At 42.1% G+C, this 144,179-nt stretch overlaps 2 long non-coding RNA genes across 2 annotated transcripts in view; both read right to left on the reverse strand.

Moving 5' to 3' along the window:
* The window catches only part of LOC140693236 (uncharacterized), a 5,080-nt gene extending 1,691 nt beyond the window's left edge, over nt 1-3,389 (reverse strand). The window contains exons 1-2 of the long non-coding RNA XR_012068960.1: nt 3,195-3,389; nt 1-6 (exon numbers count right to left, since the gene is read on the reverse strand). The exon at nt 1-6 is cut by the window's left edge and continues 67 nt beyond it. This is a non-coding gene — a long non-coding RNA (uncharacterized lncRNA). The remainder of the gene's footprint in view (nt 7-3,194) is intronic.
* A 58,285-nt stretch (nt 3,390-61,674) lies between these two features.
* On the reverse strand, nt 61,675-117,580 carry LOC140693235 (uncharacterized). Its single transcript, XR_012068959.1, has 19 exons — nt 117,531-117,580; nt 116,475-116,560; nt 116,147-116,194; nt 115,888-116,008; nt 114,528-114,593; nt 113,665-113,728; nt 112,251-112,318; nt 110,157-110,288; nt 108,702-108,809; nt 106,743-106,853; nt 106,302-106,364; nt 103,992-104,076; nt 94,951-95,195; nt 92,819-92,944; nt 89,141-89,184; nt 88,101-88,187; nt 85,286-85,436; nt 84,421-84,528; nt 61,675-61,922 (listed from the first exon to the last, which is right to left on the reverse strand). It is a non-coding gene; the product is annotated as an uncharacterized lncRNA (long non-coding RNA).
* Between the last annotated feature and the right edge of the window lie 26,599 nt (nt 117,581-144,179).

Raw genomic sequence — 144,179 nt, forward strand, 5'->3', positions numbered from 1 at the left:
GAACACCTGGAAGCAGGAGAAGGAAAAGCAGGGAATGGATACCAGTGCATGGTCTGAGCCCTGTTGATGGAGCAGTAAAGGTGAAACTCTCTTTAACTTGGACACACACTCTCAAGCGGACAGGAGACATGGGATTGAAGGTGATGCGCTGAGTGTTAGAAGAGTGCACAGCAGATGCTTGGCTGACAGAACGCAAAGAATCCAGTGCAAAATATCCCCACAGTTGATTCTGAGACCAAGCTCCGAGCTGCCAAATTTGAGGTAGCAGAGGCAGCGTTCAGGGAGGGATAGGGCTACGGATGATGGCACACGCTGAGTCTCAGGGATCTGGAGTGCGTTGTGGGATGTGGTGGGTCCTATCAAGAGAGCAAACCGACCTGTGACCCCAATGAGCAAGCAACCACCCTGGCGCACGCAGTTGAAATTATCGATCTGTCCCATGGCCACACCCAGTGCATCTGCAGGACCAGAGACCAATTTGGCATTTTGCCAATAGAGCATGTGTGGGGCTGAATCAGAGATATTGTGCATCGGGTCTGAGGGATCCAGGGGGCCTTGGGTTTGAATTCAGAATGAAAAGCCTTAGGATCTGCTACATTCAAAACCTGGGCTGTGATTATGGTTTGGTTTGAGGCACAGGATGTGCAACAGCTCTGTGGTTGCCTTCGTGCACCCGTACCACAAGTATGAGAGGACAAGGAAGTGTGGTCCAAGACCACAGCGTGAGAAGAGGAAGGATTTCCTTCAGTTTATCGCTCAAAAGCGGATGCTACATTTTGGATGGCACCGGCACGGTTCGGCAGCGAGGACACCAAGTTCGGGCTGCGGGATCATTCCAGCAGGCCCTGATGTGTGACATCCATAGATATGCTTCCACTGGTGTTTCTGTAGACAGAGAAGCCCTTGGAAGAACTGGTTTCAGTGGGACATTCCCGTGGCACTCCAAAGCACAAGCGCACTCACACTCTGCTCTTCTGGAAACACTCCAAAATAACATAGAGTAGAATGCAGAGCTGAGAACCTTTAGAAGCTCCATTTCCACCAGAGGAAGTGTCCTGTGCTCTTTCAGATTTCTGAGATAAGCGTAATCAAAATGAGGTTATCCTAATCGAAATAGTATGGGGTGTTCATCACAACAAAGGCAACACCAGCAATTGGAGATAGACCAGACAACACACACAGGAACAGGACATGGCATCAATGTCTAGGAAAATTTGTCCTCACAGAAATCCCATGCAATTGTGTAGAGCCAAGAGTCTAAAGTTTTCACTTAACCAATCCATAGAAGTCTACATTAGGTACCTGAAATTACCTGACCAGTAGAGATGAAGAAATACAGTAAAAGGAAAAGGAAGTATCATTTTCAGTTCCAAAGAGATTGAAGGCCCTAAAGATAAGCTTTCAGACAACTAGACTGCAAAACTCTCTCCAGAGCAAGTATTGAAAATGGAGGTGAGGGAAACACTGAAGAACAACAGTGTCTCAGAATCACAAAAGGCAGAATACCAGAAAAGGGAAGAGAAAGCCTAAAGACGAGCCAAATAATATCAGAAAACTCAGTGGATGAGAAAATATCAGGGCTAACATTCCGTCCTAAGCAGACGAGATATTGCAGAGGGATGCGTGAATGAATTTGAAGACAGGGGAACAGAAATCCCTCGGTCAGAAGCACACATAGGAAAGCAAGTGCAAACCAAAGAAAATATTGCTGTTGAATCCTGGTTTAACACAAGGCATGAAAGACTATAATTCGAAAGAGTCCCAGATGGAAAAGCAAGAGATAAAGAAACAAACAATGTTTGAAAAGTTATGTGTAGAAAAATCAGACTGAAACTTGCTGAAAGCCAAGATAGAATCATCTAGGCGAATTCAGGAAGTACACAGCGTCCAAAAGAGGTGGAATCCCAATAGACTTAGCAGCAGCTGTATGATCCAAATCAACAAAGTTCATGAGCATCCCAGTGATTTAAAATGCGCCTGGAGGAAAGCAACATAGTCACAAGAGAACCTCCAGAGGGGTTTCAGCTGCTATCTCAGCAGCAATATTGCAGGACAGGGGGGAGTGCCAGGACATAGACCATAGCTTGAATGGCAAAATGCTGCCATCTAGGGTAGCCTATGCCACATGACCACCATTTCTAATAACAGCAGAGCTAGAGAATGCCACAGACCTGCAAATCTTAAAAGAATTCAGCAGTACGAAACTTATCCTAACAGATAGGTTGAGAATTCTCCCCTGAAGGGATAAGCAGCAAGATGAAATGGAAAGAAGAAAACCCTTATTGGAAATGCAAGAAAAGCATGAGTGGAAAAGAAGAAACAAGAAGAAAGCAAGGAGGACATCAATACCCTAAAGATGGGAGAGGGAAGCAGGAAATCATAGGGGATTGGAAGCACTATCTTAAGGGAGTCAGCTTATATGACTCTCTGTTGGAAGCAAACGGAGAGATGCATGGCCTGACGTGTTTGCAAAACAAACGAGAAGCAGACCAAGAAAGAATCAAACAAACAAACAACACAAAAAGGGTAGGGTAACATGAATATTCAAAAGAAATTACTCAAGGTGATGTCAAGGATCATTCAGTACGCATCGACCCAGTATCGCGGCTTGAATGTACTCAGCACACCTGTATTCGGAAATCAGAGGTGTGCATTTATATTCGTAAATATTGATTCATATGAGCATATCGTGACCTAACCCAAATGCCGATTTGGAATCCAATGGATTCCTAGTCCGTGATATAGACTTGCAAGTCTTCCAACAGGATGAATGAATGCCATATTCTACACTACGTCGAGAAGAAATGGCACAAGCCTATAACAAGGAAAAGTAGCTCCGCAAAAGTGTACTAAGATCAAAAGAGACAGGCAGTAAAGTGCACATTGGGGATTGTATCATTCCTAGGAATTTCAGCCCCCTTGAAACAAATGGATAGATGTCCCGTGAATGCGGGTGTTTCAGCAGAAATCAACCGACGGCTATGTATTGCGGGTGTGCCCATATTACAGGAACAATACTTTCCCTTAGTGGGTCTCTGTGTACTGTGAACTGTTAGAAAGTTTAAAGACGTGTGAAACATTCAACTGAAAATGGACACACTTCCCTCCGTTGCTACAGTGCATACAGATCTGAACAAAAGGAAAGAGGGAAGAACAAAGGCCCATGGGACGCTAGTGGGTAGAATCACATTTACCTTAGGAACCTCTCGTCGGATGCAGCCCCTCCCCCAACACTGACAAGATGCAGCAGCCAATGGGGATGGCAGTTAGCGGTTGGATTCCAGGTGGAATGTTGGTGTGTACCGCGAGGCTTGTTGTGGCTGGTGGATCCTAGGTAACCGGGCAGAGTTCTGTGGGTGGATCAGTGCGATGGAGGGGCTGCCGCCCTCTGTGGAGCTTGGCTTAGGTCTTTGGTCCGGGAAGCTGTGTCAGTTCGAGATACTGCTGCTGCCCAAAGACCTGAGTTCACGGGTCAGTTTCCAGAACCTGAAAGGGCAGACAGTGGAAGATCTGCCTGTCTTCAGCTTACTGGAGAGGCTCCGAGGTCCTTTCAGACTTGCCCAGTCCTGTTGAAGTCGACTTTATGGGAGACACGAAGAGAAGCTGGCCGAAAATATGGCTGCACGGATTGAGGAGAGATGCGAACACATTGATGAGAGATGTTCTGCTACAATAGAGAATACTGGCCTGGAGACAGCTGTAGAGGATAGCAGGCTCGAAAGGCATTCATGAGACATATTGAACCTCGCTGATACTAGCAGAAACATACGGAGGGCCACCGTGGACTGGAGGAAGTTCCTCAATTCTCTGCTCCAAGAACGGGTCCAAGATCTCTGACGTCTAAAGAGAAGAGATGGCAGAGATGATAAAAACGCTCATGTTCTTGAAAGAGGTCAGATAATCCACACGACCCAAGGGGCAATTCCATGCCATTCAGATCAAAGTGCACCAAGCCTAGGTAAGCCTTTTCCCAGCTTTGGGCCTAGCTATCAAGCACTTGCTCTTCCCTCCCCTCCACTCAGGCATCCATTTTGAGGGATCAGTACCTGAGCTGCAATGGAGCCAGTAAGAGAAGAGCAAGCCCCTCCTAGAATCAGAGTTCCTCTAGCTTCATCCTCTGTGAACAACAGGGAACCCCATAAAGGTCAAATACTCTCGTATGAAATAGATAGGAATTGAATACTTAGCTCCCACAAAGAAACGATGGCCTTCCGCTAGATTCAGCAAATGCTGGGTTCATGTCTTCTCTGGGGTGAAGGGAGTGTGGTAAGTGAGGGGAATCTTTGACTGAACTTGAATCTGTATTAGGCCTCCGTTTTTCAAGACAGTCTAGGTACATATTAGAAGTCAGATAGTGAACGGAACTGTAAAAGTCGCCAATGACATGAAAGACACAGCTTATGTGGACCGTCTTTCAATTGAGTCAAGCCCCCGGGGGCAATCGATCATGGGGGTGCAGACTTGGTTGCATTCAAGTGCTTTACCCAACATGATCGGATGATTAAGCGTTCTCATCACTGATAGAAGAACACCTGGTTCTCAGTAGCCTAGCATAGCTGCAGCAGGCTTCTCATAGCTATAATGCCTCTAGGTTCTTTGGATTCAAAGCTAAATGTATATATTTAGTTCGTTTCCTCTTGTATTTTCCTTGAGAGGGATGTTACACCTTGAAATGCCAACATTGACCAGTAGGTGTCATCGGGAGTAAAGGGCACCACATGCACAAGTGAATCCAAGCTTGGGGGTTATTTCATGTTTCCATTAGTTATTTCATGGTTCCTGTTGGTTTCGGAGGCTTCAACAGAAAAGAGTTGACATGACCCCTTTAAAAGTTCGGACTGCTAGTTTGCATTCTATCTGTCTATGTTTTCCTTAGAGCTGACAAAATGTTACCGAAATTGACAAGTCGGGCTTCTAGGTCGAATTAGTATGTTTCAGAAACTAACTTCATTTTCGTATAACTCCCAAAACATTTATATATATTCTATTAAATTTTTAGAGACTGCAAATGAGATATCAACACAATGTCAAAACTGGAGTCTTCGGACAATCCCTCCCACCACGGCTGTATAGAAACAGAGAGATATAAAAAAATCACATTTCTGTGAAATGTATCTGGAAAGTGTTGATTCATCGATGCCCAGTTGACAGAGAAGCAGTGCAACCTGCGCTCACTCGCTCCCATGAACACAGCAATGGAAACATCCACTCACCCAGCCCTTGGCACAGGACACTTGCCGAAGAGAGGCCTGTTACTTCCAAAGACAGGATGAGGCCTCAGAACACCTGGAAGCAGGAGAAGGAAAAGCAGGGAATGGATACCAGTGCATGGTCTGAGCCCTGTTGATGGAGCAGTAAAGGTGAAACTCTCTTTAACTTGGACACACACTCTCAAGCGGACAGGAGACATGGGATTGAAGGTGATGCGCTGAGTGTTAGAAGAGTGCACAGCAGATGCTTGGCTGACAGAACGCAAAGAATCCAGTGCAAAATATCCCCACAGTTGATTCTGAGACCAAGCTCCGAGCTGCCAAATTTGAGGTAGCAGAGGCAGCGTTCAGGGAGGGATAGGGCTACGGATGATGGCACACGCTGAGTCTCAGGGATCTGGAGTGCGTTGTGGGATGTGGTGGGTCCTATCAAGAGAGCAAACCGACCTGTGACCCCAATGAGCAAGCAACCACCCTGGCGCACGCAGTTGAAATTATCGATCTGTCCCATGGCCACACCCAGTGCATCTGCAGGACCAGAGACCAATTTGGCATTTTGCCAATAGAGCATGTGTGGGGCTGAATCAGAGATATTGTGCATCGGGTCTGAGGGATCCAGGGGGCCTTGGGTTTGAATTCAGAATGAAAAGCCTTAGGATCTGCTACATTCAAAACCTGGGCTGTGATTATGGTTTGGTTTGAGGCACAGGATGTGCAACAGCTCTGTGGTTGCCTTCGTGCACCCGTACCACAAGTATGAGAGGACAAGGAAGTGTGGTCCAAGACCACAGCGTGAGAAGAGGAAGGATTTCCTTCAGTTTATCGCTCAAAAGCGGATGCTACATTTTGGATGGCACCGGCACGGTTCGGCAGCGAGGACACCAAGTTCGGGCTGCGGGATCATTCCAGCAGGCCCTGATGTGTGACATCCATAGATATGCTTCCACTGGTGTTTCTGTAGACAGAGAAGCCCTTGGAAGAACTGGTTTCAGTGGGACATTCCCGTGGCACTCCAAAGCACAAGCGCACTCACACTCTGCTCTTCTGGAAACACTCCAAAATAACATAGAGTAGAATGCAGAGCTGAGAACCTTTAGAAGCTCCATTTCCACCAGAGGAAGTGTCCTGTGCTCTTTCAGATTTGTGAGATAAGCGTAATCAAAATGAGGTTATCCTAATCGAAATAGTATGGGGGGTTCATCACAACAAAGGCAACACCAGCAATTGGAGATAGACCAGACAACACACACAGGAACAGGACATGGCATCAATGTCTAGGAAAATTTGTCCTCACAGAAATCCCATGCAATTGTGTAGAGCCAAGAGTCTAAAGTTTTCACTTAACCAAGCCATAGAAGTCTACATTAGATACCCGAAATTACCTGACCAGTAGAGATGAAGAAATACAGTAAAAGGAAAATGAAGTACCATTTTCAGTTCCAAAGAGATTGAAGGCCCTAAAGATAAGCTTTCAGGCAACTAGACTGCAAAACGCTCTCCAGAGCAAGTATTGAAAATGGAGGTGAGGGAAACACTGAAGAACAACAGTGTCTCAGAATCACAAAAGGCAGAATACCAGAAAAGGGGAAGAGAAAGCCTAAAGACGAGCTAAATAATATCAGAAAACGCAGTGGATGAGAAAATATCAGGGCTAACATTCCGTCCTAAGCAGACTAGATATTGCAGAGGGACGCGTGAAAGTTTTTGAAGACAGGGGAACAGAAATCCCTCGGTCAGAAGCACACATAGGAAAGCAAGTGCAAACCATTGAAAACATTGCTGTTGAATCCTGGTTTAAGACAAGGCATGAAAGACTAAAATTCGAAAGAGTCCCAGATGGAAAAGCAAGAGATAAAGAAACAAACAATGTTTGAAAAGTTATGTGTAGAAAAATCAGACTGAAACTTGCTGAAAGCCAAGATAGAATCATCTAGGCGAATTCAGGAAGTACACAGCGTCCAAAAGAGGTGGAATCCCAATAGACTTAGCAGCAGCTGTATGATCCAAATCAACAAAGTTCATGAGCATCCCAGTGATTTAAAATGCGCCTGGAGGAAAGCAACATAGTCACAAGAGAACCTCCAGAGGGGTTTCAGCTGCTATCTCAGCAGCAATATTGCAGGACAGGGAGGAGTGCCAGGACATAGACCATAGCTTGAATGGCAAAATGCTGCCATCTAGGGTAGCCTATGCCACATGACCACCATTTCTAACAACAGCAGAGCTAGAGAATGCCACAGACCTGCAAATCTTAAAAGAATTCAGCAGTTCGAAACTTATCCTAAAAGAAAGGTTGAGAATTCTCCCCTGAAGGGATAAGCAGCAAGATGAAATGGAAAGAAGAAAACCCTTATTGGAAATGCAAGAAGAGCATGAGTGGAAAAGAAGAAACAAGAAGAAAGCAAGGAGGACATCAAAACCCTAAAGATGGGAGAGGGAAGCAGGAAATCATAGGGGATTGGAAGCACTATCTTAAGGGAGTCAGCTTATATGACTCTCTGTTGGAAGCAAACGGAGAGATGCATGGCCTGACGTGTTTGCAAAACAAACGAGAAGCAGACCAAGAAAGAATCAAACAAACAAACAACACAAAAAGGGTAGGGTAACATGAATATTCAAAAGAAATTACTCAAGGTGATGTCAAGGATCATTCAGTACGCATCGACCCAGTATCGCGGCTTGAATGTACTCAGCACACCTGTATTCGGAAATCAGAGGCGTGCATTTATATTCGTAAATATTGATTCATATGAGCATATCGTGACCTAACCCAAATGCCGATTAGGAATCCAATGGTTTCCTAGTCCGTGATATAGACTTGCAAGTCTTCCAACAGGATGAATGAATGCCATATTCTACACTACGTTGAGAAGAAATGGCACAAGCCTATAACAAGGAAAATAGCTCCGCAAAAGTGTACTAAGATCAAAAGAGACAGGCAGTAAAGTGCACATTGGGGATTGTATCATTCCTAGGAATTTCAGCCCCCTTGAAACAAATGGATAGATGTCCCGTGAATGCGGGTGTTTCAGCAGAAATCAACCGACGGCTATGTATTGCGGGTGTGCCCATATTACAGGAACAATAGTTTCCCTTAGTGGGTCTCTGTGTACTGTGAACTGTTAGAAAGTTTAAAGACGTGTGAAACATTCAACTGAAAATGGACACACTTCCCTCCGTTGCTACAGTGCATACAGATCTGAACAAAAGGAAAGAGGGAAGAACAAAGGCCCATGGGACGCTAGTGGGTAGAATCACATTTACCTTAGGAACCTCTCGTCGGATGCAGCCCCTCCCCCAACACTGACAAGATGCAGCAGCCATTGGGGATGGCAGTTAGCGGTTGGATTCCAGGTGGAATGTTGGTGTGTACCGCGAGGCTTGTTGTGGCTGGTGGATCCTAGGTAACCGGGCAGAGTTCTGTGGGTGGATCAGTGCGATGGAGGGGCTGCCGCCCTCTGTGGAGCTTGGCTTAGGTCTTTGGTCCGGGAAGCTGTGTCAGTTCGAGATACTGCTGCTGCCCAAAGACCTGAGTTCACGGGTCAGTTTCCAGAACCTGAAAGGGCAGACAGTGGAAGATCTGCCTGTCTTCAGCTTACTGGAGAGGCTCCGAGGTCCTTTCAGACTTGCCCAGTCCTGTTGAAGTCGACTTTATGGGAGACACGAAGAGAAGCTGGCCGAAAATATGGCTGCACGGATTGAGGAGAGATGCGAACACATTGATGAGAGATGTTCTGCTACAATAGAGAATACTGGCCTGGAGACAGCTGTAGAGGATAGCAGGCTCGAAAGGCATTCATGAGACATATTGAACCTCGCTGATACTAGCAGAAACATACGGAGGGCCACCGTGGACTGGAGGAAGTTCCTCAATTCTCTGCTCCAAGAACGGGTCCAAGATCTCTGACGTCTAAAGAGAAGAGATGGCAGAGATGATAAAAACGCTCATGTTCTTGAAAGAGGTCAGATAATCCACACGACCCAAGGGGAAATTCCAAGCCATTCAGATCAAAGTGCACCAAGCCCAGGTAAGCCTTTTCCCAGGTTTGGGCCTAGCTATCAAGCACTTGCTCTTCCCTCCCCTCCACTCAGGCATCCATTTTGAGGGATCAGTACCTGAGCTGCAATGAAGCCAGTAAGAGAAGAGCAAGCCCCTCCTAGAATCAGAGTTCCTCTAGCTTCATCCTCTGTGAACAACAGGGAACCCCATAAAGGTCAAATACTCTCGTATGAAATAGATAGGAATTGAATACTTAGCTCCCACAAAGAAACGATGGCCTTCCGCTAGATTCAGCAAATGCTGGGTTCATGTCTTCTCTGGGGTGAAGGGAGTGTGGTAAGTGAGGGGAATCTTTGACTGAACTTGAATCTGTATTAGGCCTCCGTTTTTCAAGACAGTCTAGGTACATATTAGAAGTCAGATAGTGAACGGAACTGTAAAAGTCGCCAATGACATGAAAGACACAGCTTATGTGGACCGTCTTTCAATTGAGTCAAGCCCCCGGGGGCAATCGATCATGGGGGTGCAGACTTGGTTGCATTCAAGTGCTTTACCCAACATGATCGGATGATTAAGCGTTCTCATCACTGATAGAAGAACACCTGGTTCTCAGTAGCCTAGCATAGCTGCAGCAGGCTTCTCATAGCTATAATGCCTCTAGGTTCTTTGGATTCAAAGCTAAATGTATATATTTAGTTCGTTTCCTCTTGTATTTTCCTTGAGAGGGATGTTACACCTTGAAATGCCAACATTGACCAGTAGGTGTCATCGGGAGTAAAGGGCACCACATGCACAAGTGAATCCAAGCTTGGGGGTTATTTCATGTTTCCATTAGTTATTTCATGGTTCCTGTTGGTTTCGGGGGCTTCAACAGTAAAGAGTTGACATGACCCCTTTAACAGTTCGGACTGCTAGTTTGCATTCTATCTGTCTATGTTTTCCTTAGAGCTGACAAAATGTTACCGAAATTGACAAGTCTGGCTTCTAGGTCGAATTAGTATGTTTCAGAAACTAACTTCATTTTCGTATAACTCCCAAAACATTTATATAAATTCTATTAAATTTTTAGAGACTGCAAATGAGATATCAACACAATGTCAAAACTGGAGTCTTCGGACAATCCCTCCCACCACGGCTGTATAGAAACAGAGAGATAAAAAAAAATCACATTTCTGTGAAATGTATCTGGAAAGTGTTGATTCATCGATGCCCAGTTGACAGAGAAGCAGTGCAACCTGCGCTCACTCGCTCCCATGAACACAGCAATGGAAACATCCACTCACCCAGCCCTTGGCACAGGACACTTGCCGAAGAGAGGCCTGTTACTTCCAAAGACAGGATGAGGCCTCAGAACACCTGGAAGCAGGAGAAGGAAAAGCAGGGAATGGATACCAGTGCATGGTCTGAGCCCTGTTGATGGAGCAGTAAAGGTGAAACTCTCTTTAACTTGGACGCACACTCTCAAGCGGACAGGAGACATGGGATTGAAGGTGATGCGCTGAGTGTTAGAAGAGTGCACAGCAGATGCTTGGCTGACAGAACGCAAAGAATCCAGTGCAAAATATCCCCACAGTTGATTCTGAGACCAAGCTCCGAGCTGCCAAATTTGAGGTAGCAGAGGCAGCGTTCAGGGAGGGATAGGGCTACGGATGATGGCACACGCTGAGTCTCAGGGATCTGGAGTGCGTTGTGGGATGTGGTGGGTCCTATCAAGAGAGCAAACCGACCTGTGACCCCAATGAGCAAGCAACCACCCTGGCGCACGCAGTTGAAATTATCGATCTGTCCCATGGCCACACCCAGTGCATCTGCAGGACCAGAGACCAATTTGGCATTTTGCCAATAGAGCATGTGTGGGGCTGAATCAGAGATATTGTGCATCGGGTCTGAGGGATCCAGGGGGCCTTGGGTTTGAATTCAGAATGAAAAGCCTTAGGATCTGCTACATTCAAAACCTGGGCTGTGATTATGGTTTGGTTTGAGGCACAGGATGTGCAACAGCTCTGTGGTTGCCTTCGTGCACCCGTACCACAAGTATGAGAGGACAAGGAAGTGTGGTCCAAGACCACAGCGTGAGAAGAGGAAGGATTTCCTTCAGTTTATCGCTCAAAAGCGGATGCTACATTTTGGATGGCACCGGCACGGTTCGGCAGCGAGGACAACAAGTTCGGGCTGCGGGATCATTCCAGCAGGCCCTGATGTGTGACATCCATAGATATGCTTCCACTGGTGTTTCTGTAGACAGAGAAGCTCTTGGAAGAACTGGTTTCAGTGGGACATTCCCGTGGAACTACAAAGCACAAGCGCACTCACACTCTGCTCTTCTAGAAACACTCCAAAATAACATAGAGTAGAATGCAGAGCTGAGAACCTTTAGAAGCTCCATTTCCACCAGAGGAAGTGTCCTGTGCTCTTTCAGATTTGTGAGATAAGCGTAATCAAAATGAGGTTATCCTAATCGAAATAGTATGGGGGGTTCATCACAACAAAGGCAACACCAGCAATTGGAGATAGACCAGACAACACACACAGGAACAGGACATGGCATCAATGTCTAGGAAAATTTGTCCTCACAGAAATCCCATGCAATTGTGTAGAGCCAAGAGTCTAAAGTTTTCACTTAACCAAGCCATAGAAGTCTACATTAGATACCCGAAATTACCTGACCAGTAGAGATGAAGAAATACAGTAAAAGGAAAATGAAGTACCATTTTCAGTTCCAAAGAGATTGAAGGCCCTAAAGATAAGCTTTCAGACAACTAGACTGCAAAACGCTCTCCAGAGCAAGTATTGAAAATGGAGGTGAGGGAAACACTGAAGAACAACAGTGTCTCAGAATCACAAAAGGCAGAATACCAGAAAAGGGGAAGAGAAAGCCTAAAGACGAGCTAAATAATATCAGAAAACGCAGTGGATGAGAAAATATCAGGGCTAACATTCCGTCCTAAGCAGACTAGATATTGCAGAGGGACGCGTGAAAGTTTTTGAAGACAGGGGAACAGAAATCCCTCGGTCAGAAGCACACATAGGAAAGCAAGTGCAAACCAATGAAAACATTGCTGTTGAATCCTGGTTTAAGACAAGGCATGAAAGACTAAAATTCGAAAGAGTCCCAGATGGAAAAGCAAGAGATAAATAAACAAACAATGTTTGAAAAGTTATGTGTAGAAAAATCAGACTGAAACTTGCTGAAAGCCAAGATAGAATCATCTAGGCGAATTCAGGAAGTACACAGCGTCCAAAAGAGGTGGAATCCCAATAGACTTAGCAGCAGCTGTATGATCCAAATCAACAAAGTTCATGAGCATCCCAGTGATTTAAAATGCGCCTGGAGGAAAGCAACATAGTCACAAGAGAACCTCCAGAGGGGTTTCAGCTGCTATCTCAGCAGCAATATTGCAGGACAGGGAGGAGTGCCAGGACATAGACCATAGCTTGAATGGCAAAATGCTGCCATCTAGGGTAGCCTATGCCACATGACCACCATTTCTAATAACAGCAGATCTAGAGAATGCCACAGACCTGCAAATCTTAAAAGAATTCAGCAGTTCGAAACTTATCCTAAAAGAAAGGTTGAGAATTCTCCCCGGAAGGGATAAGCAGCAAGATGAAATGGAAAGAAGAAGACCCTTATTGGAAATGCAAGAAGAGCATGAGTGGAAAAGAAGAAACAAGAAGAAAGCAAGGAGGACATCAAAACCCTAAAGATGGGAGAGGGAAGCAGGAAATCATAGGGGATTGGAAGCACTATCTTAAGGGAGTCAGCTTATATGACTATCTGTTGGAAGCAAACGGAGAGATGCATGGCCTGACGTGTTTGCAAAACAAACGAGAAGCAGACCAAGAAAGAATCAAACAAACAAACAACACAAAAAGGGTAGGGTAACATGAATATTCAAAAGAAATTACTCAAGGTGATGTCAAGGATCATTCAGTACGCATCGACCCAGTATCGCGGCTTGAATGTACTCAGCACACCTGTATTCGGAAATCAGAGGCGTGCATTTATATTCGTAAATATTGTTTCATATGAGCATATCATGACCTAACCCAAATGCCTATTAGGAATCCAATGGATTCCTAGTCCGTGATATAGACTTGCAAGTCTTCCAACAGGATGAATGAATGCCATATTCTACACTACGTCGAGATGAAATGGCACAAGCCTATAACAAGGAAAAGTAGCTCCGCAAAAGTGTACTAAGATCAAAAGAGACAGGCAGTAAAGTGCACATTGGGGATTGTATCATTCCTAGGAATTTCAGCCCCCTTGAAACAAATGGATAGATGTCCCGTGAATGCGGGTGTTTCAGCAGAAATCAACCGACGGCTATGTATTGCGGGTGTGCCCATATTACAGGAACAATAGTTTCCCTTAGTGGGTCTCTGTGTACTGTGAACTGTTAGAAAGTTTAAAGACGTGTGAAACATTCAACTGAAAATGGACACACTTCCCTCCGTTGCTACAGTGCATACAGATCTGAACAAAAGGAAAGAGGGAAGAACAAAGGCCCATGGGACGCTAGTGGGTAGAATCACATTTACCTTAGGAACCTCTCGTCGGATGCAGCCCCTCCCCCAACACTGACAAGATGCAGCAGCCATTGGGGATGGCAGTTAGCGGTTGGATTCCAGGTGGAATGTTGGTGTGTACCGCGAGGCTTGTTGTGGCTGGTGGATCCTAGGTAACCGGGCAGAGTTCTGTGGGTGGATCAGTGCGATGGAGGGGCTGCCGCCCTCTGTGGAGCTTGGCTTAGGTCTTTGGTCCGGGAAGCTGTGTCAGTTCGAGATACTGCTGCTGCCCAAAGACCTGAGTTCACGGGTCAGTTTCCAGAACCTGAAAGGGCAGACAGTGGAAGATCTGCCTGTCTTCAGCTTACTGGAGAGGCTCCGAGGTCCTTTCAGACTTGCCCAGTCCTGTTGAAGTCGACTTTATGGGAGACACGAAGAGAAGCTGGCCGAAAATATGGCTGCACGGATTGAGGAGAGATGCGAACACATTGATGAGAGATGTTCTGCTACAATAGAGAATACTGGCCTGGAGACAGCTGTAGAGGATAGCAGGCTCGAAAGGCATTCATGAGACATATTGAACCTCGCTGATACTAGCAGAAACATACGGAGGGCCACCGTGGACTGGAGGAAGTTCCTCAATTCTCTGCTCCAAGAACGGGTCCAAGATCTCTGACGTCTAAAGAGAAGAGATGGCAGAGATGATAAAAACGCTCATGTTCTTGAAAGAGGTCAGATAATCCACACGACCCAAGGGGCAATTCCAAGCCATTCAGATCAAAGTGCCCCAAGCCCAGGTAAGCCTTTTCCCAGCTTTGGGCCTAGCTATCAAGCACTTGCTCTTCCCTCCCCTCCACTCAGGCATCCATTTTGAGGGATCAGTACCTGAGCTGCAATGAAGCCAGTAAGAGAAGAGCAAGCCCCTCCTAGAATCAGAGTTCCTCTAGCTTCATCCTCTGTGAACAGGGAACCCCATAAAGGTCAAATACTCTCGTATGAAATAGATAGGAATTGAATACTTAGCTCCCACAAAGAAACGATGGCCTTCCGCTAGATTCAGCAAATGCTGGGTTCATGTCTTCTCTGGGGTGAAGGGAGTGTGGTAAGTGAGGGGAATCTTTGACTGAACTTGAATCTGTATTAGGCCTCCGTTTTTCAAGACAGTCTAGGTACATATTAGAAGTCAGATAGTGAACGGAACTGTAAAAGTCGCCAATGACATGAAAGACACAGCTTATGTGGACCGTCTTTCAATTGAGTCAAGCCCCCGGGGGCAATCGATCATGGGGGTGCAGACTTGGTTGCATTCAAGTGCTTTACCCAACATGATCGGATGATTAAGCGTTCTCATCACTGATAGAAGAACACCTGGTTCTCAGTAGCCTAGCATAGCTGCAGCAGGTTTCTCATAGCTATAATGCCTCTAGGTTCTTTGGATTCAAAGCTAAATGTATATATTTAGTTCGTTTCCTCTTTTATTTTCCTTGAGAGGGATGTTACACCTTGAAATGCCAACATTGACCAGTAGGTGTCATCGGGAGTAAAGGGCACCACATGCACAAGTGAATCCAAGCTTGGGGGTTATTTCATGTTTCCATTAGTTATTTCATGGTTCCTGTTGGTTTCGGAGGCTTCAACAGTAAAGAGTTGACATGACCCCTTTAACAGTTCGGACTGCTAGTTTGCATTCTATCTGTCTATGTTTTCCTGAGAGCTGACAAAATGTTACCGAAATTGACAAGTCTGGCTTCTAGGTCGAATTAGTATGTTTCAGAAACTAACTTCATTTTCGTATAACTCCCAAAACATTTATATAAATTCTATTAAATTTTTAGAGACTGCAAATGAGATATCAACACAATGTCAAAACTGGAGTCTTCGGACAATCCCTCCCACCACGGCTGTATAGAAACAGAGAGATAAAAAAAAATCACATTTCTGTGAAATGTATCTGGAAAGTGTTGATTCATCGATGCCCAGTTGACAGAGAAGCAGTGCAACCTGCGCTCACTCGCTCCCATGAACACAGCAATGGAAACATCCACTCACCCAGCCCTTGGCACAGGACACTTGCCGAAGAGAGGCCTGTTACTTCCAAAGACAGGATGAGGCCTCAGAACACCTGGAAGCAGGAGAAGGAAAAGCAGGGAATGGATACCAGTGCATGGTCTGAGCCCTGTTGATGGAGCAGTAAAGGTGAAACTCTCTTTAACTTGGACGCACACTCTCAAGCGGACAGGAGACATGGGATTGAAGGTGATGCGCTGAGTGTTAGAAGAGTGCACAGCAGATGCTTGGCTGACAGAACGCAAAGAATCCAGTGCAAAATATCCCCACAGTTGATTCTGAGACCAAGCTCCGAGCTGCCAAATTTGAGGTAGCAGAGGCAGCGTTCAGGGAGGGATAGGGCTACGGATGATGGCACACGCTGAGTCTCAGGGATCTGGAGTGCGTTGTGGGATGTGGTGGGTCCTATCAAGAGAGCAAACCGACCTGTGACCCCAATGAGCAAGCAACCACCCTGGCGCACGCAGTTGAAATTATCGATCTGTCCCATGGCCACACCCAGTGCATCTGCAGGACCAGAGACCAATTTGGCATTTTGCCAATAGAGCATGTGTGGGGCTGAATCAGAGATATTGTGCATCGGGTCTGAGGGATCCAGGGGGCCTTGGGTTTGAATTCAGAATGAAAAGCCTTAGGATCTGCTACATTCAAAACCTGGGCTGTGATTATGGTTTGGTTTGAGGCACAGGATGTGCAACAGCTCTGTGGTTGCCTTCGTGCACCCGTACCACAAGTATGAGAGGACAAGGAAGTGTGGTCCAAGACCACAGCGTGAGAAGAGGAAGGATTTCCTTCAGTTTATCGCTCAAAAGCGGATGCTACATTTTGGATGGCACCGGCACGGTTCGGCAGCGAGGACAACAAGTTCGGGCTGCGGGATCATTCCAGCAGGCCCTGATGTGTGACATCCATAGATATGCTTCCACTGGTGTTTCTGTAGACAGAGAAGCTCTTGGAAGAACTGGTTTCAGTGGGACATTCCCGTGGAACTACAAAGCACAAGCGCACTCACACTCTGCTCTTCTAGAAACACTCCAAAATAACATAGAGTAGAATGCAGAGCTGAGAACCTTTAGAAGCTCCATTTCCACCAGAGGAAGTGTCCTGTGCTCTTTCAGATTTGTGAGATAAGCGTAATCAAAATGAGGTTATCCTAATCGAAATAGTATGGGGGGGTTCATCACAACAAAGGCAACACCAGCAATTGGAGATAGACCAGACAACACACACAGGAACAGGACATGGCATCAATGTCTAGGAAAATTTGTCCTCACAGAAATCCCATGCAATTGTGTAGAGCCAAGAGTCTAAAGTTTTCACTTAACCAAGCCATAGAAGTCTACATTAGATACCCGAAATTACCTGACCAGTAGAGATGAAGAAATACAGTAAAAGGAAAATGAAGTACCATTTTCAGTTCCAAAGAGATTGAAGGCCCTAAAGATAAGCTTTCAGGCAACTAGACTGCAAAACGCTCTCCAGAGCAAGTATTGAAAATGGAGGTGAGGGAAACACTGAAGAACAACAGTGTCTCAGAATCACAAAAGGCAGAATACCAGAAAAGGGGAAGAGAAAGCCTAAAGACGAGCTAAATAATATCAGAAAACGCAGTGGATGAGAAAATATCAGGGCTAACATTCCGTCCTAAGCAGACTAGATATTGCAGAGGGACGCGTGAAAGTTTTTGAAGACAGGGGAACAGAAATCCCTCGGTCAGAAGCACACATAGGAAAGCAAGTGCAAACCATTGAAAACATTGCTGTTGAATCCTGGTTGAAGACAAGGCATGAAAGACTAAAATTCGAAAGAGTTCCAGATGGAAAAGCAAGAGATAAAGAAACAAACAATGTTTGAAAAGTTATGTGTAGAAAAATCAGACTGAAACTTGCTGAAAGCCAAGATAGAATCATCTAGGCGAATTCAGGAAGTACACAGCGTCCAAAAGAGGTGGAATCCCAATAGACTTAGCAGCAGCTGTATGATCCAAATCAACAAAGTTCATGAGCATCCCAGTGATTTAAAATGCGCCTGGAGGAAAGCAACATAGTCACAAGAGAACCTCCAGAGGGGTTTCAGCTGCTATCTCAGCAGCAATATTGCAGGACAGGGAGGAGTGCCAGGACATAGACCATAGCTTGAATGGCAAAATGCTGCCATCTAGGGTAGCCTATGCCACATGACCACCATTTCTAATAACAGCAGAGCTAGAGAATGCCACAGACCTGCAAATCTTAAAAGAATTCAGCAGTTCGAAACTTATCCTAAAAGAAAGGTTGAGAATTCTCCCCGGAAGGGATAAGCAGCAAGATGAAATGGAAAGAAGAAGACCCTTATTGGAAATGCAAGAAGAGCATGAGTGGAAAAGAAGAAACAAGAAGAAAGCAAGGAGGACATCAAAACCCTAAAGATGGGAGAGGGAAGCAGGAAATCATAGGGGATTGGAAGCACTATCTTAAGGGAGTCAGCTTATATGACTCTCTGTTGGAAGCAAACGGAGAGATGCATGGCCTGACGTGTTTGCAAAACAAACGAGAAGCAGACCAAGAAAGAATCAAACAAACAAACAACACAGAAAGGGTAGGGTAACATGAATATTCAAAAGAAATTACTCAAGGTGATGTCAAGGATCATTCAGTACGCATCGACCCAGAATCGCGGCTTGAATGTACTCAGCACACCTGTATTCGGAAATCAGAGGCGTGCATTTTTTATTCGTAAATATTGTTTCATATGAGCATATCGTGACCTAACCCAAATGCCTATTAGGAATCCAATGGATTCCTAGTCCGTGATATAGACTTGCAAGTCTTCCAACAGGATGAATGAATGCCATATTCTACACTACGTCGAGATGAAATGGCACAAGCCTATAACAAGGAAAAGTAGCTCCGCAAAAGTGTACTAAGATCAAAAGAGACAGGCAGTAAAGTGCACATTGGGGATTGTATCATTCCTAGGAATTTCAGCCCCCTTGAAACAAATGGATAGATGTCCCGTGAATGCGGGTGTTTCAGCAGAAATCAACCGACGGCTATGTATTGCGGGTGTGCCCATATTACAGGAACAATAGTTTCCCTTAGTGGGTCTCTGTGTACTGTGAACTGTTAGAAAGTTTAAAGACGTGTGAAACATTCAACTGAAAATGGACACACTTCCCTCCGTTGCTACAGTGCATACAGATCTGAACAAAAGGAAAGAGGGAAGAACAAAGGCCCATGGGACGCTAGTGGGTAGAATCACATTTACCTTAGGAACCTCTCGTCGGATGCAGCCCCTCCCCCAACACTGACAAGATGCAGCAGCCATTGGGGATGGCAGTTAGCGGTTGGATTCCAGGTGGAATGTTGGTGTGTACCGCGAGGCTTGTTGTGGCTGGTGGATCCTAGGTAACCGGGCAGAGTTCTGTGGGTGGATCAGTGCGATGGAGGGGCTGCCGCCCTCTGTGGAGCTTGGCTTAGGTCTTTGGTCCGGGAAGCTGTGTCAGTTCGAGATACTGCTGCTGCCCAAAGACCTGAGTTCACGGGTCAGTTTCCAGAACCTGAAAGGGCAGACAGTGGAAGATCTGCCTGTCTTCAGCTTACTGGAGAGGCTCCGAGGTCCTTTCAGACTTGCCCAGTCCTGTTGAAGTCGACTTTATGGGAGACACGAAGAGAAGCTGGCCGAAAATATGGCTGCACGGATTGAGGAGAGATGCGAACACATTGATGAGAGATGTTCTGCTACAATAGAGAATACTGGCCTGGAGACAGCTGTAGAGGATAGCAGGCTCGAAAGGCATTCATGAGACATATTGAACCTCGCTGATACTAGCAGAAACATACGGAGGGCCACCGTGGACTGGAGGAAGTTCCTCAATTCTCTGCTCCAAGAACGGGTCCAAGATCTCTGACGTCTAAAGAGAAGAGATGGCAGAGATGATAAAAACGCTCATGTTCTTGAAAGAGGTCAGATAATCCACACGACCCAAGGGGCAATTCCAAGCCATTCAGATCAAAGTGCCCCAAGCCCAGGTAAGCCTTTTCCCAGCTTTGGGCCTAGCTATCAAGCACTTGCTCTTCCCTCCCCTCCACTCAGGCATCCATTTTGAGGGATCAGTACCTGAGCTGCAATGAAGCCAGTAAGAGAAGAGCAAGCCCCTCCTAGAATCAGAGTTCCTCTAGCTTCATCCTCTGTGAACAACAGGGAACCCCATAAAGGTCAAATACTCTCGTATGAAATAGATAGGAATTGAATACTTAGCTCCCACAAAGAAACGATGGCCTTCCGCTAGATTCAGCAAATGCTGGGTTTATGTCTTCTCTGGGGTGAAGGGAGTGTGGTAAGTGAGGGGAATCTTTGACTGAACTTGAATCTGTATTAGGCCTCCGTTTTTCAAGACAGTCTAGGTACATATTAGAAGTCAGATAGTGAACGGAACTGTAAAAGTCGCCAATGACATGAAAGACACAGCTTATGTGGACCGTCTTTCAATTGAGTCAAGCCCCCGGGGGCAATCGATCATGGGGGTGCAGACTTGGTTGCATTCAAGTGCTTTACCCAACATGATCGGATGATTAAGCGTTCTCATCACTGATAGAAGAACACCTGGTTCTCAGTAGCCTAGCATAGCTGCAGCAGGTTTCTCATAGCTATAATGCCTCTAGGTTCTTTGGATTCAAAGCTAAATGTATATATTTAGTTCGTTTCCTCTTTTATTTTCCTTGAGAGGGATGTTACACCTTGAAATGCCAACATTGACCAGTAGGTGTCATCGGGAGTAAAGGGCACCACATGCACAAGTGAATCCAAGCTTGGGGGTTATTTCATGTTTCCATTAGTTATTTCATGGTTCCTGTTGGTTTCGGAGGCTTCAACAGTAAAGAGTTGACATGACCCCTTTAACAGTTCGGACTGCTAGTTTGCATTCTATCTGTCTATGTTTTCCTGAGAGCTGACAAAATGTTACCGAAATTGACAAGTCTGGCTTCTAGGTCGAATTAGTATGTTTCAGAAACTAACTTCATTTTCGTATAACTCCCAAAACATTTATATAAATTCTATTAAATTTTTAGAGACTGCAAATGAGATATCAACACAATGTCAAAACTGGAGTCTTCGGACAATCCCTCCCACCACGGCTGTATAGAAACAGAGAGATAAAAAAAAATCACATTTCTGTGAAATGTATCTGGAAAGTGTTGATTCATCGATGCCCAGTTGACAGAGAAGCAGTGCAACCTGCGCTCACTCGCTCCCATGAACACAGCAATGGAAACATCCACTCACCCAGCCCTTGGCACAGGACACTTGCCGAAGAGAGGCCTGTTACTTCCAAAGACAGGATGAGGCTTCAGAACACCTGGAAGCAGGAGAAGGAAAAGCAGGGAATGGATACCAGTGCATGGTCTGAGCCCTGTTGATGGAGCAGTAAAGGTGAAACTCTCTTTAACTTGGACGCACACTCTCAAGCGGACAGGAGACATGGGACTGAAGGTGATGCGCTGAGTGTTAGAAGAGTGCACAGCAGATGCTTGGCTGACAGAACGCAAAGAATCCAGTGCAAAATATCCCCACAGTTGATTCTGAGACCAAGCTCCGAGCTGCCAAATTTGAGGTAGCAGAGGCAGCGTTCAGGGAGGGATAGGGCTACGGATGATGGCACACGCTGAGTCTCAGGGATCTGGAGTGCGTTGTGGGATGTGGTGGGTCCTATCAAGAGAGCAAACCGACCTGTGACCCCAATGAGCAAGCAACCACCCTGGCGCACGCAGTTGAAATTATCGATCTGTCCCATGGCCACACCCAGTGCATCTGCAGGACCATAGACCAATTTGGCATTTTGCCAATAGAGCATGTGTGGGGCTGAATCAGAGATATTGTGCATCGGGTCTGAGGGATCCAGGGGGCCTTGGGTTTGAATTCAGAATGAAAAGCCTTAGGATCTGCTACATTCAAAACCTGGGCTGTGATTATGGTTTGGTTTGAGGCACAGGATGTGCAACAGCTCTGTGGTTGCCTTCGTGCACCCGTGCCACAAGGATGAGAGGACAAGGAAGTGTGGTCCAAGACCACAGCGTGAGAAGAGGAAGGATTTCCTTCAGTTTATCTCTCAAAATCGGATGTTTCATTTTGGATGGCACCGGCACGGTTCGGCAGCGAGGACACCAAGTTCAGGCTGCGGGATCATTCCAGCAGGCCCTGATGTGTGACATCCATAGATATGCTTCCACTGGTGTTTCTGTAGACAGAGAAGCCCTTGGAAGAACTGGTTTCAGTGGGACATTCCCGTGGCACTCCAAAGCACAAGCGCACTCACACTCTGCTCTTCTGGAAACACTCCAAAATAACATAGAGTAGAATGCAGAGCTGAGAACCTTTAGAAGCTCCATTTCCACCAGAGGAAGTGTCCTGTGCTCTTTCAGATTTCTGAGATAAGCGTAATCAAAATGAGGTTATCCTAATCGAAATAGTATGGGGTGTTCATCACAACAAAGGCAACACCAGCAATTGGAGATAGACCAGACAACACACACAGGAACAGGACATGGCATCAATGTCTAGGAAAATTTGTCCTCACAGAAATCCCATGCAATTGTGTAGAGCCAAGAGTCTAAAGTTTTCACTTAACCAATCCATAGAAGTCTACATTAGGTACCCGAAATTACCTGACCAGTAGAGATGAAGAAATACAGTAAAAGGAAAATGAAGTACCATTTTCAGTTCCAAAGAGATTGAAGGCCCTAAAGATAAGCTTTCAGGCAACTAGACTGCAAAACGCTCTCCAGAGCAAGTATTGAAAATGGAGGTGAGGGAAACACTGAAGAACAACAGTGTCTCAGAATCACAAAAGGCAGAATACCAGAAAAGGGGAAGAGAAAGCCTAAAGACGAGCTAAATAATATCAGAAAACGCAGTGGATGAGAAAATATCAGGGCTAACATTCCGTCCTAAGCAGACTAGATATTGCAGAGGGACGCGTGAAAGTTTTTGAAGACAGGGGAACAGAAATCCCTCGGTCAGAAGCACACATAGGAAAGCAAGTGCAAACCATTGAAAACATTGCTGTTGAATCCTGGTTGAAGACAAGGCATGAAAGACTAAAATTCGAAAGAGTTCCAGATGGAAAAGCAAGAGATAAAGAAACAAACAATGTTTGAAAAGTTATGTGTAGAAAAATCAGACTGAAACTTGCTGAAAGCCAAGATAGAATCATCTAGGCGAATTCAGGAAGTACACAGCGTCCAAAAGAGGTGGAATCCCAATAGACTTAGCAGCAGCTGTATGATCCAAATCAACAAAGTTCATGAGCATCCCAGTGATTTAAAATGCGCCTGGAGGAAAGCAACATAGTCACAAGAGAACCTCCAGAGGGGTTTCAGCTGCTATCTCAGCAGCAATATTGCAGGACAGGGAGGAGTGCCAGGACATAGACCATAGCTTGAATGGCAAAATGCTGCCATCTAGGGTAGCCTATGCCACATGACCACCATTTCTAATAACAGCAGAGCTAGAGAATGCCACAGACCTGCAAATCTTAAAAGAATTCAGCAGTTCGAAACTTATCCTAAAAGAAAGGTTGAGAATTCTCCCCGGAAGGGATAAGCAGCAAGATGAAATGGAAAGAAGAAGACCCTTATTGGAAATGCAAGAAGAGCATGAGTGGAAAAGAAGAAACAAGAAGAAAGCAAGGAGGACATCAAAACCCTAAAGATGGGAGAGGGAAGCAGGAAATCATAGGGGATTGGAAGCACTATCTTAAGGGAGTCAGCTTATATGACTCTCTGTTGGAAGCAAACGGAGAGATGCATGGCCTGACGTGTTTGCAAAACAAACGAGAAGCAGACCAAGAAAGAATCAAACAAACAAACAACACAGAAAGGGTAGGGTAACATGAATATTCAAAAGAAATTACTCAAGGTGATGTCAAGGATCATTCAGTACGCATCGACCCAGAATCGCGGCTTGAATGTACTCAGCACACCTGTATTCGGAAATCAGAGGCGTGCATTTTTTATTCGTAAATATTGTTTCATATGAGCATATCGTGACCTAACCCAAATGCCTATTAGGAATCCAATGGATTCCTAGTCCGTGATATAGACTTGCAAGTCTTCCAACAGGATGAATGAATGCCATATTCTACACTACGTCGAGATGAAATGGCACAAGCCTATAACAAGGAAAAGTAGCTCCGCAAAAGTGTACTAAGATCAAAAGAGACAGGCAGTAAAGTGCACATTGGGGATTGTATCATTCCTAGGAATTTCAGCCCCCTTGAAACAAATGGATAGATGTCCCGTGAATGCGGGTGTTTCAGCAGAAATCAACCGACGGCTATGTATTGCGGGTGTGCCCATATTACAGGAACAATAGTTTCCCTTAGTGGGTCTCTGTGTACTGTGAACTGTTAGAAAGTTTAAAGACGTGTGAAACATTCAACTGAAAATGGACACACTTCCCTCCGTTGCTACAGTGCATACAGATCTGAACAAAAGGAAAGAGGGAAGAACAAAGGCCCATGGGACGCTAGTGGGTAGAATCACATTTACCTTAGGAACCTCTCGTCGGATGCAGCCCCTCCCCCAACACTGACAAGATGCAGCAGCCATTGGGGATGGCAGTTAGCGGTTGGATTCCAGGTGGAATGTTGGTGTGTACCGCGAGGCTTGTTGTGGCTGGTGGATCCTAGGTAACCGGGCAGAGTTCTGTGGGTGGATCAGTGCGATGGAGGGGCTGCCGCCCTCTGTGGAGCTTGGCTTAGGTCTTTGGTCCGGGAAGCTGTGTCAGTTCGAGATACTGCTGCTGCCCAAAGACCTGAGTTCACGGGTCAGTTTCCAGAACCTGAAAGGGCAGACAGTGGAAGATCTGCCTGTCTTCAGCTTACTGGAGAGGCTCCGAGGTCCTTTCAGACTTGCCCAGTCCTGTTGAAGTCGACTTTATGGGAGACACGAAGAGAAGCTGGCCGAAAATATGGCTGCACGGATTGAGGAGAGATGCGAACACATTGATGAGAGATGTTCTGCTACAATAGAGAATACTGGCCTGGAGACAGCTGTAGAGGATAGCAGGCTCGAAAGGCATTCATGAGACATATTGAACCTCGCTGATACTAGCAGAAACATACGGAGGGCCACCGTGGACTGGAGGAAGTTCCTCAATTCTCTGCTCCAAGAACGGGTCCAAGATCTCTGACGTCTAAAGAGAAGAGATGGCAGAGATGATAAAAACGCTCATGTTCTTGAAAGAGGTCAGATAATCCACACGACCCAAGGGGCAATTCCAAGCCATTCAGATCAAAGTGCCCCAAGCCCAGGTAAGCCTTTTCCCAGCTTTGGGCCTAGCTATCAAGCACTTGCTCTTCCCTCCCCTCCACTCAGGCATCCATTTTGAGGGATCAGTACCTGAGCTGCAATGAAGCCAGTAAGAGAAGAGCAAGCCCCTCCTAGAATCAGAGTTCCTCTAGCTTCATCCTCTGTGAACAACAGGGAACCCCATAAAGGTCAAATACTCTCGTATGAAATAGATAGGAATTGAATACTTAGCTCCCACAAAGAAACGATGGCCTTCCGCTAGATTCAGCAAATGCTGGGTTTATGTCTTCTCTGGGGTGAAGGGAGTGTGGTAAGTGAGGGGAATCTTTGACTGAACTTGAATCTGTATTAGGCCTCCGTTTTTCAAGACAGTCTAGGTACATATTAGAAGTCAGATAGTGAACGGAACTGTAAAAGTCGCCAATGACATGAAAGACACAGCTTATGTGGACCGTCTTTCAATTGAGTCAAGCCCCCGGGGGCAATCGATCATGGGGGTGCAGACTTGGTTGCATTCAAGTGCTTTACCCAACATGATCGGATGATTAAGCGTTCTCATCACTGATAGAAGAACACCTGGTTCTCAGTAGCCTAGCATAGCTGCAGCAGGTTTCTCATAGCTATAATGCCTCTAGGTTCTTTGGATTCAAAGCTAAATGTATATATTTAGTTCGTTTCCTCTTTTATTTTCCTTGAGAGGGATGTTACACCTTGAAATGCCAACATTGACCAGTAGGTGTCATCGGGAGTAAAGGGCACCACATGCACAAGTGAATCCAAGCTTGGGGGTTATTTCATGTTTCCATTAGTTATTTCATGGTTCCTGTTGGTTTCGGAGGCTTCAACAGTAAAGAGTTGACATGACCCCTTTAACAGTTCGGACTGCTAGTTTGCATTCTATCTGTCTATGTTTTCCTGAGAGCTGACAAAATGTTACCGAAATTGACAAGTCTGGCTTCTAGGTCGAATTAGTATGTTTCAGAAACTAACTTCATTTTCGTATAACTCCCAAAACATTTATATAAATTCTATTAAATTTTTAGAGACTGCAAATGAGATATCAACACAATGTCAAAACTGGAGTCTTCGGACAATCCCTCCCACCACGGCTGTATAGAAACAGAGAGATAAAAAAAAATCACATTTCTGTGAAATGTATCTGGAAAGTGTTGATTCATCGATGCCCAGTTGACAGAGAAGCAGTGCAACCTGCGCTCACTCGCTCCCATGAACACAGCAATGGAAACATCCACTCACCCAGCCCTTGGCACAGGACACTTGCCGAAGAGAGGCCTGTTACTTCCAAAGACAGGATGAGGCTTCAGAACACCTGGAAGCAGGAGAAGGAAAAGCAGGGAATGGATACCAGTGCATGGTCTGAGCCCTGTTGATGGAGCAGTAAAGGTGAAACTCTCTTTAACTTGGACGCACACTCTCAAGCGGACAGGAGACATGGGACTGAAGGTGATGCGCTGAGTGTTAGAAGAGTGCACAGCAGATGCTTGGCTGACAGAACGCAAAGAATCCAGTGCAAAATATCCCCACAGTTGATTCTGAGACCAAGCTCCGAGCTGCCAAATTTGAGGTAGCAGAGGCAGCGTTCAGGGAGGGATAGGGCTACGGATGATGGCACACGCTGAGTCTCAGGGATCTGGAGTGCGTTGTGGGATGTGGTGGGTCCTATCAAGAGAGCAAACCGACCTGTGACCCCAATGAGCAAGCAACCACCCTGGCGCACGCAGTTGAAATTATCGATCTGTCCCATGGCCACACCCAGTGCATCTGCAGGACCATAGACCAATTTGGCATTTTGCCAATAGAGCATGTGTGGGGCTGAATCAGAGATATTGTGCATCGGGTCTGAGGGATCCAGGGGGCCTTGGGTTTGAATTCAGAATGAAAAGCCTTAGGATCTGCTACATTCAAAACCTGGGCTGTGATTATGGTTTGGTTTGAGGCACAGGATGTGCAACAGCTCTGTGGTTGCCTTCGTGCACCCGTGCCACAAGGATGAGAGGACAAGGAAGTGTGGTCCAAGACCACAGCGTGAGAAGAGGAAGGATTTCCTTCAGTTTATCTCTCAAAATCGGATGTTTCATTTTGGATGGCACCGGCACGGTTCGGCAGCGAGGACACCAAGTTCAGGCTGCGGGATCATTCCAGCAGGCCCTGATGTGTGACATCCATAGATATGCTTCCACTGGTGTTTCTGTAGACAGAGAAGCCCTTGGAAGAACTGGTTTCAGTGGGACATTCCCGTGGCACTCCAAAGCACAAGCGCACTCACACTCTGCCCTTCTGGAAACACTCCAAAATAACATAGAGTAGAATGCAGAGCTGAGAACCTTTAGAAGCTCCATTTCCACCAGAGGAAGTGTCCTGTGCTCTTTCAGATTTCTGAGATAAGCGTAATCAAAATGAGGTTATCCTAATCGAAATAGTATGGGGTGTTCATCACAACAAAGGCAACACCAGCAATTGGAGATAGACCAGACAACACACACAGGAACAGGACATGGCATCAATGTCTAGGAAAATTTGTCCTCACAGAAATCCCATGCAATTGTGTAGAGCCAAGAGTCTAAAGTTTTCACTTAACCAATCCATAGAAGTCTACATTAGGTACCTGAAATTACCTGACCAGTAGAGATGAAGAAATACAGTAAAAGGAAAAGGAAGTATCATTTTCAGTTCCAAAGAGATTGAAGGCCCTAAAGATAAGCTTTCAGACATCTAGACTGCAAAACTCTCTCCAGAGCAAGTATTGAAAATGGAGGTGAGGGAAACACTGAAGAACAACAGTGTCTCAGAATCACAAAAGGCAGAATACCAGAAAAGGGAAGAGAAAGCCTAAAGACGAGCCAAATAATATCAGAAAACTCAGTGGATGAGAAAATATCAGGGCTAACATTCCGTCCTAAGCAGACGAGATATTGCAGAGGGACGCGTGAATGAATTTGAAGACAGGGGAACAGAAATCCCTCGGTCAGAAGCACACATAGGAAAGCAAGTGCAAACCAAAGAAAATATTGCTGTTGAATCCTGGTTTAACACAAGGCATGAAAGACTATAATTCGAAAGAGTCCCAGATGGAAAAGCAAGAGATAAAGAAACAAACAATGTTTGAAAAGTTATGTGTAGAAAAATCAGACTGAAACTTGCTGAAAGCCAAGATAGAATCATCTAGGCGAATTCAGGAAGTACACAGCGTCCAAAAGAGGTGGAATCCCAATAGACTTAGCAGCAGCTGTATGATCCAAATCAACAAAGTTCATGAGCATCCCAGTGATTTAAAATGCGCCTGGAGGAAAGCAACATAGTCACAAGAGAACCTCCAGAGGGGTTTCAGCTGCTATCTCAGCAGCAATATTGCAGGACAGGGGGGAGTGCCAGGACATAGACCATAGCTTGAATGGCAAAATGCTGCCATCTAGGGTAGCCTATGCCACATGACCACCATTTCTAATAACAGCAGAGCTAGAGAATGCCACAGACCTGCAAATCTTAAAAGAATTCAGCAGTACGAAACTTATCCTAACAGATAGGTTGAGAATTCTCCCCTGAAGGGATAAGCAGCAAGATGAAATGGAAAGAAGAAAACCCTTATTGGAAATGCAAGAAAAGCATGAGTGGAAAAGAAGAAACAAGAAGAAAGCAAGGAGGACATCAATACCCTAAAGATGGGAGAGGGAAGCAGGAAATCATAGGGGATTGGAAGCACTATCTTAAGGGAGTCAGCTTATATGACTCTCTGTTGGAAGCAAACGGAGAGATGCATGGCCTGACGTGTTTGCAAAACAAACGAGAAGCAGACCAAGAAAGAATCAAACAAACAAACAACACAAAAAGGGTAGGGTAACATGAATATTCAAAAGAAATTACTCAAGGTGATGTCAAGGATCATTCAGTACGCATCGACCCAGTATCGCGGCTTGAATGTACTCAGCACACCTGTATTCGGAAATCAGAGGTGTGCATTTATATTCGTAAATATTGATTCATATGAGCATATCGTGACCTAACCCAAATGCCGATTTGGAATCCAATGGATTCCTAGTCCGTGATATAGACTTGCAAGTCTTCCAACAGGATGAATGAATGCCATATTCTACACTACGTCGAGAAGAAATGGCACAAGCCTATAACAAGGAAAAGTAGCTCCGCAAAAGTGTACTAAGATCAAAAGAGACAGGCAGTAAAGTGCACATTGGGGATTGTATCATTCCTAGGAATTTCAGCCCCCTTGAAACAAATGGATAGATGTCCCGTGAATGCGGGTGTTTCAGCAGAAATCAACCGACGGCTATGTATTGCGGGTGTGCCCATATTACAGGAACAATACTTTCCCTTAGTGGGTCTCTGTGTACTGTGAACTGTTAGAAAGTTTAAAGACGTGTGAAACATTCAACTGAAAATGGACACACTTCCCTCCGTTGCTACAGTGCATACAGATCTGAACAAAAGGAAAGAGGGAAGAAGAAAGGCCCATGGGACGCTAGTGGGTAGAATCACATTTACCTTAGGAACCTCTCGTCGGATGCAGCCCCTCCCCCAACACTGACAAGATGCAGCAGCCAATGGGGATGGCAGTTAGCGGTTGGATTCCAGGTGGAATGTTGGTGTGTACCGCGAGGCTTGTTGTGGCTGGTGGATCCTAGGTAACCGGGCAGAGTTCTGTGGGTGGATCAGTGCGATGGAGGGGCTGCCGCCCTCTGTGGAGCTTGGCTTAGGTCTTTGGTCCGGGAAGCTGTGTCAGTTCGAGATACTGCTGCTGCCCAAAGACCTGAGTTCACGGGTCAGTTTCCAGAACCTGAAAGGGCAGACAGTGGAAGATCTGCCTGTCTTCAGCTTACTGGAGAGGCTCCGAGGTCCTTTCAGACTTGCCCAGTCCTGTTGAAGTCGACTTTATGGGAGACACGAAGAGAAGCTGGCCGAAAATATGGCTGCACGGATTGAGGAGAGATGCGAACACATTGATGAGAGATGTTCTGCTACAATAGAGAATACTGGCCTGGAGACAGCTGTAGAGGATAGCAGGCTCGAAAGGCATTCATGAGACATATTGAACCTCGCTGATACTAGCAGAAACATATGGAGGGCCACCGTGGACTGGAGGAAGTTCCTCAATTCTCTGCTCCAAGAACGGGTCCAAGATCTCTGACGTCTAAAGAGAAGAGATGGCAGAGATGATAAAAACGCTCATGTTCTTGAAAGAGGTCAGATAATCCACACGACCCAAGGGGCAATTCCATGCCATTCAGATCAAAGTGCACCAAGCCTAGGTAAGCCTTTTCCCAGCTTTGGGCCTAGCTATCAAGCACTTGCTCTTCCCTCCCCTCCACTCAGGCATCCATTTTGAGGGATCAGTACCTGAGCTGCAATGGAGCCAGTAAGAGAAGAGCAAGCCCCTCCTAGAATCAGAGTTCCTCTAGCTTCATCCTCTGTGAACAACAGGGAACCCCATAAAGGTCAAATACTCTCGTATGAAATAGGTAGGAATTGAATACTTAGCTCCCACAAAGAAACGATGGCCTTCCGCTAGATTCAGCAAATGCTGGGTTCATGTCTTCTCTGGGGTGAAGGGAGTGTGGTAAGTGAGGGGAATCTTTGACTGAACTTGAATCTGTATTAGGCCTCCGTTTTTCAAGACAGTCTAGGTACATATTAGAAGTCAGATAGTGAACGGAACTGTAAAAGTCGCCAATGACATGAAAGACACAGCTTATGTGGACCGTCTTTCAATTGAGTCAAGCCCCCGGGGGCAATCGATCATGGGGGTGCAGACTTGGTTGCATTCAAGTGCTTTACCCAACATGATCGGATGATTAAGCGTTCTCATCACTGATAGAATAACACCTGGTTCTCAGTAGCCTAGCATAGCTGCAGCAGGCTTCTCATAGCTATAATGCCTCTAGGTTCTTTGGATTCAAAGCTAAATGTATATATTTAGTTCGTTTCCTCTTGTATTTTCCTTGAGAGGGATGTTACACCTTGAAATGCCAACATTGACCAGTAGGTGTCATCGGGAGTAAAGGGCACCACATGCACAAGTGAATCCAAGCTTGGGGGTTATTTCATGTTTCCATTAGTTATTTCATGGTTCCTGTTGGTTTCGGAGGCTTCAACAGAAAAGAGTTGACATGACCCCTTTAAAAGTTCGGACTGCTAGTTTGCATTCTATCTGTCTATGTTTTCCTTAGAGCTGACAAAATGTTACCGAAATTGACAAGTCGGGCTTCTAGGTCGAATTAGTATGTTTCAGAAACTAACTTCATTTTCGTATAACTCCCAAAACATTTATATATATTCTATTAAATTTTTAGAGACTGCAAATGAGATATCAACACAATGTCAAAACTGGAGTCTTCGGACAATCCCTCCCACCACGGCTGTATAGAAACAGAGAGATATAAAAAAATCACATTTCTGTGAAATGTATCTGGAAAGTGTTGATTCATCGATGCCCAGTTGACAGAGAAGCAGTGCAACCTGCGCTCACTCGCTCCCATGAACACAGCAATGGAAACATCCACTCACCCAGCCCTTGGCACAGGACACTTGCCGAAGAGAGGCCTCTTACTTCCAAAGACAGGATGAGGCCTCAGAACACCTGGAAGCAGGAGAAGGAAAAGCAGGGAATGGATACCAGTGCATGGTCTGAGCCCTGTTGATGGAGCAGTAAAGGTGAAACTCTCTTTAACTTGGACACACACTCTCAAGCGGACAGGAGACATGGGATTGAAGGTGATGCGCTGAGTGTTAGAAGAGTGCACAGCAGATGCTTGGCTGACAGAACGCAAAGAATCCAGTGCAAAATATCCCCACAGTTGATTCTGAGACCAAGCTCCGAGCTGCCAAATTTGAGGTAGCAGAGGCAGCGTTCAGGGAGGGATAGGGCTACGGATGATGGCACACGCTGAGTCTCAGGGATCTGGAGTGCGTTGTGGGATGTGGTGGGTCCTATCAAGAGAGCAAACCGACCTGTGACCCCAATGAGCAAGCAACCACCCTGGCGCACGCAGTTGAAATTATCGATCTGTCCCATGGCCACACCCAGTGCATCTGCAGGACCAGAGACCAATTTGGCATTTTGCCAATAGAGCATGTGTGGGGCTGAATCAGAGATATTGTGCATCGGGTCTGAGGGATCCAGGGGGCCTTGGGTTTGAATTCAGAATGAAAAGCCTTAGGATCTGCTACATTCAAAACCTGGGCTGTGATTATGGTTTGGTTTGAGGCACAGGATGTGCAACAGCTCTGTGGTTGCCTTCGTGCACCCGTACCACAAGTATGAGAGGACAAGGAAGTGTGGTCCAAGACCACAGCGTGAGAAGAGGAAGGATTTCCTTCAGTTTATCGCTCAAAAGCGGATGCTACATTTTGGATGGCACCGGCACGGTTCGGCAGCGAGGACACCAAGTTCGGGCTGCGGGATCATTCCAGCAGGCCCTGATGTGTGACATCCATAGATATGCTTCCACTGGTGTTTCTGTAGACAGAGAAGCTCTTGGAAGAACTGGTTTCAGTGGGACATTCCCGTGGCACTACAAAGCACAAGCGCACTCACACTCTGCTCTTCTGGAAACACTCCAAAATAACATAGAGTAGAATGCAGAGCTGAGAACCTTTAGAAGCTCCATTTCCACCAGAGGAAGTGTCCTGTGCTCTTTCAGATTTGTGAGATAAGCGTAATCAAAATGAGGTTATCCTAATCGAAATAGTATGGGGGGTTCATCACAACAAAGGCAACACCAGCAATTGGAGATAGACCAGACAACACACACAGGAACAGGACATGGCATCAATGTCTAGGAAAATTTGTCCTCACAAAAATCCCATGCAATTGTGTAGAGCCAAGAGTCTAAAGTTTTCACTTAACCAAGCCATAGAAGTCTACATTAGATACCCGAAATTACCTGACCAGTAGAGATGAAGAAATACAGTAAAAGGAAAATGAAGTACCATTTTCAGTTCCAAAGAGATTGAAGGCCCTAAAGATAAGCTTTCAGACAACTAGACTGCAAAACGCTCTCCAGAGCAAGTATTGAAAATGGAGGTGAGGGAAACACTGAAGAACAACAGTGTCTCAGAATCACAAAAGGCAGAATACCAGAAAAGGGGAAGAGAAAGCCTAAAGACGAGCTAAATAATATCAGAAAACGCAGTGGATGAGAAAATATCAGGGCTAACATTCCGTCCTAAGCAGACTAGATATTGCAGAGGGACGCGTGAAAGTTTTTGAAGACAGGGGAACAGAAATCCCTCGGTCAGAAGCACACATAGGAAAGCAAGTGCAAACCAATGAAAACATTGCTGTTGAATCCTGGTTTAAGACAAGGCATGAAAGACTAAAATTCGAAAGAGTCCCAGATGGAAAAGCAAGAGATAAAGAAACAAACAATGTTTGAAAAGTTATGTGTAGAAAAATCAGACTGAAACTTGCTGAAAGCCAAGATAGAATCATCTAGGCGAATTCAGGAAGTACACAGCGTCCAAAAGAGGTGGAATCCCAATAGACTTAGCAGCAGCTGTATGATCCAAATCAACAAAGTTCATGAGCATCCCAGTGATTTAAAATGCGCCTGGAGGAAAGCAACATAGTCACAAGAGAACCTCCAGAGGGGTTTCAGCTGCTATCTCAGCAGCAATATTGCAGGACAGGGAGGAGTGCCAGGACATAGACCATAGCTTGAATGGCAAAATGCTGCCATCTAGGGTAGCCTATGCCACATGACCACCATTTCTAACAACAGCAGAGCTAGAGAATGCCACAGACCTGCAAATCTTAAAAGAATTCAGCAGTTCGAAACTTATCCTAAAAGAAAGGTTGAGAATTCTCCCCTGAAGGGATAAGCAGCAAGATGAAATGGAAAGAAGAAAACCCTTATTGGAAATGCAAGAAGAGCATGAGTGGAAAAGAAGAAACAAGAAGAAAGCAAGGAGGACATCAAAACCCTAAAGATGGGAGAGGGAAGCAGGAAATCATAGGGGATTGGAAGCACTATCTTAAGGGAGTCAGCTTATATGACTCTCTGTTGGAAGCAAACGGAGAGATGCATGGCCTGACGTGTTTGCAAAACAAACGAGAAGCAGACCAAGAAAGAATCAAACAAACAAACAACACAAAAAGGGTAGGGTAACATGAATATTCAAAAGAAATTACTCAAGGTGATGTCAAGGATCATTCAGTACGCATCGACCCAGTATCGCGGCTTGAATGTACTCAGCACACCTGTATTCGGAAATCAGAGGCGTGCATTTATATTCGTAAATATTGATTCATATGAGCATATCGTGACCTAACCCAAATGCCGATTAGGAATCCAATGGTTTCCTAGTCCGTGATATAGACTTGCAAGTCTTCCAACAGGATGAATGAATGCCATATTCTACACTACGTTGAGAAGAAATGGCACAAGCCTATAACAAGGAAAATAGCTCCGCAAAAGTGTACTAAGATCAAAAGAGACAGGCAGTAAAGTGCACATTGGGGATTGTATCATTCCTAGGAATTTCAGCCCCCTTGAAACAAATGGATAGATGTCCCGTGAATGCGGGTGTTTCAGCAGAAATCAACCGACGGCTATGTATTGCGGGTGTGCCCATATTACAGGAACAATAGTTTCCCTTAGTGGGTCTCTGTGTACTGTGAACTGTTAGAAAGTTTAAAGACGTGTGAAACATTCAACTGAAAATGGACACACTTCCCTCCGTTGCTACAGTGCATACAGATCTGAACAAAAGGAAAGAGGGAAGAACAAAGGCCCATGGGACGCTAGTGGGTAGAATCACATTTACCTTAGGAACCTCTCGTCGGATGCAGCCCCTCCCCCAACACTGACAAGATGCAGCAGCCATTGGGGATGGCAGTTAGCGGTTGGATTCCAGGTGGAATGTTGGTGTGTACCGCGAGGCTTGTTGTGGCTGGTGGATCCTAGGTAACCGGGCAGAGTTCTGTGGGTGGATCAGTGCGATGGAGGGGCTGCCGCCCTCTGTGGAGCTTGGCTTAGGTCTTTGGTCCGGGAAGCTGTGTCAGTTCGAGATACTGCTGCTGCCCAAAGACCTGAGTTCACGGGTCAGTTTCCAGAACCTGAAAGGGCAGACAGTGGAAGATCTGCCTGTCTTCAGCTTACTGGAGAGGCTCCGAGGTCCTTTCAGACTTGCCCAGTCCTGTTGAAGTCGACTTTATGGGAGACACGAAGAGAAGCTGGCCGAAAATATGGCTGCACGGATTGAGGAGAGATGCGAACACATTGATGAGAGATGTTCTGCTACAATAGAGAATACTGGCCTGGAGACAGCTGTAGAGGATAGCAGGCTCGAAAGGCATTCATGAGACATATTGAACCTCGCTGATACTAGCAGAAACATACGGAGGGCCACCGTGGACTGGAGGAAGTTCCTCAATTCTCTGCTCCAAGAACGGGTCCAAGATCTCTGACGTCTAAAGAGAAGAGATGGCAGAGATGATAAAAACGCTCATGTTCTTGAAAGAGGTCAGATAATCCACACGACCCAAGGGGAAATTCCAAGCCATTCAGATCAAAGTGCACCAAGCCCAGGTAAGCCTTTTCCCAGGTTTGGGCCTAGCTATCAAGCACTTGCTCTTCCCTCCCCTCCACTCAGGCATCCATTTTGAGGGATCAGTACCTGAGCTGCAATGAAGCCAGTAAGAGAAGAGCAAGCCCCTCCTAGAATCAGAGTTCCTCTAGCTTCATCCTCTGTGAACAACAGGGAACCCCATAAAGGTCAAATACTCTCGTATGAAATAGATAGGAATTGAATACTTAGCTCCCACAAAGAAACGATGGCCTTCCGCTAGATTCAGCAAATGCTGGGTTCATGTCTTCTCTGGGGTGAAGGGAGTGTGGTAAGTGAGGGGAATCTTTGACTGAACTTGAATCTGTATTAGGCCTCCGTTTTTCAAGACAGTCTAGGTACATATTAGAAGTCAGATAGTGAACGGAACTGTAAAAGTCGCCAATGACATGAAAGACACAGCTTATGTGGACCGTCTTTCAATTGAGTCAAGCCCCCGGGGGCAATCGATCATGGGGGTGCAGACTTGGTTGCATTCAAGTGCTTTACCCAACATGATCGGATGATTAAGCGTTCTCATCACTGATAGAAGAACACCTGGTTCTCAGTAGCCTAGCATAGCTGCAGCAGGGTTCTCATAGCTATAATGCCTCTAGGTTCTTTGGATTCAAAGCTAAATGTATATATTTAGTTCGTTTCCTCTTGTATTTTCCTTGAGAGGGATGTTACACCTTGAAATGCCAACATTGACCAGTAGGTGTCATCGGGAGTAAAGGGCACAACATGCACAAGTGAATCCAAGCTTGGGGGTTATTTCATGTTTCCATTAGTTATTTCATGGTTCCTGTTGGTTTCGGAGGCTTCAACAGAAAAGTGTTGACATGACCCCTTTAAAAGTTCGGACTGCTAGTTTGCATTCTATCTGTCTATGTTTTCCTTAGAGCTGACAAAATGTTACCGAAATTGACAAGTCGGGCTTCTAGGTCGAATTAGTATGTTTCAGAAACTAACTTCATTTTCGTATAACTCCCAAAACATTTATATATATTCTATTAAATTTTTAGAGACTGCAAATGAGATATCAACACAATGTCAAAACTGGAGTCTTCGGACAATCCCTCCCACCACGGCTGTATAGAAACAGAGAGATAAAAAAAAATCACATTTCTGTGAAATGTATCTGGAAAGTGTTGATTCATCGATGCCCAGTTGACAGAGAAGCAGTGCAACCTGCGCTCACTCGCTCCCATGAACACAGCAATGGAAACATCCACTCACCCAGCCCTTGGCACAGGACACTTGCCGAAGAGAGGCCTCTTACTTCCAAAGACAGGATGAGGCCTCAGAACACCTGGAAGCAGGAGAAGGAAAAGCAGGGAATGGATACCAGTGCATGGTCTGAGCCCTGTTGATGGAGCAGTAAAGGTGAAACTCTCTTTAACTTGGACGCACACTCTCAAGCGGACAGGAGACATGGGATTGAAGGTGATGCGCTGAGTGTTAGAAGAGTGCACAGCAGATGCTTGGCTGACAGAACGCAAAGAATCCAGTGCAAAATATCCCCACAGTTGATTCTGAGACCAAGCTCCGAGCTGCCAAATTTGAGGTAGCAGAGGCAGCGTTCAGGGAGGGATAGGGCTACGGATGATGGCACACGCTGAGTCTCAGGGATCTGGAGTGCGTTGTGGGATGTGGTGGGTCCTATCAAGAGAGCAAACCGACCTGTGACCCCAATGAGCAAGCAACCACCCTGGCGCACGCAGTTGAAATTATCGATCTGTCCCATGGCCACACCCAGTGCATCTGCAGGACCAGAGACCAATTTGGCATTTTGCCAATAGAGCATGTGTGGGGCTGAATCAGAGATATTGTGCATCGGGTCTGAGGGATCCAGGGGGCCTTGGGTTTGAATTCAGAATGAAAAGCCTTAGGATCTGCTACATTCAAAACCTGGGCTGTGATTATGGTTTGGTTTGAGGCACAGGATGTGCAACAGCTCTGTGGTTGCCTTCGTGCACCTGTACCACAAGTATGAGAGGACAAGGAAGTGTGGTCCAAGACCACAGTGTGAGAAGAGGAAGGATTTCCTTCAGTTTATCGCTCAAAACGGATGCTACATTTTGGATGGCACCGGCACGGTTCGGCAGCGAGGACACCAAGTTCGGGCTGCGGGATCATTCCAGCAGGCCCTGATGTGTGATATCCATAGATATGCTTCCACTGGTGTTTCTGTAGACAGAGAAGCTCTTGGAAGAACTGGTTTCAGTGGGACATTCCCGTGGCACTCCAAAGCACAAGCGCACTCAAACTCTGCTCTTCTGGAAACACTCCAAAATAACATAGAGTAGAATGCAGAGCTGAGAACCTTTAGAAGCTCCATTTCCACCAGAGGAAGTGTCCTGTGCTCTTTCAGATTTGTGAGATAAGCGTAATCAAAATGAGGTTATCCTAATTGAAATAGTAGGGGGGGTTCATCACAGCAAAGGCAACACCAGCAATTGGAGATAGACCAGACAACACACACAGGAAAAGTACATGGCATCAATGTCTAGGAAAATGTGTCCTCACAGAAATCCCATGCAATTGTGTAGAGATAAGAGTCTTAAGTTTTCACTTAACCAAGCCATAGAAGTCTACATTAGATACCCGAAATTAACTGACCAGTAGAGATGAAGAAATACAGTAAAAGGAAAATGAAGTACCATTTTCAGTTCCAAAGAGATTGAAGGCCCTAAAGATAAGCTTTCAGACAACTAGACTGCAAAACGCTCTCCAGAGCAAGTATTGAAAATGGAGGTGAGGGAAACACTGAAGAACAACAGTGTCTCAGAATCACAAAAGGCAGAATACCAGAAAAGGGGAAGAGAAAGCCTAAAGACGAGCTAAATAATATCAGAAAACTCAGTGGATGAGAAAATATCAGGGCTAACATTCCGTCCTAAGCAGACTAGATATTGCAGAAGGACGCGTGAAATTTTTTGAAGACAGGGGAACAGAAATCCCTCGGTCAGAAGCACACATAGGAAAGCAAGTGCAAACCAATGAAAACATTGCTGTTGAATCCTGGTTGAAGACAAGGCATGAAAGACTAAAATTCGAAAGAGTCCCAGATGGAAAAGCAAGAGATAAAGAAACAAACAATGTTTGAAAAGTTATGTGTAAAAAAATCAGACTGAAACTTGCTGAAAGCCAAGATAGAATCATCTAGGCGAATTCAGGAAGTACACAGCGTCCAAAAGAGGTGGAATCCCAATAGACTTAGCAGCAGCTGTATGATCCAAATCAACAAAGTTCATGAGCATCCCAGTGATTTAAAATGCGCCTGGAGGAAAGCAACATAGTCACAAGAGAACCTCCAGAGGGGTTTCAGCTGCTATCTCAGCAGCAATATTGCAGGACAGGGAGGAGTGCCAGGACATAGACCATAGCTTGAATGGCAAAATGCTGCCATCTAGGGTAGCCTATGCCACATGACCACCATTTCTAATAACAGCAGAGCTAGAGAATGCCACAGACCTGCAAATCTTAAAAGAATTCAGCAGTTCGAAACTTATCCTAAAAGAAAGGTTGAGAATTCTCCCCTGAAGGGATAAGCAGCAAGATGAAATGGAAAGAAGAAGACCCTTATTGGAAATGCAAGAAGAGCATGAGTGGAAAAGAAGAAACAAGAAGAAAGCAAGGAGGACATCAAAACCCTAAAGATGGGAGAGGGAAGCAGGAAATCATAGGGGATTGGAAGCACTATCTTAAGGGAGTCAGCTTATATGACTATCTGTTGGAAGCAAACGGAGAGATGCATGGCCTGACGTGTTTGCAAAACAAACGAGAAGCAGACCAAGAAAGAATCAAACAAACAAACAACACAAAAAGGGTAGGGTAACATGAATATTCAAAAGAAATTACTCAAGGTGATGTCAAGGATCATTCAGTACGCATCGACCCAGTATCGCGGCTTGAATGTACTCAGCACACCTGTATTCGGAAATCAGAGGCGTGCATTTATATTCGTAAATATTGTTTCATATGAGCATATCGTGACCTAACCCAAATGCCTATTAGGAATCCAATGGATTCCTAGTCTGTGATATAGACTTTCAAGTCTTCCAACAGGATGAATGAATGCCATATTCTACACTACGTCGAGATGAAATGGCACAAGCCTATAACAAGGAAAAGTAGCTCCGCAAAAGTGTACTAAGATCAAAAGAGACAGGCAGTAAAGTGCACATTGGGGATTGTATCATTCCTAGGAATTTCAGCCCCCTTGAAACAAATGGATAGATGTCCCGTGAATGCGGGTGTTTCAGCAGAAATCAACCGACGGCTATGTATTGCGGGTGTGCCCATATTACAGGAACAATAGTTTCCCTTAGTGGGTCTCTGTGTACTGTGAACTGTTAGAAAGTTTAAAGACGTGTGAAACATTCAACTGAAAATGGACACACTTCCCTCCGTTGCTACAGTGCATACAGATCTGAACAAAAGGAAAGAGGGAAGAAGAAAGGCCCATGGGACGCTAGTGGGTAGAATCACATTTACCTTAGGAACCTCTCGTCGGATGCAGCCCCTCCCCCAACACTGACAAGATGCAGCAGCCATTGGGGATGGCAGTTAGCGGTTGGATTCCAGGTGGAATGTTGGTGTGTACCGCGAGGCTTGTTGTGGCTGGTGGATCCTAGGTAACCGGGCAGAGTTCTGTGGGTGGATCAGTGCGATGGAGGGGCTGCCGCCCTCTGTGGAGCTTGGCTTAGGTCTTTGGTCCGGGAAGCTGTGTCAGTTCGAGATACTGCTGCTGCCCAAAGACCTGAGTTCACGGGTCAGTTTCCAGAACCTGAAAGGGCAGACAGTGGAAGATCTGCCTGTCTTCAGCTTACTGGAGAGGCTCCGAGGTCCTTTCAGACTTGCCCAGTCCTGTTGAAGTCGACTTTATGGGAGACACGAAGAGAAGCTGGCCGAAAATATGGCTGCACGGATTGAGGAGAGATGCGAACACATTGATGAGAGATGTTCTGCTACAATAGAGAATACTGGCCTGGAGACAGCTGTAGAGGATAGCAGGCTCGAAAGGCATTCATGAGACATATTGAACCTCGCTGATACTAGCAGAAACATACGGAGGGCCACCGTGGACTGGAGGAAGTTCCTCAATTCTCTGCTCCAAGAACGGGTCCAAGATCTCTGACGTCTAAAGAGAAGAGATGGCAGAGATGATAAAAACGCTCATGTTCTTGAAAGAGGTCAGATAATCCACACGACCCAAGGGGAAATTCCAAGCCATTCAGATCAAAGTGCACCAAGCCCAGGTAAGCCTTTTCCCAGGTTTGGGCCTAGCTATCAAGCACTTGCTCTTCCCTCCCCTCCACTCAGGCATCCATTTTGAGGGATCAGTACCTGAGCTGCAATGAAGCCAGTAAGAGAAGAGCAAGCCCCTCCTAGAATCAGAGTTCCTCTAGCTTCATCCTCTGTGAACAACAGGGAACCCCATAAAGGTCAAATACTCTCGTATGAAATAGATAGGAATTGAATACTTAGCTCCCACAAAGAAACGATGGCCTTCCGCTAGATTCAGCAAATGCTGGGTTCATGTCTTCTCTGGGGTGAAGGGAGTGTGGTAAGTGAGGGGAATCTTTGACTGAACTTGAATCTGTATTAGGCCTCCGTTTTTCAAGACAGTCTAGGTACATATTAGAAGTCAGATAGTGAACGGAACTGTAAAAGTCGCCAATGACATGAAAGACACAGCTTATGTGGACCGTCTTTCAATTGAGTCAAGCCCCCGGGGGCAATCGATCATGGGGGTGCAGACTTGGTTGCATTCAAGTGCTTTACCCAACATGATCGGATGATTAAGCGTTCTCATCACTGATAGAAGAACACCTGGTTCTCAGTAGCCTAGCATAGCTGCAGCAGGGTTCTCATAGCTATAATGCCTCTAGGTTCTTTGGATTCAAAGCTAAATGTATATATTTAGTTCGTTTCCTCTTGTATTTTCCTTGAGAGGGATGTTACACCTTGAAATGCCAACATTGACCAGTAGGTGTCATCGGGAGTAAAGGGCACCACATGCACAAGTGAATCCAAGCTTGGGGGTTATTTCATGTTTCCATTAGTTATTTCATGGTTCCTGTTGGTTTCGGGGGCTTCAACAGTAAAGAGTTGACATGACCCCTTTAACAGTTCGGACTGCTAGTTTGCATTCTATCTGTCTATGTTTTCCTTAGAGCTGACAAAATGTTACCGAAATTGACAAGTCTGGCTTCTAGGTCGAATTAGTATGTTTCAGAAACTAACTTCATTTTCGTATAACTCCCAAAACATTTATATAAATTCTATTAAATTTTTAGAGACTGCAAATGAGATATCAACACAATGTCAAAACTGGAGTCTTCGGACAATCCCTCCCACCACGGCTGTATAGAAACAGAGAGATAAAAAAAATCACATTTCTGTGAAATGTATCTGGAAAGTGTTGATTCATCGATGCCCAGTTGACAGAGAAGCAGTGCAACCTGCGCTCACTCGCTCCCATGAACACAGCAATGGAAACATCCACTCACCCAGCCCTTGGCACAGGACACTTGCCGAAGAGAGGCCTGTTACTTCCAAAGACAGGATGAGGCCTCAGAACACCTGGAAGCAGGAGAAGGAAAAGCAGGGAATGGATACCAGTGCATGGTCTGAGCCCTGTTGATGGAGCAGTAAAGGTGAAACTCTCTTTAACTTGGACGCACACTCTCAAGCGGACAGGAGACATGGGATTGAAGGTGATGCGCTGAGTGTTAGAAGAGTGCACAGCAGATGCTTGGCTGACAGAACGCAAAGAATCCAGTGCAAAATATCCCCACAGTTGATTCTGAGACCAAGCTCCGAGCTGCCAAATTTGAGGTAGCAGAGGCAGCGTTCAGGGAGGGATAGGGCTACGGATGATGGCACACGCTGAGTCTCAGGGATCTGGAGTGCGTTGTGGGATGTGGTGGGTCCTATCAAGAGAGCAAACCGACCTGTGACCCCAATGAGCAAGCAACCACCCTGGCGCACGCAGTTGAAATTATCGATCTGTCCCATGGCCACACCCAGTGCATCTGCAGGACCAGAGACCAATTTGGCATTTTGCCAATAGAGCATGTGTGGGGCTGAATCAGAGATATTGTGCATCGGGTCTGAGGGATCCAGGGGGCCTTGGGTTTGAATTCAGAATGAAAAGCCTTAGGATCTGCTACATTCAAAACCTGGGCTGTGATTATGGTTTGGTTTGAGGCACAGGATGTGCAACAGCTCTGTGGTTGCCTTCGTGCACCCGTACCACAAGTATGAGAGGACAAGGAAGTGTGGTCCAAGACCACAGCGTGAGAAGAGGAAGGATTTCCTTCAGTTTATCGCTCAAAAGCGGATGCTACATTTTGGATGGCACCGGCACGGTTCGGCAGCGAGGACAACAAGTTCGGGCTGCGGGATCATTCCAGCAGGCCCTGATGTGTGACATCCATAGATATGCTTCCACTGGTGTTTCTGTAGACAGAGAAGCTCTTGGAAGAACTGGTTTCAGTGGGACATTCCCGTGGAACTACAAAGCACAAGCGCACTCACACTCTGCTCTTCTAGAAACACTCCAAAATAACATAGAGTAGAATGCAGAGCTGAGAACCTTTAGAAGCTCCATTTCCACCAGAGGAAGTGTCCTGTGCTCTTTCAGATTTGTGAGATAAGCGTAATCAAAATGAGGTTATCCTAATCGAAATAGTATGGGGGGTTCATCACAACAAAGGCAACACCAGCAATTGGAGATAGACCAGACAACACACACAGGAACAGGACATGGCATCAATGTCTAGGAAAATTTGTCCTCACAGAAATCCCATGCAATTGTGTAGAGCCAAGAGTCTAAAGTTTTCACTTAACCAAGCCATAGAAGTCTACATTAGATACCCGAAATTACCTGACCAGTAGAGATGAAGAAATACAGTAAAAGGAAAATGAAGTACCATTTTCAGTTCCAAAGAGATTGAAGGCCCTAAAGATAAGCTTTCAGGCAACTAGACTGCAAAACGCTCTCCAGAGCAAGTATTGAAAATGGAGGTGAGGGAAACACTGAAGAACAACAGTGTCTCAGAATCACAAAAGGCAGAATACCAGAAAAGGGGAAGAGAAAGCCTAAAGACGAGCTAAATAATATCAGAAAACGCAGTGGATGAGAAAATATCAGGGCTAACATTCCGTCCTAAGCAGACTAGATATTGCAGAGGGACGCGTGAAAGTTTTTGAAGACAGGGGAACAGAAATCCCTCGGTCAGAAGCACACATAGGAAAGCAAGTGCAAACCAATGAAAACATTGCTGTTGAATCCTGGTTTAAGACAAGGCATGAAAGACTAAAATTCGAAAGAGTCCCAGATGGAAAAGCAAGAGATAAATAAACAAACAATGTTTGAAAAGTTATGTGTAGAAAAATCAGACTGAAACTTGCTGAAAGCCAAGATAGAATCATCTAGGCGAATTCAGGAAGTACACAGCGTCCAAAAGAGGTGGAATCCCAATAGACTTAGCAGCAGCTGTATGATCCAAATCAACAAAGTTCATGAGCATCCCAGTGATTTAAAATGCGCCTGGAGGAAAGCAACATAGTCACAAGAGAACCTCCAGAGGGGTTTCAGCTGCTATCTCAGCAGCAATATTGCAGGACAGGGAGGAGTGCCAGGACATAGACCATAGCTTGAATGGCAAAATGCTGCCATCTAGGGTAGCCTATGCCACATGACCACCATTTCTAATAACAGCAGAGCTAGAGAATGCCACAGACCTGCAAATCTTAAAAGAATTCAGCAGTTCGAAACTTATCCTAAAAGAAAGGTTGAGAATTCTCCCCGGAAGGGATAAGCAGCAAGATGAAATGGAAAGAAGAAGACCCTTATTGGAAATGCAAGAAGAGCATGAGTGGAAAAGAAGAAACAAGAAGAAAGCAAGGAGGACATCAAAACCCTAAAGATGGGAGAGGGAAGCAGGAAATCATAGGGGATTGGAAGCACTATCTTAAGGGAGTCAGCTTATATGACTATCTGTTGGAAGCAAACGGAGAGATGCATGGCCTGACGTGTTTGCAAAACAAACGAGAAGCAGACCAAGAAAGAATCAAACAAACAAACAACACAAAAAGGGTAGGGTAACATGAATATTCAAAAGAAATTACTCAAGGTGATGTCAAGGATCATTCAGTACGCATCGACCCAGTATCGCGGCTTGAATGTACTCAGCACACCTGTATTCGGAAATCAGAGGCGTGCATTTATATTCGTAAATATTGTTTCATATGAGCATATCATGACCTAACCCAAATGCCTATTAGGAATCCAATGGATTCCTAGTCCGTGATATAGACTTGCAAGTCTTCCAACAGGATGAATGAATGCCATATTCTACACTACGTCGAGATGAAATGGCACAAGCCTATAACAAGGAAAAGTAGCTCCGCAAAAGTGTACTAAGATCAAAAGAGACAGGCAGTAAAGTGCACATTGGGGATTGTATCATTCCTAGGAATTTCAGCCCCCTTGAAACAAATGGATAGATGTCCCGTGAATGCGGGTGTTTCAGCAGAAATCAACCGACGGCTATGTATTGCGGGTGTGCCCATATTACAGGAACAATAGTTTCCCTTAGTGGGTCTCTGTGTACTGTGAACTGTTAGAAAGTTTAAAGACGTGTGAAACATTCAACTGAAAATGGACACACTTCCCTCCGTTGCTACAGTGCATACAGATCTGAACAAAAGGAAAGAGGGAAGAAGAAAGGCCCATGGGACGCTAGTGGGTAGAATCACATTTACCTTAGGAACCTCTCGTCGGATGCAGCCCCTCCCCCAACACTGACAAGATGCAGCAGCCATTGGGGATGGCAGTTAGCGGTTGGATTCCAGGTGGAATGTTGGTGTGTACCGCGAGGCTTGTTGTGGCTGGTGGATCCTAGGTAACCGGGCAGAGTTCTGTGGGTGGATCAGTGCGATGGAGGGGCTGCCGCCCTCTGTGGAGCTTGGCTTAGGTCTTTGGTCCGGGAAGCTGTGTCAGTTCGAGATACTGCTGCTGCCCAAAGACCTGAGTTCACGGGTCAGTTTCCAGAACCTGAAAGGGCAGACATTGGAAGATCTGCCTGTCTTCAGCTTACTGGAGAGGCTCCGAGGTCCTTTCAGACTTGCCCAGTCCTGTTGAAGTCGACTTTATGGGAGACACGAAGAGAAGCTGGCCGAAAATATGGCTGCACGGATTGAGGAGAGATGCGAACACATTGATGAGAGATGTTCTGCTACAATAGAGAATACTGGCCTGGAGACAGCTGTAGAGGATAGCAGGCTCGAAAGGCATTCATGAGACATATTGAACCTCGCTGATACTAGCAGAAACATACGGAGGGCCACCGTGGACTGGAGGAAGTTCCTCAATTCTCTGCTCCAAGAACGGGTCCAAGATCTCTGACGTCTAAAGAGAAGAGATGGCAGAGATGATAAAAACGCTCATGTTCTTGAAAGAGGTCAGATAATCCACACGACCCAAGGGGCAATTCCAAGCCATTCAGATCAAAGTGCCCCAAGCCCAGGTAAGCCTTTTCCCAGGTTTGGGCCTAGCTATCAAGCACTTGCTCTTCCCTCCCCTCCACTCAGGCATCCATTTTGAGGGATCAGTACCTGAGCTGCAATGAAGCCAGTAAGAGAAGAGCAAGCCCCTCCTAGAATCAGAGTTCCTCTAGCTTCATCCTCTGTGAACAGGGAACCCCATAAAGGTCAAATACTCTCGTATGAAATAGATAGGAATTGAATACTTAGCTCCCACAAAGAAACGATGGCCTTCCGCTAGATTCAGCAAATGCTGGGTTCATGTCTTCTCTGGGGTGAAGGGAGTGTGGTAAGTGAGGGGAATCTTTGACTGAACTTGAATCTGTATTAGGCCTCCGTTTTTCAAGACAGTCTAGGTACATATTAGAAGTCAGATAGTGAACGGAACTGTAAAAGTCGCCAATGACATGAAAGACACAGCTTATGTGGACCGTCTTTCAATTGAGTCAAGCCCCCGGGGGCAATCGATCATGGGGGTGCAGACTTGGTTGCATTCAAGTGCTTTACCCAACATGATCGGATGATTAAGCGTTCTCATCACTGATAGAAGAACACCTGGTTCTCAGTAGCCTAGCATAGCTGCAGCAGGTTTCTCATAGCTATAATGCCTCTAGGTTCTTTGGATTCAAAGCTAAATGTATATATTTAGTTCGTTTCCTCTTGTATTTTCCTTGAGAGGGATGTTACACCTTGAAATGCCAACATTGACCAGTAGGTGTCATCGGGAGTAAAGGGCACCACATGCACAAGTGAATCCAAGCTTGGGGGTTATTTCATGTTTCCATTAGTTATTTCATGGTTCCTGTTGGTTTCGGAGGCTTCAACAGTAAAGAGTTGACATGACCCCTTTAACAGTTCGGACTGCTAGTTTGCATTCTATCTGTCTATGTTTTCCTGAGAGCTGACAAAATGTTACCGAAATTGACAAGTCTGGCTTCTAGGTCGAATTAGTATGTTTCAGAAACTAACTTCATTTTCGTATAACTCCCAAAACATTTATATAAATTCTATTAAATTTTTAGAGACTGCAAATGAGATATCAACACAATGTCAAAACTGGAGTCTTCGGACAATCCCTCCCACCACGGCTGTATAGAAACAGAGAGATAAAAAAAAATCACATTTCTGTGAAATGTATCTGGAAAGTGTTGATTCATCGATGCCCAGTTGACAGAGAAGCAGTGCAACCTGCGCTCACTCGCTCCCATGAACACAGCAATGGAAACATCCACTCACCCAGCCCTTGGCACAGGACACTTGCCGAGGAGAGGCCTGTTACTTCCAAAGACAGGATGAGGCCTCAGAACACCTGGAAGCAGGAGAAGGAAAAGCAGGGAATGGATACCAGTGCATGGTCTGAGCCCTGTTGATGGAGCAGTAAAGGTGAAACTCTCTTTAACTTGGACGCACACTCTCAAGCGGACAGGAGACATGGGACTGAAGGTGATGCGCTGAGTGTTAGAAGAGTGCACAGCAGATGCTTGGCTGACAGAACGCAAAGAATCCAGTGCAAAATATCCCCACAGTTGATTCTGAGACCAAGCTCCGAGCTGCCAAATTTGAGGTAGCAGAGGCAGCGTTCAGGGAGGGATAGGGCTACGGATGATGGCACACGCTGAGTCTCAGGGATCTGGAGTGCGTTGTGGGATGTGGTGGGTCCTATCAAGAGAGCAAACCGACCTGTGACCCCAATGAGCAAGCAACCACCCTGGCGCACGCAGTTGAAATTATCGATCTGTCCCATGGCCACACCCAGTGCATCTGCAGGACCAGAGACCAATTTGGCATTTTGCCAATAGAGCATGTGTGGGGCTGAATCAGAGATATTGTGCATCGGGTCTGAGGGATCCAGGGGGCCTTGGGTTTGAATTCAGAATGAAAAGCCTTAGGATCTGCTACATTCAAAACCTGGGCTGTGATTATGGTTTGGTTTGAGGCACAGGATGTGCAACAGCTCTGTGGTTGCCTTCGTGCACCCGTACCACAAGTATGAGAGGACAAGGAAGTGTGGTCCAAGACCACAGCGTGAGAAGAGGAAGGATTTCCTTCAGTTTATCGCTCAAAAGCGGATGCTACATTTTGGATGGCACCGGCACGGTTCGGCAGCGAGGACAACAAGTTCGGGCTGCGGGATCATTCCAGCAGGCCCTGATGTGTGACATCCATAGATATGCTTCCACTGGTGTTTCTGTAGACAGAGAAGCTCTTGGAAGAACTGGTTTCAGTGGGACATTCCCGTGGAACTACAAAGCACAAGCGCACTCACACTCTGCTCTTCTAGAAACACTCCAAAATAACATAGAGTAGAATGCAGAGCTGAGAACCTTTAGAAGCTCCATTTCCACCAGAGGAAGTGTCCTGTGCTCTTTCAGATTTGTGAGATAAGCGTAATCAAAATGAGGTTATCCTAATCGAAATAGTATGGGGGGGTTCATCACAACAAAGGCAACACCAGCAATTGGAGATAGACCAGACAACACACACAGGAACAGGACATGGCATCAATGTCTAGGAAAATTTGTCCTCACAGAAATCCCATGCAATTGTGTAGAGCCAAGAGTCTAAAGTTTTCACTTAACCAAGCCATAGAAGTCTACATTAGATACCCGAAATTACCTGACCAGTAGAGATGAAGAAATACAGTAAAAGGAAAATGAAGTACCATTTTCAGTTCCAAAGAGATTGAAGGCCCTAAAGATAAGCTTTCAGGCAACTAGACTGCAAAACGCTCTCCAGAGCAAGTATTGAAAATGGAGGTGAGGGAAACACTGAAGAACAACAGTGTCTCAGAATCACAAAAGGCAGAATACCAGAAAAGGGGAAGAGAAAGCCTAAAGACGAGCTAAATAATATCAGAAAACGCAGTGGATGAGAAAATATCAGGGCTAACATTCCGTCCTAAGCAGACTAGATATTGCAGAGGGACGCGTGAAAGTTTTTGAAGACAGGGGAACAGAAATCCCTCGGTCAGAAGCACACATAGGAAAGCAAGTGCAAACCATTGAAAACATTGCTGTTGAATCCTGGTTGAAGACAAGGCATGAAAGACTAAAATTCGAAAGAGTTCCAGATGGAAAAGCAAGAGATAAAGAAACAAACAATGTTTGAAAAGTTATGTGTAGAAAAATCAGACTGAAACTTGCTGAAAGCCAAGATAGAATCATCTAGGCGAATTCAGGAAGTACACAGCGTCCAAAAGAGGTGGAATCCCAATAGACTTAGCAGCAGCTGTATGATCCAAATCAACAAAGTTCATGAGCATCCCAGTGATTTAAAATGCGCCTGGAGGAAAGCAACATAGTCACAAGAGAACCTCCAGAGGGGTTTCAGCTGCTATCTCAGCAGCAATATTGCAGGACAGGGAGGAGTGCCAGGACATAGACCATAGCTTGAATGGCAAAATGCTGCCATCTAGGGTAGCCTATGCCACATGACCACCATTTCTAATAACAGCAGAGCTAGAGAATGCCACAGACCTGCAAATCTTAAAAGAATTCAGCAGTTCGAAACTTATCCTAAAAGAAAGGTTGAGAATTCTCCCCGGAAGGGATAAGCAGCAAGATGAAATGGAAAGAAGAAGACCCTTATTGGAAATGCAAGAAGAGCATGAGTGGAAAAGAAGAAACAAGAAGAAAGCAAGGAGGACATCAAAACCCTAAAGATGGGAGAGGGAAGCAGGAAATCATAGGGGATTGGAAGCACTATCTTAAGGGAGTCAGCTTATATGACTCTCTGTTGGAAGCAAACGGAGAGATGCATGGCCTGACGTGTTTGCAAAACAAACGAGAAGCAGACCAAGAAAGAATCAAACAAACAAACAACACAAAAAGGGTAGGGTAACATGAATATTCAAAAGAAATTACTCAAGGTGATGTCAAGGATCATTCAGTACGCATCGACCCAGTATCGCGGCTTGAATGTACTCAGCACACCTGTATTCGGAAATCAGAGGCGTGCATTTTTTATTCGTAAATATTGTTTCATATGAGCATATCGTGACCTAACCCAAATGCCTATTAGGAATCCAATGGATTCCTAGTCCGTGATATAGACTTGCAAGTCTTCCAACAGGATGAATGAATGCCATATTCTACACTACGTCGAGATGAAATGGCACAAGCCTATAACAAGGAAAAGTAGCTCCGCAAAAGTGTACTAAGATCAAAAGAGACAGGCAGTAAAGTGCACATTGGGGATTGTATCATTCCTAGGAATTTCAGCCCCCTTGAAACAAATGGATAGATGTCCCGTGAATGCGGGTGTTTCAGCAGAAATCAACCGACGGCTATGTATTGCGGGTGTGCCCATATTACAGGAACAATAGTTTCCCTTAGTGGGTCTCTGTGTACTGTGAACTGTTAGAAAGTTTAAAGACGTGTGAAACATTCAACTGAAAATGGACACACTTCCCTCCGTTGCTACAGTGCATACAGATCTGAACAAAAGGAAAGAGGGAAGAACAAAGGCCCATGGGACGCTAGTGGGTAGAATCACATTTACCTTAGGAACCTCTCGTCGGATGCAGCCCCTCCCCCAACACTGACAAGATGCAGCAGCCATTGGGGATGGCAGTTAGCGGTTGGATTCCAGGTGGAATGTTGGTGTGTACCGCGAGGCTTGTTGTGGCTGGTGGATCCTAGGTAACCGGGCAGAGTTCTGTGGGTGGATCAGTGCGATGGAGGGGCTGCCGCCCTCTGTGGAGCTTGGCTTAGGTCTTTGGTCCGGGAAGCTGTGTCAGTTCGAGATACTGCTGCTGCCCAAAGACCTGAGTTCACGGGTCAGTTTCCAGAACCTGAAAGGGCAGACAGTGGAAGATCTGCCTGTCTTCAGCTTACTGGAGAGGCTCCGAGGTCCTTTCAGACTTGCCCAGTCCTGTTGAAGTCGACTTTATGGGAGACACGAAGAGAAGCTGGCCGAAAATATGGCTGCACGGATTGAGGAGAGATGCGAACACATTGATGAGAGATGTTCTGCTACAATAGAGAATACTGGCCTGGAGACAGCTGTAGAGGATAGCAGGCTCGAAAGGCATTCATGAGACATATTGAACCTCGCTGATACTAGCAGAAACATACGGAGGGCCACCGTGGACTGGAGGAAGTTCCTCAATTCTCTGCTCCAAGAACGGGTCCAAGATCTCTGACGTCTAAAGAGAAGAGATGGCAGAGATGATAAAAACGCTCATGTTCTTGAAAGAGGTCAGATAATCCACACGACCCAAGGGGCAATTCCAAGACATTCAGATCAAAGTGCCCCAAGCCCAGGTAAGCCTTTTCCCAGCTTTGGGCCTAGCTATCAAGCACTTGCTCTTCCCTCCCCTCCACTCAGGCATCCATTTTGAGGGATCAGTACCTGAGCTGCAATGAAGCCAGTAAGAGAAGAGCAAGCCCCTCCTAGAATCAGAGTTCCTCTAGCTTCATCCTCTGTGAACAGGGAACCCCATAAAGGTCAAATACTCTCGTATGAAATAGATAGGAATTGAATACTTAGCTCCCACAAAGAAACGATGGCCTTCCGCTAGATTCAGCAAATGCTGGGTTCATGTCTTCTCTGGGGTGAAGGGAGTGTGGTAAGTGAGGGGAATCTTTGACTGAACTTGAATCTGTATTAGGCCTCCGTTTTTCAAGACAGTCTAGGTACATATTAGAAGTCAGATAGTGAACGGAACTGTAAAAGTCGCCAATGACATGAAAGACACAGCTTATGTGGACCGTCTTTCAATTGAGTCAAGCCCCCGGGGGCAATCGATCATGGGGGTGCAGACTTGGTTGCATTCAAGTGCTTTACCCAACATGATCGGATGATTAAGCGTTCTCATCACTGATAGAAGAACACCTGGTTCTCAGTAGCCTAGCATAGCTGCAGCAGGGTTCTCATAGCTATAATGCCTCTAGGTTCTTTGGATTCAAAGCTAAATGTATATATTTAGTTCGTTTCCTCTTGTATTTTCCTTGAGAGGGATGTTACACCTTGAAATGCCAACATTGACCAGTAGGTGTCTTCGGGAGTAAAGGGCACCACATGCACAAGTGAATCCAAGCTTAGGGGTTATTTCATGTTTCCATTAGTTATTTCATGGTTCCTGTTGGTTTCGGAGGCTTCAACAGTAAAGAGTTGACATGACCCCTTTAACAGTTCGGACTACTAGTTTGCATTCTATCTGTCTATGTTTTCCTTAGAGCTGACAAAATGTTACCAAAATTGACAAGTCTGGCTTCTAGGTCGATTTAGTATGTTACAGAAACTAACTTCATTTTCGTATAACTCCCAAAACATGTATTTTAATTCTATTAAATTTTTAAAGACTGCAAATGAGATATCAACACAATGTCAAAACTGGAGTCTTCGGACAATCCCTCCCACCACGGCTGTATAGAAACAAAGAGATAAATAAAAAATCACATTTCTGTGAAATGTATCTGGAAAGTGTTGATTCATCGATGCCCAGTTGACAGAGAAGCAGTGCAACCTGCGCTCACTCGCTCCCATGAACACAGCAATGGAAACATCCACTCACCCAGCCCTTGGCACAGGACACTTGCCGAAGAGAGGTCTGTTACTTCCAAAGACAGGATGAGGCCTCAGAACACCTCGAAGCAGGAGAAGGAAAAGCAGGGAATGGATACCAGTGCATGGTCTGAGCCCTGTTGATGGAGCAGTAAAGGTGAAACTCTCTTTAACTTGGACGCACACTCTCAAGCGGACAGGAGACATGGGACTGAAGGTGATGCGCTGAGTGTTAGAAGAGTGCACAGCAGATGCTTGGCTGACAGAACGCAAAGAATCCAGTGCAAAATATCCCCACAGTTGATTCTGAGACCAAGCTCCGAGCTGCCAAATTTGAGGTAGCAGAGGCAGCGTTCAGGGAGGGATAGGGCTACGGATGATGGCACACGCTGAGTCTCAGGGATCTGGAGTGCGTTGTGGGATGTGGTGGGTCCTATCAAGAGAGCAAACCGACCTGCGACCCCAATGAGCAAGCAACCACCCTGGCGCGCGCAGTTGAAATTATCGATCTGTCCCATGGCCACACTCAGTGCATCTGCAGGACCAGAGACCAATTTGGCATTTTGCCAATAGAGCATGTGTGGGGCTGAATCAGTGATATTGTGCATCGGGTCTGAGGGATCCAGGGAGCCTTGGGTTTGAATTCAGAATGAAAAGCCTTAGGATCTGCTACATTCAAAACCTGGGCTGTGATTATGGTTTGGTTTGAGGCACAGGATGTGCAACAGCTCTGTGGTTGCCTTCGTGCACCCGTACCACAAGTATGAGAGGACAAGGAAGTGTGGTCCAAGACCACAGCGTGAGAAGAAGAAGGATTTCCTTCAGTTTATCGCTCAAAAGCGGATGCTACATTTTGGATGGCACCGGCACGGTTCGGCAGCGAGGACACCAAGTTCGGGCTGCGGGATCATTCCAGCAGGCCCTGATGTGTGACATCCATAGATATGCTTCCACTGGTGTTTCTGTAGACAGAGAAGCTCTTGGAAGAACTGGTTTCAGTGGGACATTCCCGTGGAACTACAAAGCACAAGCGCACTCACACTCTGCTCTTCTAGAAACACTCCAAAATAACATAGAGTAGAATGCAGAGCTGAGAACCTTTAGAAGCTCCATTTCCACCAGAGGAAGTGTCCTGTGCTCTTTCAGATTTGTGAGATAAGCGTAATCAAAATGAGGTTATCCTAATCGAAATAGTATGGGGGGTTCATCACAACAAAGGCAACACCAGCAATTGGAGATAGACCAGACAACACACACAGGAACAGGACATGGCATCAATGTCTAGGAAAATTTGTCCTCACAGAAATCCCATGCAATTGTGTAGAGCCAAGAGTCTAAAGTTTTCACTTAACCAAGCCATAGAAGTCTACATTAGATACCCGAAATTACCTGACCAGTAGAGATGAAGAAATACAGTAAAAGGAAAATGAAGTACCATTTTCAGTTCCAAAGAGATTGAAGGCCCTAAAGATAAGCTTTCAGGCAACTAGACTGCAAAACGCTCTCCAGAGCAAGTATTGAAAATGGAGGTGAGGGAAACACTGAAGAACAACAGTGTCTCAGAATCACAAAAGGCAGAATACCAGAAAAGGGGAAGAGAAAGCCTAAAGACGAGCTAAATAATATCAGAAAACGCAGTGGATGAGAAAATATCAGGGCTAACATTCCGTCCTAAGCAGACTAGATATTGCAGAGGGACGCGTGAAAGTTTTTGAAGACAGGGGAACAGAAATCCCTCGGTCAGAAGCACACATAGGAAAGCAAGTGCAAACCAATGAAAACATTGCTGTTGAATCCTGGTTTAAGACAAGGCATGAAAGACTAAAATTCGAAAGAGTCCCAGATGGAAAAGCAAGAGATAAAGAAACAAACAATGTTTGAAAAGTTATGTGTAGAAAAATCAGACTGAAACTTGCTGAAAGCCAAGATAGAATCATCTAGGCGAATTCAGGAAGTACACAGCGTCCAAAAGAGGTGGAATCCCAATAGACTTAGCAGCAGCTGTATGATCCAAATCAACAAAGTTCATGAGCATCCCAGTGATTTAAAATGCGCCTGGAGGAAAGCAACATAGTCACAAGAGAACCTCCAGAGGGGTTTCAGCTGCTATCTCAGCAGCAATATTGCAGGACAGGGAGGAGTGCCAGGACATAGACCATAGCTTGAATGGCAAAATGCTGCCATCTAGGGTAGCCTATGCCACATGACCACCATTTCTAATAACAGCAGAGCTAGAGAATGCCACAGACCTGCAAATCTTAAAAGAATTCAGCAGTTCGAAACTTATCCTAAAAGAAAGGTTGAGAATTCTCCCCGGAAGGGATAAGCAGCAAGATGAAATGGAAAGAAGAAGACCCTTATTGGAAATGCAAGAAGAGCATGAGTGGAAAAGAAGAAACAAGAAGAAAGCAAGGAGGACATCAAAACCCTAAAGATGGGAGAGGGAAGCAGGAAATCATAGGGGATTGGAAGCACTATCTTAAGGGAGTCAGCTTATATGACTATCTGTTGGAAGCAAACGGAGAGATGCATGGCCTGACGTGTTTGCAAAACAAACGAGAAGCAGACCAAGAAAGAATCAAACAAACAAACAACACAAAAAGGGTAGGGTAACATGAATATTCAAAAGAAATTACTCAAGGTGATGTCAAGGATCATTCAGTACGCATCGACCCAGTATCGCGGCTTGAATGTACTCAGCACACCTGTATTCGGAAATCAGAGGCGTGCATTTATATTCGTAAATATTGTTTCATATGAGCATATCATGACCTAACCCAAATGCCTATTAGGAATCCAATGGATTCCTAGTCCGTGATATAGACTTGCAAGTCTTCCAACAGGATGAATGAATGCCATATTCTACACTACGTCGAGATGAAATGGCACAAGCCTATAACAAGGAAAAGTAGCTCCGCAAAAGTGTACTAAGATCAAAAGAGACAGGCAGTAAAGTGCACATTGGGGATTGTATCATTCCTAGGAATTTCAGCCCCCTTGAAACAAATGGATAGATGTCCCGTGAATGCGGGTGTTTCAGCAGAAATCAACCGACGGCTATGTATTGCGGGTGTGCCCATATTACAGGAACAATAGTTTCCCTTAGTGGGTCTCTGTGTACTGTGAACTGTTAGAAAGTTTAAAGACGTGTGAAACATTCAACTGAAAATGGACACACTTCCCTCCGTTGCTACAGTGCATACAGATCTGAACAAAAGGAAAGAGGGAAGAAGAAAGGCCCATGGGACGCTAGTGGGTAGAATCACATTTACCTTAGGAACCTCTCGTCGGATGCAGCCCCTCCCCCAACACTGACAAGATGCAGCAGCCATTGGGGATGGCAGTTAGCGGTTGGATTCCAGGTGGAATGTTGGTGTGTACCGCGAGGCTTGTTGTGGCTGGTGGATCCTAGGTAACCGGGCAGAGTTCTGTGGGTGGATCAGTGCGATGGAGGGGCTGCCGCCCTCTGTGGAGCTTGGCTTAGGTCTTTGGTCCGGGAAGCTGTGTCAGTTCGAGATACTGCTGCTGCCCAAAGACCTGAGTTCACGGGTCAGTTTCCAGAACCTGAAAGGGCAGACATTGGAAGATCTGCCTGTCTTCAGCTTACTGGAGAGGCTCCGAGGTCCTTTCAGACTTGCCCAGTCCTGTTGAAGTCGACTTTATGGGAGACACGAAGAGAAGCTGGCCGAAAATATGGCTGCACGGATTGAGGAGAGATGCGAACACATTGATGAGAGATGTTCTGCTACAATAGAGAATACTGGCCTGGAGACAGCTGTAGAGGATAGCAGGCTCGAAAGGCATTCATGAGACATATTGAACCTCGCTGATACTAGCAGAAACATACGGAGGGCCACCGTGGACTGGAGGAAGTTCCTCAATTCTCTGCTCCAAGAACGGGTCCAAGATCTCTGACGTCTAAAGAGAAGAGATGGCAGAGATGATAAAAACGCTCATGTTCTTGAAAGAGGTCAGATAATCCACACGACCCAAGGGGCAATTCCAAGCCATTCAGATCAAAGTGCCCCAAGCCCAGGTAAGCCTTTTCCCAGGTTTGGGCCTAGCTATCAAGCACTTGCTCTTCCCTCCCCTCCACTCAGGCATCCATTTTGAGGGATCAGTACCTGAGCTGCAATGAAGCCAGTAAGAGAAGAGCAAGCCCCTCCTAGAATCAGAGTTCCTCTAGCTTCATCCTCTGTGAACAGGGAACCCCATAAAGGTCAAATACTCTCGTATGAAATAGATAGGAATTGAATACTTAGCTCCCACAAAGAAACGATGGCCTTCCGCTAGATTCAGCAAATGCTGGGTTCATGTCTTCTCTGGGGTGAAGGGAGTGTGGTAAGTGAGGGGAATCTTTGACTGAACTTGAATCTGTATTAGGCCTCCGTTTTTCAAGACAGTCTAGGTACATATTAGAAGTCAGATAGTGAACGGAACTGTAAAAGTCGCCAATGACATGAAAGACACAGCTTATGTGGACCGTCTTTCAATTGAGTCAAGCCCCCGGGGGCAATCGATCATGGGGGTGCAGACTTGGTTGCATTCAAGTGCTTTACCCAACATGATCGGATGATTAAGCGTTCTCATCACTGATAGAAGAACACCTGGTTCTCAGTAGCCTAGCATAGCTGCAGCAGGTTTCTCATAGCTATAATGCCTCTAGGTTCTTTGGATTCAAAGCTAAATGTATATATTTAGTTCGTTTCCTCTTGTATTTTCCTTGAGAGGGATGTTACACCTTGAAATGCCAACATTGACCAGTAGGTGTCATCGGGAGTAAAGGGCACCACATGCACAAGTGAATCCAAGCTTGGGGGTTATTTCATGTTTCCATTAGTTATTTCATGGTTCCTGTTGGTTTCGGAGGCTTCAACAGTAAAGAGTTGACATGACCCCTTTAACAGTTCGGACTGCTAGTTTGCATTCTATCTGTCTATGTTTTCCTGAGAGCTGACAAAATGTTACCGAAATTGACAAGTCTGGCTTCTAGGTCGAATTAGTATGTTTCAGAAACTAACTTCATTTTCGTATAACTCCCAAAACATTTATATAAATTCTATTAAATTTTTAGAGACTGCAAATGAGATATCAACACAATGTCAAAACTGGAGTCTTCGGACAATCCCTCCCACCACGGCTGTATAGAAACAGAGAGATAAAAAAAAATCACATTTCTGTGAAATGTATCTGGAAAGTGTTGATTCATCGATGCCCAGTTGACAGAGAAGCAGTGCAACCTGCGCTCACTCGCTCCCATGAACACAGCAATGGAAACATCCACTCACCCAGCCCTTGGCACAGGACACTTGCCGAGGAGAGGCCTGTTACTTCCAAAGACAGGATGAGGCCTCAGAACACCTGGAAGCAGGAGAAGGAAAAGCAGGGAATGGATACCAGTGCATGGTCTGAGCCCTGTTGATGGAGCAGTAAAGGTGAAACTCTCTTTAACTTGGACGCACACTCTCAAGCGGACAGGAGACATGGGACTGAAGGTGATGCGCTGAGTGTTAGAAGAGTGCACAGCAGATGCTTGGCTGACAGAACGCAAAGAATCCAGTGCAAAATATCCCCACAGTTGATTCTGAGACCAAGCTCCGAGCTGCCAAATTTGAGGTAGCAGAGGCAGCGTTCAGGGAGGGATAGGGCTACGGATGATGGCACACGCTGAGTCTCAGGGATCTGGAGTGCGTTGTGGGATGTGGTGGGTCCTATCAAGAGAGCAAACCGACCTGTGACCCCAATGAGCAAGCAACCACCCTGGCGCACGCAGTTGAAATTATCGATCTGTCCCATGGCCACACCCAGTGCATCTGCAGGACCAGAGACCAATTTGGCATTTTGCCAATAGAGCATGTGTGGGGCTGAATCAGAGATATTGTGCATCGGGTCTGAGGGATCCAGGGGGCCTTGGGTTTGAATTCAGAATGAAAAGCCTTAGGATCTGCTACATTCAAAACCTGGGCTGTGATTATGGTTTGGTTTGAGGCACAGGATGTGCAACAGCTCTGTGGTTGCCTTCGTGCACCCGTACCACAAGTATGAGAGGACAAGGAAGTGTGGTCCAAGACCACAGCGTGAGAAGAGGAAGGATTTCCTTCAGTTTATCGCTCAAAAGCGGATGCTACATTTTGGATGGCACCGGCACGGTTCGGCAGCGAGGACAACAAGTTCGGGCTGCGGGATCATTCCAGCAGGCCCTGATGTGTGACATCCATAGATATGCTTCCACTGGTGTTTCTGTAGACAGAGAAGCTCTTGGAAGAACTGGTTTCAGTGGGACATTCCCGTGGAACTACAAAGCACAAGCGCACTCACACTCTGCTCTTCTAGAAACACTCCAAAATAACATAGAGTAGAATGCAGAGCTGAGAACCTTTAGAAGCTCCATTTCCACCAGAGGAAGTGTCCTGTGCTCTTTCAGATTTGTGAGATAAGCGTAATCAAAATGAGGTTATCCTAATCGAAATAGTATGGGGGGGTTCATCACAACAAAGGCAACACCAGCAATTGGAGATAGACCAGACAACACACACAGGAACAGGACATGGCATCAATGTCTAGGAAAATTTGTCCTCACAGAAATCCCATGCAATTGTGTAGAGCCAAGAGTCTAAAGTTTTCACTTAACCAAGCCATAGAAGTCTACATTAGATACCCGAAATTACCTGACCAGTAGAGATGAAGAAATACAGTAAAAGGAAAATGAAGTACCATTTTCAGTTCCAAAGAGATTGAAGGCCCTAAAGATAAGCTTTCAGGCAACTAGACTGCAAAACGCTCTCCAGAGCAAGTATTGAAAATGGAGGTGAGGGAAACACTGAAGAACAACAGTGTCTCAGAATCACAAAAGGCAGAATACCAGAAAAGGGGAAGAGAAAGCCTAAAGACGAGCTAAATAATATCAGAAAACGCAGTGGATGAGAAAATATCAGGGCTAACATTCCGTCCTAAGCAGACTAGATATTGCAGAGGGACGCGTGAAAGTTTTTGAAGACAGGGGAACAGAAATCCCTCGGTCAGAAGCACACATAGGAAAGCAAGTGCAAACCATTGAAAACATTGCTGTTGAATCCTGGTTGAAGACAAGGCATGAAAGACTAAAATTCGAAAGAGTTCCAGATGGAAAAGCAAGAGATAAAGAAACAAACAATGTTTGAAAAGTTATGTGTAGAAAAATCAGACTGAAACTTGCTGAAAGCCAAGATAGAATCATCTAGGCGAATTCAGGAAGTACACAGCGTCCAAAAGAGGTGGAATCCCAATAGACTTAGCAGCAGCTGTATGATCCAAATCAACAAAGTTCATGAGCATCCCAGTGATTTAAAATGCGCCTGGAGGAAAGCAACATAGTCACAAGAGAACCTCCAGAGGGGTTTCAGCTGCTATCTCAGCAGCAATATTGCAGGACAGGGAGGAGTGCCAGGACATAGACCATAGCTTGAATGGCAAAATGCTGCCATCTAGGGTAGCCTATGCCACATGACCACCATTTCTAATAACAGCAGAGCTAGAGAATGCCACAGACCTGCAAATCTTAAAAGAATTCAGCAGTTCGAAACTTATCCTAAAAGAAAGGTTGAGAATTCTCCCCGGAAGGGATAAGCAGCAAGATGAAATGGAAAGAAGAAGACCCTTATTGGAAATGCAAGAAGAGCATGAGTGGAAAAGAAGAAACAAGAAGAAAGCAAGGAGGACATCAAAACCCTAAAGATGGGAGAGGGAAGCAGGAAATCATAGGGGATTGGAAGCACTATCTTAAGGGAGTCAGCTTATATGACTCTCTGTTGGAAGCAAACGGAGAGATGCATGGCCTGACGTGTTTGCAAAACAAACGAGAAGCAGACCAAGAAAGAATCAAACAAACAAACAACACAAAAAGGGTAGGGTAACATGAATATTCAAAAGAAATTACTCAAGGTGATGTCAAGGATCATTCAGTACGCATCGACCCAGTATCGCGGCTTGAATGTACTCAGCACACCTGTATTCGGAAATCAGAGGCGTGCATTTTTTATTCGTAAATATTGTTTCATATGAGCATATCGTGACCTAACCCAAATGCCTATTAGGAATCCAATGGATTCCTAGTCCGTGATATAGACTTGCAAGTCTTCCAACAGGATGAATGAATGCCATATTCTACACTACGTCGAGATGAAATGGCACAAGCCTATAACAAGGAAAAGTAGCTCCGCAAAAGTGTACTAAGATCAAAAGAGACAGGCAGTAAAGTGCACATTGGGGATTGTATCATTCCTAGGAATTTCAGCCCCCTTGAAACAAATGGATAGATGTCCCGTGAATGCGGGTGTTTCAGCAGAAATCAACCGACGGCTATGTATTGCGGGTGTGCCCATATTACAGGAACAATAGTTTCCCTTAGTGGGTCTCTGTGTACTGTGAACTGTTAGAAAGTTTAAAGACGTGTGAAACATTCAACTGAAAATGGACACACTTCCCTCCGTTGCTACAGTGCATACAGATCTGAACAAAAGGAAAGAGGGAAGAACAAAGGCCCATGGGACGCTAGTGGGTAGAATCACATTTACCTTAGGAACCTCTCGTCGGATGCAGCCCCTCCCCCAACACTGACAAGATGCAGCAGCCATTGGGGATGGCAGTTAGCGGTTGGATTCCAGGTGGAATGTTGGTGTGTACCGCGAGGCTTGTTGTGGCTGGTGGATCCTAGGTAACCGGGCAGAGTTCTGTGGGTGGATCAGTGCGATGGAGGGGCTGCCGCCCTCTGTGGAGCTTGGCTTAGGTCTTTGGTCCGGGAAGCTGTGTCAGTTCGAGATACTGCTGCTGCCCAAAGACCTGAGTTCACGGGTCAGTTTCCAGAACCTGAAAGGGCAGACAGTGGAAGATCTGCCTGTCTTCAGCTTACTGGAGAGGCTCCGAGGTCCTTTCAGACTTGCCCAGTCCTGTTGAAGTCGACTTTATGGGAGACACGAAGAGAAGCTGGCCGAAAATATGGCTGCACGGATTGAGGAGAGATGCGAACACATTGATGAGAGATGTTCTGCTACAATAGAGAATACTGGCCTGGAGACAGCTGTAGAGGATAGCAGGCTCGAAAGGCATTCATGAGACATATTGAACCTCGCTGATACTAGCAGAAACATACGGAGGGCCACCGTGGACTGGAGGAAGTTCCTCAATTCTCTGCTCCAAGAACGGGTCCAAGATCTCTGACGTCTAAAGAGAAGAGATGGCAGAGATGATAAAAACGCTCATGTTCTTGAAAGAGGTCAGATAATCCACACGACCCAAGGGGCAATTCCAAGACATTCAGATCAAAGTGCCCCAAGCCCAGGTAAGCCTTTTCCCAGCTTTGGGCCTAGCTATCAAGCACTTGCTCTTCCCTCCCCTCCACTCAGGCATCCATTTTGAGGGATCAGTACCTGAGCTGCAATGAAGCCAGTAAGAGAAGAGCAAGCCCCTCCTAGAATCAGAGTTCCTCTAGCTTCATCCTCTGTGAACAGGGAACCCCATAAAGGTCAAATACTCTCGTATGAAATAGATAGGAATTGAATACTTAGCTCCCACAAAGAAACGATGGCCTTCCGCTAGATTCAGCAAATGCTGGGTTCATGTCTTCTCTGGGGTGAAGGGAGTGTGGTAAGTGAGGGGAATCTTTGACTGAACTTGAATCTGTATTAGGCCTCCGTTTTTCAAGACAGTCTAGGTACATATTAGAAGTCAGATAGTGAACGGAACTGTAAAAGTCGCCAATGACATGAAAGACACAGCTTATGTGGACCGTCTTTCAATTGAGTCAAGCCCCCGGGGGCAATCGATCATGGGGGTGCAGACTTGGTTGCATTCAAGTGCTTTACCCAACATGATCGGATGATTAAGCGTTCTCATCACTGATAGAAGAACACCTGGTTCTCAGTAGCCTAGCATAGCTGCAGCAGGGTTCTCATAGCTATAATGCCTCTAGGTTCTTTGGATTCAAAGCTAAATGTATATATTTAGTTCGTTTCCTCTTGTATTTTCCTTGAGAGGGATGTTACACCTTGAAATGCCAACATTGACCAGTAGGTGTCTTCGGGAGTAAAGGGCACCACATGCACAAGTGAATCCAAGCTTAGGGGTTATTTCATGTTTCCATTAGTTATTTCATGGTTCCTGTTGGTTTCGGAGGCTTCAACAGTAAAGAGTTGACATGACCCCTTTAACAGTTCGGACTACTAGTTTGCATTCTATCTGTCTATGTTTTCCTTAGAGCTGACAAAATGTTACCAAAATTGACAAGTCTGGCTTCTAGGTCGATTTAGTATGTTACAGAAACTAACTTCATTTTCGTATAACTCCCAAAACATGTATTTTAATTCTATTAAATTTTTAAAGACTGCAAATGAGATATCAACACAATGTCAAAACTGGAGTCTTCGGACAATCCCTCCCACCACGGCTGTATAGAAACAAAGAGATAAATAAAAAATCACATTTCTGTGAAATGTATCTGGAAAGTGTTGATTCATCGATGCCCAGTTGACAGAGAAGCAGTGCAACCTGCGCTCACTCGCTCCCATGAACACAGCAATGGAAACATCCACTCACCCAGCCCTTGGCACAGGACACTTGCCGAAGAGAGGTCTGTTACTTCCAAAGACAGGATGAGGCCTCAGAACACCTCGAAGCAGGAGAAGGAAAAGCAGGGAATGGATACCAGTGCATGGTCTGAGCCCTGTTGATGGAGCAGTAAAGGTGAAACTCTCTTTAACTTGGACGCACACTCTCAAGCGGACAGGAGACATGGGACTGAAGGTGATGCGCTGAGTGTTAGAAGAGTGCACAGCAGATGCTTGGCTGACAGAACGCAAAGAATCCAGTGCAAAATATCCCCACAGTTGATTCTGAGACCAAGCTCCGAGCTGCCAAATTTGAGGTAGCAGAGGCAGCGTTCAGGGAGGGATAGGGCTACGGATGATGGCACACGCTGAGTCTCAGGGATCTGGAGTGCGTTGTGGGATGTGGTGGGTCCTATCAAGAGAGCAAACCGACCTGCGACCCCAATGAGCAAGCAACCACCCTGGCGCGCGCAGTTGAAATTATCGATCTGTCCCATGGCCACACTCAGTGCATCTGCAGGACCAGAGACCAATTTGGCATTTTGCCAATAGAGCATGTGTGGGGCTGAATCAGTGATATTGTGCATCGGGTCTGAGGGATCCAGGGAGCCTTGGGTTTGAATTCAGAATGAAAAGCCTTAGGATCTGCTACATTCAAAACCTGGGCTGTGATTATGGTTTGGTTTGAGGCACAGGATGTGCAACAGCTCTGTGGTTGCCTTCGTGCACCCGTACCACAAGTATGAGAGGACAAGGAAGTGTGGTCCAAGACCACAGCGTGAGAAGAAGAAGGATTTCCTTCAGTTTATCGCTCAAAAGCGGATGCTACATTTTGGATGGCACCGGCACGGTTCGGCAGCGAGGACACCAAGTTCGGGCTGCGGGATCATTCCAGCAGGCCCTGATGTGTGACATCCATAGATATGCTTCCACTGGTGTTTCTGTAGACAGAGAAGCTCTTGGAAGAACTGGTTTCAGTGGGACATTCCCGTGGCACTACAAAGCACAAGCGCACTCACACTCTGCTCTTCTGGAAACACTCCAAAATAACATAGAGTAGAATGCAGAGCTGAGAACCTTTAGAAGCTCCATTTCCACCAGAGGAAGTGTCCTGTGCTCTTTCAGATTTCTGAGATAAGCATAATCAAAATGATGTTATCCTAATCGAAATAGTATGGGGTGTTCATCACAACAAAGGCAACACCAGCAATTGGAGATAGACCAGACAACACACACAGGAACAGAATATGGCATCAATGTCTAGGAGAAATTGTCCTCACAGAAATCTCATGGAATTGCGTCGAGCCAAGTGTCTAAAATTTTCACTTAACAAAGCCCTAGAAGACTACATTAGATACTTGATATTACGTTATCAGTAGATTTGAAGAAGTACAGTAAAAGAAACAATAAGTACCATTTTCAGTTCCAAAGATATTGAAGGCCCAAAAGATAAGCTTTCAAACAACTAGACTGCAAAACGCTATCCAGACCAAGTGTTGAAAATGGAGGTCAGGAAATCACTGAAGAACAACAGAGTCTCAGAATCACAAAAGGCATAATACCAGGAAAGGGGAAAATAATGTCTGAAGACGAGCCAAAGTATATCAGAAAACTCAATGGATGTGAATATATCAGGGCTAAAATTCAGTCCTTAGCAGACTAGATAATGCAGAGGGACGCGTGAATGACTGTGAACACAGGGGAACAGAAATCCCTCGGTCAGAAGCACACATAGGAAAGCAAGTGCAAACCAATGAAAACATTGGTGTTGAATCCTGGGTTAAGACAGGGCATGAAAGACTAGAATTCATTAGAGTCCCAGATGGAAAAGCAAGAGATAAAGAAACAAAAAATGTCTGAGAACTTATCTGTAGGAATATCAGACTGAAACTTGCTGAAAGCCAAGAAAGAGTCATCTATGCAAATTCAGGAGGTACACAGCGTCCAAAGGAGGTGGAATCCCTGTAGACCTACCAGCAGCGGTATGATTCAAATCAACAAAGTTCACGAATATCCCATTGATTTAAAATGCACCTGGAGGAAACGACATAGTCACAATGGAACCTCCAGAGAGGTTTCAGCTGATATCTCGGCAGCAATATTGCAGGACAGGGAGGAGTGCCAGGACATAATTCACATCCTGAATGGGAAAATGCTGCCATCTAGGGTAGCCTATGACACATGACCGCCATTTCTAATAACGGCAAAACTAGAGAATTCCACAGACCGGCAAATCTTAAAAGAATTCAGCAGTTCAAATCTTATCCTACAAAAATGGTTGAGAAATCTACCCTGAATAAAATATCAGCAAGGTGAAGTGGAAAGAAGAGACCTTTATTGGAAATGCAAAAAGAGCATGAGTAGCAAAGAAGAAACAAGAAGAATGCAAGGAGGACATCAAAACCCTAAAGTTGGGAGAGGGAAGCAGGAAATCATTGGTGATTGGAAGCACTATCTTAAGTGAATCAGCTTATATGACTCTCTGAAGCGAACCGAGAAATTCATGGCCTGATGTTTTTGCAAAACTAACGGTATGTAGACCAACAAAGATTCAAACAAACAAACAAACAAGCACCAACTGTGTATGGTTGGCTGACATATACCAAAGGAACCATGAGTATTCAAAAGAAAATACTCAAGGTGATGTCAAGGATCATTCAGCACGCATCGACCCAGTATAGCGGCTTGCATGTACTCAACACACTTGTATTTGGAAATCAGAGGCGTGCATTCATATTCGTAAATATTGATTCTTAAGAGCATATCGTGACCTAACCCAAATGCCTATTTGGAAGAAAATAGAGTCCTAGTCCGTGATATAGACTTGCATGTCTTCCAACAGGAAGAATGAATGCCATATTCTTCCCTACGTAGAGAAGAAATGGCATAAGCCTATAACAAAAACAATTAGCTCTGCAATAGTGTACTAAGGGCAAAAAAGACAGACAGTAAAGTGCACATTGGGGTTGGTTTCATTTCTAGGAATTTCAGCCCCCATGAAACAAATGGATCCATGTCCTGAGAGTGCGGGTGTTTCAGCAGAAATCAACCGACGGATATGTGTTCCGGGTGTACGGATATTATAGGAACATAAGTTTCCTTTATTGGGTCTCTGTGTGCTGTGAACTGTTAGAAAGTTTAAAGACGTGTGAAACCATCAACTGAAAATGGACACACTTCCCTCCATTGGTACTGTGCATACAGATCTGGACCAAAGAAAGAGGGAAGAAGAAAGGCCCATGGGATGCTAGTGGGTAGAATCACATTTACCTTAGGAACCTCTCGTCGGATGCAGCCCCTCCCCCAACACTGACAAGATGCAGCAGCCATTGTGGATGGCAGTTACCTGTTGGATTCCAGGTGGAATATTGTTGTGTACCGTGAGGCTTGTTGTGGCTGGTGGATCCTAGGTAACCGGGCAGAGTTCTGTGGGTGGATCAGTGTGATGGAGGTTCTGCCTCCCTCTGTGGAGCTTGGCTTAAGTCTTTGGTCCGGGAAGCTGTGTAAGTTCGAGATACTGTTGCTGCCCTATGGCCTGTGTTCACGGGTCAGTTTCAGAAACTTTAAGAGCAGACAGTGGAAGAAATGCCTGTCATCATCTCACTGGTGATTCTCCGAGGTACTTTCAGAATTGCCCAATCCTTTAGAATTTGACTTTATAGGAGACACGAAGTGAATCTGGCAGAAAATATATCTGCACGGATTGAGGAGAGATGCGATCTCATTGATGAGATTTGTTCTGCTACAATGAATAATACTGGCATGGAAACAGCTGTAGAGAATACCAAGCTTGGAAGACATTCATGGACATATTGAGCCTCGTTGATACTGTCATTAACATGTGGAATGTGAACGTGCACTTGAGGAAGGTACTTAATTCTCTGCTCCAAGTACGTGTCCAAGATTTCTTCCATCCAAAACATAAGAGAAGATAGAAATGATAGAAGCTCTCATGTTCTTCGAAGATGTCTTGAAATTCCAAACGTTCCACGGGGCATTTACAAACCACTCAGACGACCAAGCACCAAGCCCTGCTAAGCCTTTTCCCAGGGTTGTTCCTTGCTCTCAAGCACTTGCTTTTCCCTCCCCTTCACTCAGTTATACATTTCAGAGAATCAGCCCTTGAACTGCATTGAAGCCAGTAGGAGCACAGGAAGACCCTCCTAGATTCAGAGTTCCTCCACCTTCACATTCTGTGCACAACAGTGAACTCCTCCATGGTCAACTACTATGGACTAAAATAGGTTGGTTTGAATTCTTAGCTCACACTGTGAAATGATGATCTTCCCCCAGGTTCAGATCATGCTGGGGTTATATGTACTTTGGTGTGAAGGGTGTTTTGTAAGTGAGTGGATTCTTTGCCTGAATTTGAATATTTATTTATCCTCAGTTTTTCAAAACAGTATTTGTAACTATTATAATTCTGTTATTGAAATGAAGTGTAATTGTTGGCATAGATATGTAGTGACACATTTTTTGTGGACCATTTTTCCCTTCAGGCATGTACCGGGTGCAAATATGTGGTTGCCATATTTGTCAGGTTTAATTGTGTTTCTCAACATAATTGGATGATTAAACATTCTCATCTTTCATAGAAGAGCACATGATTCTCAATAGCCTAGCAAAACTTTTGCAGTGTTCTCGTATCTATAATGTCTCTAAGTGCTATTGAAACCAAGCCTATATAAAAATACATTGTTTGGGTTTCTTTGTGCTTTCCTAAATAGTAATGTTGCCCCTTGAATCGCCAACATTGACCAGTATGTGCCATTATTAGGAAAGGGCACCACATGAACAATGGAAACCCATGGTTGTGGTTGTTAATGATTCTAAGAATTATTTCATTGTTTTTCTTAGTGTTGGAAGCACCAAGAGAAAAGTGTTGACCTGCCTCCTTCATGAATTTTGGCTGCTAACTAATATTTTCTGTGTATTTTTCTTATTTGGGTATTTCAAGCTGATACCTAAATATGGCAACTCTGTCTTGTAGTTAGATTTAGTATATTTCTAAAACTATCTTTATTTTGATACACTTCCCATAGTATGTAATTCAATTCTGTTAACTATTTGAAAGTCTGCAATGGAGGTATGTACACATTGTCAGACCTGGAGTCTTCGATCACATCCTTCCACCATTGATATAGAGAAATATTGCTAAATAAGGATCAAGTGTCTGTGAGTTATGTCTAAATTGTGTTAATTTATCCATGCCAAACTGGCAGAGTACCAGTGCAAACTTCGCTCACTCTCTCCCATGTATACAGCAAGATAAACATCCACTCTCCCGGCCCTTGGCTCAGGATCCCTGCTGAATAATGGCCAAACATCTCTTACTTCAAAAGTCAGAAAGAATTCTCACATAACCTGGAAAGAGTAGAAGGCAAAGTAGAGAATGGAAATCAGTGCAGGACCTGACCTTTGGTGAAGGAGCAGTAAAGGGGAAACTGTGTTTTACTGGGATGCACACTCTAAAGTGGACAGGTCATTTAAGATGGAAGACGATGCGCAGAGGGTTAAAAGAGTGCATAGTGGACGTTTGATTGACATAACTGAAAGCAATAATCACAAAATTTCTCTGCAATTGATTCCCAGACCAATACTCCATCTGCCAATTTTGAGCTAGGAGTGCCTGTGGAATCTGTGTTAGGGGTGTGGCTGATGGCACAAATTTATTCCCAGGGGTTTGGAGATTGTTTTGGGCTGTGGTTGGTACTATCTAGAGAACAGATCTGCCTGGGTCCTCTCTTAATATTAAATCTGCTGGCATATGTGTTGTGGATTAGCTTAGTAACCCAGGGACTTTGTCACAGTCTTTTCACATCCACAGTATAATTGCTCATTTTCTCCATAAAGGAGAAATGGTCTCAATCAGAGCCATCTTTATCTGGTTTCTAGAATCCAGGGCAATTTAGTGTTGAAATAAGATTCTATAGCCAAAAGATCTGCAACTTTCATAGGCAGGATTGAAATTTCTTATTGTCCAAAGCAGAGGTTTTTGAAATGCTCCATGCTTGCCTTTGAGTTCCCATGCCTTATTGACAAAAGTTCTTGGAGCAGAGATCTGATGAAAAATAGGAGAATTTGAAGCCTTTCCAGCAACCTTGCCTACCACATGCTAATGCAACTATAGTTGTGGTGCTGACCCAGTACTACACTAAGGACCCAATTGTGGCACTGCAGGATTGTTTCAGCAGGTTCTAATGCATGACATCATTAGATTTGTTTCCACTTTTATTTTTGTTTGCAGAGAACCTGAGGGAACCCACTATAAAATTTTGACTTTTCCGTGGCAACAGTGAGGACGAATGCACTTTCATGAGTGTGTATTGGAACAATTCCCTCTCCACATATCCAGCCTGCAGCCCAGAAACCATTTGGAAACCTCTATTCCAGCAAAAATTAGTAGTCCCAGCACTGTCAGAGCTATGATAAACATTTAACCAAAATGACACTCTGCTAACTTTACTAGAATAGGTTATATTCACCACAACAAAAACCGCAGTAGCAATCATAGATATAACAGGAAACAGACACAGAAGGAATGCATGGCATCATTACATACCAAAAACAATCCTCACAGCATTAAAACTAAATGTGCACAGAAATGATTTCACTTACAAAAGCCGTTCAAGTCTATAATAGATAACTGATAATCCTTAACCCATAGCGATAGAGAGATATAATAAAGTTAAAACAACTATTCCAAATTTTCAAAAAACAGGAGTCTCCTGAAAGAACATCCAATGTATTAGACCCCCAAAATTTACTAGAACATGACTTGAAAAGGGAGGACATAAAAACATTGAAGGAAATCTTGAGTCTATGAATACAAATGCAGGCTAGTATAAATGGAAAAAGAAACACTTTAGATGAGCCAAATATAATCAGAAAACTCAATGGTGAGAATAGCTAAGCGAAAGACAGTCCAAATCGGACTAGATAATGCACAGGAACAAATAAATGACTTAGAAAACAGGATAACCGCAATCACTCAGTCAGAACACGACATAGAAAAGCTAGTGAAAACCAATGCAAGCAATGCAAATGAAATCTGGGATAAGAGAAAACATACCAGTGTATGACTCATAGTTATCCCACATGGAAAAGAATAAAGACAAATGGTTTGAAAAGGTATTTGAAGAAATCAGACTGAAATTTTCTTAAACCAAATATAGAACCGGCTATCTCAACACAACAAGCACAGAGCGTCCAAGCATAACGAACCCCAGTAGGCCTACAACAATATATATTCTAATTTAAATGGCAAAAATTGATAATAAGGAAATGATTCTAATTGCACCAAAATAGAAACAAGTGTATTGCAAGAGAACTTTTTAATGTCTTCAGCTGATTTCTCAACAGATAGATTGGTATTTTTTTCTTCCCTCTTTCCTTTTGTGTTGATCTCTATTCCAAGAACTGATGAAAGGCAGATTCCTTCAGTGTAAACAAGATGAATGGGCAGAGATTCTAAAAGTGTTCAAGTACTTGGAAGAGGTCATCAGAATCAACACATCTCAAGGGTCTTTTTCAGACAATACAAGAGACCATGCACCAAGCCCTGTTTATCCTTTTCCCAGGAGTGGGCCAATGTATTAAGACTTGCTGTTCCTTCACACTAAACCAGCCATGCAGGTATAACCTCAGTCTGCTACTGCAGGAGAATTAGATCCAGGTCCAATTTTACCAATACTGTAGGGAGAACCTGAGCCTGCTACTGCAGGAGACACAGCACTGTGTCCCATTTCACCAATCTTTCAAGGAGACCCTAAGCCTACTCCTGCAGGAGACTGAGAGCCGAATCACATTCCACCAGCTGCGTAGGAAGACCATCATGCCTTCACTTGCAATGGATCCAGGAATGTGTCCAATTACACTAGCCTTGTAGGGAGACCTTGAGCCTGTTCCTGCAGGAGAAACAGATCTCTGTCATTTTCCACCATCCCTCCAGGAAGATGCAGGGCCTCCTCCTGCAGGAGACTCAGGAATTGGTCCAATTTCACCAGTCCTGCAGGAAGACTCTGAGCCAATTCCTGCAGGAGACCCAGGACTGGGTCCCATTCCATCAATCATGCACTAAGACCTTGAAGTGGGTCCAATTCCACTAGCCTTGCTGGGTGACCCACAAGCCTGATCCTGCAGGAAAATTAGAGATATGTCATATTCCAGAAGCCCTGCAGGAAGACTGAAAGCCTGCTTCTGCAGGAGACCCAGGAATAGGTCCAAATACGCCAGCCTTGCTGGGAGAGCACAAACCTTATCCTGCAGGTGATACACAGTGAGGTACAATTCCAACAGCCCTGCAGGGATATCCTGAGGCCACTTCGGCAGGAAACACATGACTGGGTCACATTCCAATACCCCAGAAGGGAGACCGTGAGCCTGCTACTCCAGGAAACCCAGAACTTAGTCCTATTCCACCAAACCTGCAGTCAAACACTAAGACTGCATCTGCAGAAAACACAGTGCGGGTCACATAACACCAGCCCTGTAGTGAGACTACAAACCTGCTCCTGGGGGAGACCAAGCCATTCACAGAGAATATGAGCCAGCTCCTGCAGAAGAACAAGAGTTGTGTGACATTCTACCAGCTCTGCAGGTAATCCATAGGCTTGCTCCTGCAGGAGACAGACATCCCAGTCCAATTCCATCAGCCTCTCCAGGGAGAACCCCAGCCTCCTCCTGCAGGAGAGCCAGAACTAGATCCCATTCCACCAACCCTGCATGGAAACACTGAGCTTGCTCCTGCAGCATACCCACAGCCAAGTCATATTCAACAAACCCTCCAGGGAGACACTGAGCCTGCAATTGTAAGAGACCCAGGACTGGGACCAATTCCAACAGCTCTCCAGGGAATCCCTCACCTGCTCCCATAGGAGACTAAGAGCCATCAGTTCTGGTGGGGTCCCTGAGCCTGCATCTGCAAAAGAACCACAGGGTGGAGTCACATTCCACCAGCCCTGCAAAGAGAACAGAACCTGCTACTGCAGGAGACACAGGACTATGTCCCATCCCACCAACCTTGCAGGGATACCCTGAGCCTTGGACCAAGGAATGGGACAAATTCTGCTAACCTTCTAGGGAGACCATGAGCTTCTCCTGCAAGAGAACCAGAGATGGGTCATATTACAGTATTCTTCCAGGAAGAACCAAGGCCTGCTCCTGCAGGAGATGCAAGAACAGGCCCAATTCCACCAGCCTGAAGGCAGAGTCCAAATCTGTTCTGGCAGGTGACCTAGAGAAGGGGCCCATTCCACCAGCCCTGCAGGGAGACTCTGAGCCTACTACTACAGGAGACCCAGGAATGGGTCCCACTAAACCAACCCTGAAGGGAGACACAGAATCTACACTTGCAGGAACCACAGAGCCAGGACACATTTCATCAGCCCTGTAGTGACCCCTGAGCTGGGTCCAATTACACTATCCTTGCAAGGAGACTCTGTGCCTACTCCTGAAGCAGAACCAGTGATGGGTCATGTTCCAACAGCCCTGCAGGAAGACCTGGAGCTGCTTCTGCAGAAGACTCAGGACAGGGTCTGATTCCACCATCCCAGCAGTGAGAAAACTAGCCTGCTCCTGCAAGTGACCAAGGTCTGAGTCATATTCAACTAGCCATGCAGGAAGGACATAAGCCTGCTGTTGCAGGAAACTCAGAACCATGTGCCATTCCAGCAACACTGCAAGGAGACTCTGAGCCTGCCCCTGCAGGAAACAGAAACCCAGTCACATTCCACAAGCCCTACAGGGATACCAAAGCCTGTACATGTAGGAGACCCAGGCCTGGGACCAATTCTACCAACCCTGTGGAAAGACCCTGAATCAGCTCTAGCATTAGACTAAGAGCCATGTCACATTCCACCAGCCCTACAGGTAATTTATCAGCCTGCAACCTACACCTTCAAAAGACCCAAGAATTGGACCAATTCCAATGGCACTGCAGGGAGACCATGAGCCATGTCCAATTCCACTAGCCCTTCAGGAAGGCCCCAAGCCTACTCCTGCAGGAGAACCTGAGATTTGTCATGTTGCAACATGAGCCTGCTCCTCCAGGAGACCCAGGACTATGTCCCATCCACCAGCCCTGCAGGGAAACCCTGAGACTGTCCCTTCAGGAGAACCACAACTGGGTCACATTTCACTAGCAATGCAGGGAGACTTAGAGCCTACACCTTCAAGACACCCAAGAATTGGAACAATTCCAGCAGCACTGCAGGGACACCATTAGCCAGGTCCAATTCCACTAGCCCTGCATGTAGACCCCGAGCATGCTCCTGTAAGAGACTCAGCAATGGGTCTCATTCCACAAGTCTTGCAGGGAGAAACTCTTCCTGTTTCTGCAAGAGACCAACAGCTGAGTCACATTTCACCAGCCCTGAAGGGAGACCCCAGTCCTGCACCTGCAAAGGACCTAAGACTGGAACAAAATCGACTAGCCCTGTAGGGGGACCCTGAGCCTGCTTCTGAAAGAGAATCAGAGATGGGTCATATTCCAACAACCCAGCAGGGACAGTCCAAGCCTGCTCCTGCAGGAGTTATAGAGCAGGGTGAAATTGCAAAACCTTGCAGGGACACCCTGAATCTGCTGCTGCAGGAGAAAAATGATGGGGTCTCATTCCACAAGCATTACAAGGATACCCTGAGCCTGGTCTTGCATGAGATCCTGAGCTGGCTCCTTCAGGAGACCCAGGACTGTGTCCCATTCTAACAACCCTGCTGGGGAACCCGAGCCTGCACCTGCAAAACACACAGGACCGTGTCACATCCCACCAGCTTTGCAGACTGTAAGACTAGCCCTACAGGAGACCTAGAACCAGGTTACATTACCAGTCCTGCAGGGAGACCCTGAGCCTGATTTTGTAGCTCCCCCTGCACCTACACACATACTTCTATGAGACCCAGAGCCAATTCAGGCATCACCACCCCTACGGGCTGAGATGTCTCTGCAACCACCAACACTGTCATCTAATTCTAAGAATCAACCCACTCTCAGACCCGAACTTTACTTCCCTTCTCCTGGCATCATTTTTGTTTCTTTTTTCTGTCATTTCCTTGTTTTCTTTCATGTCATTTAGAGTACCATCTATTTTTATGTTTTAAGTTTACCATAATAAAATTTAGATGTTTTTCCATTTTAAATTGTGCAATTCAGGAGCATTAAGTGCATTCACAATGCTGTGTAACCATCGTCACTGTCTAGTTTCAGACTGTTTCTTTCCTCAAAATAAAACCCCGTATCCAAAGCACACATTCTCTTTTCTCCCTCCCCCAACCCCTGACAAGCCCTAATCCTCTTTCTCTCTGTGTGTCTTTCCCTACACTGGATGTTCCCTATCAATGAAATCATACAAAAGATGGCTGTTTGTGTCTGCTCTCATATTTTAACAAGGGATTGGTGTTTTTTATTTTACTTGAAGTAGCATTTTGGTTATTTCAAAGGGAAATCCAGGTGGATTAAATATGAGATATACAAAATGAATATTTTTAGAAACTATGTGCATAATCTCGAGATAGGCACTGCTATTCTATGTGTGAAACCAGAGCCAGGAGGGAGATGCTTAGCTCTTCCTGTGGCAAAACATAACCTAACAAAATAAAAAAAAATAATAATCAAAATCCATGAAAGACAAACCACAACATGGAAATATCATTTTTCATAACCTAAAGTCAGAGAAAGGTTTCACATCCCTGTGGTCCAAAAATATCTTGAAACACTGTGTTCTAAACAGAAACAGAACAAACACATGCAATTCCAACAAGAGGCAATGCAGGTGGCCAGTGTATATTAGAGATGCTCGACCTCTCAAGTGAGAATGCAAGATGTTCACACTTCGGAGACAGCATTGGTCAACATCACACTGGCAGGCCTTTAGCCTGGTGACAACCAGCTCTAGTGACAACATGAGGAGACAGAGGCCACAGTAGATCCCCTGGAGGGAAGAGTGAGCAGACTCTCCTCTCTGGGAGAACAGTATGCAGGATGCATCACAGTTCCACAAGTGCACCACTTTTCGAGCAGTGCTAATGCTTACCGTTGATCATACTAAAATTCTTGCACAATTGTTCAAAGATGTCTTTTCAAGGATGTTCATCACAGTCCTGTTTAAACTACTAGGGAAATGGAAGCAACACTAATGTTCATGGAGAGGGGGTGGGATTCATCAGTTCTGGTTCAGATGGAGGAATGATTGTTGCGCAGCTGGAAAAATGAGTGCTAGGTCTTTACCTGATGTCAAGGAAGCCCTCAGTTTGGATGCCTGTTAATCCATCATCTACATCCAAGATGCCATCTCTATGACCACATATGTGTCAAATCATCATAGATGTAAATGAATCTTGTGGTGTGTGAGAGACAGAGGCAGAGAGAATGAGAGAGATAGAGACTGAGAGATGTTCACCAAACCATTAATGACGGTCACTTCTGGGAGTGGGATTTGCAAATCTCTGCACTTTTCCTTTAGGCAACATTTCAAGCGTTTATAATGTATCTATATTGCTTTACTAATTCTAAGGTATTAAAAGCATATGTTACTTGAGATTCATTCATATTTCATCTATAGAATAAAGTTTATTATTTTTATTTTAAAATATTTGTTACAAGTACAATCAGCATTTATGAGAGTAAAATGATAAATTCTAAAGAATTAAGAATCAGATAAAGAACAAAACTTTTTGGTGACTCAGACACAGGCCAGCTATTTGGCAGTAAATGGCAGGGTGGGCCAGGTTTCTCCAGAAGGTTGTGTATGTTCTGAATCAGCATCCAATAGAGGCAAGGAAAAATTACAAGACATGTACGCTGAAAACTACAACAGCTTGTTAAGAGTAATTAAGAAAGACCTAGCCCTATTTTAAAATTTGAAGGAGCCAAAATGGCAGAGTAGACACACTCACAGCTTGACCTCTCCCACAAATACGCAAAGAATTACATCTACAAAAACATTGAATTGCACAGAAACCTCCTGAACTCTGGTAGAGTGTCTTTTATTTTGAAATACAGGAAGATTCTCACAAAATATGGTAAGGAATAAAAAGAGAAAAGAAAAATTCAGTGCAGAACTGATCCTGCAGGGAAAGAGTAGCATAGGAAGAAAGGCACACTCACACTGGGACACAACCTCTGTAGCTGGGAGATCAGCTAGGAAAGAAGCAGAGCTTCCAAGGTTTGGAGGAGACAGTGGCAACTGCATGGCAGGCAGAACTGGAGAAAACTGACACAGAGGGTCCCTGTGATGACCAGCCCTAGACATGAGCTAGAAGGGATGAGCCAGAACTGGCTACTGGAGTCAGTGAAGAGCCCAGGCAGAGGGCTGGGTCACACTGCAGACAGGCAGCCTCAGGAAACTAGAGGGCAGTGTGAGCTCTGGCTGTGTGTGTGTGTGTGGAACAGAACAGACTGAAACTCTCATAAAAAAGCACCGATGTTGGTATAATGGGGGAGGAATGAAACACAGCTGTGCCAAAGTCACTTTCTCCACTTGGCTCCATTGTTGGTGTGTTCTCATGAGAAGAGAAATGGGGCTTGGTGATAGGCAACACTTCTGCACAAAGGCAGAGCTGAATGTTGACTCCATACCCTGTGCCATTGCAACTTCACAGGCAGGAATGAGATTTGTTTACAGCCCCAGGCAGAGAGGGTGGATTTGCTGTATCTGGTCACTTTGTGGATCCACACCTCTGAGACTTACAGGCAGTGAGTGGAGTTCTGACTCAAGAAGGGTGGCCAGTGAGGGTATTTACAACAGGGTGGTTTATGGTTCCATATGTGGGTGCGGGATTAGGGTTTGAGCTGAACCTGTAGTGGACCACAAATTCATGTGTGTGACTGCACACTTGCTAAGGCAGGTCCAAGGGACTGACACTGCTGGATCTGCACTGATGTTTCCTGGGGCTCAGAACCTGAGGGGCACCAGAGTAGGTGGCTGACATTCCCATAGCTAAGGCAGGGATAAAGCCAACATCAACAAATAGTACTTTGTAAGTCTGCATAACAAGTGACAGGCAACACCACAGAGAGAACTCCCCAGTGAACATCTTCTGCCTATTCTTCTTCACAACTGAATTGCTCCAACCCTGCCTACTACATATCACAGCTCAGAAACGGGTCTAAAAGAAATGCATAGAGCCAGAGAAATATAAGTAAAATAAAGAAGCCGAGGAACCACTTTCAATTAAAAGAACAAGAGAAATCCCCTGAAAGAACAATCAGTAAAATAGACTTTGATAGTCTACTAGACTTCAAAAAGGAAATGATCAACTCACTGAAAGAAATAAAAGAGACTATCAATAGAGACAGAAAACTTTAAAAAGAAAATTTAAACTATAAAGAAGAGCTAGTTAAAAATAGAAAATTCAACTACAGGCAATCAAAAGAAGACTAGATAATGCAGAGGAATGAATAAATGGCTTAGGAGACAAGATAAAAGAAATAACCCAAAAAGAACAGCAGACAGAAAAGTCAATAAAAACCAATTAAAGCAAGATAATATAAAGTGTGCCAGCCTATGCATAATGGTGAGTCCCAGAAGGAGAAGAAAGTGAAAGGGGGATTGAAAAGTTAGTTAAAGAAATCATGACTGAAAACTTTCCAAACCTTAAGAAGGAAAGAATTATCTAACTACAGGAGGCACACAGGGTCCCAAACAAGGAGAAACCAAACAGACCTACACCAAGACATATTATAGTTAAAATGGTTAAAGTAAAATAAAATATTCTAAAGGCAGTGAGAGAAAAACAAAGTGTTTGTTACAAGGGAGTCCCATAAGCATTCAGCAGATTTCACTACCTAAAATCTTCTGGCCAGAAGGGAGTGGCAAGATGTATTCAAAGTCCTGAATAAGAAAAAGGCTGCAAACTAGGATATTCTATCTAGAAAGACTATCCTTTAGAACAGAAAGAGAGAAAGATTTTCACAGACAAGCAAAAACTAAAAGAATTCAGCAGTACTAAATCTATGCTAAAAAACAATTTGAAAGTTCTAATCTAAATAAAAAATAAACAGGAAGCTATAGAAATTAAGAAACCATAATTGGAAATGCGATAAATACAGTGAGTTGCAAGGGAAAACATGAGGATATAAATAAGTCAGTAAGTCAATAAAGAAAACAAGAAGGCAAACAAGAAAGAGAGAATAGCAAAATCATGAAAGGTGGAAGAGGAGAGCAAGAGAATATATATTTTTTTCTCTTTTTTTTCTTTTTTCTCTTTGTCTTCTTTCTTATTAGGATGCACTTGAGCCCACATGACTATCAACTAAAACCAAACAGATGAAGTAAGAGGTTACCATACTTGAATGACAAGATAACCACAAATCAGAAGTATATAATAGAGTCATAAAACCCAAAAGGAAACCAAGCTAATAGAAAAGGAATTTATCAAACCACAAAAATAAAAATAATTAAAAGAAAGAAACAAATAATTACCAAAATCAACTGGAAAACAAATTTCAAAATAGCAATAAACCCACATCTATAAAATAGCTACTATAAATGTCAATGGACTAAATGTTCCAATCAAAAGAAAAAGAGTGAAGGAGGAGGAAAGATGGTGGAGTAAAAAGGATGCTCAGAGCTCACCCTCTCCCACAAATTCACCAAGAGTGACATCAACAGACACACCCGCCACCCAGAACACCTGCTGAACTTTGACAGAATATTGGCTTCTTCAAAAGATAAAATTTTCCACAAATCTGGTGGGAGAACAGGAGAAAAGGAGAAAAAGGAAAATAGTTCTGGACCATTCCAATGGGGAGGGAGCTGCAAAGGAGGAATAGCATTAATACACTGGGTCTCTCCAACTCCAATGGCCAGTTCAGCAGGATGGAGATGGAACCTCAGAGGCTCAGATCTGTATAGAATAGACTTTGACTGACAGAACTAAGTTAATGGGGCACAAAGGGTCCCAACGATCCCCAGCCCTAGATGCGAACCAGCAGGTGTGGGATGGGACAGCCTGCCTGAGTTGAGCAGAGGACTCGGGCTGACTCTACAGAGGAAACCTTGGGGGACTGCAATGTTCTGTGTGCCATGGCTGGGAGAGTATACAGAACAGCCTGGGTCCCCCATAAAATAAAAAAAAAAGGCAGAAAACACTGCTGGTGTGCCCTGGGGGGAAGGGTAGCCATAGCCTTTGTGTCCGCAGACCCACAGTGCCATTATTGGAGACTTCTTGGGAGAAGAGAGTCAAGGCTCAGCCATAGCCACTATATTTTCTGGTGCATGGTTCCCAGATAGAGGAGGGGTCAAAACCCAAATCCCTACCTAGGGGCTCCACAACCTCATAGGTGGGAATGAGATTTGTTTACAGTCCCAAGAAGAAGGGACCATTACACACCGATGCCTCTCTGAGTTGGCTCTTCTAAGACAAATGCACAAGAAGCAGTGTTCTGGAACAGAGCAGGGGTGAGGGCTAGTGCAGCTGTTTCCTCTGAGTCCACCTACAAAGCATGGACCTAATGCGGCAGGGGAGCTACCTGCCAACTACCTTGCACAAGTGTGGTCCTGGGACCAGGCATCTGGTGGGGGGTGCAGACCAACCATTTACAGATGCTGGAACACAGACCAGGGGCACGACTAGACGGCCTCTGGAACCAGCAAGTGGAGTTTTCACAGCAGGATATGGGCAGGAGTGTGACAACCACAGGAAAAAAAGGAGCTCCTGCTCAATAGCCAGGGCAGATTCAGGCCACCAGAACACCAGCCACACCACCAACAAAGGGGATAACAGGCAAAAGGCGTGGAAGGAAGACTTGGCAACCACCCATAGTTAAAAATAACCTTATGACATAATTATTAAGAGTGTATATTCTTGCAGAAAGGCCAAGATAGTGGAGTAGAAGGATGCTTGTATCTTATCCTCTCCAATAAATTCACCAAGACTGACATTCACAGACACACCCATCCACTCAGGACATCTGCTGAACTTTGATAAAACATTGCCATCTTCAAAAGACAAAATGTGCCACCAATCTGGTAGGAGAAAAGGAAAAAAGAAGGAAGAAAATGCAAAATGGCTTGGGTTGGTCCTTTGAAGAGGGAGCAGCAAAGGAGGGATAGTGCTGGTTGACTGGGTCTCCCTCTTTCCAATGGAGAGGTCAGCAGGATGGACAGGGAACCTCTGAGGCCCAGATGTGTACAGAACCACCCTTGACTGACAGAATTAAGTTAAATGGGCACAAAGTGTGACAACAACCCCCAAACCTAGAAGTGAATCAGGGATGGGAAGGGACAGGCTGCTGGATCCAGGCAGACTCTGGATGACTGTACATAGGTAACCCTGGGGGACTGCAGTGTGCTGTGGACATCTGCTTGGATTGTATACAGGTCAGAACAGCCTGGGCCTCCCATAAAATAAGAAAAAAAATAAAGCAAAGCAATATTGCTGGCTTGCCTGGGGGAAGGGGTGTTTCGTCCTTTGTTTCTGCTGACTCATGGCAACATAACTGGTGATTTCTCAGAATAAGAGAGATGAGGCTCAGCCACAGCCATCATACCCACCCAGGCAGACATGGGGTTGAAACCTGAATATGTACCTGGCAGTTCTGCAACCTCATAGGTGAGACTGAGACTTGTTTACATCCCCAGACATATAGGAAGTTTCTGTCCTGGTGCCTCTACGAACTCACACCTCTAAGACAAATGAACAAGGAGCAAAGTTCTGGCAAAGAGCAGGGACTAGGGCTGGTGTGGCCATTTGCCTCAAGCCCACCCACAGAGTGTGGAACAGATGTGGAGTGGGGAGTTGCACTGAATATGGGAGCAACCAACCCAACTATTGTGGAGGACTGCTGCACCTGGACATGGCATTGGGAAGGGGCACAACCTGCCCACCTACCATGCAGGAGTGCAGCACCAAGATGCAGCACTGGGAGGAGATGTGACATGTCTACCTACAGGCACTGGGAGCAGCACAGACCAAGGGTGTGACCAGAGGGTCTCTGGAAACAACGAGCTGAGTTCATGAAGCAAGGCAAGGGCAGGAGCTGTGACAACCACAAAACAAAGAGGAGTCCCCATTCAATAGCCAGGGTAGGCTCTGGTTAACAGGTTAATGGCCACATCATTAACCAAAGGGATAACAGACAAAAGGCACAGAAGTAAGACTTGGTAACCACACATATTTAAGAAGGACCTCTTGATAAAATTACTAAGGGCACACAATCTCCATGGGAACATACTCTTTTCTTTTTCTGTTCCATTTTCTTTTACTTTTTAAATGTTACTTCTTAAATAATTTTTATATTTCTATTTTTAATCCCTTTTAAAATTTTCTTTTAAAATACTTTTATTATTATCTTTCAATTTGTCTAATTTCATTTTTATCCTTGTTTTTTTTCTTCTGTTGTGATTATACTCTGTTGTCAAATATTTTTTCTTCCTTTAATATTTTAAAAATTCATCCCAACTCAATTGTTATCTTGTTTCAATATGTTCTTCTGTTATTGATTATACTGCTTTTAAAACTAATTTCTTTGTGCTTAGTTTTATTTCTGCATCCATTTTATATAAATAAGTAAACTCTTAAAAGACCACAGTAGATAATTGATACTCCATAAGCCATAGTGCCAGAGAGATATAAGCAAGATAAAAAAGCAGAGCAACCTGTCTCAATTAAAAGAACAAGATAAACCCCCTGAAAGAACAATCAATGAAATAGACATTGATAGTCTACTAGATGATTTCAAAAAAGGAGTGATCAAAGTACTGAAGAAACTAAAAGAGATTGTGTATAGAGACAGAGAATATGTCAAATAACGAAATTGAAACTCTAAAGAGGAGCCAGTGAAAATTGGAAAACTCATTTGCTGAGATGAGAGTTGAGGTAAAGGATGTAAAATGTAGGCTGGATAATTGAGAGGAATGAATATGTGACTTAGAAGACAGGACAACAAAACAGCTGAGAGACAACAAATAAAAACCAATGAAAGCAATATAAGGGACCTATGGAATAACATAAAGCATGCCAACCTACTCATAATGGGGGTCTCAGAAGGAGAAGAAAGAACAAAGGAGATTGAAAAGATATTTGAAGGAATCATGACTGAAAACTTCCCAAACCTAAAGAAGGAATCAGATATCCAAGTACAGGAAACACAGAGCGTCCCAAACAAGGAGGACCCAAACAGACCCACACCAAGACATATTACAATCAGGATGACCAGGGTTGAGAATGGGAAATGATTCTAAAGGCAGCAAGAGAAAAACAAAGAATGAGATACAAGGGAACCCCCATAAGACTTTCAGCTGATTTCTCTACAAAAACAGTAAAGGCCAGAAGGGAGAAGCAAGGTATATTCAAAGTCCTGAATGAAAAAATGATGCAGCCTAGGATACTTTATCCAGCAAGGGTATCCTTTAGAATAGAAGGAGAGATAAAGAACTTCACAGACAAGCAAAAACTAAAAGAAGTTAGCAACACTAAACCTATGCTAAAGGAAATATTGAAAGACCTACTCTAAATAGAAAAGAAGCAGGATGCTACAAAAAGGAGAAAACCATAATTGGAAAGGTGATTGCTACAATGAATTACAACAGAATAAACATGAAATCATAAAAGAGGGCATCTAAATCATTAAGGGTGGGAGAGGCGAGCAAGAAAATATACAGGTTTCTCTCTCTCTCTCTTTCTCTCTGTCTCTCTCTCTTTTTTGTTCTTGGTAGGATGGGTTTGAGCTTATATTACTATCTGTTTAAAACAAACAGATATAGTAATGGGTTAATATATGTACAAAGTAGGTTAACCACAAGCCAAAAAGTTACAATAGAGTCACAAAACTAAAAAGACACCAAGATAATAAAAAGGAAAATTATCAAACCACAAAAAGAAAAAGTAAGGAACAAAGAGGAAATACAAAATGAACTGCAAAACAAAGTTCAAAGTGTAATAAACACATTTCTATCAATAATTAATATAAATGTCAGTGGACTAAATGCTTTAATCAAAGGACATAGAGTGCAGAGTGGATAATAAAGCAAGTATCTACAATACGCTGTATAGAAGAAACCCACGTTAGGGAGAAGGACACACATAGATTGAAAGTGAGAGGATTGAAAAAGATATTCCACACAAATGGAAATGACCAGAAAGCAGGAATATCAACAGTGATTTCAAATAAAATAGACTTTAAAACAAAGATTATAAAGAAAGATTAAGAAGGATATTTTATAATGATTACAGGAGTCATAGATGAAGATATTTCACTCATTAACATATATGAACACAACATAGGAGCACCTAAATACATAACAGATAACAAGAAAATACTAACAGATAAAAAGGGAAAATTTGATCGGAACACAATCACAGTAGAAGACTTTAACAATCCATTAACATCACTGGACAGATATTCCATACATAAAATTAATAAGACAACATAGAAATTAAATGATACAATAGAACAATTTGTCTTGGGTAATATTTTCAGAACATTATATTTCCCTAAAATAGAACATACATTCTTCTCAAGTGCACATACCACATTTTCTAGGATAGATCATATACTTTGTCACAAAAGAAGTATTAACAATTTGAAGAAGATAGAAAATATTTGAAGCAACTTTTTCTGACCACAATACCATGAAACTAGAAATGAACTACAGAAAAATAAAGGAGAAATAAATGACAGTATGGAGGTTAAACAACATACTACTTTAAAAAAAAATGGGTGGATGATGAAATCAAAGAAGAAATAAAAAACACATTCAGACAAATGATGATGAAAACACAACCATACAGAACCTATGGGATCCAGAAAAGGCAGTGCTTAGAGGGAAGTTTATAGCGAGAGAATCAGGTCTACCTCAAAAACGAGGAACAACTGCAATAAACAATCAAACTTACCACCTAAAAGAATTAGAAAAAGAAGAGCAAAAATAACAAAAGTAAGCAGAAGGAAGGAAATAATAAAGATCAGGGAGGAAATAAATAAAATAGAGATATAAGAAACATTTGAAAAAATCAAGCCAAGAGATGGTTTCTTGAAAGAGTAAACACAATTGACAAAATTATGTTCTATGCTGGAAATTGACACAACAATGCAAACTGACTATAACTCAATAAAATAAAAATTAAAAAAATAAATATATTAACAAAAGAAAAAAGAAAAGGTAGTTTCTACTCACCAGACTGGAGGAGGGGACTGCAACCCATGCGGGGTCACACCCCATGGGAAAGCCTGGGGTCAGGATCGGAGGAGCAGGGTGCTGTGGACATGATCTGTCACAGGGTTTCTGCAGGAGGGGAGTGTGAGGCATGTGAGCAGGCTGAGGACTGGCCATTTGAGTAAGTTCATGGGCTCTGTGGTGGAGGGGCTCCCCCAAGTTTCTGGACTTGACTCTGGGTGAGTTGGGCAGGTGGACAGTGGCTCAGTGTGAGTCCAAGTCCAGTGGAGGAGGTAGTGAGTTAGATCTAGAAGGACTCCTTCTGGGGTGGGAGGGTCCACAAGGGAGGCAGGAGGCCAAGTCCAGGTGACTGAGAACAGGGTGTGTCCTGCACAGGGCTGCAGGGCAGATGAAAGCATCCAGTCTACAGAAGGTGGAAACACGGTCCATACAAGGGCTCAGCTCAGATGTCACCTCCTCAGAGGAGCCTTCTCTGCCTGCACAGTCTACAGGGACAGCCTCCTCCAAGCACATCTCCCCAGCAGACACCTGCTCCATTTCCTGCATAGCATTCAGGACACGGGCCCCTGCTCCGTACCCAGCCATGGTTCCGCTGCCCTGAGGAAAAGCCCTCACAGGAGCCATAAAGCCCTACACGACCTGGGCCCCACCTCTCTGTCTCCTCTGGCACCACTGTCTCCACCTGGCCCTCTTCTCCTCCACTCCTGCACTCCTGACTTCCCCCAGCCTTATGTGCTCTCCAGAGCACAGGTCCCTCCTAACATGCTGTGTGTGCTCACTGTGTCTAATCCACTGCATGCCTCCCACCCAGGTCAGTAACCAGCACACAGTAGGGCTCAGTAAGTAGAGTATGAATGACTCTTACCATGACTGCTGGGAAGGCTTTTGTCTGTGGCCTACAGTGATCACACACCCGTCACACAATCTCTGAGGTCCTACTGTGTTGGGTGGGTTCCAGATACCGGGCACAGCAGGTAGTGAAGCAGTCAGGTCTCCATCCACATGCAGCAGACAGCCTGGTGGGGGACACAGAGAAAATTAAGTAAAATATATACAATGTCCGGAGGTGATATGTTCCATGGAGAAAAATAAGGTCAGGGAGGACATTTGAGCAGATTCCTGGAGGTGTTTAAGAAGCAGGGGGAGAGAGAGCCTGGCTGAAAGAGCAGCCATCCCAAAGGCCCTAAGGGCAAAGTGGGATGTATGTGGAGGGTCTTAGTTATCCGTGTGAGTTCTTAGTCCTGCCTTGAGTATGTATGTTGCTTTCATTTGTAAACCTTGATTTCACCTTTATAGCAAATTAACCTGCATCATCAGTCTGCATAATTTAGTCAACTCTGTTTCAGGTGTTGTGGGCACAATGGCAGGCTAATTACTTGGGTTGGTAAAGAATTACCAGCGTCTGAGAAGGGTTTAGGAAAGTTCAATAGGGACACTGCTATAGGCAACATCAGGCCACACAGGCAAGAGGTGCCTACACGAGAGCCAATGTTGAGTGTGTGGGGTCTGTTATTGGGGGGGGTGCTGTGCACACAAGGAGGAGGGGGCTGCATGATCAATTCATGCACAGGTACCTTGTTGGTTGTGAGATCTGTCAGGGGCTTCTCTGAACAAAAGGCTTTACCAATTTAATAAGGGAAGGATGTGAGTTCTCTCTTCCTGGGGCAATGAGGTTTCATAGGGTAAACACACAGCAAGAGAAGATGTTTTATAGCTTGTGGAAATGCAGGTGTGCAAAGGGTCCTGCAGTGGGGAGTGGGAGGTAAGGGGCCACTGGGCTCTAGGCACACAGAGAGCCCATGGGTGAGGGTGTATGACTCTGAAGAGTGCCTGCTGGCTTCACACCAGGGACTTTATGTGGAAAGAGGAGAATCTAGGTTATCGGCACGTGTCTACTCAGTGACCTCCCTAAGCCTAACTCTGTCAGGCACCAGGTGGCTATGAAATGAACATGAAGGTCCCCACCCTGAGGACCCCAATGAATGAACATCTTGATATCCTCAAGCCCCTTCCCCTGCACCACCGCCCCACCACATCTGGGTCTCAGGCTTTGACCCTGACATCAGTGGCATCTTCGTTCCCTACATCCAGCTCCTCTGGACATCTCTGTGATGAGCTGTTCCATGTCAGCAAGCCCCAAACTGAGCTCTGCCTTTACCCCATGTTTGCTTCCTTCCTGTGAAGCCCCTCGTGAAGGAGCCACCACTAGCAGGATCCTACAGCTCTGAGGCTCTGCCTTCCGCACCCCTCCGATGTCTCCCAGCCCATGATCCCCTATGGAGGTCCCTATTATCCTCTCCCTCCCACTTCATTCTTGGGATGCACACCAAATCCCTCTTCACAATCTCCCACAAGACAGGTCCAGGTCCACTTGGGGACACTGAGGTGACACAGGCGGATGTTGCTGGGAATGAAGAGCAGGATACTTTAGCAGAGGAGAGGAAAGGGCTCTAAATCCACCAGAACACACGCTAAAGTGGTGGCAAGACACCCATAAAGGGTGAGGCAGGCATCACACTGCAGCCCCGCCCTCTGCTCCCCCAGGGTGCCCTGTGTTTCCTGCTTTGGCCTAGGGGACTCCCCCCTCACTCTCTGTTAGAGGGGTGCCCATCCATTCATTCACACCCTCATTAACCATGTACATGGGTCCTGCTCAATGCCAGGCCTCAGCTAGATGACAGCTCATCCTTGGGGACACAGCTCAGATCTTACCTCCTCCATGAAGCAGTTCTGGATTCCCACCCCCCCTGAAGCTCCTCTGGCCTCAATTAAGACCACTAGGGCTGTGACCACACTCTGATTACATCCCAAGTCTGTGATCTCTGTGAAAGCCCTGGGCCCAATGTAGAAAGAGACTCAGAAAAATGGGGCCAAAACGGGCTAAGAAAAATGTTACTAGTTCTCTATTACAGAGAAGGCCACTGAGCAGAGAGAGGGCAGTGTCCAACCAAAGCCACAGAGGAGGGTCTCAGTGAGCCCTCCCATGGCCCTGTTACTAGTTCTCTGTTACAGATGAGGACACTGAGCCACAGAGAGGGAGCAGAGCCCTGCTATAGCCTTGGCCCCACGACCTGTGTCCTTTATGACTAGCTCCATGCTGCCAGCAGGGGTGTGGGCCTGGAATGGACGTTGAAAGCAGCCTGACCCCCAGGCCCCCTTCATACACAAAGTCAGTCTCAGGAACACCCCTCAAGACCTACCCTATACCCCTGGGATTGGGACCTGATTGCTGTTCCTGGAAGCTGTCTGGGTTTCCCTGTGAATTGCCCCAGGAGGTGCTTGGGACAGCCACAGGGCCCCTGAGGCTTCCTGTCCCCAGCTGAGCAGCTCTGGTCCCCTTGACTGTCCCTGGCCCAGGCCTGATTACACAACGTTTTGGCCGGGTAGCCAGCTGTGGAGATGAGGAAATGGGGGCAACATGCAGATACACGCAGAGGTTCAGGTATTCACTCAACAATCACTGATTCAGGCTTTGAAGTGTGGCTGGCCTGGGCCCAGGCCTGGGTGTCCAGTAGTGAATACAGTCAACTCCTTGAGCCTTCTGGGAAAGCAGTCCTCAGAGAAACGGGCCCTCAGTGCAACCACCCTGCTCCCCATGAACAATCACACTGAGATGAGGCTGCGGCCATGGGTCCCAGTGGAGGATGAAGGGAGGAGGAAAACCCAGAATGGGCACTTACCATGAGCCTGGACACTGGAACCAGATGACCTGGGCTCTGTAATCTGGGGTGGTCACCTCAGCTGTTCTCTCTGCGCCTCAGTTACTTCTGCAGAAATGGGTGATAATGCCTGTCCCTGCCCCACAGATTTTCATGAGGAGTCAGTAAGCTTCTCTAAGGTGTGTAGGACAGTGCCTGGCTATGGGTCAGGATCCTGCTCACCTCACAAGAGTCTGTCCCACTTTAAAGATGATAAAGTCAAATCTAAGGGGGTTATGAGACCAGACTGGGCTAGCCCCCTTCTCATGGTCTGCTGTCCATGTCTCCTGCTTTTACATCATACCTCTGCCCCCATATCCACCCAGCAAAGTAGGTGCTGAGAATCTGAGCAAATCAGAGTATGAATGGAGGCACACCCTCTCCCCATCTTGGGCACCTGGTGTGGTGGGCAGGTTGGGGATATCGGGCCCCTCCAGACTGTCCAGGAGGCCCAGCATGTCGGTCACCTCATTTCCACTCAACACGGAGTAGGTGTGTGGCCAAGGGCCAGAGGGCGCTGGAGTAACCCAGGGTGGGTGGATGCTAGGTAGGTGTGGGAGGCACAGAGTGGCCCCTGGAAGACAGTGTCCAGGCAGCCAAGGTGCAATGAATGAGGGTCCCCAAAAGGGGCAGAGGACAGAGTCCAGCCTGGACACCACCCCCTGCTGGACCCTGATCTGGGGTGAGAATTGGGACAAGCCAGTGCCCCTCTGGGACTCTACATCCAGCAAAGAGGTGAGGAAAAGTTAAGGAGAACGTGCTCCCTGTGTGAGGGCACTGCTTCCAGGATCCTGGAGGTTCCATAGACCCTTGTGAAGTGGCTGCTGTTTGCAGCCCCATGTGGGCAGAAGAACTGAGGCAGGGAGGACAGAGTGACTCAGGACAGAGCTAGGATTCATCCAGGAGTGTGTGCTGAGCCTCTTGCTAAGAGCAGCCTCTGGGCATCATGGACTCAGGAAGTGTCTTGTCGTCCCTCTTAAGGCTCCTGGCATGTTAGGCAGGAAAGGTCCCAGTGCCCATACCTGGGCCTCTCTGGGTGATTCTGACATGTGGGATCATGATGGTCCTGAGAAAGGAGAGAGAATGTGGGCTGGGCGTCAGGTCTGCATCAGACCCTAATGATGCCCCTAATGTTGTGTGACTTGGAAACTCCCTGACCTCTCTGTGCCTGGCTTTCCAGCCCTGACTCAGAGGACTGCTGTGATTGGCACACAGTAGGACCTCAATCAGAGGAAAAAGCCAGCCCTTCCCCAGGAACCTCTCCTCTTACATTCCCAAAGCTAAGCCCATGTTCCACACATCACCAGAGCTGAAACTTGACAAACAGGGCAAGTGAAATCCAGCAACTCCTCCCTCCTGCCTGAGGCCCTTCCCTCCTCAGTGACAGTGGCTCTGAGCAGGTCTCTGCATCCCAGAAGTCTGAACTGAGCCTTGTGACCTGGAGGAGTCCCTGTTCCACACAACTTTGTTTCCAGGTCCTTCCAACAAGACACAAGATCACCTGGTCAGTGTCTTAGCTACAAGGTCCTCCCTTTGCAAATTGCCCCATCACACCCGGGCTAGATGATGTGAGTTCCAGAGCACATGACCATCCAAATGATGACTTCAGGGAAACATCCCTGCCCACACTGCACTCTTCAGAGCCCACCTTCTAAACTAAGGGGTAGTGACCCACGGTTGTGCACACTTTTATCAGAACACAGCCCTCACCCACCCACCATTGGAAACACGTGAGAAGCAGAGATTCCCAAGTGCCTGGACCCCTGTCATCCAGAAAGCAGAGGGTAGGATAACAGACAGAAGGGGAGAAAGTACTTTCAGACTATATATCTGATAAGGGGTTAACACCCAAAACATATAAAAAACTCTTACAATTCAACAGCAAAAACAAGCAATCTGATTTAAAAAGTGGGCAGAGGAACTGAATAGACATTTTTCCAAAGAAGGCACACAGATGTCTATCAGGTACATGAAAAGGTGCTCAACATCACTCACCATCAGGGAAATGCAAATCAAAACCACAATGAGATACCCCCTCTCACCTGTCAGGGTGGGTGTCATCAAAATACAAGAGATAACAAGTGATGGTGGTGGTGTGAAGTAAAGGGAAACTTGTGCAATGTTGGTGGGAATGTAAATTGGTGCTATCACTCGGGAAAAGAGTAAGAAGGCTCCCCCAAAATTTAAAATTAGAACTTCCATATGATCCAGCAAGTCCACTGCAGGAAATATATCCAAAGGAAATGAAATCACTATGTCAATGAGACAACTGCACCCTCATGTTCACTGTATCATTATTTACAATAACCAAGATATGTAAACAACCTAAGTGTCCATCAGCAGATGAATGGGTACAGAAAACGTGATGCATATATATGTATATAAAATGGAATCTTATTCAGACATTAAAAAAGTGAAATACTGCCATTTGTGACAACTTGGGTGGACCTTCAGGGTATTATGCTAAGTGAAATAAATAAGACAGAAAGACAAATACCTATGATCTCATTTATATGTGGAATCTACAAAATAAACCGAAACACATAGAAACAGAGATCAGGTTGGTGGTTGCCAGAGGTGAGTCAGGGGGTGATTGAAATTCGGGAAGATAATCAAAATGTACAAACTTCCAGTTAGAAGATAAACAAGTCCTGGGGACATAATGTACTGCAAGGTGACTGTAGTTAACAGCACTGCGTTGTGCATTTGTTAGTTAAGAGAGTACCTCTTAAAATTTCTCATCACAAGGAAAATAGTGTGTCACTATGGGTGATGACAGACGTCAAGTAAAGTTAATGAACTGATCATTTCACAATATGCACATGTAACAAGTCATTATGCTGCACACCTAAAGCCAACAAAGTTATGTGAAAATTGTATCTCAGGAATACTTATGTCAGGAAGCGGGGGTGCGAGCCTGGACTACCTACTGCAGGAGCTGCCTTTGCCCTCCAACAGCAGAGGGTGGTAGTTGTGACAGAGACTGTAGGTCCCTCAAAGCCTAGAATGTTTACTGTCTGGACCTTCACAGGGAACGAGTGCAGACCCTGCCCTGGAAGACAGTGGTCATGGCAGCAACAAAGGCCTGCCTGTATGCAGGCTCAGCCAAGACAGCTCCTGTGCTCTGCTGTCACCGCATTTACTTCCCTCCACACCCTCAGAGGGAGAGGCTTCAAAGTTCTCATTTTACACATGAGAAAACTGAGGCTCATTTGCTTTGAATTATTGACAAAGTGGTGGGAGAAGCTTTGAACTCCAGTGTTCTGATTTCAAAGCCACATCTCAGTCCTGATTTTTAGAAGGTGGAGGTCCAGGCACTGGGGACCCTCCACCTTCCTCACTTGTAGTCGTACTCCAGGGCTGCCACCCCCAAGGCGTCTGGGTGAACACATTTAATCCGCTTACTCTGCACCAGCTGAGCCCTTGGCTGCCAGTCTGTTGTCACTGCCTGAAACCAGCTGAGGTTTTACAAGTGAACCATCACCCCCTGCCAGCCCACCTGCCCTGCCATGTGGAGCAGACCCCTCCTAGCCTGGACATTCTAAACCCTTAGCTCACACATTTGCACAACTGCATCAAAAGGGCCCTACTCCCTGTGTGGAGATATCGACAAGGGGAAAGGAGGGGAGTTTGGGGTGGCCGCTTACTGTGAAGGTGACACATGACAGGGACATGTTCATGTCCATAATGGCACTCAGTTTGAAGCTTAGAACATGGTCACAGCGAGGGGTAAAAGCTGAGAGGCTACAAGGCTGCCTAGAAAGAGGCTTGACTATTGAATTGTAAATGTGTAATTTAATTTAAACATTAGCCCCCTGGGTGATAAGAATTTGCCCCTAAGGCCAGAATTGGCCACCTGACCCCTGGGAACCCCTCAATTCCAGGATGTAATCATCTGAGCATGGAGGGGGCTTAAATTGGAGTGCTGTCCTCTCAGTCATGGTGCACCTGCCCACGTGTGCACCCATGATCTGCAGTGCTCACACATCAAGGAGGTCCAGGTCATAAGGAAGGGATGACAGACTGTGAGGTCACACGTATGCCCCTGCAGGGGTGAATGTTGTATAGAGAAGAGCCCCCCACTCTCACCTCCAGGAGGGGTGATGGAGGGAACAGGACTCCTGAGCCCCTAGGCTTAGCAAGCATCCTGGCTGAGGGTGGGGAGGCTGTCCACTCCGAAGTCATAGGTCAGATGGTAGATTGGGGTCCCACCCCCACATCTCACCAGTGAGAACGTCTAGTCTGTTTTCTCTGTAAACTGGAACCCAGTCACCCTCACCCTCAGAACTAGGGGCAGCCTGTGTAAATTACAACACAAAGCCCTGGGCTGTTTCAGGTGCCCGGGGGTGTCCAGCCCCCCTAGGCCCGGCAGGTGGGAGAGGAGTGGTGTGGGTTAGCAGGTGTGACAGCAGAGTTGAGACTTGGCTGAGTGAATGCACTCTAATATCCAGGAACTGGGAGCTACAAGTAGCAAATCTGTTCACTGAGGCCATGTGTACTCTCCCTTGTCATTTACAATCCCCTGTTTGAACAGAGGCCTCTGGAGTCTATTTGCCACATTGTTGCCTGTCACCTCACTGTTGCAGTTCCAGGGTCTCCATTTAGCCAGCTTGAAGGAATAGTCAAACTTTTTCTTAAAACCAGTGTCAGAAAACCAAAGTGGCTTTAAGAAGCAAACAGGGCAGGAGAGAATGACTTACCTAACTGAGACGTCCACAGGGAGATAGCTTCAGGCAGGTCTGTACCTGGTGCTCAGTGACATCAACAAAAGTCATCCTTCCCCACCTCTGGGCTCTGCCACTGGTGTCATCTTCACATGGCTCTGCCTTTATGAAAGCAAGATAGTCACCAACTGCCACATGCTGACATCACCACCCCTCAACTCCCAACTGAAATAGAACTTCTCTGCTCCCAGGATTCCAGCAACTAGGCCTGACCTCCGTGGAGCCTGATTGGGCTGGTGCCCAGCCTTGAGCCAATCACAGTGGCCAGGGAGGATGGAAAATGCTGATCGGCCAGATCAAGGCCATGTGACCATCCTCTTCAGGAAACCTGTGAGCTGTTCACCTGTTTCCAGCTTGGGAGAGTGTGATGTCTCCCAGAGGATTCTGCTTCTAGCACAACCTGCTGGTGGCACAATAAGCTGGAATGAGCCTGTCTGCTTGGTGACAAGTGACAGGTCACTTAGTGGTTCCTTGCTCCAGGGAGGGAGGCATGTCCACACAGTATTGGGGCTTCAGAGCCAGAATGTAGTAGAAAAGCCTCCTGGTCTCCCAAAAGGTGGGAAAGTGAGCAGTGACACTGGAAAGGCACTCCTCTCTGTGGCCCTTGGCTTTCTCCTTGTTACAGTGGAGAGTGCAGTGCTGCCCCTGACAGCCTACTTCCCTGCTTGAAGGCCTTTGCAACAGGTGGAGAGTGCTTGGAAAAGCCCATTTATTCTGAGGAACTGTTATTGCTCCTGGTGGGATCATTATTTTCATGTCACTTGTGAGGTGGGCCCTGAGGGGTCCCTGATCTGGGGGCACAGACACCCACACAAACTTGGCCCAGTATTGCTGTTCATTCAACAATGTCTTACCAAGCACCTACTGTGTGCCAGATTCCCAGGGTAGAGCAGTGATGTTGACAGCACAGGTCCCTGCCTCACCTCATCTCTGCATCCCAGGTGGGGTCACCACAGTGGGAGTTCAGGAAGCAGAGGATGTGGCCGAAGCCTTGTGGGAACCCCTGGGTTTTTCTCTGTGCTGAGGGACCTAGCAGCACACCGATTGTGGGACTCAGTACCCGCAGGACCCAGCATTGATGGGTAAAGGAGAGGGGCAATTCTACAAGCCCATCCTCACTAACCCCAGGCTCTGGAGGGCAGCTCCAGTCTGCTCAAACCCAGGGGGCATCTTCCGACATTCTGATCACCCTCTGGTATTACTCCCCGCTCAGATGCAATTTTCCCTGTGGTAGCTACACTCAGAAAATGTGTTTGTTTCTCTCCCATGTGGTTAAGTGGACTTCAGATGCATGATAGCGATGGAGTGGCTAAGCCTCTGGGCAGATTGCTGGGTGACCCGTGGAACTTGCTGCACATGTTAAGCTCCCTTCTGCCAACCAATGGGCCAGGCCCCACCACTGTTCTGTCTGTTCTACCTCACTTAATCTGCACAGACACTCTTGCGGGACATCCTGTTATCCCCCATCTCTGCTGACCTTGGGTGGACAAAGCTTGGGTTTGAGAAAGTTGCCCAGGTCACATGGTTGACAAGTGGGGAGCTGGGGATTTGCACCCTGGTCCCAGGAGTCTGGATCATGGAAAGGCCTGGGTGGGGCAGCTTATTGCAAAGGGAAGTCCTGCCCAAGCCCCTCCCATGAGAGCCCACCCAACAGCACATCTAGGAGAGTCAGCGTTTCCTGGACCAGATGGACAGAACCTCAAAACTTCTTTGCAGATTGTTTCCATGCTCTTTTGCAAGCACAGAAAGGCCGCAGGCCAGGGAAGGATAAGGCCAAGAGTGTTTTCACTGGGGAGAGTGAAGGACAAGTGTGAAGACACACAGCACTCCCAGCAGCCCTCTCGGCAGAGCCTGCCACTGGGTGAGCAGCTACCGTGACTACCTACCATAACCCTGTGAGGTTCATGCCTGTACAACTCTGCCTGTGAGAAGAGCAAAGTGAAGCTCAGAGAGGTGTGGGGACATTCCAAAAAGAAACAGATAAGGTGGGATCATCACCACCATGCTGTGCAGGTGTCACACTGTCACACTGCTCATGCATGGCCTGCTGGGAGTAGTGAAGGCCTGATAGGAGCACAGGAACACTGTGGTGAAGGTGACGTTTCTACCTGGGACAGCTGGTACCGGGGACTCTAGCTGGTTCTTCATTGTGCCTGCTTTGAGTGTCAGCATGTTGCAGCCTCATGTAGGGGAAGGGCTGTCTCCTTTCCACACCGGTGCAAAAGGAAGAGCATGTACACACTGGCATCACCATAGACCACCGGCAGGATCAGGATCTGGAGCTCAGAGCAGAAACTGCCAACACCTCAGGAACTGGTGCAAGAGGAGGACCTGAGTGCCCCCTGAAACATTTCTAGTTTTAAAAACATACTTCATTAGGGGGAAGTGATAAACAGTTGATCCCTTCAAAATATTCTGTTATCCAAGGAACAATAGCACCTCAGCATTGTAAGAGGTTTAACTCAGTCATCAATAACCATCACTATAGGTATGAGAAAACAGAGTGTTAGGAGTTACAAAAGGGTCTCAAGATCATGCAGGTCTGAACTGAGAACCATCCAAAGCATGTGCTGCATGATAGCATCTCTAAGCTACCTGAGGCTTGGTCTGCTCCTGACACAGGGAAGATGGTTCTGAGAAAACCACACTCCTCAGGGGACCCCAGGGAGTTGACAGAGTTGAGTTTGGGTTCCTGGTCATCTTCTAAGTCTGGAATTTTGAGATTCTTCTGCACCTGTCCTTCCTCCAGAACAGAATCTGATTCAGGCAGGATTCCAAGGACTGAGGCATGTGCCAGGCAAGAGAGCAGGCATGGCTGGATGAGAGCATCACCAGTGCCATTAAAAAAGAGGCCAGGGCACTGAGATTTCCATTGATTTAGCATCATGGCTGGGAGGGGTCTTGTGTTCTACAGTGAGTTCCGAGTATCCTGCACCGCCCTCGAGGACCTGCAGGGGGCGAACGAAGCCAGCGTGTCTTAGGTGGCGGTGCGCATGCGCAGTCCGCGTCAGCAGCCAGCGTCTTCCCTGGGGGCGGAGCTTGCTTTCCTCAGGGCTGAGAGGGCGGCGCCAAGGAGGCTCTGGGACAGCGCTGCCTGCGTGTCTGCGGGAGGATGCTCCCCGCTCTCTGTCTGAAGTTACGCCGGTTTCCCACGGCCTGAGCCCGCTTCCTGCCGGGGTGTGTGTGGACCTGACCGAGCTGGGGCCCCGGCCAGCAGGGCAGGAGGGGACGGATGCGCTGGCGGGCCCGCTTCGACTATTCTCCTCGCCCGCCCGGAGCGGGTGAGTGTCCGTGTCCATCGGGGCCGCTGGGGTGTCCGCGCCCCTGGTCCTCACCGCCCGGGTCCCCCCTTCCCCCGTGTGATCGTAGGTGTGTACACCGCGGGTCAGGAGCGGGGATGCGGGTGTGAGTGTCCGTGTCCATCCGGGCCGCGGGAGTGTCCGCTCCCCTGGTCCTCACCGCCCGGGTCCCCCCTTTCTCCGTGTGAACGGAGGTGTGTACACCAAGGGTCAGGTGCGGGGACGCGGGTGTAATGGGAAAGGGGCTGAGAAAGTACTGAGAGTTAAAGAGAAGTGTGTAAAATTACATTATGTTAATTTTTATATTTTAAGTGTGTCAAAGTCAGAGTTTATCATGCTTTTACTTTCTTGTCTTTAAAGGAATGCAATCATTTAGTTTATACTTAAAATATGCTTCTCAGCTTATCTCATTTTCAAGTCAAAATACTGCCACGGTTGACATTTTCTCATAATACAGTGACAATCTTAAACATGTGTGAATATAAACTCATTGAAAAAATCTTGCAGTATTCCATGGTGAGTTGTCTTCTTAAAAATAATATCCAGGCCATTGCTAAATTATTACAAAAATATAAAATTTTTGAAGCACTTTTAGAAGTTCCACACACAGTGGTATTTTTAAAACACCAACCAGTGCATAGTGCTTAAGATCATTTAAGATGAAATATATTCAAACCTAAAACTTTAGAATACTCAAAAGGCAGGGTAATGGCTGCTTTTTCATTGCAAATACATTTTTTTCTTCATAAGTGCAAAATACGAAGGTATTCAGCTAAATTTTGTATATCTTAATTCAAAAGGTGAAATTAGAATATAATCTCCTTATTTTTTATTTTAAGGCTATTTCCCATAAAAATTGGTATTTTTATCTGTAGGACCTTAATTGTCTATTCATTTGTTTTTTTCTTTTCGTTTATTTTCTTTAACAGAGAGTGCATTCTTGTGTCTTGTTAGTTTTTAATTCTCCTAACTTATTCCAAGACTTTCTGACACTGATAGTAAATAATGGGAAAGGCCTTATAGTAACTGCATCTTGTCATGTAGTCAGGATTTTTTTTTTTTTTGGATAACTTTTTTTTACAATTTCCACTTGGTTCACAATATTATCCCATTATGACAACTCAATAAAAAATTGTAATCTGTTTACACCAAGACACTTATGTCAGCACAGTGCTTTTGCTGATATAATTTTACATTAGATTATAATATAATATTTTATTTGATTTACATATAGACTAATACCTATTTTATATATTTACACACATATATGAATATCTGCTAAATGCCATTAATTTGCATGGCGTGGTAGCTGATAATATGTGATCTTTCTGACCATTGGCTATTCTTATGTGTCTCTAACGTACTACTTAGAACAGATACTAGAACATCACACCTCTCATTATACAGTATTTTAAACGTTATATTTTATTTTACTTATTTTTAAACATTTTTTATTGAGTAATAGTCATTTTACAATGTTATGACAAATTCCAGTGTAGAGCACAATTTTTCAGTTATACATGAACTTACATATATTCATTGTCACTTTTTTTTTTTTTGCTGTGAGTTACCACAAGATCTTGCATATATTTAAGATTCCACACATGAGTGATCTCACATGGTATTCCTCTTTCTCTTTCTGAACTACTCCACCTTGAATAACATTCTTCAGGAGCATCCATATCTCTGCAAATGGCGTTATGTAGTCAGTTTTTGTGGCTGAATAGTATCCCATCATATAAATATCCCACATCTTTATCCAGTCATCTTTTGATGGACATTTTAGGCTGTTTCCATGTCTTAGCTGTTGTAAATAGTGTAGAAAAATCAGCTGAAAACCTTATGGGGGTTCCCTTGTAACTCACTCTTTGTTTTTCTCTTGCTACCTTTAGGATCATTTCTTTATCCTTGAATCTGGCTATCTTGATTAGGATATGCCTTGGTGTGGGTCTGTTTCAGTTCCTCCTGCTTGGGACCCTCTGAGCCTCCTGTGCTTGGATATGATTCCTTCTTTAGGTTTGGGAAATTTTCAGTCATGAGTCCTTCCCATACCTTTTCAATCCGCTTTGTTCTTTTTCCCCTTCTGGAACTCCTATTATGCATACATTGGCACAGTTTATATTACCCCATAGGTCCCGTATATTGTTTTGTTTTTCATTTGTTTTTCTCTCAGCTGTTCTGATTGGGTGCTTTCTGTTGTCCTGTCTTCTAGGTCACTTATTTATTCTTCTGTATTTTCTTGTCTGCTTTGCACAGCCTTTAGGTCAGCTCTCATCTCAGCCAATGAGTTTACTAACCCTACCTAGTTCTTCTTTATAGTTTCTATTTCATTTTTGATACATTTTATATACCTAAACACTATTTCTTTTAGTTCCTTCAGTACTTTGATCACTCTTTCTTGAAATCTTGATCTAATAGACCATCAATGTCTATTTCTTTGTTCATGCTTTCAGGGGATTTCTCTTGATCTTTTCATTGGGAGTGGTTTCTCTGCTTCTTCACATTGCTCATATCTCTCTGGCACCGTGGCTTAAGGAGTAGAAGTTACCTACTTATCCTGGAGATGGTGTGCCCTTAATGATTTTATCGAGAGGTCTTTGTGTCTTTGCCCTGCTTCATGAACTCAGCTTGCTGTTTCATAGGCCTTCTGTTGGCACCCTCATCTGTGCTGCTCTCAGTGGCTGTTGGCCAGCAGATTGTGCCCCCTCCTAACACTAGGTCAGGAGCTGAGCTCTTAACCAGTGGGTGGGCAGGTCACTCCCCCTCCTGATGCCACAGTCAGATGCTGTGCTTGGGGGGAAGCAGGTGGGCAGATCACACCCTGTCCCAGCACTGTGGTCAGGTGCTGTGTTCCTGCCAGGAAGGTGGGTGGCTGCCCACCTGCCCTCTCCTGGTGCTGGTCGCTCTGCTGCTCTGTGCAGCTGCCTGCTCTGCCTCGGGTAGGTGGTCTGTAGGTGGGCTCAGGGAAGACCACGGAACAGCCCCGCCTACGCTCTGTGCCAAATCTGAGCTCCTTGTTTCCCTTGGCGGCACAAGTTCTCTGAGGTGTCAGGGTAGAAAAATCCTCTCTGCCTCAGGCTATAAACAAGTCTCAGTCCTGCCTAAAAGGTTGTGGGGCCCCCACGTGCAGATTCAGGTCTCAGCCCTGCACCCGCCTGGGCACTATGCACAGGAGGAGATGGTAGCTTTGGCTGAGCCCTGCCTCTCTTCTTGCGAGATGTGCCAGTAATGGCACAGGTCTGAGGAGACAAAGGCTTCAGCACCCCTCCCCCCAGGGCACATGCCTGCTTATAGTTTTGTTTACCTTCTGAGTTAAAATTTACCTGACAATGAAATGTATAAATTAGGCTTTTGAGGTTCATCCTTGTATCAGTAGTTGATTCTTTTTTATTGTTGAATTGTATTCCATTGTTTGAATATACTATCATTTGTTTTATCCATTCTCCTACTGATAAATACTTAGGCTTTGGATATCTTTTTTTGCAAGCAAACATTTTTTTTTTAAAAATGCAAATATAATATACATGCTTAAATGTGCACATATCTTAAGTATACAGCTCAGTGATTTTTCACAAAGTAAACAAATCTATGTAACCTTCATCCAGTCAAGAAACAGAACATTGCTGTTCCACTTTGGGTTTCTTCCCAGATACTATGGCACCCCTTTGATGGATTCACCATCCTAAATTCAGCCACCATGGATTGGTTTTTTTGCTTTTGAAATTTTTAGTCCCGTACATTCCACTTAACATTATGTAAGATTCATCCACTAGTGTTTTCTGTAAACTAGTATATTTATTTTTATTGCTTTAAAGTATACAACTTGTATGCATGTGCCACCACTTATGGTTATGTATTTATTGTTGACAGGTGTTTGGGTCATTTTCTATTTGGGGCTATAACAAATAGTGATTATGAGAATTTTCTGGATGTCCTTTTGTGCTCAGATGTAGAAGCTTCTGAAGGGTACACAGGGAGTGTGTGTGTGTGTATGTATGTATATATGTGTGTGTGTACATATATACACACATATATATATATATATATATATATATATATATATATATATATATAACTTTCAAAAAGCCTATTTTCAAAGTATTTGTAAGAATTTATATTCCCACTGGCCATGTGTAAGAGTCCCCATTGCATGTTGCCCTCACCAATGCTTCATATCACTTAACAACTAACTATTCTAGTGGATGTCTAATGGTGTTCCAAGTGTGGTTTTAGTATGTATTTTTATTATTACTAAAGAGGTCAGCCCCTTTTCATAGCTTATTTGGATCTTTTTTTTTTTTATGAAGCACCTGTTCAATTTTTTTGCACATTTTAATATTGAGGTTTTGCCTTTTTCCCCACTGGTTTTTGTTCTCTATTTGCCCTAGATATAAGTCTTTTGTTGGATATAGGTATAGAAAATACATTTTCCCACCGTGTGGCTTTTCACTTTCTTAATGGTATCTGTTGATAAAAATAATTCTGAATTTTACTGAAGTCCAACTTAAAATTCTTCTTTTATGTTTAGTGCTGTGTCCTATTTAAGAACTCTTTGCCATTTCAAAGACATTAAAATATCTCCTACACTATTTTCTAGATGCTTTATTTTGGTGGAGGATAAGGTTATTTATTTTAATGGAGGTACTGGGAGTTGAACCCAAGACCTTATGCATGCTAAGCACACATTCCACCTGAGCTTTACCCTCCCCCAGATGCTGTGCTTTATGTTTCAAATTTATTAGATTTATAATCTATCTAAAATTACTGTTCATGTATGGTACAGGGTTTAATTCAATACTGTTCCATTGGTCTATATGTCTAACTTTAGGTAGTTATCACATAGACTTAATATTGTTTTATAATAAGTTCTTTAACATTGTTCTTTAATATCAGCTTGGCTATTGTTGGCTCTTCAAGCTTCTCTATGTATTTAGAATCAGCTTGTCAAGTTCTACAAAAAAACAGTAACAACAATTAAGTTTTGGGGATTTTGATGTGCACATATAAATCTTTGAATCAGTTGAAGGGGAACTGACATCTTTAAAATGTTGAGCCCTCCAATCCATAAATTTGGATTACTTCCCCTATACTTGTTTTTATCACTGCTGTAACAAATTATCACAAATTTTGCAGCTTAAAGCAACACAAACATTATTTTATGGTTCTGTAGGTCAAGTCAGGAACAGGTATCACTTGGCTAAAAATCAAGATGTCAGCAGGGCTGTATGCCCTTCTGTAAGTCAAAGGAAGAATATATTTCCTTCTCTTCTCCGGCTTCTAGAGTTCACCCACATTTCTTTACCCATGGCCCTTCCTCTATCTTCAAAGCTAACAGCTTTACAGCTTTCTAATCCTTCTTCCAAAGTCATATCTTTCTGACCACATCTGGGAAAGATTTTCAATTTTTAAGGACTCCTGCTGTTAGACTAGGCCCATGTAGATAATCCAGGCTAATCTCCCTGTCTCAGAGTCCTTAACCTGATACATCTGCAAAATCCCCTTTGCCATGTAAAATAACATATTCACAGATTTCAGGATTAGAACATGGATATAGGTAGGGGCCAGTGTGGTGCACTATTCTGTTTATCAAACTGTTTAACATTTCACGCTTTCTGACAAACGTACAAGACAGAAGATCCTGATCATGTTTAGAATGCTTCCTCTGCAAAATATTGGGCACTGAGTTTATTTGAAAGGACTGAAAATAATATTACCATAGGAATGGTTTCCTAATTCTACTGACATTTACTTACTTTATACTTAAATACCCAAAATGGTCAGCCAGGAGTGGGATCTTGGCAAATAAAATAAAAGTATAATTCAAGCTTTTATCACTGAATTTATTAGCTAATTCTATTTTAGAAACAGACAGAAAATAAAACAATTTAGAGTAAGTCTGCTTAATTATATATTAAGTGAACATAAAGTTTTAAAAGCATGTCTGAATATGGGATAAAGTGAGCATCATAAAATGTAATGTTAATATTTAGTACCTGCAAATCTCAAACTCCCAAGTCATAAACAAGTTCATACTGTATAGCACAGGAAACTATATCCAATACTGTTTTGTAGTAACTTATGGTGAAAAAGAGTATGAAAATGAATATATGTATGTTCATGTATGACTGAAGCATTGTACTGCACACGAGAAATTGACACAATATTGTAAACTGACTACATATATATATATATATATATTTGAAAGGACTGAAAGGACTATATATACCAAGAAAAAAATTAGATTGCTAACCAACAAAAAATCTGTCAGTAATATAATGCTAGAAACACTGAGACACAAAAGAAAATTTCAGGCATACATCTGTTTATAGAGTCATAGAAAAAATAGTGCCTATGCAAGTCCCTGATAAGCATGAGAAAATAGGAAAGGCAATATAAAGTTCAAAACGCTTTGCTATGTAAGAGCTGCAAGATGACTCAGACACAAACTTAAGTGGTCAAAATGTCTATATAATTAATGATAATTTAAAGTAATTGAGGGCATCATTTTAAATGAGATAAAAATAGCTGCTCAATTTTCATATTACTAACCAAGTCATTTCTGTTTATAGTAGGTTTATATTATTTTTATATGTATTTATATTTTATAAAGACATCAAATTAGATCCTGGCTGATAACTGACAGTGGAGCAACTGAGTGATTTAAATGGGCATCATAGGCTTATCAGATTTCATATGCTTTAAATATACATTAGTTATTAGCTGTCAGGAAGAGTTCAATTTTCATTTATTCTAACATAGCTGTGCCACAGGCATGTTACTCTATTTACAATGGAGGATCACGATAGATATAAAGATATCAAGCCTTATTGATCTTCATAGGGGTGCTTTTATAAGAAAAGGAGAATAAAATAAGGAAAATCTAAAATACTACTTTTTTTATAGTGTTCTAACAGTTTTATCTTTTATTTTTTTACTGAGTTATAGTCCATTTACAATGTGTCAGTTTCTGGTGTACAGCACAATTTTTCAGTCCTTTATGAATATACGTATATTTATTTTCATATTTTTTCACCATGAGCTACTACAAAATCTTGAATATATCTCCCTGTGCTGTACAGTATAAGCTTGTTTATCTATTCTATATATACTTGTCAGTATTTACAAATCTTGAACTTCCAGTCTGTCCCTACTCACACACCTCCCCCCTGTAAAATACTACTAAATCAACATATATTTTTGAAGAACTATGAAAAATGGGAAACTATAAGTTGTTTCTTTAAATTGGAGCAAAGAGAACTACTTTAACTGGGAAAATACTTAAAATCTGGCAAGTTTTATGATTTCATGTTCACCCCTGACAGCTTTTCTTTCCTCCTTTCTCCTTCAATCTTTATTGGACCTTCTAAAGAATTAAATTACAAAAAAGAAAAAAAGAAAGAAAGAAAATTAAGAAACAGTTCTGCATCTAAAATAACCTCCTAACTGAAAAGATGGTATACATTGTGAAAAATTTACAGCTGCCAACTTATGATCTATGTCTCTGTCCACACTGCCTTACTTGTTAGGAAGGGTCTTAAAAAAAAGTAAAGAAAAATAGCAAATTATAATGGCTTTTACATTTTAAATTCTTTTCTATGTGTCTACAATCTGCTCTATCATGAGTTATTAAGATAAACATTATCAGCTATACTCTACTTTCCTATCATGCACATTGTGACTCTGAGAAGCACGCACGTTCTAACTTACCATCTGCAGGTGGTGTACAGGTTAATGCAGTTCTCTTGACAATATACGGTTTGTAGTCTACTTGTCTAACTACTACACAATGGAAAAGATGTAGAACTACTGGTACCACTGCCCTCAGTCTCTGTCATTTACCTTAAACATACCTGGAAAAGTAGATTCAAAAACTCATTGGCAAGAACATTTTTCACACTCCAGATCTGATATTCTTCTAGAGTTAAGATGGCCATTCTGAAAGAGAAGCAATATTTAAGAATACCTTAAATCTTCATTTTCTTATATTATTTGAATTAAATTTGTTTTATTAAACTTGCAATGGTCATTTGTCTGAAAGAAAACTAATGATTTAATGTAGATGCTGTGTATTCATCTGAAAGTAGGCCAGCAAGAGTAAGTTCAAAAGTAACCAAACTCTGAAGTAGTCAGTCATAACATGGGCAATTTATCACCAAAAATCTTCTTCCTCCAGTAAGACCTGGGAAATAACTCACAGTATCTTCCGGTTCAAGGTGAAGTTTACTAACAGAACCCACAAAAGGCTCTGGGTAGAGAAAAAGGACTATTTACTAACTTTGAAAGCATTTTTCCAAACTCTTTGGATTATGCCCTTTGACCCTAACAATTTTCTAAGATCTTTAAAACATCTGGCAATATTATTAGACTTCTTAAGAGATTTAAAAGAATTAAATATATATAATAAATGAGTATCTATATTAACATTTCCTCAAAAAAAAATTTAACATTACTTTCACAAGTTGAGTAAAGCAGTATCTTTTATTTTTGGTGTCAAAGTGTACCAAAAATTACATTTATATACAGTAGACAATATTTCTTGGCAGGCAAAAATATAACCAAATGCTTCTTACTTCATGTTTTGAACAATCACGTTAACAATCCTAGATGAATAATAATGTTCTTTGTGTTTATAACTTAATTATATTTTTATTATCTAATGATTTATTATTTAAAGATATTTAATAATATATACTATTAATGACATTCATGTATTCATTCAATATATATTACCATTTATTACAAGAAAAGATTTTAAAGCACTGTGATGGTAATTATTGGCTTTCATGATGCAACTTCCATTGAAGTATATTAACACCAATGTAATGATACAAAATAATGGGTAATATTGTCACCATCTAGTCACCAGTGAATATGGGTAATAGGTTTGGTTGAAAGGTCCAAATTCTATTCTAAATTTTTACCATTTCATTATTATGGTTACACGGAGATGGAGAAGCTAAATGATCTTTTTTTTTAATGTTCAAAAGTACAGCCATAAGAAGAAACTCGGTGTTATATAAAAATAGACAAGAATGATAACCTCCATACTTATCAAACACCCAGAAGAAAGGCGATGGAAATTGTATCTCTACATAAGGTATTTCCTAATAGAAACTTTCCTGTTTTTCTGTTTTCATATATATCAGATAGAAATGGCTACCTTAGATTTGGGCAGAAAAGTAAATGAAGACGGTTATCTGAATTGCCAAACAAAGATCAAGCGCTGAAAAATTCATTTCTATTATTTATTTCTATTGAGTGTCAGTTAATAAGACTATGATGATTTCTTCTGGATTTGTGATTGAAAAAAATGTTACTTATTTTTCTAAGCCTGTGGAAGACCACTATGGTCTACATCCTACCATCTGCAACTTGGTACACATCAACATTTGAATAGAAAGGGTCAAATTAACTCATATGTGTCTCACATATATGGATTATCTTCAGTTTCACAGGGATACATAGACATTAAGGCAAACCTATTATAATATCTTTAATAAATGTTGTGAAACTAAAAAAATTCAAGGATTTATTCTTTGTAAAGTACATGCTTGTTTCTACTATTATACACTTATTCTGGCTGCTATTAAAGAACTTAGGACAGACCATCACCAATATTATTGAAAAAAAATTTAAAAACTATATACACCACCCAGATTGAGATAAAAAATAATTTCCAACATCCCAGATATCCTATTGTCCTTCCCAGTTAAATCACCCATCTCCAAAATCACTATTGTAACACTTATTAAAATTAGTTCTGTCTCTCTTCTAGAACTTCATATAAATTAAATTGTACAATGTGTTCTTTTATTCTGTGGCTTCTTTTGCTCAATATAAGTTTTGTCTTACCATAATGTATTAAACTGGGAGAAGTAAAGATTATAAACTACAGATGGCAAGGGCTGTCTCTACTTAATTTTTACAAAGTGCCTAGTTTATAAAATATGTTTTTATGTAAATAACACTTAATGGAGTTTTTTAAAGGTCAAATGGGCTTTCCTTAGGGACAACTTGGAGTTATTGTAACCACAGGTCCAAATAAGCATTTAGCAGGGATGATGTAGAAGAGATTCAAGTATGTATATGTAAGGTATGTATACCAATTCAGAATATAATGTATTTTTAGAAGAGAATAAATTAGTCTCTGCTAGACTCACCTTTGTGGTGTCATGTGCATTCTATGTGTCTTCTACAATGTTGGATAGATCCACAAGTAATTCCTTTAAAACCAGAAACCCAAATCAGTAGTTAGGAAAGAGAAGGTATCATTTTTATTAGACAGTAGCTGAAGTATAAAATATTTTCGGTCAAGTTTTTTTTTTTTTTAATTCCAGAAATAGATTGCTTGTTTGCCTTAAAAATTTATGACAATTTTCCAGTGGTTTCATTTTTTAATTTTACATAATACATACAGTTTACTAAATTTTCTAAGGCAAATTCTCTTCCCAATTTTGCATCTTTGGCTATGAATATTTTGAGTAGCATAATATAGAACCTAGAAGTAGTAAGAAATCTTTTTCTCAACCTCTTTTAAAAAATTCTTCACTCTATGTTCCTGTTGGAAGTTTACATGCAAGATGTATACAATCAGACTTTACCAGGGTATCATCGGTGCAGTTGTCCTTCCAGACCTCTGTGCAACCACGTGTCTCTCAGTTCAACCCTACAGAGAACTCCATCACCGTCAACATCAAATACCTTGAAGCAAACTAAAGAAAAGAAACTCTTATGGAGGAAAATTACTTTTATATTCTGAAGTATAATACATTTTATTACAAGCTGCCCTAATGAAATTACTTATTTCCTCAAACAACTACATTCTGGATTAAGTTAATATTTGGAGGAGATTGTGTCATTAAAGTCCTTTGAACTTGTAGGAATTCCTGTACACTTCACAAGTCTCTCTCCTTATATAATTAGCCAGCTTAGAGAACTCTATCCTTCACCTAAATCTAAAGTTAAATTTCTTGCAAACTGAAAAAGAAGGGCCAAGTTACTATACAATATCTCAGATTTTGAGAAGGTAATTCAAGCTTTTAAATTAATTTCTAATATTTATAACTGATCACTTCAGAGTTGATTCTTACAATGCAGAAAATATTCCATCTACATTAAGAATCAACAAAAAGCTGCTACAGTCAGCCCCCTGTATCCATTGGTTCTGCATTCACAGGTATAAACAATAGATCAAAATATATATATATATAAATTTTCCCAGAAAGTTCTCAAAAGCAAAACTTGAATTTGCTATGCACTGACAACTATTCACATATCGTTTAAATTGTATTTACAAATAATTACATTGTATTAGGTATTACAAGTAACCTAGAGATGATTTAAAGTATACAGGAGGATGTGCATAGTTTATATGCAAATACTATGCCATTTTACATAAGGACATGAGCATCCATGGATTTGGTATCTGAGGGGGTCTCAGAACCAATCCTCAGCAGATAATGAGACATGACTGTATAAAGATTTTGCCTCTCCAATGTAATTAATGTGCACCCAATATTTTTGCCTAAGAACAATTTCAAATCTTCAATGAAGTTTATATACAACAAGCTAAAAACCCAAAGAATCAGCACTTTGCTAATTAACAACAATATCAGCAAAATTGCTAGTTAGTCTAGTTGGTTAACTTCCACTAGTCCACTGGCAAAAAAATAAATTTAAAAAAATTTAAGACAACAATTAATCTCAATTGAGAAACAAAGACTTCAGCCTCTTTAATACCAGAACTTTAATGTGAACAAATAATGTATCACAAAGCCAGGTTAGAGTAATGGTATACTATCAGGGAAGATAAAAGAAATCTAAATTTTTAAGATTAAATAATTATCTACTTCACACACCCATGTAATAATTATGCTATTAAGTTAACTGAGTGCATCACAGTACAACATTACTAAAGAATATTGAACTATTAAGTATCATACCCAAAATATGCAGTATTTGTGAAGCTGTATTTTAGAAAGATGCAGAGATAATGTCCCTAGTGAATATGTAAGAATTAGGTTCCAATTAAATGTAAACTGCTGCATTTTTCTAAACAAATATGGTTAAGATTTATGAATGTAATATGCTTATAAATTATGCCATAATATTTTAGCTAGGCTTAAAAGATAAATTTAGTATTTAATAAAATTGTTTTATCATAAATTTAATTTTGCTAATAAAATATCAATATACACAGTGATAGAAAATAAGTTGCAATTCAAGTTAAGCAAGACAAATTTTCTATATAGACTACCAGAAAATATTTTCTATATGCTTAACATTTTCAAACACATCATGACTGATGTAGTTCATTTATCATGAATTGCACATTTATCTGGAAAATCAACCATTATTAATAACAAAGATCTTAAATTACTCCACAGTAAAAAAGAATAGATGACTGAACTTTTACACTGACCTCAGTAAAACCTCAGCAAGAGATTGCTATTTGCAAAAGGGATGAAAATTCAAGCCTTAATCAGATGATTTTTCACATGAATGGATGCTAATTTTTTCTCTGTATAGCTTCCAAATTTTGTGATGTTTAACACACTTACATTTCTGTCTTTCAGCCGGAGGTCCTCTGCAACAAGCTGATAGCCCACAGGATATCTCCTTAAAATCTATGTGGCTGTCATGATTTTCATCAAAAGCATTAAATAAACCTGTAAAATAGGAACACAGAATAAATCACAGCCAACAAACTTCCTGTTAATATTGACATGCTTATGAAAGGAGGCATGACTCACATAAACTGATTTAGTTTTTAAAAGTTATCAGTAGTTTCCACTGTCTTAGGAAGTTTGTTTTTTTTTTTCCCCCCCGGCATAATTATAACCAAAATTTAACTTCCTAGAAGAAAATACTATCATTTAGTGTTTGGTTTTGTCTGCATACCTGTCTCTATCTTATATTAATTCCAAAAGTCAAAAGTGATTGTAGAATGTAAAAAACAAAAATGTATTTTAAAAATTTAACTGGAAAAAAGTCAGAGACCACAATTATCCTAATTTGGAAAGACTAAGAAGAAAAAGGAAAAAAGAAGAAGAAAAGTTGAACTGTATCAAAGATATACTGTGTTGTTATTAATGAGCTACATACAGCTCCTTCATGAAGCAAAGAAAACTAACACACTATATTATAAGAGACAGAAATTCTGTACTGCAGTCTTCATTGTACCACTTAATCTGTATAACTAAATATATTAAATTTCAGAAATAAAGGGCAATTTATAATCTAATCCTGTGGTTTTTAAACTTTTCCTAAAAAATAAATGGAATCATTTTATTTTCAAATGAAATGATTTCTCAATCTCTAATTATAAAAAGGTAAAAACATAACTGCACTGCTGAAGTAGAAGCCCTGTCTGTTCTAGTTCCCCTAACAAATATTTCTAAAACACACTAGAAACCTGAAGAATACAGACTGTCTATTTCAAGAATCTAATTCTGTGTCCTCAAAGAGCAGAAAATTGAAGCTAAGAAGTAGTTAAATGACTTGCTAAAAGTAAGAAATTTTTTTAAAAAGTTCTGAATCAGAAGAAGAAACCAAGCTTTCAGATTTCAAATACAGTTTTTGTGATTATCACCCACAACTGCTCCTTGTAAACCTCATTTAATATATATAGTAGTGAAAAGTTTAGAGCTAAGTGGGGACCTTAGAGATGGTCTAGTCCAGTGGTTTTTAATTTTTGAAGGGTGGGGGAAGGATACAGCAGTGGAACCTTCTTCTATATAAAAGAAATACAACAGACATTCCTCAGCTGAGGAAGAGGTGGGGTCAAGTGTGGAAGCTAGAGCTTTGCCTATTCAGTGTCCACCACCCTGACCCTGCACCAGACGCTGAGGCACCGCACTGGAGCACAGTTTCATAAAGATTGTCTTGTTCAAACTGATTTTATATATGAGAATATTCAGGTGCAGAAAGGTAAACCGACTTACACAAGGCTCCAAAGGTGGAACAAGGCTCACGTGTTTAGAAAGAACATTTGTAGAAAATAGAAGGATTCCCACCTTCACTCAGAGATGGACGAATTGGTGGTGAAGGCAATGGGCCAAATGTTTCTAAATCAAATCATCCAGTTCGGGATTGAGCCCTCAGCAACCAATAGCATTTCTCCAGATGAATGATGTCTGATTCTTCCACTGACAATCAAATCAAACAGGATTATAAAATCTCACTCTTCTCTTCTGGACAATTAAGTAGTTCATCCTGATAATGTAACTTCTAAATATACATTTTAATTTCCCAGTTAAACTGTTAAAAAACTACCTAAAACAAAAACTCTGAAAGACAAATATATTGTATCTAAAGTGGCATGAAAATTCAATTCAAATTAACATAAAAGAGGCTTTAAAATGGGAAAAAAGTTTGCAATTTCCCATTAAGCAGGCTGTTTAATTCCAACATGTAAAATAATAAACTAAGATACTTATTTTTTGCTTCCCACACTTTTATCTGTATACCCTTTGGTGATTTTAATCTGTATCTTGGATTTGAAAATTCTTGATCATAGTCTCTCCTGGCTACACAGGTAACACACTAATAGCAGAAACTGTGTTTGATTTATCCTGTCACTATTGTAACCACTTACACATTTAATACTTATTAAATAAATGTACAAAGGGGATAGACCTAAGCTTCTCCTTCTTGGCCCTAAAATTCTTACTACCCCTCCTATAAAGGCAGGAGCCTCCTCTGTAGGACAGAGTGTAAATGTATCTCCTGAGAAGGATTCCCCAACAAGGGCTGTCTTTACAGCATGCTTTTAGATGTTTTTATGGGACATTTCAATAAAAGAATCAAGGACCTAAGCTTCCCAGTATGGTGGGAGTTGTGATGGGCATGGGAGGATGCTCACTTGGGAGGATGAGATGTTAAAGACACTAACAGTGAAAAGGACAGGACAAGATGAAGGGCGATTGGGAAACAGGACCACAGAGATGTGACATCTACTTCCCACTGTCATCTAAGTGATACCTACTTGAAAGAAACATTTCTACAGTTAAATTCTATAATGGGGGGTTATTTAAATGAAGCACAAATATACTCAATGAGTAGATCACATAATTTTTAGAGATTCAGAGTGCAGTAGCATTTTCAGAGTAGTTTTTACATCAATAACTAGTATTTATAAATTCCTGTGTGCTAAACAAGTATGTGGAATTATTTCCATTTTGCTTTTAGACTTACTACAGCTTAACGTATTCACTGCACTGATACAGAGTAATTTTTCTAATGAATAAAAATGATAATGTACAACCTTGTTAAAGATTCTTTAATTTCACCATCACCAGATTTATGAACATTTAGGCCTATGTGTCAGGCCCCGTTTCTTACCAGCTTTTTCACCAACACCTTACATTGAGGTTATATTGCATTACCCAGAGGTCAGGAAATGTTCTTTCACACATCCACATCTTTATTAGGTCCTGTGTCCTCTGAGGAGAAACATTCTCCCCACTTTCACATCCTTCCATTTTACAGCCTAACCACTAATCCTTCTCTAAACACCTTCTAATGCTTTCCAACCTCACCAGCTACCCTAGGATTTTAACTTCTCTCTTCTGCAACTGTCCTCCACTGTATATAGTATCCAATATTCAAGTGAAGTATGAGTCCTCATTTACAGGTCTGTGGCCTCTCTAGATTACAAAGTATTTGGATTCAGTAACCTTGTCCTTTTATCACTTTTGCTGCTAGAGTTCCTTTCATAGGACCTGATACATAGTAACCACACAATAAATACTTCCTGAATGAATAAATGAATGAATGAATGAATAGCCAAGGCAATCTTCACAGCCAAGGCTTCCCCAACCCAGCTCAGTATTCTTTCTGTTATATCAAAGAGACTCTGCCCCATGAAACAATAGACCCTGCACATTTTAACAAATGTATACAATTATTAGGAACTATTATTAGAACAGAGACTAGCACTACTGTTCTCATAGTTATGTCACATAAGTAGTGTATTAAAGCTCGTTCTGATTTCTTGTTTATACAAATCAGCTATGTCTGTCACCAGTTTAAATATTAGTAATTTAGAAAACAAAAGTTATTGATTTATCTACTCATCAGAAATCATTACAACAGATCTATTTACATACCTCTTTTGTCAGTTTATATACCAACAGGAAAAGAAGGGGTGTACAGTCAACTCTGAGAGTATAATTGCCTGCAAAATAAATAAGAGAGAATTTTAATACCTCCAAATGGACTACAAACCTGTATTTAATTCTAACTTTATTTTCTAATTATAAACAATATATAACAGATTTCAAATTCAAGGCATCATTCCTGGAGAATTAAAAATAGGGTGGACCTTACAGATTATTATATTCAGTGAAGTATGTCAGACAGAGAAAGGTAAATATCACATTCTATCACTTATATGTGGAATGTAAACAAACAAAAAAATGATACAAATGAACTTATTTACAAACCAGAAATAGACTCATGACATAGAAATGAAACTATGGTTACCCAAGGGGAAAGGGGGAAGGGAAGAGATATGTTAGGAGTTCAGGATTAACAGATATACACTATTATATATGAAACAGATAACCAACAAGGACCTACTGTATAGTACAGGGAATTATATTCAGTATCTTATAATAACCTATAATGGAAAAGAATCTAAAAACAATGTATATGTATATGTATATGTATATGTATATGTATATGTATATAACTGAGTAACTTTGCTGTACACCTGAAACTAATATTACAAATCAAATGTACTTCAGTAAAAAGAAATAAATAAAATTTTAGAATAGATAGATAGGTAGGGAGATAAATAGACAGACAGGCAGACAGTCTGGCTAAAACTAAAACACAAGGTGGAAATAACTCTTCAGGAGCCAGAGAGGCTGCAGCACACACTCAGGATAGGAGACTGCAGAGGCGGACTCTGCTGCTAAGGCTGCAGCTCCTGCAGTAAAAGGGTCATTGCTTATTACGGCAGCAGTACCTAGGGGTCTTTGGCAAAGGAAGTGGTAAGGCCATAATGTTCATGTTTTTATTCATTCACTCAATTCAATATGAAGACTTTAGACTAGAGCATGTCAGTAACTAACATGTGTCCTGTGACACTTACCTAGAAATAACCATAATACGATGAAAGCCTACAGATGCACATGCCACATGTCAGGGTCAAAAGGAAGTTTGTAGTGGGTGCTTATTTCAGAGTTGTTCCAATACATACAGGAACTATTTCTGTATGAAATATTTTAGCCCAACTTTTAAAAATAGCTCCACAGGAAGAATGTCAAAAGTACTAAAGTTTTAAGTAGTAATCCAAGATAGGCAAATGGTAAATATACTAAAGAAATTAGGATCAATAGCTTAGTTATGAATCATATTGATTCATTTGAATCATAATAATGTTCTCTCTGGTAAAATGGAGAAATGGAGGTATTATTGAGGCATCTCATAGAAAGAGGATAATCCTAGTTTATGAGTTGGAGTTGATAGACTTAAATACTGGTATACTATTTAATGACAATCTGAAATAAAATTTACCTTCTGTGTATGAGTCTGCATTGATATATGCAACCTCTCTCTCCTGGAGTGTTTTCACATTCTCCTGTAGTTGAAGCAAAGCAGTCACTTAACTCACAGCGTTTACAATTTTGGAAATACAAGCAAAACAAATTAATTCAGTAAAAGAGTGGTTTGCAGATACCATTATAAATCAAACACCTATGCTTTTGACCATAATTTTAAGAAAATGCTATTAACTGGTTGATAATATTAATGCAATTAAAACAAGAAAGAAAAATATTAGTGATGCTGTAGCCGCTGTTCATAGCAACAGCAGGGAGACCCAGAGGAAAACTGCCCCTGATCCCCTGCACCATAATATGAAGGGGGAAGGCTCGGAGATGCTCAGCCTCACCCTGGATCTACTGGAAGAGGACTGCTCAAATTAAGGCCTGGAAATCTGTACTTTTAAAAGGTGTCTCTGGAAATCCTTACAGACATTAAAGTATGAGATCCCTTGATGTTGGGGATCCAAGTAACTTTACCATATTAAAAGTGAGGAAGTTGGAAATTTGATTTATCAAGAATTTTTTGAAAGAGAAGATATTGATGAAAAAGAAAAATATAGGAGGGGAGGATAGAGAAAAAAACTCGAGGGAGAGAAGAGTGGCTATTAGGACAAAGACAAGACATTTCTCACACATACATGCACACACGCACACACATTCTAGAAAAATACAGCAGAAGAAGACTAATGCCATCACACAACATGGGAATATGCAGAGAGAACTCTTTTCTTCTCTCTGTTTCTCTCTCTCTCTCTAGCTTGCTACCTTATAAAAGCAGTTACAGTAAAAACATTTAAAGCTGTGAGTGGTCATCCCACAAATGAGAATTTTCACCTCTGCACTTGACCACATGGGATAGATGACAGCTGATTCTGCGGCAGAGTTTCCATTATGACAGAGCTACAGTAGAAATAAAAAAGATTCCTTAATTATATGTAAAGGTAAATGTGCTGCTGAATATGATCAAGAAGCTAGTAGAAAATGGGAAACAATATTCAAAATGTCTTTTAACTCACATGAATTTAAATTAATGCAAGGCATATTATCTTGTATCTTGGATTTATTTTATCTGTATTTTAAGCTGCTTAAATTATAAAAAGACACATGTATTTCTATATACATGTGTTCACAAGAAATTACATATTTCTAAAAGTAAATGACCTTAATGAATAAGCTCTGATTCATCTAAATAAGTGTATTATGAAATGCATGTTCATAACAACATAATAATAAGACTTTGCCATATAAATGGAATCAAATGTGATACAAGTAACTGTGATTTTATTCCCATACTTATTTGATTCATATTATTATTTTAAAGTATGCAGAAATGAGTCAGAAGGAAAGCATTTTAAAAACCATTCACAATAATAAGAAAGATATGACATTCTTTAAATCAATTCTATAAAATTTGGACTCATAAATGATGAACAAAACAGAGGATAGTCACAGGAAAGTGCTTTTTGGTGCGCCTGCCTTTAAAAAAATACACAAGCCTACCTTGAACATGTAAGAACTTAGAGTTACTGGAAAGAGAGACTAAGGGAAGAAGATGAAAGAAGGGGGTCTATGAGAGACACTTTAAAATAAAGCATTAAGAGCCAGTGACAAATGAAAATTAATCATAATTGAATTAAAAATAAATCCTTGAAATTTTAGAGTAATTCAATTTACAAAATCATTGTATTACACTTCCCAACCAGGCACTTTTGTAAAAGGTAAAATATACCTATGGTTACAATTTAGTGTTGAATCCATAAAGGAGAGACTATAATCAGAGTATAGTCATCTAAAAAGAGCATGTTGTTTTCCTGGATATCAGAAATCCAAGGAAAGTGTAAAAACTTGAAAATTAATGCCAAGGATCTAAATCAGATTTTCAATAGGCTAATTCACTTGTCAGAAGCAGCTTCCTAGGTTTGACTATTTTCTGAGCTTACAGATTTTACTTACTTATCACAAAACCAATATAAATAGAAACTAAAATATTTTAAAAATAATGAAAAAATTGGTTTGTGCTTACTAATTAAGAGGTTGTTCTGTTTTGCCAAACTGATGTAAAAGCAAAAACAAACTCTATTTCTTAAATTTTCCTGTTTTTATCCAATTTAAAACAGTATCAGGTAATGGAACACATCTGTGATTACCCTGAGATACATGTTGACCAAGAAGATATGTTTACTGTCTTAGTTACCTCAGCCCATTTGTGGAACCCAGAAGTCCAAATTTTTCTGCATCCCAGCTGGCAAAAATGGCAGTTCTTCTCAGTCTTCAGCTTGAAATCATTGTTAACATACATGGTTAGGTACATCTGCCTAAAAACAAAGGAAAATTCACTGAAGTCACTTTCTGTCATCACTTGCCATGGAAACATTATTTACCTCTACTAATCAGTTTTCCAAAATTCTGGACAACTTCTTATAAATCAGCAGTTCCACTGGTTAGGTCAATACCTCCAAATACCCAGAAGTCCTGATGATCTCCCAGAATAACACATCTGTCTGGAAAGGAAGGCATTCAAAAGAATGACAACTTAGAATGTATTATAAAGAGCAGTAATTTATGTTTTTAAATTAAACTTCCTCCTGCTTGAGTTTCCTCCATAGAAAACATCAAGGTACTGTCTCCTTTTAGAATTTACCTTTTTTTCCCCACATTTAATTATATCACATCAACCAGGAAAAAAATATTAAGAGTTGATTAAGATTTACCTTCTCTTACTCCTGTAATCTTTGTAAAAACAAAATGTTTTAAGACATTTTAAAAAATTCACCAACTCACCAAGTTTCACAGATCCTCAGGTAGTTCTGATTACATCATAAATGCTTGTGACTTTCTTGAAGTTATGAACATGCATTTTAACCTTCCTAGAATTTCACAAAGGGAACAAATTACTTCACATAGAGCATTATGTCTAACAGGTTCCTTCCAATGTTTTATTATAAGTCTCAGAAGTACAGAAAACTGTTTAATAGGATGATAAATTCCCATACGCCCACCACCTAAATTCAATCATTGTTAATACTGTTGAACTATTTGCAAGCGAGTTGTGCAAATCATGACAGTTGTCTCCTATGTATTTAAGAATGCACCTTACGGTGAAATCAAATAAAAAAATCAGTATTTTATATTTTTCCTCCCTCATAGCTCTATTGTTGGTATTTATTTAAACTCCAAAATTATTACTCAACATGAAAAAGAATCTTGTTCTTAGCAATTTTTTTTTAAAAAAAAAATGTGTATTTGTCCATTTAGAGCTCAAATCAATTAAGGGATATAAGCCCCAGGTGCTTTTTTTTGGTATTTTGACCAGGGAAGATTTCTGTTTCTGACTTTTCTCTTAAACTGTTACTGAAGCTACATGCTCTGTTTTCCTTGTGTCTGTATGTATCTGTTTATAAATCACATTTTTCATTGTGTACCTCTAGAGGGTATTAATACATGAGATAATAAAGTCTCCTATGTTAAAGGAACTCTGTTCTAATTGAGTTAAATAAACACTTTTTAAAAATTCTTATAAAATAAAACTGAACTTCTAATACCTTAAGAGTTCTGAAATTTTAAAACAAGCTTCTTACAGAACTTATAAAATACTTGCAGAATCCAAATTCAAATTGCTAAGGCAAATCATTAATCAACAAGGCTCATTCAACCATTTTAGTTTAATAAAAAACAGCTATCTCCTCTCTGATTCATCAGTGTGAAGTTTCCCTTTCCCTCTACATTTCAAGCCAGTCAAACTAAAGTTCTGATCATGCCATGCTCTTTCCCAGCCCTGCACAAGCTGTCCTCTGCAGCTGGCGTTTACTGCCTGTCTTGATTCCGTGGAAAACTTACTGTTTGTGTAAAATTAAGCTCAATGAGCACATGTTCTGTGGTCATGCCTCCTTAATACCAGAACTGTCTGGGGTTAGTAACAGTAACGACTATGATGGTAAGCGCACTGGGCCATGTAGCAGTTACGCGTTCACCACTGTGACCACTTAACCCTCCCCCGCAGAAGTGATCGGTGAACTTCGCTCCTTTCCCCCTTCTCTCCTACTCCTTCCCTTAAGTTAACCTAGTATTTTGCATGTACAGTGTTTTGACAGTTATCTGAAACACTGTTTTAAACCGTCAGTTGAAAAGGGAAGACAAAATGTTACACCTGGCCCAGAGGAGGAGAGGGGTGGGGAGTGGCTCAGAGAAAGCCGAACAGGACGCGCGGCCCCCGATCACAACACAGCCCTGTTCCTTCCCGAGTTTCGCAGCCGGGAAAGCAGAGGCGTGGGGCCCGGACCGCTTCGGGGCCTTCGTGGGAGGCCGAGGGAGGGACGGAGACCCGCGCAGGGCTGGGGAGGGGCCCGCAGGGACTCACCGTCTGTGCAGCGGCTCCTGACCCACAGCTGGGAGGGCGGCGATGGCGGTTGAGGCTGCGGTGGCAGCTGAGGGGGCTGGGCGGGCGGCGGTGGAGGTTGAGGGGGCTGGGCGGTCCGCGGTGGCGGTAGAGGCTGCGGTGCCGGCTGAAGGCGCTGAGCCGGCGGCGGTTGCGGTGCCGGCTGAAGGGGCTGAGGCGGCATCGGCGGCGTTACCGGCTGAGGCGGCTGTTCCGGCTGAGGGGGCCGAGGCGGCGGCGGCTGCGGTGCCGGCTGAAGGGGCTGAGGCGGCGGCAGCTGCAGTGCAAGCTGAACGGGCTGAAGCGGCGGCGGTTGCGGTGCCGGCTGAGGTGGCTGGGAGGGCGGCGATGGCGGTTGAGGCTGCGATGCCGGCTGAAGGGGCTCAGACGGAGGCGGCGGCCGTGCCTGCTGAGGCGGCATCGGCGCCGGTACCGGCTGAAGCGGTGGCGCCTGCGGTGCCGGGTGAGGGGGCTGGAGGTTCGGCGGCTGCGGTGCCGGCTGAGGGGTCCGAGGCGGCGGCGGCTGCGGTGCCGGCTGAGGGGCCTGGGCGGGCGGCGGTGGCGGTAGAGGCTGCGGTGCCGGCTGAAGGGGCTGAGGCGGCATCGGCGGCGTTACCGGCTGAGGCGGCTGTTCCGGCTGATGGGGCCGAGGCGGCGGCGGCTGCGGTGCCGGCTGAAGGGGCTGAGGCGGCGGCAGCTGCAGTGCCGGCTGAAGGGGCTGAAGCGGCGGCGGTTGCGGTGCCGGCTGAGGGGGCTGGGAGGGCGGCGATGGCGGTTGAGGCTGCGATGCCGGCTGAAGGGGCTGAGACGGCGTCGGCGGCCGTGCCTGCTGAGGCGGCATCGGCGCCGGTACCGGCTGAAGCGGTGGCGGCTGCGGTGCCGGGTGAGGGGGCTGGAGGTTCGGCGGCTGCGGTGCCGGCTGAGGGGGCCGAGGCGGCGGCGGCTGCAGTGCCGGCTGAGGGGGCTGAGGCGGCATCGGCGGCGGTCCCGGCTGAAGCGGCGGCGGCTGCGGTGCCAGCTGAGGGGGCTGGGCGGGCGGCGGTGCCGGTAGAGACTGCGGTGCCGGCTGAAGGGGCTGAGGCGGCATCGGCGGCGTTACCGGCTGAGGCGGCTGTTCCGGCTGAGGGGGCCGAGGCGGCGGCGGCTGCGATGCCGGCTGAAGGGGCTGAGACGGCGTCGGCTGCCGTGCCTGCTGAGGCGGCATCGGCGCCGGTACCGGCTGAAGCGGTGGCGGCTGCGGTGCCGCGTGAGGGGGCTGGGGGTTCGGCGGCTGCGGTGCCGGCTGAGGGGTCCGAGGCGGCGGCGGCTGCGGTGCCGGCTGAGGGGGCTGGGCGGGCGGCGGTGCCGGCTGAGGGGGCTGGGCGGGCGGCGGTGCCGGCTGAGGGGGCTGAGGCGGCATCGGCGGCGGTATCGGCTGAAGGGATGAAGCGGCGGCGGCTGCGATGCCGGCTTAGGGGGCTGAGGCGGCGGCGGCGGCTGCTGGAAGGACTTGAGGGACTCGAAGGCCTTCACCATCTTTTCCAGGGTCGCCATGGCGGCCTCCCGCCACGCGGGGACAGCCCCCGGAGTCGCCGATCCGACCGGCGTCTCTGGTCAGCAGCGGTGGCAGTAAACGGGGCTCGGGGCCGCCAGCCGGTGCGGACCCCAAGCGCGCGGCCATCTTGGAATCGTCCCGACAGTCCCCGCGGCCCTGCGTCCTGCCACGCTCCGCCGATGGGGCGGGGCCGGGCCGCGGGATTGACAGCCAGAGGCAGCGGCCTCCGCCAATGGCTGCCTCGCTCGCCCCTTGGACTCAAAGAGCCGCCACGGCTGCTGGAGTTACTGCCGTTCTTCCCGGCGATGGACGGGGGGTACTACACGGGCATCGGGAGGGCGGTTCCGGGGCGGGGTTGCAAGGCACGGCGAGGAGGGTGGGGAGGGCGGGTGACTTGTGATTGAGGGTCTCTCTTGGCGAGGGGCGTCCCCGGATGACGCATAGCATGTGGCAGGGAGGCCGTGCAGTGGGCTGGGAGCCCGAGACCCCTGCGGGGCGCTTGCCCACCCCGCGGCGCGGGCGGAGGGCCGGCTCGCCGGACAGCCTGCTATAATATGTTGACTGTTACATATTTGGCCTTACCCTTGTTAGTAGCCTCAAATCACTCCTTGTTCACCTTCAGGATCATTATCATAGATATACTTCTGACAATCCTCGTACTTAACTATGTTCCCTCATGCTACAGGGGCATGCACATGCTATTCTCACTCTTAGAAATAATCTTTTACAGATCAATCCCCTACTCCCCTCAAGGGATTTGCCTATCTAATTCCAATCACTCTCATTGCTCAGCTAATTTGTGAATTCATAAAGCCCATTACATTAACATAATTCCTTAACACCATGTAATTCTCCTTTATCACAATTATTAAAGTATACTTTATAATAACATAAAAACTCTTCCATGCATGAAGGTTGATATTCAACAATTAAGTTCACTGTATGAAGTTGTAAGTACATATACTCTATATTATGAAAAATGTTAAGGAATTACATACTATAGTTAAATTCATTCATATTTTTTCATAGAAATATGGAAATATTTATTCCAAGTTGGATCATCACTATATGTGTGTGTGTATATATGTATATATCTTTCATCCTTCATTCACATTATAAGTTCTGATAAAATATTGCCAACAATTAACTTTTATACCAAGGAAGGAAAGAGGAAGGAAGGAAAGAAGGAAATGGAGGGGTTTTAGAACTCTTGAGATTGAGACATATTAGATAAAAACTCAGATCTGTACATTTGTATATGATAATTATTTTCCTGAAATTATATAAAAACGCATAAAGAAAACTGAAAGCTAAATATAAAATTATTTACAACCCAAATTTGAGGTTAATTTATATCTTCAAATGATATGCATTTTTTTAAATTTAATACTACACTGTTCCATTGCTATAATCAAATTCATAAACAGAAAACTATATATGATATATAATCCTCTCACCATTTATAACATCTCTGAAAGCATTTTTGAAGTAGAATATTTTATATTTAAAGTTTTTATCATTAGAAAGGCTTTGAATATTTTAACACTATTAGATTTAATTTACTTCATCGTATTATTTTTTCCAATACATGTGAAATAATATCTTATATGGTTTTGATTCATTCTTTAAGTAGTTTGTTAATATTGTGTAATAAGTGAATTCATGGAATATTGTTATAGAGTTAGACATTTTTATTTGAAGATGTCATCTTTTGTAGTATAATAATAAGGCCATTATTGTAGGAATGTGAAGGAGTTAGACATTGCTTTTAGTAAAATCATCACTCTAACGGGCATATTGGCAATAGCAGCATGCGGTTAAGATCATGTCAATTTTTTGTAAATCTTTAACAAATTCTGAAATCACTCTGGTTGCTTGCAAATTTATAAAACACAATTACTTAATGGAAGAACAAGGCTGTAGTCAGTGCATGACAAAGGAATGCTGCTTAATAAATAAGTGAGAAGAATTAAGTTTAATTCAAGGAAAGCAGCATTCTTAAAATATTTTGAATTGATTCGAGAAACAGATTTTATGATTATTTAGCAGAGCTTATATAGACATTTATGTGTGTGTATGTATCCTTCATCTCTGTATCAATTCAAATAAGATTTTGCCAAAAAAATAAATTTTAGAGCCAAAAATACCAATCAAAAAGAAAGAAAAGAAGAGGGAAGGAAAGCAGGAAGGCAACTTAACATCAAAAAATTTCATCATTATTTAGAGTAAAGATCTATATCAACTAAACATTTGTATTGTGACCTCCACATTCCACTAAAACTTATGCCATTTACCTACAAATATAAGCTTTTATTTGCTTCTACAATAAATAATACATAAATTTAATGAAACTGCAGCTCAAAAGACGGAAATAGCATTAGAAATTCAGTCATCCAATGCAGTAGCTAAAGCATGGGTATGACCTGACTCTAAGCAATCAGAGAACAACCAAGAAAATGTGCCAAACTGTTGGATATCCAGATTTGTTCCCAGGGCAGGGAAATAGGCATATCAAGATAAGTAAAAGAATATACCATGTTTAAAGCTTAATTATAATGCAAAATAGATATATATCTTTATCTATTTCAAAATGTTAAATTTAAAAGTGGACCAGAAAAAAAACAAAAAACAAAATTACTTCTATAGAGAAAACAAAGAATAGCCTTGTCTTCTTCTATTAAAGACTGACTAGCCACCAAATATTATGGAAATAGCTATAAAGCTTTAAGAAAAAATATTATAATTCTATAATTGTGTTACCACTAATGTTGTTATGTTTGTAGTTAAGCCAAAGTAATACCAAGACATTCAAAGAATCAGAAGGAATGGTAACTATATATTTATCCTAAAAAATAAATATAAATACTAAGTAAAGGATACATTTTTTAAAATTTAAGAAGTACGATATGATTATATAAATGCTATGTTAAAGGGTATTGAATCTACAGGTAGACAAAATAAGGATCACGTCTATTTTGAAAATATTTCAAAATAAATGCCAATAAATAAAAGTAATTCTTAAAATGATACTTCCGTCTAACTTGTTTGATTTTGTAAATGCATGTTACTTTATATCAATTTGCATTATTGATTATTATATGGTTAATAACACAGATACAATTAAAAGAAAATTATAAAAAAGTTGAGATAGCAAAAATAACTTTCTTTTCTAATATTTACAAATAAAAGATTTAACAGTGAATTTTTATCAATCATAAGTCTTTATATTTTAAGTATAATATAAAATTATAATGGAGAAAAAAGTAAGCAAAAAATGATTCAAATAAAAATGTTAAGGGGAATAATCGTTTATAACATTTGCCAGCTACCTCTGCTTGGTACTATATCCAATCACAAGCCACTGTAGCCGCTGACCTCCATCACTCCCTAAAAGTTCACAGTGGAGATCAGGAATGGAGCACTTTGTGCTGTGGGGAAACTGACAAAATAGAGCTTCAGATAGATGTTTTCAGGAGAAGATTTTATAAGCCCCAATTCTTGCATCTCCTTATATCTAGAAGAGCACAAAATTCATTAATGGTGACGTCTGCTCCTCATAACTGGCAAAAGAACTCAATGTGTGTTTGATTGCATGTAATCCCCTTCACTAAAATTACATATATAATATTGAATTTCCCCCTGCCTCTTCAGAAAAGGTCCTCAGAGCCATCTGAGGTGCTGTCTCCTAGATTATAGTCCTCATTTTGCCCCAAATAAAACTTAATCCACAACTCTCATGTTATACAATTTTATTTTAGTAAACAGCATGTATATTAAAATAGTTCAAAACATTGATGTAACAATTGGTGAAAAGATACCTCTGCCTATATAATTTCAAATTGAAATAAAAAAAAAAACTGGGCCACCATGATAATTAATCTGTGTAAGGAGAGACATTTTCAGCATGATGAAAGGAAGATAAATCACTCTAAGCTTAAAACTATGCATCTGGACAAATTAGCAGTTGTGAGAGTAATAACCAAATATACTTCTAGAAATAAAAAGGATGAAAAAAAATTTACACCCAGACATCTTCACAGAGAGAATTTCTGGAGGATGTACTTCAGCCCAGTCTGCTTGATGATCCATGAACTGGTCCAACACAGACGGGAAGGAGACCATAGAAAGAAGCAGAGCCCTGCAGCTTAGTGGGCAGCAGGTTTTATCAGCAAGATAACTTAATTATGAGACTTGTCTTAAGCAGCCACAAGAGTCTCCCTGCAACCCCACCAGAATCTTAAAAGTTTATATAGAAGCCTTAAAATACTGTCCGATGGTCTCGGCAACAAGCACATTACTGTCGCAAGGCTGAGTACTTGGTGGGACTTCTGCAGGGAAGGCAAGCGAAACACATTCCAGTAGTCATGTCCTCTTGATGATCCCTTCAAGACTGATCCCTATCAGGTATAAGTAGTGGGGGAAAAGAAGAAAAGGAAAACAGAGTTAATGACTTCTTGGATATGTAAAACATTTTAAAATTTCTGTGCAAAATTTATAATTAAAATAATGAGTATATTTTTAATGATAGCATTCTGGAAGTCTCTATATCAAAGATTAAATTTAGTTAATTATGGGCTTGTGAGTAATATTTTTTCTGTTTCTATATTTCATAATCTATATTATTCACTAAAGATTTTTAATAATTTAATTACAAAGTTAAAATCATTTCAAATGTATAAATAAAGAGATATTAGAATGGTTATTTTAATAGAAAAATTACAGTGTGAAGCATTAAAAACAATGTAACAACATCAGTAAAGCTGAGTAATTATATTTCTTATGGTTTTCACAAATAAAATGTTACTTTGTTATTAATAATTATATTTATAGTCTTTGAAAACAATCAGGGATTCTCAATATAGAATGTCTAATGTTCATAAAGCAAAATTGTGTGCATAATTTGATTCTAGGACAAAAATATACATATATATAATATACACACACATAATACCCAGGAATTACATACAAAAAAGAATGTTTAATTCTTTATTTGTTACATTACAGTAAGATTTGATTATATTTTTTATTTGCATTTCTAAATTATGAAACATTTGATACATACAGGTTATGATTATAAAATATTTATCCATTACTCTACCACCCAAACTGAGAAATAAAACATGACATTTCCAATATATTTACCCTTGCTCATTTATGTTGCTTAAAACTAAAACTGATATAACTACATTTTACAGTAATAGGTATTTCTTTCTGGTGTTTCTTTTTCTATATTTTTATTTTCAATAATTTTTGCAGCATGTTTAAGTGTTCCTCTTGCAAATATCCTAGAGATTCCCCCCAAATATCTGAGAATTTATGCATTTTAATGTCTTTTAATAGGGAAATTGACTTAATTTAGGCTTATCCATATGTATTATTGACTAATTTATTTATGACTTTATTTTGTTTTCCACATATAACTTTGTTCATTAATTTTCTTTTTTTTGAGTGACTTTCTTTTGTTTTTCCTTCAGATGCGTTTTTCAGGCATTAAACACCTCATTCATTATACCACTGAAGATAATTTCATTTATTTCATACTTGTATAATATTTTGGCCTTTTCTAGATTTTAAAATTCAGGATGACTTTTCTACAAAGCATACATTTCAAGAAGCTGTCTTCTAATCCAGTTTTGCCAATATTATATAAAAAACAACCTGTTTATTGTTATTTTCTGATAGTTATTATTCTATCCTACACAAGGATAGTTAAATTTTTTCTAATTATATATTTTTATATATATTTTCTACTTTATATCAAGAAAATAGTCATGTTAACTGTTTTTTATATTATAAGTTCATTATGGTATTTTGCTCCATCTTTGGAAATTAGTTTCTGCTATTTAAAGGATTATCTAGTCCATATTTTGACTTTGTTCACTTTACTTTTTGATATACCATCAAAGGCATGATCAATGAAAGGAATAATTTCTAAGCTGAACTTTAAAAAAAATTACAATTTGTTTTCTTTGCAAAAGACATTGTCAAAAGAATGATAAGACGCCACAGATTGGGAGGATGCATATTCAAAAGATATATCTGATAAAAGGCTATTAGCCAAAATATACAAAGAATTCTAAAAAGCTCAACAATAGAACATTAAACAACCTGATTTAAAAAATGAGCAAATTACCTGAGCAGATACCTCACCAAGGATGATGACAGATAACAAACATACGAAAATATGTTCAGCATTGTATGCCATTAGGAAACTACAAATTAAAACAAGAAGATACTACTACATACCTATTAGACTAACCAAATGTAGAACACTGACAACACCAAACATCCTGCCAAGATGTAGAGCAACAGGAACTCTTACTTATTGCTGATGGAAATACAAAATGATTAAAACAGTTTGGAAAGTAGTTTGGCAGTTTCTTACAAAACTAAATGTGCTCTTACCATAAAATCCTTCAAGTCTACTCTTTACAGTTTACCTAAAGGAGCTGAAAACTATGTCCACATGAGAACCTACACAAGGATATTTACATCAGATTTGTTTGTAATTATCAAAACATGGAAGCAACAAAAAATCCTTCAGTAGGAGAATGGATAAACCATAGAACAATCAGACAATGGATTATTATTCAGTGCTGAAAATAAATGAGCTATTAAGCCATAAAAAGATAATATAGATCCTTAAATGTATAATGATAAGTGAAAGAAGCCAATCTACAAAGGCTATGTATTATATGATTCCAACCTCATGATATTCTGGAAAAAACAATACTATGGAGATAATAAAAAGATGAAAAGTTGCTAAGTGTTATGAGAAAGGGAAGATTGATTAGGTAAAGCATAGAGGATTTTTAGGGCAGTGAAACAATTGTGTGTGGTACTGTAACAGTGGATAAATACCATTGTACACTTGTCCAGACACATAGAGTATTCAACACCAAGAGTGAGTCCAAAGGTAATTATGAGTGATTATAATGTGCCAGTGTAGATAAGTATATATTTATATATGCTGCTGGGTCCTATAGATCCCAGGACATGGGCTTTCTCTGGGAAGAATGATTGTTGCATCAGGGTCTTGGTCCTCTCACATATGTAGATATAGGGTAGACTGACAAAAAAAGAATGTCTGGATACTGAGAAACTCAAAATTAAAGTGAGAAGATTTACAATAATAAAAACCAACTAATCCCTTGAAGATTTCTAGATTAATTAGACAAAAAAGAACAGGGAGGACTTTCTTATAGAGTTTCCAACCTTTGTCTAACAATTTGTACACCTCACAGAATATATATTTTTAAATGTACATATAAAAATGACAAAAAATAACTATATAGTAAGTCAGAAAGGAAGTGTCCACAAATTTCATGATGCTAAAGTTGTACTATTTTTATAAAAATAAGTAAGATAAAATTTAAACAACAAAAATGGCTAATTGTCTGGCTAACTGAAATTTATCAAACTTCTTTTTGAAATTAACTAAAACATGTACTTTATTATTAAAGCCCTTAATGTGCTTTTATTTTATCCTATTTACCTCTCTTTCTTCACTATGGAGTATCCTGAGATTTTAAAATGCATTCTCCTGCTTTTCTTTATAATTTCTTGAACACACTTATATATCAATAAAATGATATCATTTAGTTTAAGTTGCCATTTATATTTATTAAATGTTATATTGTTGTTCAATTTCCCCTGAAACATTCTCTTTACTGCAATTTTTATATTTAGAATTATTAATTTTTATAAAACTGAAATTTTTAGAATGCAACTTAAAAATTACTCCATTAATCCATTTTCCAAAAAGTGGATGTTTGAGTTATTTATGATGTTTGATTACTATAAGCAATGATGTTATAAACATACTTGTATATTTATCTTGGTGCACACTGAACACAGGCAGAAGGTTGAAGGTAACTTAGGAAAGAAATTGCTAGAGTTTGTGTGTTGAAACCTTTAATTTACAAGGATATTATAATTTTCTGAAGTTAATGTAATAGAGGAGAAAAAATCTGACTCTATATTAGATCTGTTCCTTTAGCTTTGACCACTGTGCCCTGTTTCCTAGGCTTGGTCTTGCTAGCTTTGCACTCACATAAAGATAACAAGCTGTAGAATAGAGAATAACATTTGTTTTTTGGAGGTTTACAGGGACACCATGAACTGCCCCTCATGGACAGCTGCAAGAACAAAGAATTTCTACAGCAAGATGTTTGCAACAACCTACCATACACCTTCCCTTGTTTTTTATTTGTTTGTTGTTGTTGTTTGTTTTTGTTTTTGTTTTGTATAAAAGAAGCCTGTATTGTGACTGGACCTGGATGGTTCTCCAAGACATTATTCAGCCATCCTCTCGGTCTGCCAGCTTTCCAAATAAAGTCGCTATTCCTTGCCCCAACACCACATCTCTTGTACTTAAAGTTTAAAGTTTAAACTTAAAGTTTCAAGTTTGGGTAAGTGTTTTTCTAACTTTTCTGCTAAGTGTTACTGCCTAATATTTATGGCTGGAATTTACACTCACCTAAATTTCTTCAAGAATAACTTGACTATCATTGGCTGTGTCTTTTTCCATATAAATTTTAGAGTAAGTTTGTTGAGTACCATTCAAACCTCTGCCAGCATTTAATCATAGAGATTAAATCTGTGAATCACTTTGGTAAGATTTTATATGGTTAAAATATAGGCTTTCCATATTCATGAAGAAGCTATATTTCTCCATTTACTTTTGTATCTTTAATGCATTTCCACACAGTCATATTTTTTTTCTGATGGCTCACAAGACATTTACTTGGTGAATTCCTTTTCTTCATATTTTCTGTGGTTAAAATTGTATCTGTTTATTGTATTTCTAACATTTTGTTTCTAGGCATAGAAATACACCTGATATTTAGTCCCTGAAAACTACTCTTTTATATTTATTTTTTTAAACATAAACAGTTTAGATTATTTCTTTCAGATTCTAGTAAATAATACATTTGATTCTGTTTCTTACTAAGTTCTTATGTACCTCCCTTACAATGATGAATGGAAGAGGTCATAGAGGATATTGTTATCTTGTTTCTAATTTTGAATTTAATGTTTTTACCTTTTTTGTATTAATCACAATAGTTTACTTTGGGTGTTTTTTTTTTCCAGATATTCTTTGTCAGAATAAAGAAGTTCTTTCATTTCTTGTTTTCTAAGAGCTTTTTATCAGGAATAGTATTGGACTTTAATCACGTACTTTCTCTGCATCTTCTGAAATGATCAATTGCTTTTCCCCTTGTAGTTTTGTAATCTATTAATGTGCCATAATACATTAATTTATTGTATACAGGCAAACTAATTTGCATTGTTGGAATAATCCCATTTATTTTTACAGGTCAATTTTGCCTACAGATTCATATTTTTCTACTGTATTTACTTATTTTTGTTCTGTTATTTTGTGTGATAGTAAATATGAGACAGTTTACGCTTTAAGAATTAAATATGCAATGCTGAATCTCACTTTTTTCATAAGGGGTACCTGAGCTCAAACTATTTAAATTGTGAGTTATGAACAAGTAACATTTAGTCAACCTGTGATGAAAGATTCATGGTGAAAAAACGCCCACTATAAAACTATGTAAAGTGAACGCTAGGTCCTTGCTTCACCTAATCCACATAACTGGATATTTACATTTGCTTTTCTCACAGGAGGGTACATCCTTCTTTTAATTTTATATTTATATATAATATGCTGGAAGGAGCATATTCTTGTCAGAGATTTTATAGTTACTAAAAATTTAATCTAATTTTAAGGGGGTCGATGTCAAAGTGTACCAAATAACTACTTCCAGAGATTTGAGGTGTGACCATAATCACTGAAAATACACAGTTAATTTATGCCAAATGACTTTCTATTATTAATGTACATATGTACATGAAAAGGTTGTTTTAGTAAATTTAGTACATTATACAAGGACTAACAATACAAAGGTCCCTAAACATTTAAATTTTCATTAGTAATATATTTATGTGTGATCATTGTTTTAATCATGTAATACTATTTATTGCTCATACATGATATACCAAAATCATGAAAGACATAGCTCTAAGGACTAGAGGTGTATAATATAAAATAAGAGTGTGCTTTATTTTAAGGAGTTAACAGTTACATATTAATGGCTTTAAGTCTAGCATATATTTCTTTCTCTTAGTGGCCTTGAATTTTTATATTTACATTGCCTATTTGTCATTTTTTGAGCCAACTCAGATCAAACACAAACACAACTCTAAAAAATTACCTAAACACACTGACACAACTTTTTTTTAAATCAAGAAGCAACTCCATCACTGTCTTCCATGTTTATGTAAACTGGTTAACTACACAGGGAGCTTACAGGGCCTTCTGAGGAGAATAATTTGCCTATACTTTGATGATCACTTAAGAAATTGTCATGGATACATTTGGTAGAATATAATCATTCATATTATTACATTTATACCATTGATGTTTTCACTGTTTCTGCCTTTGTTGCTTGGTTCTTAAATTATAGTTAAATAATGATGAAGCCTCTGTTTCCTTAAAACAGGGAACACATATTTATACTCCTGTAAATATTTTTAAATAGAAGATCTAAAAAGAAAAACATATCTGATATTGCAATCACTGTAAAACACAGATTCATTTGTGTCTGTCAGCTATGTGTCTGCAACAAAACATCCCATAACTTAGAGGCTGATAAAGATAAATATTCTTATGCACTGACTAATTGTTCAGCTGGGGTTCTAACTCAAACTGCTGACCCACTAGGCCAGCTCTGCTGAGACCTCTGATGCCCTCACTTTTGTTTAGTTCTAGGACATGGTTTCAGTTCAGGTCTAATCTTAAGTGCCTTTGATTTGTTTGAAACCAATCAGCCTACTCAGCATGTCTTCATGGTAGAGGTAGAGTACAAGAGAGAAAGCCCAGTGCATAGGCACATTTCAAGCCTTGGCTTGCATCACATCATATCTGCTGATAGCCTAAGGGCCAAAGCAGGTTACAAGTTCAAGCCCAAAAGTAGGAGAAGATAAATACTCCTCATGTGGAAATATAATGGCAAAGGATATTCTAATATGCACCATAACCTTCCCTGACCTCCACTCAAAAGTTCCCCACTGAAAATTAGAAGCTTAATTGTAATGGTTAGTAATTTTAAAAAAGATCTTTTTTAGAAAAAGGACTCTATATTAACACTTTCTATATCACTGACATTTAAGACAGTGCTGGTCACGTATTAGGCACTCTCTAAATGTTTACTGGCTAGCTGGCTGGGTGACCTGGTGTCAGACACATAGACATGTTATCAATATAATAATGTCCAACTAAAAGAAAGTTACATTATTGTACCAAGAACTGGATTGTCTTGCCCACGCAGTTTTTAAAAAATATGCATATAAAATACAATATACAGTATAATTCACTCAATTCACAATATGAAACACAACAATGAAGGTAATATTCCCACTGGATATTCCCCGTTGACATTCTCTGATGTATTAACTCTCCTGGAAGGAGTTCCATTAATTATTAGATATTTAATTAGATTTTCACTAATGGTGTAAACACAATATGAAAATTGACTTTGATTTGCATTGTCATTTAGATTCATTAATCAACTGAGAGATATGAACAATCATGGCAGGAGACTGAAACTTCAGCATTGAGGGGTTTTTAAAATATGCTTGGCATCATTAGATGAACATATAGTCTCGATTACAGAATGTGAAATTCCATTAAATTACCCCATATGAGTCAATGCCCAGAGGACCATTTTTGATCAGGGTAGAATAACTCATTCTCTAGGACCTTAGGATGGAAAATTTTATATTTTAATGAAAAGTAACATCATGAATACTCTTTATTCCTTCACTGTAAAAGGCAGGAACTGTTATTCCCCTTCAGTAAGTATAACAGTTGCTTGAAAGAATAAACAAACTTTGAATTTAAAAACTAGAAAAATTCTTTGTTTTTGTTTTTGTGATTTAGATTCCACGTATGAGCGATCTCATATGGTATTTTTCTTTCTCTTTCTGGCATACTTCACTAAGAATGACATTCTCCAGGAGCATCTATGTTGCTGCAAATGGCATTATGTTGTCAGTTTTTATGGCTGAATAGAATTCCATTGTATAAATATACCACATCTTCTTTATCCAGTCACCTGTTGATGGACATTTAGGCTGTTTCCATGTTTTGGCTTTTGTAAATAGTGCTGCTATGAACATTGGGGTGCAGATGTCATCCTGAAGTAGATTTCCTTCTGGATACAAGCCCAGAAGTGGGATTCCTGGGTCATATGGTAAGTCTATTCCTAGTCTTTTGAGGAATTTCCACACTGTTTTCCATAGTGGCTGCACCAAACAGGACAGAAGTAGACTCACAGACAGAGAATACAGACTTGTGGTTACCAGGGGGGTGGAGGGTGGGAAGGGTAGACTGGGATTTTAAAATTGTAGAATAGATAAACAAGATTACACTCTATAGCACATGGAAATATACACAAAATGTTATGATAACTCACAGAGAAAAAAATGTGACAATGAGTGTGTATATGTCCATTTTTGACTGAAAAATTGTGCTGAACACTGGAATTTGACACAACATTGTAAAATGATTATAAATCAATAAAAATGTTTAAAAAAGAAAATAAAAAAATAAAAAATAATAAAAAACTAGAAAAATTCTGTACTTTTTACTTATTTTGCCAGTGTTTTTCTTTATAATTATTAGTAGTAAAAAATCACAAAGTCACTTGGGATCTATTGTCCACCCCCTTTTTTTTTAGTATTGGCTAAATGAGCTAACCCTGCAAAATACACATTATCTTTGCCCACAACAGGCATGTGTGTGTGTGCCCCCACATACAGAACACAATATATCCACACACCCTCCTTACTACTATTTATTGTAGTATAAAATCTCCTAAGTTTAGGACCAAAGTCATTGTTTTGAACTCTATGTCTCTGATGAAAACACAGAAATGAATCCTTCACTGCCTCTCCTATGAAACAGTCATTGTCAAACACTTGCACTGCTCTGTAACTACTGACTACATGTCTTTCACTATCTTAATAAGACCACATACTCCCAACATCAGGCACTGTGGTTTGAACCTCAGTCTATATACCGTGTACATAACAAGGCCTAGCCCAGATTTGTTTAAAATCTGTTTTCTGCAATAGGGCCATAGGTTTGATTGGGATAGTCTCTTGCAAATTCTCCTTTGATTTTTGTTTAAAATGAATTTCTAATTCCTCAGTTGTCTTAGTTATGATAAGGTTTGCAAACCCAAATGAATTTGGAACACACCATAATCAACATTTGTATGAATGAATCATAGAAATATGTGCACAATTGGTAAAATATATACCACAGTGGTTGGTGTAAGTAGTCAGTTGTATTACAAAAAACAATAATAAAATAAAACAGGCACATGAATAGTTCAGTAAATTATACAAAAAGTTTATTTATGATCTATATAATTTTTCTTACTTTGGGTAATTTTCTATTTTATCTATCAAATGATAGGATTAAGAAAGATAATTTTGAAATTTCTCTTCATTTCCAAGAAAAATATAGTAGAACTTTAGAAATCTATATATTAATGGCATTTGCATTTATTTATACACAGTTCCTATGTGTTTCTGGCTAGAAGTAGAAATTACTGGCTTAAATGTGTGCTGGTTTCCACTGTTCACTAGCTAAAATTGAAGTAAATAACTATTAAAAATAATAACTATTTAAAATTCAAAGTACTGAATTTTCTTCCAACTAATTTTATCAGAGCAGCAGTTACATAAGATTCAAATCTATATTTATATTTTTCTTGGTAGTACATGAACTTCAGAATTCCATGTAATAGAATATGTAAGCTATCCACCTCTTTGTATGTGTCATGAATATTAAATTATTAATATATTATCTTAGAAGTTTAAAGTAAGGATTTAGTTAACAAATGATTATTGAATTTTTTATGTAAATTTTGTGTCCTGCACTGTAAAAATTTGAAATCTACAATCATAGACTATAGAACAAGCAGATATACACAAGACAAGTTAAGCCCACACTGTTTCAAGAGGCTTCTATTTTTAAAATGTATTAAATATTTATTTTCACAGATTGATGTGTTTAGGCAAATCGTTTTAAAATATGTTGTCACAATTACTTTGGAAACAACAATAATTTTTATCACTATCCTAATTTTCAGTGTATATTCACATGTGATTCCAACAACTATGACACTGAGTTGCTGAAGCAAAATCAAACATTTTAGAAATAAAGAAATTAAAGTATAGGAAAATTAATTGACTTGCAGCAATTTTTTGCACTGTCATCTTGGCTAAGCTAGAATAGTTTACAAGAATCCCCTATCCTGTATGATACTTTGTTAACTGGCCCAAATAAGAAATTCTTTTTACAAATTTTGGAAGGGGAAAATAAAGCAGCTCATCTGAAATCTGTTATTTTAGAGGTACGAGTAACAAACAAACAGATACATGTGGATTCTAGCTAGTTCTTGCTGTCTTTCTCTCCACACCCACATCATCTTCCCAAATGAAAATCTTGCTGACCAAGAGCCACTGAGACCCAACAGATAATTGGAGACAGCAGCTTTCCATAATCTTTTCCACCTTTGCAGACCCACTTGGGCAGCCCAAACTGCTTTATTTCAAAGGGTTGGATATCGTCTTTTCTCTGATCCTCCAATTCTCCCTTTTAGAAATTTATGACCCCAGCAATACACACAATTTGGGGAAGTGCTATCACATATCTAACCCTTTTTTACATAATACTCATATTTTTTTCATTTTCAGATTGAATATGACTGAGACATAACTTTGATGAGATCACACTGTTATTAAATGTCAGTATTGAAAATCAAATATTTCTTACTATATCTCAATCTTGAAAGAAAAAATATTTCCAAAAAAAAAAAAAGAGGATTTGTTAGGGTATGTATTTACTCAAAAAGAATTTGGGAGCAAGAATAAGAGGTTTCAAGAGAGAAAGAAGTGAGAAAAAAGGAGATAATCTAGCAGGAGAGAATAATTCATGCTTAAGAATGTTTTCATGGTACCCAATGCTAACTGCCAGGTGGCTGGTTATATCAGAAAATACTGGTATAATTGATAACATGGAAAACTTTCAAAGTTTCATGCTCTTAAATTTCATTGAGGATAAAAATGTCCTGATTTTGTATATAGGCTAGGTATACTCATATGTGTGTGTGTGTGTGTGTGTGTGTATGTATGTGTGTGTGTGTACACACACACACACATATATATATATCTCCAAATTTCAGTGGATTAAACAACAAAGATTTAGAATTTACTCAAGCAAAGTCTGTATCCAGATAAGAAGCGAGATGAACTGTTCCAAAACCAGAAACTCAGTGATTCAGAACAAGGAAATTACCACCATCTTGAAGCAACACCATATGGAGCTTACTGCCTCCTCATGGGCATCTCAGAAAAAGAGGCACCTGCAGAGCCATTGCTGGGTTTTCCATGTTTTGTGCCAAAACTTATACATGTAAATTTGACTCATGGCCATTGGACAAAGCTAATTACATGACCTCAATTATCTTCAAGTGGATAAATAATATAGTCTTGCTTGTGCACAGAAAGGATACTAATGAACACTGATAATAATTTTTCCATAAAGCTTAATATTTGAAATATTTGACTTTGGCATAGGGCTTTATGGTATTGGGTATATTATCTGTTAAATTATCTGTTCCTCAATTTTCTCACTAATAAAATGGAAGGCAGTAATATTCCACTATTAGAACAATTAGGGAATCAAATGCAGGCATATAGCACTCAATAATATTAAACATTATCAAAATCATCATTATCATCATCATCATTCTCTATATCTCTAGTCTTTGACAACATGTATCACTGAGGCTGATAGATTTTGACAAAAAAATAAAATATTAGAGTTGAAAAGAATTTTAGAAATTACGTACTCTGGTCCTGTCCTTTCATTTATGAGAAAAGAGATGTCCATCAGTTAAGTGACCTTCCTTGGCCCAAATCTCCTTAACAGCAAAATTGAAAAAAGATGTCTAAGTCCAGTGTCCTTTTTTCTCAAGATAGGGAAATTAGAACTTTCTATCAAGCATAGACTGAAGATATCCAACTCTTTTGTATATTGCTAAATCTGTTCCATGTTACCTTTGCCCATTTTACTCCATCGATTAATTGACATTTTGTAATTAATTAAAATCTTCCCAAAGGTGCAAGCTTAATGACTTTATAAGCATGGCAGAAATATGTTGATATAGTAAAGTGCTTATTGCCTGAGCAAATGCATTTTACAATTTCTAAGAACTAGTCACCCAAGGAAATTTTGCTTACTGTGCTAAAAATTAGGGATATTCATGGGGGGAAATGAACAAGAAAAAATTAAAAAGAGAAACTGTTAATAGATAAGTTTACTTAAAATATTTCATTATTGAAAGAAAGTAGTATTTGACTTATAATGATACAAATGATTTTTTATTCTCCCATTTCCATCAAAACAGAAAAAAAGATGCTATTAGAATTGTATGGATCAATAAAACCTTACAGAACACAAAATAAAGAATATAACTAACATTCTTGCCATTATGAACTTTCTTTGGGGAAGAAATTTGTACCATCTGGAAATATATGAATAAGACAGAAAAGGCCAGGTGACAAAAACACATAAAATTGCTTAATAAATGGATAAAACTTAAAATGCTAAATGCCAAAATGTCAAAATTCCACTTCAAGTTTAGAAATGCTATTTTAAAAGACATTCCAAAGCATTTTACCACTTTTCTATGAAATCAAAAATTCCCTTTTAATCACCTACAGATGCACAAGGACCTCATTTAGACTCACAAAAAGACCAACCAAGAAATATGTTTGCTATATCCATGGCATGTTGCTGACACAAAAGAGAAAAAAAGAGAGTGATGACTTTGTGTGTGTGTGTGTGTGTGTGTATGCATGTGTTTGGGGAGGGGAAGGAGGTTTGAAGGTGAAGTAGACAGGGAAAAAGAGGCTTTGATTATGGTGTTTTAAACTTAAGAGATAATAAAAACTCTGATGTAAATTTATTTAAATCTGCAATGTTTCATCATTACAAAGAATGGAAATCAAAATGCATTAAGATTAAAGAAACCTAGATGCTAAAAATAGATAGATGTTTTGCATAAATGAACTGCATCTAAAAACTGTTATTCTCATTAATGTGTATTAAGAAACACAATTTCAATTTATTTGTCAATTATTCCTGAGTTAAATAAAAAATAAAATTAAAAAGTCACAATACACTCTGTTATATCTTTCAGAACAGAATGGGTCTTTAAACAGAACAACTTTCAAGCAATGAATTGGGGGAAGTACATAAGGCAGAAGTCAGAAATGCTAGGTAGGAAAGTACTGTAGTTGACCAGGAGAGAATGTAAAGTGTTATAAAAAGCTGGATTTATTGAAGAATTTTTAAGGAGATAGAATTGATGGGCTTATGTACTATTTAAAATTAGGACATGAAGTTGACAAATATAGATTGACCTTCATTCAAGATTCTTGCTGGAGTAACTGAGTCAAAGGAGTGACTTACAACAATAGAGAGAGTGGGGAAGAGACAAGAAGATAGGGAAATTCACCAAGTGTAGTGAATTCAGTTTAAGATATGTTGGGTAATCTGTGCCTGATTTTAGAAGGCATATGCAATTTCGGTATATAAATGAGTACTAGTTTAAACCACAGATTTTGATATTATTCTAAAACTGTATATAAAGGACGATCCTCAAGAAGACCAGCATTTTAGGCATTATAGGGGATGGTAAATTCAAATTTTTTAGAGACTCTTAAAGAATCATAATAAAGATGAAAAAGCCTGGAAAGAATAGTGGATTTGATAAAGAAAAGAAAAGGCTATATATTAACCGATGAGGCCTGCAAAATACCACAAACTAAGTGGCTTAAGCAGCAATTTATTGATTAGGATACTAAAAGTCTGAGATCTAGGTTTTAGTGGGGCTGATTCCTTCTAGGGTTTCTCCCCTAGTTTCTGGTGGTTTTCTGGCAGTCCTGAGAATTCCTTGGTGTGAAGAAGCATTGCCCCAATCTCTACCTTCATTTTCACGTGGCATTGTCCCTGTGTCCATGTGTATTCATGCTCTAATATTCCCTTATCACAGGGACTCCGGTCATATTAGGTTAGAGGCCCACACTAGTCCAGCATGATTTCATCTTCACTAATCACACCTTCAACAGCTCTATTCCATATAAGGTCACATTCTGAGGCAGCCAAATTTTAGACTTCACATACAAATTATACAGGGACACAGTTCATTCTATAACAAAATTCTTGCTCAGTGGTAGAGTGCATGCTCAGTATACACAGGATCCTGGATTCAATTCCCAGTATCTTCATTTAAAGACACAAACAAACAAACAAATGATAAATAGATAGATAGATAAACAAATAAATAAATACCTCCCCCATCAAAACAAAATTTAAAAAATATGATCACAAGGAAAGTCATTTTTTCTAACCAATTTCAATTGGTGGTATAGGCTGATGTTGAAAATCATTTACTTAGTTTAAAACATAAACTAGAGACAATAAATTTAAACTCATTTAAAAAGGCACTTGGATTTGAAGTGAAGGCCAAATATAAAGACACGGTTAGAAGAGGGAGATTGATCTTGAATTAAATATGAGAAAAAGATAGATGTTCATTTTTTTATTTAATTTGGCCTACCTTGAAATTTCTTTTGAGAAATTATCCTGTGGAGATAGACCTGGGCTGCCTGGATCTATTTCTGGAAGTAGCATGGTCTAGCAGAATGAGTAAGAGATTTTGAGTCACAAGATTCACTGTGTGGTTCTGGATCTGAAATCTAAACTGTGCAACTTTGAACATGTTTACTGACCTCTCTCGGACTCACTTCTCTTCAATTGTAGATAATAGCATTCCTGTACCAGAGTGTTATGAAAATTAAATATTATAATGTTGTCTAAATGCACTTTTATCAAAATATTATATGTGTATAATTTTTTTATATTGTCAGCATCATTTTATACTGTCTAGCTATAAAGCTTTTATAAACATTTAGAAAATGCAGAATTTGACTTCCTATGATTACCAGAGCATAAGAAGGATTGTTAGAAACATAACCATCTTTCCAAAATAGTACAACTTTTTGTCTTAAAATACTAAAGGAATGTATTACTATAAAAATGTGTTGTATTGTGGCAATGGCAGAAACAAATCTTAAGAAAACTTTGTGAACATCACTCAAGACACAGAATGTGCAAACCAAATGGGCAGCAAAACAGAAATATTTTTGAATTTAATAAAATAGTACAATTGCATTCTGGTGCATGGACATCAACCCACAGGAAATATTAATAGCTATTATACTCACATTTATAATTCAATAAAATGTAATTTTATATCCTTTTTAAAATCAGAAAACACTAATAAGATGGATTGATTAAATTAGATGTGAGTAATGACTATGATGCCATTGAGAAAATGGTAAACCACAATGTTGTTTCAATCACAAAAGCCCTCGGTGTTTGCTTCCCCAAAATAAAGCAGATAGTGCCCTTTAAAGATTGATATGAAAATTTTGAAATTGTGAATTTTCTCATCTTAAAGTGCTCTTTTCTATACAGTGAATTAAAATGTGTTAAATTTATATTCTATTTACCTGTAACATCAGGTTGTCTGACAGACAATAAGACTGCATAATTTATCCAAAAGTTTAATTGAATTAAACTAAATATCTAAGGAGATATATTATATATATATCTATATATATTATAATATTATATATATGTATATGTATATAAAAATACTAAAAAGTAGCTTATTTTTTGGGGGGTGCACATTGTAAGAGGAGTAGAAATCTATCGTGTCATATTCCAGAGCATTCTGTGCCCACCATACCCTCCAGCCATCCACAGGTAGTGTGATTGCCCTGATCACCTACTCCAATTACCCCGCAAGCAAGCTTCATGTAAGGAGCATGACCTCAGTGTTTCACATACAAAAGGGAAACTTAAATCTTCTTAGTGCTGTACTTAGACATTTACACTGAATCTGTCATTCTAGCCAGTGGCAGAAATCTCCAGTTGAGTATGCTATGGAGTTTCCTATTGAAACACTCATCTTCACCCAGCATCTTCATGATGTGTACATGTTAGTGATCAAAATGCTCAAGTACACTTCTACAAGAAAGTACATGTATTGAGGAACACATAAAAAAAGAAGTACCCTAAACTCATTTGCCTTATTGATTGAGTATATTTACATGTTGTCTCTTTCCCGAAACAAGTGGAAACATTTCTTCTTCTACTTTCCCTTTGAATGCAAATTACTAAGGATTTATCTCCTGGAAAATGGGAAGAATGTATTACTCACCTCTACAGTAAAGTGTATAGTATAATACATTATAGTATAATATAATATGTAGCATATATGTTATAGCATGTATAACATAACATATTCTATATGTGGCATGTGTATGTGTGGTAAAGCTGTTCATGCTGGTTGTTGAAATACTTGTCATCTTCTCATTGTACTATGGGTGCCTGGGGGTCTGTAACACATCACAATTTTATGTATATTTTGTTCTCTCCTATAGTAATTATCAGGACTAACACAGATCTTCATATGCATTAAGTCCGATCAAAATTTACTCAATGAATAGTATCATCCAAATAGATTTAAAATAAAATACAACTACCTGTCCCATGCTCTAAGCTTAAACTTAAAGGAACCAAAAATAATTATAACAATCTCATAACATCCTGAAGGCCTTCAGTGTCGAGGACAGAGAAGTGTCTAAAGTTTCTTTAGAACACAGTTCATCTCTTTCACAATAGATCAATTTTGCTTTTGGCATCTGATAGTTTCTCCTCTGAATGAGCAGCTGACTTACTGAGAGCAAGTGACGTTAGAGCAGAGGAAGGCAGGACACAAATGCTTACTCTTGATTCTGAAACTCACTTTTCTTTTCTGTGAGACAAGGGTTGAGAGTCATAAAACTACAGGCTTATAAGAGGATTTACACTGATTCTTCGTTAAAGGAGTTGTGGGCCAGACTGCCAGTTTTCTATCATTCAATGTCTGCTGCTCCTTTCCTGGGTAGAAATGATAGTTGTTCTTATCTGGGAACATTTCCCAGCATGACTTGTAGCTAGATTTAGTGACTAAATTGTAGTCAGCCACATATAAAAGTAAGTGTTACTTGTTCTTTGAGTACAATTTTAAAGGGTTTCAATGCCCTTCTTCATCCTTCTTCTTTTCAGCTGCCCCGGATACATATGCGCTGGCTTGAGGACCAGCATATTGAAAGAACTTGAAAATGGAATCCCACCTCCACCCTACTGCCCTCCTTAACAGAAAAGCAACAGGACTGGTTCCTGACATTGTGCCCTGTGGAGCTGTCATTACAGCTTAATCATTCCACTCACCGGAGAACTCGACATATCACATCACATGTCTTAAGACTATTTAGGATGATGGCACACATTCCAAGCCAACTTTATGATTTCCTTATTGGTGATCTCCTACTATTGAAAAGTAAAATGTCCTCCCAAAGTTTGTTTTCTGACGTTGGTTAAGTGTCCACTATCAGATTGCCATTCTCCCCTCTCTTTTCTCATGTTCTCCTCTGAATGGATAGCCATCCCTTTGTCATCATTTTGTCTAGTTTTCTAATATCCTAACCATTCTCTTAATTTGCAGTTCCATCTCCTGTATACAAGGAACATTATTCTGGAAGACACTTCCCTGAAACATGAGTTTCAACAGAAACTTGGGGGCAAGGGTTCTGCCCATACAGTGAGAACAAGCAATTATAACCTTAAGAGAGCATGGGAATTCTGATGTCACTACTCCATGATTCTTTATTTTCAGTCAATAAATAACATGTACCTCTAATGATGGCTGTATGGTCAGGCAACTCAAGATGGCTGCTCTCTATACATCTCCTGCTTGACTGGTGCCTGCTTCACCTACACACAACTCACATGACTGATCTTCCTTCATATTTGCCCCAGGCCCCAGCTAATGACTGTTCTAGATTTAGAGCAGAACTCACCACTATGCTTATCATAGGGGTGGTAAGAGCCATGACCCTCTGCTGATTACCCTGGTAACCAATGAGCCAACCTGACATCAACTCCCCTATAACTGGTAACCTTTCCTTCCCCACCAGAAGCAAAGACTGCCATCATGTCCTGCCCTCCAGCTCCCACACATGGCAGGATTTTGCTCCAGGACTTTGCTTCAGATGTGCAAGATCACCCTAATCATTAAACTATTGATTATCTCTGTTGCTGACTCTGGGCTTTTTCTCAGGTCTTGAAGCTGGGCAAGTACAGGGCTTGTAGACCTGCAGGGTGCAGTCCAGTGCTGACATAGCTAATTAATATCCTCACATAAAACACTTTGTTTTTATAAACATAATGTAACTAGTAGCCAAATTGGGTTCAAAAGAATAGAAATACATGGAGATCAGAAGCAACCTTAGCTCTAGGGTCCCTCAGTGGGATATCATGTTACAGCACAAGGCTTGTGGGGAGAAATGAATAGCAGGCACAGCTTTGTCCATCTCTTATCTAATTCTCAATAGTTCCTTCCGCTATTGGACCAACCTGGGATGTGTCTATGTCCATCCAAATACTATCCCTTTCTGAAACTCTTATGAAAATTTCAGTGCAAAGTCATGTTAATTATGATGTTTCACTCATGATGCCACTTAAACATATCATCATCTTGCATTGTTTCAAAATATTGAAAGTATGTAATTACTCTAATTATTTATGTTGCCTTATTTTAGTTGTAATGGCTATATGTTTTTCCAGGTTTATTTTCTTCAATTGTAAAACTGTCTGCTCAAGCAAAGTAGATCTACCCTGTGTTTCACAATGATACCCTGTACACTTTGCCTTCCCAAAATGTTACTTTAAATATTCTATTTGAAGAGTTTTCTCTCTCTTCTCACTCTGTGTGAATAGTGTTCATCCTTCAAAAAGCAGTCAATGCCGGTGACTCCAAAAGTGTCATTCCTCTCACAAAAGAGTATCTGACCTTGTGACTATGCTTATTCTCAGAAAAAAAACATGAATTTGCATAATTTGTTTGGAAGTTTCTATATACAGGTATATCTTATTTTATTGTGCTTCACTTAACGGTACTTTGCAGATATTGAGTTTTTTCCTTACAAGTTGAAAGTTTGTGGCAACCTGGTCTCTGGAAGTCTATCACTGCCATTTTTCCACATTGTATCTCTCTGTCACACTTTGGTAATTTTACCAGTATTTCAAACTATTTCATTGTTATTATATTTGTTATGGTGACCTGTGGTCTTTGATGTTACTACTGTAATTGTTTCAGGGTGCCATGAACCCCACCCACATGAGATGAAAACCAGATTCACAGATGATGTGTGTGTTCTGACTGCTCCACTGACTTGACTGTTCCCCCCTCTCTCTTTCTTTTCTTGGGCCTCACTATTCCCTGAGACACAATAATATTTAAATTAGATGAGTTGATAAACCTACAGTGGCCTCTAAGTGTTCAAGTGAAAGAGGAATCAATCAATGTTTCACTATCAATTATTATTTATTGTTATTTTAAGAAATTGCCAGACATCTCAACTTTCAGCAACTGCTAGCCTGATCTGCCAGCATCGAGGCAAGACACTCCACCAGTAAAAAAATTATGACTCACTGAAGTCTCAGATGATGCCTAACAGATTTTAAAGTATTTTTAATTAAGATATGTGTATTGCTTTTTAGATATAATACTATTGCAAGCTAAATAGACTACAGTGTAGTATAACATAAATTTTATATGCACTTGGAAACCAAAAAAATTATGTGGCTCATTTTACTGTGATATGTGCTTTATTGTAGTTGTCTGGAATTGAACATGCAATATCTTTGAGATATTCCTGTATACCTTTTTCTATCATGTATCTAATTATGTCCCTATGAATCTAGTTTCATATCTACCTGTATATCACTTAGTTTGTAAATGCTAAGAAAGTTAATACAATTTTAGGTACCACTTCACACCTACCAGGATAGCTATCATTAAAAAAAAAAAAAGACAAGCAATAACAGGAAAGAATGTGAAGTAATTGGAAACACCATACATTGCTTTGAGTCGGGGGGATGTAAAATAGTGAAGCCAATTTGTAAGGCAGCTGGTTCTTCAAAAAGTTAAAGAAAGAATTATCATATGATCCAGCAACTCCACTGTTATGCCCAAGAAAATTTTAAAAATACGTTCAAAAATTTGTACACAAATATTCACAGCATCAATATGCATGATAGCCCCAAAATGAAAACAAGCCAAAGTCTATCAATAAGAAATTGGGTAAATAAAATGTGGTATATCCATACAATACAACATTATTTGGACATAAAAAGAATGAAGTTCTGATTATGCTAAGTGAAAGGAGTCATACACAAAAAGCCATATATTGGATTCCATTTATATGAAATGTTTGGAATAAGTAGGACAATAGAGAGAGAATGTAGGTCAGTGACGGTCAGGGGCAATAACCAATTGATATATGGTTAAATAGAGGACTGACTAAATTATAA

This window comes from Vicugna pacos, unplaced genomic scaffold (genome assembly GCF_048564905.1).
Source record: "Vicugna pacos unplaced genomic scaffold, VicPac4 scaffold_19, whole genome shotgun sequence".
In the NCBI taxonomy this organism is placed as follows: Eukaryota; Metazoa; Chordata; class Mammalia; order Artiodactyla; family Camelidae; genus Vicugna; species Vicugna pacos.